Genomic DNA, 144,179 nt, shown 5'->3' with positions numbered 1-144,179 from the left:
CTCAATGAAGTAGAAGATGATGAAGGTCCCACCTTGGAAATTGACATGGAGAGAGCGAGAATTCATGCCTTTCTCAACAGGAAGGAACCAAATTGACAGTTCTCAGTGATTTAAACACCATCAACCTATAACGGTAAACCCTTCAAAATTTTGATTGATTGTGGAACCACACATTCATTCATATCACCAAGGTGTACTAGAAAACTAGGCATAGACACAATGCATGCACCTTGGCTGATAGTTAAGTTAACTGATGGAAAAGAAGTTTCCTCAACACAACAGACAAGTAAGGTGGAGTTTAATATGGGTGGCAATCAGACCAATATGCAATTCAAAGTGATGGACCTAGGAACCTATGAGTGCATGTTATAGGAATGGGCTAGTTAATTCCTAATGACACTCATATTCATTGTGAAAAGGGCCAAGTCACCATTAGGAAAAAAATAAACTCACAAATGGGCCTTTTAGTCCCCCCTCTCTCCTCCTTAAAACAAGGAAAAGAGGAGAGAACAATAGTAAAATAATCCTCTTCTCTCTCCACATTTCAATCTTGTTTTGCCTTTTTTATATTATCTACAAAGATATACTCAAATTCCTTCTCTCTCCTCATTTAAAAAGCCTTTTTCAACCAAATTTTATATTAAAAATGAGTTAGTTATGGGAGTGTGGTGCTTCGTTTTCAATGTAAAATGATTAGTAGATATGAGGTAATTGATTTTTTAATCGAGAATAAGAAAAATAAAAATTTGAAAGTTCCTTTTAAGATATTTTGGGGATTTTTTATATTCCAACTTTTGGTCAAAAAACAAATCAACTGGTCAAATTTTGTGTTTTTTGGAAATGTTTTTGGAGGTAAAATAGAAATGTCTAAAATACAAAAAGTCTTGGACATCCCTACTCTCTGACCTATTTTTCCCCATATCTATACTCTCTCATAGCTCTATTGTGACCTCTTCTCTATGTTTATGTAACCTTCATTAACAGAGTGAATTACTTACACCCTCCTTTTCCTTGGAACATTTATGTGCCTCTCTGTGCATCTCCACTCTACCTCCTGTGACAACCAAGTATACTAAAATACGCGCCACCTATGGATATTGCACAGCAAATATCCAAGTTTTGTCATGGTTTGAACACTCCTCTAAACCATTTTCTTGAAGCAATACATCTAATAGACTTGCAAGATACATTACTTCAAGCAAAACCAATTGTCCAAGACATTAAATCGGGAAATTGTGACAACAATGATACTCGAGATCAGGACAAGAGATGCCACTTGTGTAGAGAGTTAGGACACATCCGTAGGAGATATCCCAACTGCTGATGTTTCTACACCACAATGAGCTAGGGCACATCCAAGTAGACTGCCTTGACTTAAGTCCAAAAGATATAGAGCCTCTAATGAAATGAAGCTACACAAGTGCAGTCTTCGGATATATAGAGGAATCAGATGAAGATGAGGACCTAGAGCCTACTACACCTTATCCACACGATTAGAAATCCTAGAAATTTTATCAACATGTAATACAAATTATATTGGGAATAAACCTTGCTCTTATAACTACAGTCACCTGAGTAATATGAGTTGCACTACTTGAATCATTAAGAGTAGTGTAGTGGATGCATGGCGGGTCCTGACCCACAGGCATTAAGCCCCATTAATGCTCGTCTTCCCCAGCTCTTCCGAGATGAGGACATCTCGAGTTCTCTAAGGGAGAGGATGTAACATTCTTCCATGGCACTGAACCCCCCTTTTTCTCTTTAAAGGATAATAAAAAAATTTTAATTAATCCCCCGAGTTCGCCGATGAAGAGATGGCGAGGGGAAGAAGGATGAGGTCGTTGCCGAGACGGGAGGGAAGAGGAAGATTGATGTGGTGGAGGATGATGGCAGGGGGGATGGAAGATATCAACGACGATCAGGAGTAGGAGTGCAAGAAGACAATGAAGTCAAGGGGGAGGCCACGGGCCTATCACCCCTCCATATGCCACCTTGACCAATCCACTACAACAGACTCCCTGCACCACTCCACCTTTTCCACATTCTCCCCCCACCCCCACCCCATCATCAAGACAAGGGAGCTTTTGGAGGGGCATACTGAGCAACACGTTGAAGAGAGATAAGGAGAGGAAGATAGAGGGAGAGAGAGAAGAAGAAGAAGAAGAGAGAGGGAGAGAGAGAAGAAGAAGAAGAACAAGAAGAAGAAGAAGAGAGAGATAGGGAGAGGAAGAGAGAGGTAGAGAGAAAAAGAAGAAGAAGAAGAGAGAGAGAGGAAGAGAAGAAGAGAAGAAGAAGAAGAGAGAGAGAGAGGAGAAGAAGAAGAGGAAGAAGAGAGAGATATATAAAGAGAAAGAGAGAGGGAGAGAGAGAGAAGAAGAAGAAGAAGAGGAAGAAGAGGGAGAGAAAGAAGAAGAAGAAGAAGAAGAAGAAGAAGAAGAGAGAGAGATAGGGAGAGCAACAGAGAGGGAGAGAGAGAGGAGATAAGAAGAGAAGAAGAAGAGGGAGCCCTTCCCCTCCTTAGAGGGTGACTACACATGTTTACCCCCCTCCTATCCACAAGACTAACCCCCCATTGCGGTAGAAGGAAGTTGCCATGCATACCATCTCTCCAACGAGGGAAGGGAAGAAAGAGATTTACAAGCTAAAGTATGGTCCCAAATGGAGGATGACACACACCAATGGAAATACCACGTCCAAAAGTGGAGCCATCGGTTCAGGCAATACCATCAATTCAAATGCAATGATGGGTATGGTTAAGCCATCTCCGAATACCCAGGTATTAATCGCCTTCTTTCCTACTCATGAGTCATAGGCTATATCACTTTAGTATGCACAAATGGCTCAAATCTATTCCTATCATTATAATTTGGCATTCTGATTGTTCCTTTTAACCCAACTTAGTTACATATGACCTATTTGCTGATAGTGCAATTGCAAGGAGGAACTAGTCAAGGGTTATGAACGGTATAGTCGCTAAAAGAATGACACTAGAAGATTGTGCATACAAGCGCTAAGTTAAAGCATAGTTAAGGTTTACAACTAGCATAATTGAAAAAATAATATGATATTAAGATTCAAGAAATAGAATGTTCTAGTTAAAGTTTAAGGGCTCAAATAACAAGGAACCCTAGATTCTAGTTCAATGCAAGGCCTATTAGAGTCCAGTTTACCTGAGATAATCTAGCACCTATCTTATCAAGTATTTACACATTATGCCTAAACATGTTCAATTTATGGGAATAATTTCATGTTGCTTCATGGCTTGACTAGAGCCTAGTACAAGTAATTAATTACGAGGGATTGGAACTGGGATGTCTTAAGATCCATCTGTTAACTACTGTTGAGATGGCAAGCTCAACACATGCGGACATTGATGATGGACCGCCTCGCTAGATGGGTCCGCACATCTATACTTAGCACTTTGGTAGTTATTATGATGCTCACATGGCCATTGATTTATCACTTATTATATTTAGTTTGTTACACCTACCTACAACTGGCAAAGATATAGTGCCAGTCGATTAGTGTAGTCTGTTATGCACTATTTGACTTAGTATGACACTTTCCTTTATGCTGTATCTTATCTATACTTTGTGTACATTGTATAGTGTGTGGAAGAAGAAGAAAAAATCAGCAAGAAAACGTTTTGGCCTTCCATCTCTCTTCTTGTGTTCTTGAGTAAGCTTTCTCTTGTGTATACAATGTATGTTTGGCGCAACAGCTCAAGCAAGTCCCCCCACCACACGATTCTTGATATGGTATCAGAGTCGTGCTATTGAGAGAGGCTGATTTTGAAGGTTGAAGTGAAGGACAAGAAGCAAGGTTCAAGTAAGCAACAGGTAATAAGCTCTCCCATTCTTTCACTCTCTCTCTTGGATAGTGCCTGTGGAGGCATCGAAATGAGGGTAGAGTGAAAATCTCAAATTGCTGTGAGATTTGGTGTGCAAGCAGAGCATTGTATATTCTCTGCAAATAAGCCCTATAGGACCTTTCCACAGTTTGTTTTGGCATTTGAGACCATTTCAGGCCCTGTTTTAGAGCCGCAATGTTGTGGACAACAGTTTCAGGGTACATTATGATTTCGTATGTTTTGACTGAAAGTGGATGCACATGTTATAGATTTTGAATCTGTAATTTTTGAGGTGTTTGCTAGGAAGAAAACATAAGGTTCATTTGTAAATAGGTTGCAGATTACACGTACTATTGAGCAATCAGTGAAAAAGGTTGCTTGGTGTATTGTTGTGCACTAGTTGTGAAAGGTTGCAGAAGACTAGCTTGTTGTGTTGCATCCTTTTTTGTGATAATGGAAGAGAACAGTGGAAATCTCAATATTGAGAAGCTCGACAAGAACAACTACCCTTCATGGAAGTTCCGTGTGATGAAATTCCTCATTGGAAAGGGCCTTTATGAGTTTGTTTCAGGTGAAGAAAATGAGTCAAAGCTGGGTCTGCAGATGAATTAAAAGCATGGAAAGAATGGAATGTAAAAGAAAAAAAGATGATGTTGAGAGCTGAAAAGATGAATGGGTTGCCTCTTACCCACCCAACCTCCAATCCTCACTAAGAGAGCTAAAGAGGGACACCACCTAGCCAAAGGGAGGATGGGCTAGGACATCCCTTTCCTGAAAGGGAATGGAAAGAACAAAAAACACAACTTCACAAGAGAGAATTTGTAGCCCATCTTAATGGAAGTGAAGATGATGGAAGGTTAAAAGAGGTGATGACTCCTAAATTCTCCCATGATTATATATAACATGAAGAAATAAGGATTCCCTACCAATAGAGCATAAGGTAAGTCTTACTTAATAAGTTTAAGTATGAATGTTGAGGGAGAATTAGAAGAGAGTACATATGATTTAAACAACATATTAGAATATGAGAGAGAGAGAGAGAGAGAGAGAGAGAGAGAGAGAGAGAGCAAGCTTTCCATTATATATTCATGGAATGAGAAGATGAGAAGAGAGGGAGACAAGAGGAGAAGAGGTAGAGAAAGCTTGCCATTATGCTACATAATAAAAGAGACTCACTCATAGCTTACCTCAAAGAGATGGACTAGCATGAGGGTATTCTAGAGTGCTCTCATGTACTTGTCATTGTGTTCCTTTACATCTCCATGGGCTCCTTGCATAGCCTCCATGAGGGATTAGTTTAAGCTAATATTTTTTATTCACATAATCCTAGATTATGTATGGCATCTTTGAAAATATGGAGAATAGTGGATGGGACAAGTTCCCACCTTGGTCATCATGCAAGAAGCCAAGGGTGGTGGTAAACAAGCTAGAGAAAGGGAGCTAGATTACAAGAGGTGCATGTCCAAAGCACATTATTATAATATATTTACAAGAAGAATAAAATGGAAAGCTAATGTGGTGAAAGAGAGAAGAAAATTGCATGTAGCTAGCAGTATGCACCTTCGTAACTTCAAATCGGTGAAGAATAAGAAAAAAGTTTATGCTGCAACTTTGTAGATTAGGTTGAAACCGATTAGGTAGTGCAAAAATTTTCTTGAAATCAACTTTTCTTTGGGATTTATTGAAATTATAAAAAATGACTTCCAAAATCTGCTTTGACTTTAGTTCCTCATATATATATAAATACATATAAGCATGTGACAGAGAGGGTCCATGCTTGTAAGCTTTTGTGTAAGATCCAAATGACACCATGATGTGGATATTGACTTGTGTACAAGGGTGAGGTGTCCTCTAATGATGGTGATAGATTCCAAATCTTGGTGATGCAGGTGGAACCCACGTGTAGTTGGAGGCTAGTCCTTTGAAAAAATCTATGCACTCACTCAACCCCTAGGTGTAATCCATTTCCATCTTCACTAAGATAACCCATCCCTTTTACCCTTTACATTGACATCCCTACTAAGAACTTGTTTTCCCACTTACTAGAGTTATTATAACCGAGAAGCAATAATGTAGCATACCTAGTGTTTGAAGAGTAAACCCAAAGTGATATGGTAAGGCTCTTGATAGGGGTCTTGGCCAAATTTTGTGGTAGAAATTCAGTTTGTAAAAAACCCGGATCATTAGCCCTCCCCTTAGGCTAGAGACATTGATGCCTCTAGCTTACTAATGATGGTCCAATAGAGTATAGAGGACTACACCCCCTCATTGGTGGCTCTTCGTTGAATGACTGCTCCAAAGTTTCCCTATTGATGGATCTTCGTTGAATGACTGCTCCAAAGTTTCCCTATTTCTTTGAAAATAAGGCTTGAGTTGCCATCCATTTACCCTTGTCTTGTGAACCCTCCCATCCATATCACCTAGCTTATAGCTGTCATTTGGATATCTCCTTATGACCATGAATGGCCCTTCCCACTTGAACACAAGTTTAGCATCCTTTCTGTTATCAAAGCAATTATCATAGTGTAGCACAAGTGATCCTTCCCTTATGTGTTTGCTAGACAGCTTCTTATTAAATGTGGGAGCTTTCACTCAACCGCCAAGACCCATGGACCGCTTATTATTTCAACCGTTCCAAGCTTAGCACTAATGGCTACCTCTCACATAGCGGATGCGCCATCCATATCTATGGGTGTAGTGAGCTTACCTCCATGTCGATTGAGTTACCTCCTCTCCCGTGTACTCGTGTAGCTCCACGATCCAAGTGCAAGCTTCAAGTAAGCTCCATCCTCAAGCTCCACACTCCAAGCTCCATAGCCGTGAGCAAGAGAAGAGAAGAGAAGAGAATAGAAGAGAAGAGAAGAAGAGAGGAGAAGATGGAGAGCTTCTCCTCCTCAGTCCCTCGCCCTCACACACTCACTCTCTCACACTCTCACACTCCCTCTCTCAAGCACAAGCTCAAGCAAGCAAGAGCAAGAAGAAGAAGGAGAGCCACTTTTGGCCACACACAAGAATGAGCTTCTCATTCACTTTTCAATTTTATATACAAAATCCTAAATCTCTTTTTGGCGGTCATCCCCTTATCCCCTTTTTTACATGGCCGACCATGGCCTAGGTCCTTTTTCCCATTGTCCTCCTATCTTCCTAGCTTCCTTCCTACTGCCCGTCTACATTTACAAATCGCACGGTTGAGAGCCCAGCGCTCCTTAAATTAAATCATGATGCACTTGCGCTGTTTTACCAAAGTATTGACTTGCACTTTTCCTTGTGCACATTTTCCCCTTATTTAGGACTTTTCTACGCTTCTTGTGTTTCCATATTTTTCTTGGCGCACCTTCGTTTTCCGTTTCACTTTTGCCTTTGCCTTGTCTTCTACTTCTGCTTCTCCTGATTTTTCACCTTTGTTCGTTTGAGGGTTAATATTATTCCCCTCCTAGACGAGTGCTAGTCCCATGGCACTCACTGTCATAGGTAGCAGGCTTTGGTATGCACTGAAGACATGGGGTGAAGGGAGTGGTTGCCATGGAGGAGTGTTGGTGGTGGTGTGGAGGAACGTTGTTGGGGGCATGTTGGTGGCCTAGATGGCTGATGGTAGGGTTGTTGGAGTTGGTGGTAGGGCTATTCTTTATTGGGGATTCTGCACATGACGATTCTTGGCAGATTTGCAAGATGATAAAGGATAAGAATTCAGAGTTGTGTGTCGATGAAGAGTGAGCTACACTTTCGTTGGAGTCTTCAATACCTGCAATTAAAAACCTCTCATAAGTGGTTTCTCCCTAGGGGTAGTGGTAGTATTCTCTATTGTGTACAAGACATAGTTCAATTAGTTTGGAAGGCAGGTCAAACTCTAAGCAAGCTGAGAGTATTGTCCTGCACTTAAGGACCCAAACTGTGTATATATTTTGGTGCAGATATTATGTGAGTGCTCGTGCATACTTAGATATTACGTAGTTAGAAGACCGCGGCCTGGTTTCTCATAACGATGTGTGGATGAAGCAAAGTTGTCTATGTTGTGAAAAAGTACATGTGAAGGTGCATGTGACATCCTTTGCATTGTGACTGCATGACATAATATAATTGAACACAAGGACAATGCAGTGTCGATAGCTAGTAGCTATTGGACCTGCGTGATGAGGACAGTGTACTTTTCATAGCCATTCATGTGGTTCTTACCACAATTGATTGCAATGGTATTAAGGCAGAGTGCAAGAGGGAATCGTGCGAATGGGTCAAGGTAATAGGTCTAACCATAGGCAAGACAAGCTCCCTAGGTATGTCCTGCCCTTGATGTGCCCTGAACAATTGTGGGTGATGCTAAGGGGCTAGGGGACTAGGGACGGAGCCAGCTGACCAAGGTCACTGGACGTACCTAATTTAAGGACCCCTAGGTGTTGTGCTATGATCGTGGGTGCTTCTTATCTTTTCGTTCTTTTCTTTTCTCTTTTCCTTTTCTGTTTTCTTTTTTGTTCTTTTTCTTGTGCTTTTTTCTTTCTTTCTTTCTTTCGCTTCTATTTTCTCTCTTTTTTTTGGACTTGCCTGAGTACAACTATATTGCAATATGTTGAGGCTATCAGCCTTTTAATGGGTTGGGAAGTGTCAAGCTTTGAAGGCTTAGGAAATGGATATTACAATGATGATTGTGCCCTAGCCTCGTTGTTAGAGAAGCAGTTGTTGAGATGGGGAGATACACTTGAGATATTGCAAACCTCTTTGTGACACGCGATGTCGGCACAATTGAGGTAATAATTGCCGTGAGCCAACTGTAGAGCTTGACCCAGAAAGAGAGTGTAGCCCATGACTATGCTTTGGGCCATGCGATGTGGGCGGTCGGCAAGGGTGATTTTCACTTTCCGCAGTGTGGCTTTGTCGCGGCTCTTTCTGGGGTCGGTGGTCTTGCGGTGACTTGGGCATTGAACACTTTCACACAAAGACATGTATCATCCTACATCCACTTGTCACTTCATGAGAGTATATGCACGATATATGCTGCAACTATAATAAACCAGTACAACGCAAGGAGACATCACTTATCTGAATTCCATGGTGTTGACTTAAATACTTATCACCTACGCTTGATTAGCTTTTTCTTTTGCTAAAGATGTGAAATATATTAAACACATATATGAAAAGTTTGTACAATTGGAAAACATGTCAACACTTAACCATTTAAAGACAAAAAGTCATGGCGAGGTAGCATTTGATAAGCCTTTTATACAACATGGGGCTACTCTATTTGTACGAGGCGGGACGAGTTTGGGTGGTCAGGCGACTGAGGCTATGCTGGTGAGGGGCTCCTGTGAGGCTGGGCGGGAAAAATGTTGGCTAGGACTTGGATGGTGTAGTGCCTGGCCCAATTGTTTCCATAATGCTTTTGAACAATGCATCAAATTCTTGCTTGTCTCGAGCTACCCTCTCCTCTTTTGAGCACCTGGTGCTTGAGCGTTTGGTGGGGGCCTGCACAACAGGTATTGCCACGCCCCATGTGCTCCCTTGAGCTTCTATTCCCTTGGCCTAGGGATCTTTTGGCCTATTTCCGGGACGGTGTCACTTGGGGTCTTGTTTCCTTGCATACCTTTTAAGGGTAGATATGTAGCATGCCGGTGGAGGTGCTTTTGCTACATGTTCCCTTCGATTGCGGATAGCGTCCTTGCAAGCCAACTGCATTGGGTGCTCCATGTCGGCTACCATAGGGGGACCTACAAAATGTGAACCAAGGATTAGGCCTTGAGGCAGGATAAAACTATTTGCATGGAAAGGATTATACAGTGGGTTATCAAGCGCATATGATGAGTAGGGGAGAGGTGAGACATGCAGTGTTTGTTGTAGAGGGATGGCCCCCATGATGATGTTCGTTTTGCCTCCAGGCATTAGCAGAACTTGGCTTATGCTAAATTGTATGGATTGGTTGTCATGGAGTGGGGCAGAGCTCATCCTCGGAAGGATAGACCAAAAAGGGGGAAAGGTATATAGAAAGGAACGGTACCCCATCTACACCATCAGATTTGTTGGTCAAGGCTTCCTATGGCGGTTATGAGGGTTGCATGCCCTTCACTTGGATGTGGGAATGGTTACACGACTTCTAAATGTGTGATGAGAGGAGGACCTGAGGAGCTTAGCATGTCAAATCCAACTCTTCTCCCTGCACTTGACTATCATTTGGAGGTGGGAATGGTTACACGACTTCTAAATGTGTGATGAGAGGAGGACCTGAGGAGCTTAGCATGTCAAATCCAACTCTTCTCCCTGCGCTTGACTATCATTGCTTGTGTGTGTTGATATTGTCTATATAGGGTTACACAAAAATCATTGTTTATTTATATACATATTTACGAATCCATGTCACTTCACGAGGATAAAAGCCAATTGTAGAACTCTGGATTGTACTAAAGTGTGGCACACGCATCTAGTACTCGTGGCAGCTTACTCAATACCGATAGATATTTTGCAACATCGAGTAGCATGGAACCTTGTCCGAGTCTACTGGCAATATGTAACTCCTCCTTAGTGAGAACCTTATCAGACAGAGAGTTCTCTTGGCTAGTTCGTACCCTGAATGGCAGTTAGCACTCGAAAGGAAGTTGGCACCACATAGGTTTGGTCTCTTTGAGACCACCATTTGGCCAATCGCTCTTCTCAGACTGTCATGATTTGGGCTCCTACTTCGGCCATTGCAACACGGTTTTCAAAGCAACGTTTCTCAAATTGACTTTGACCCTCCGATTGTCACTTTAGTTGCTCTATCTCTAAGAGATTTGGTTGGTAGAGCACATCATTGAATGTTACAGTTAAGCGTAGTTCGTTGGCTTCCTCGTCAGAGATGAGTCGCATGCGTTCATGCAGGAGCCTGTCATAGTGCTCATTAAGATGTTCTTGCTCTTCCCAGGATAGGGAAAATGGCAAGTATTCTCCAAGCTACTCCTTAGGGAATGCGCCCATGTCCGCAAGGATGTAGACACGTGCGAACACCTTGAGCTTAGCATCCAACTCAGTTAAGCATTCTGCGACACTTATATGTTCAACGAGGGCTTGCTCGGTTGCTATCTCATGCAAGGTTCTAGGAGTTTGCCTAGGCTTTAGCATACCTGGGAGCTCATGCCTAGATGAGCAAACTTGGTCAACACTAGGATCACTTACGCTCTCGGGGTTTGTGCATTTTTCCTGAGGTTTTATTGCTATTTTGTCATGATTCTTCTCAGATGTGACTGGTATAGATTTTTCATCCTGTTGTGACAGCATTGTATCCACTCTTGATTGGTCAATGTGAGTTCTGTTGTCGATGGATTGAGTGTTGCAACCAATTGTTGATGGTAACAGTTGCTTTGATTTCTCAGAGCACACAAATATGTCTGAGGTTTCACTGCTATTAGGAGAAATATCAATGGGTTCATTGGTGGATGGACTCGATGCTTTATTTCTCAACTCTCTAGTGGTCTTGGTCTCAATGTTCTTGGGGTCCACAACCACCTGTAACTGCTGTTGTTTTCGTTGTTTTCTCCTCTTTTTCTTGGTCAATGAAGATGCATAACTTAACGACTCAGGAGCCTGAACTAGGTCAGCCGTTGATGTGCTTGGTTGGTGGGCCTCAGCTTTCCCCTTCTCTGGTGTGTCCTCATGGGATGTAGCTGCAACCTACTGGACAGCCTTGCTAGGTTGATTGGTCAAATGTGCCATCTCCTTGGCCACATCTTTGAGAGGTTTCTCCTCAAGCCTAGGCTTTAAGTGCTTTGGAAGTGCTGGAGTTGTCAAGGACACTGTTTGCAGTACCTCCTCCATAGGTGTACTACTAAGGACACGCTCCGCCAGGGACATAGTCACGGCTAAGGGCTGTGACTGCTGTGATCCCTGATTGGAAGTAGTAGTGGCTAGTCCAGTGGGCTGGCTACTCTTGGTGGATTGTGGTGTCAAGTCCCTAGGGCGATCGGAAGTGGTCATGTCTTTTGTTGACCTTTGAGCATTCACTTGTGTAGATCAAGCATGAGTTGAGCTAGTCACCTTAGGTTGCACAGGCATATCCTTGGGCCGAGAGCTACGGATGGTGTCATGTCCCACCTCTTGGAAATTTAGAAGCTTAGATGGAGATAGAGATTGGGATTGAGCAGCCACCCTTGACGACTGTTGTTATGCTTCCTATGTCCATTTGGGAAAAGAGGGTGTAGGAGATCTAGGACTCTTAGGTGGACTTGGCACTAGCTGAAAGATTTGCTCGAGGCTATTCGACGATTGTGCCATTTGCTTTATTGAGCAATCAGCCTTCTCACGAGCAGCGTTGTGCCTCTAGTGCTCATTATCCTCTTGGGAAGTCAAAAGCTCCTTGATCACTAGTGGTCTTTGTGCACACTCAATGGTTACATATTACATCTGCTTATTAAGCATGCTAGGCTGAGGCTCTTTCTTTTGAACACTCATGTTTGGTTTCTTGCCTCGAGACCTGGAGTTTCTCTTAGATTTCCTCCTATGCTTCGTTGCTTTTGATGCAATCTGGCCTTCAGCTGATAGAGGTGGTTTAGCAAGGGGTTTCGGTACCCAAATCCATCAGTTACTTGCATAATACCCTTGAGCACATAGCAACGCTTTGGATATCCAGTGCGGTGTTGTGCTGACCCTCCATCGATGCCTTTGTCTATAAGGCTTGGGCTTCTTTTGGGGTCTTCTACAATATTTGTAAGTCCAAAGGTCATTCTTGGCATTGTCTCCTGACCTTCTTGTTTCAGGCATGGCCTCACTCACTGGTTCACATTGTTCGACCTGTGCTTGTATCAACTCTTCCAACAAGTCCTTGCTCTCGTTAGTAGGCTTGATTGTTATGTCAGCACCTTCCTTGCCTTTCCCTCGAGGTTCGATGAGGTCACCCTTGCCAAAGGTTGTGACTATCCTCACACCCGGTAGTGTCAGCAGGTGTATCCTCTATGCTACATAGTTGCTTGTGGGTGTCCCCCGTAAGGGCTAAGAGTTCCATTAGTTTGTGTGAGCTCTGGTTGGCCTAGTAGGGTCCATGCTTCATAGGTCAAGATATTAAAATCTACTCCTTCATCAATCAGAGCATCAATAGTGTGCTCTCTTTTCGCAGTGAGTTTGACCCTAAAATAAGCAGGCAATATTATTTCTTCATCTTCTGGGTCTTGGCTTATAAATTTAAGCCTTCTAACAAATGCCCTTGAGTCCCCAACTGCAGGATCAGATGTGGATTCTCCACTAATGTCTTGGATCGTCAATGCAGTGCTATTCAAGGAGCATCTATCGTCAGGACTGTCATATCTAGTCATTCTTGCTATTGTAGCTTGATGTTGTTGCTTTTCGCCTTGACTAGATGCAGTCCAAATGCAACACATACGTGTTTTTGTAGTGTGGCCTTTTTGCCCTTGTTGGCTAGATTGGTCCATTGAGGTTCTAAGATCTCTGTTTGTCTCTGTTTGGGTATGGGCTTTTGGTTGCTCTTTTGCAAGTGAGAATCCATGCTCATGTAGAGCCATTACTACACTAGGGTCCAATTTGGAGGACCTTTCATGGCATGCGTTTTCTCTCCAACCTACTTGGGGGAGGTGCGGAGGGGGGCAAAGCCCCCTCTGCGGGGGTCCGGGGGGGATGACCCGCAGGGCCGTTATGGTAAACACCATGCGCGATTTGAAGGATGGTTCGTAGCCAAATTTTGAACTACTCGCTCTAAATTTCAGCCCAGTGATAGATCTATGATATGGTTTTGGCTCTATATGGTCTCTCGGTCAGTTTCAGGGTCTACAGGTTGAAATTTGGACAAATCCAAATTTGGCCCAACAACTCCGAATTGCAAGGGCCAAATGCCTAATTTGGCTCGTCCGAGGGCCGAGTAGAAAGGGCCGAATGTAATTGGTCCGAATGTCAAATTCGGCCAGTCCGAGTCTGGTTGTCCGAGGGCCGAGTCAAGTAGGCTGAGTGGTGAATTCGGCGAGGCTGAATGTCAACTTGTCCGAGTGGGGTTGGGTCGAGTCGACAGGGTCGAGGGCCCAATTTCAAAGTTGGTTTGAATGGTTGATTCGGAGCGGCCAAGCGGTGGGTGTTCGAGTTGAGTGGTCCGAGTCAGATGGTCCGAGTGTTAATGGGCCAAGGGTTAATTTTGGGACTCCGACCTAGAATCATCGTCACTCGGATGGTCCGAACGTGGCGCAATTTTGGCCGGTGCAATGATAAATCGCTCGAATCACATGATTTAGTTCACGGCCTATCACACGCACCTCCAGATCAAAGCTATGGATGGAGGGGAAGAGTTGTATATACCTGGAATGGCCAATAAACTCCAAAATGCAAATCGCCAAACGAATCAAACCCTCATGCTCTGTTATGACAGTAGAAACCCTAATGCTTGTTTTTCTTCTTTTTCTTTGTTTTTTCCTACCCTAATGCATACAAATCACAAATCAATCACCTACACTACTCCAACATGCTTTTTCAAATCCAAAAAACCAAAAACCTACTTGCTAAGGAGATCAAATACCTCTTCAAACTCCCTTGCTTCCTACCTATCTGCCTCAAGCACCGGTTCGGGGAAAACCCTTACTTCGATGCTCGATTCGAAGCATACAAGTGCTCAAAGCTTGAATCCATTGGTCCTGGCAATGGAACCAAAATGTGGGAGCTTTCACTCAACCGCTAAGACCCACAGACCGCTTATTGTTTCAAGTGTTCCAAGCCGAGCACTAATTGCTACCTCTCACATAGCCAATGCGCCATCCATATCTACGGGTGTAGTGAGCTTACCTCCATGCCGATTGAGTTACCTCCTCTCCCGTGCACTCCGGTAGCTCCACAATCCAAGTGCAAGCTTCAAGCAAGCTCCATCCTCAAGCTCCACGCTCCAAGCTCCATAGCCGCGAGCAAGAGAAGAGAAGACAAGAGAAGAGAAGAGAAGATAATATAAGAGAAGAGAAGAGAAGAGAAGAAGAGAGGAGAAGATGGAGAGCTTCTCCTCCTCGATCCCTTGCCCTCACACACTCACTCCCTCACACTCTCACACTCCCTCTCTCAAGGACAAGCTCAAGCAAGCAAGAGCAAGAAGAATGAGAAGAGGAGAGCCACTTTTGGCCACACACAAGAATGAGCTTATCATTCACTTTTCAACTTTATATACAAAACCCTAAATCTCTTTTGGGCTGTCATCCCCTTATCCCCTTTTTTACACGGTCGATCGTGGCCTAGGCCCTTTTTCCCATTGTCCTCCTATCTTCCTAGCTTCCTTCCTACCGCCCGTCTACATTTACAAATTGCATAGTTGAGAGCCCGACACTCCTTAAATTAAATCATGATGCACTTGCGCTCTTTTACCAAAGTATTGACTTGCGCTTTTCCTTGTGCACCTTTTTTCCTTATTTAGGACTTTTCTGTGCTTCTTCTGTTTTCATATTTTTCTTGGTGCGCCTTCATCTTCCGTTTCACTTTTGCCTTAGCCTTGTCTTCTGCTTCAGCTTCTCCAGATTTTTCGCCTTTGTTCGTTTGACAGTTAACAAATGTCTTCCTCCTCTCTTCAGCCTACATGGAATAGTGTTGAAGTGCTGATTCTCTGTCTAACTCCAGCCTCTCTAGATCTAAGATCCTTTCCTCTAACTTCTTATCTTGATTCTTCTCTCAACTAGCTACTAAAACACATAAGCTGGCAAGTTCTACTTCTATAGGAAGCAAAGTCTCTTGGCCATAAACAAGGTGAAATAGAGTATAGCCAAGTGAGATCCTGAATGAAGTCCAGTAGGCCCAAAGAGCTGCACTTAATTTTTTATCCCAGTGCTTGGGGTGATGTGTACTTTCTTATTAATTATCTTACAAATCAGCCCATTCACATTTTTGACCAAACCATTACACTGTGGATAGTAGGGAGTAGAATGCATGCGCTTGATTTTTAGCCTTTCCATTAGCTCCCCCACTAGATTGGCCCTAAAACTAGAACCTCAGTCAGAGATAATTTCTAAAGGTGTGCCAAACCTGCAACAAATGTTTTCAAACACAAATTTTCCCACTTTTTGGGATGTGATCCTACTAGTTGCTAAAGCCTCTGCCCACCTCGTCATGTAGTTCACACCCATTATGATGTATTCCTTGCCAGACTAAGTTCGTGGGAGTGGCCCTATTGCATCAATCTCCCATTTCTCAAATGGGCCATATGTAGTTATGGGACTTTGTTCCTCATGCACTAGCCTCCTTGGTCCGGCCTTTTGGCAATCATCACAAGTGCAGCACCAATGTTGCACATCTCAATGTAGACTAGGCCACACAAAATCGGCATGGAGAATCTTTCTATTGGCTATTTCTTGAGCAAAATATCTGCCACAAACCCCCTCATGGCAGCTTATAATCTCCTTTGTTGTTGGCACCCTTCTAAGCACTGCATTTCCTTTGCAATACAACACATCATTTATCAAGCGGTATTTAGTGGCCTTAGTATCCAACCACCTTTTCTCACTCTTACTCATATAGGTGCCTCACCATGCTCAAGAAAATAAGCACATATTGTAGTTGAAACTTACCCTAAAACAAGGGGAGCTTTACTGCAATGATGCCCACCATTACCTCTTCCAAATTTTTAGTTGCTGGAGCATTTCCGTCACCGTTTGTGTGCCTTGGCACAAAATAGATTTGGGCTTTCTGTAGCTTCCTCATGAGAGTTTAAGCTTCTCTCATTTTCATAGCTAAGTTATCATTTTACAAGATCAGATTCCTTTCACTTGCTTCACAATTAGTATAGAATCCCCGAAACATTAAGTCGAGTGACATCATGTGGGAGACACCACCTCAAACCTAAAAGCAAGGCTTGATATTTTTCCACATTGTTAGAATGGACATCCTCCAAGCTAATACCTTCTCCATAAAGTTTGTCACCTTGGGACTGAACACCACTATTCATGCTGCTACTCTATCTTTAATACACTTGTAGGCCCCATCAAAGTAGAGGGAATGGGCATTCTCCACCCGTGGCAGGTCCTCAAGATGAGGTGTCTCCTCTTTTACCTTTCCCTTCTCTTTTTCCTTCTTTTGATGGCATAGAAACACCACTATTCATGCTACCGCTCTGTCTTTGATACACTTGTAGGCCCTATCAAAGTAGAGGGAATGGGCATTCTCCACCCGTGGCAGGTGCTCAAGAGGAGGTGTCTCCTCTTTTACCTTTCCCTTCTCTTTTTCCTTCTTTTGATGGCATCTATGGGTCAACAAATCAGCTAAGCATGCCCAAGTAGAGTCCTCCACCTTGAAGGTATAGTCAAACTCTTGGAGTTGTATCACCCACTTAGCGATTCTGGCTGAAACATCCATGTGTTGTAAGGCATAGGGAAAATGCTCTTCTGTCATGATCACTGGGAACGGCCTAGGGAGAAGATAAGGATGGAACTTTCTTACATCAAACATTAGAGACAAAACCATCACCTCCACCATCTTGTACCCTCATTCTGATGCTGTCATTACTCTACTAGAAAAGTAAACCGGCCTCATCAGGCCAGTTTTAGCATCCTTTTGTATTAGTGTTGTCCCTAGAGCATCTTTCCAAAAGATCGGGTTGACAAAAAAGTCTTGATCCCAGCAAGGCTGTAAAATTATGGGAAGGGTGCTAAGAGCCTTCTTCACCTCGTGAAAGCATCCTTCGCTTTCGTCACTCCACAGGAGCTCCTCAAAGTGGGTCAATTGTTGCAGTGGAAACACTAATTGGGAGAGGAGATGAATGAACCGCCCCATATATTGCACCTTCTGAATGAAAGAGGTTAGTTTCTTCACAGAAGATGGTGATGGCAACGCCAATAGGGCCTTAATTTTGTTTGGATCCACTTCAATGCTCCTCTCACTTACGACATGCCCTAACAAAGTTACACTACTTTTTCCAATACGACATTCTCATGATTTGGCTGCCCCCCCATTTGTGCAAGGCGATTGAAACCTTCATCCACCTTCCCTAGATATAGAGCCTTAGAACTATAAATACAAAAATCATCAATAAAGACCCTAATGGACTTCCCAAAATATGGCTGGAAGACATAATTCATGAATCGCTGGAAGGTAGCTAGGGCATTTGTTAATCCAAATGGCATTACTTTGTAAGAAAAACACCCCCAAGGCGTGATGAAGGTGGTCTTTTGTTGATCCTCCTCAGCTATTCGGATCTAGAAATAACCTAAATACCCATCACAAATAGTGTGTCTCTCATGCTTGGCCACCTTGTTGAGTATTTCGTCCTGAAAGGGAAGAGGAAAGTGATCTCTCTTTGTTGCAGCATTTAGCGGTGTGTAGTCCACACAAATCCTCCATTTTCCATTCTTCTTGGGTGTCACCACTACAGGTGAAACCCACTCCGAGTCCCCTACTGGCTAGATGAAACCTACCTTCAAAAGTCGCTGCACCTGAGTGAGTAGAGCGCTTTGTTGAACTACTCCCAATCGTCGTAGTCGTTGCATCACTGGCCTTGCTCCATCTTTTAGATTAATGTGATGTTGTACTGATTTCACACCTGTGATGTGTTCATAATCAAAAATAAAAAGTGCAGAGTGTTTTATTACCACTTCCATGTAGGCTACCTTCTCCTCAGCTGATAGATCCTTAGCCAACATTTTTTCTAACCCCTCCTTCTCAACCTTTGGAAGTTGCTGCGTAATTTCACTACTAGAAGGCCCTTTCAATGTAATCCCCATCACTTCTAGAGAGCTTTATTCCTCCTCATTAGAAAACTCACCCTCTGACATAGATGACCAATCCTCGTTGGAACTCCATTCACATCAGCGGTGGTCTCTAACACAAGATCCTCCTATCGGCCCTCCTTCATGTTGTAGATAGTGCTCTTTCATTTTTTCTGTAGCCCCTTCTGTGGCCTTAGGTCTAAAGCCCCTGTCTCCCAATCTTGTATGGCTTTCATTCCCATTAGCCATGGTCACCCGAGAATGAGTGGATAGCCATCCCCCTTCACTGGCATATCATACATGTCAAGCTCCAATTGCACTCCACACACCTTTACCTGGACTTTTTTTATAACTCCCAAACAATTTACTACTACATTGTTAGCTTTTTGCAACCAGCCTAGTCTTATACCTGCTAACTGAACCGTCTGCATTATGCTTGACTTTGTAAACCCACTTATAGCCAATAGCTTTCTTACCCTTAGGCAAGGGTACCAAATCTCGAGTCTTATTGGCTTCTAATGCAGCCATCTCCTCATCCATTGCTACATCCCAATGAGCATGACCAACAACATCCTCAAAAAAAGTGGGCTCAATATCCTCAACTAGTTTCACCATATATAGCATAATGGTGAGCTGCATAACCTTCAAAGCCAAATCTTTTAACAATGTATCTGACCCTGCTAGACCTACATACAATTGGATAAATCAATGGAGCCTTTACATTACTATGAGCTCTCTGTACACTTGGTGTCCTGATGACTAAAGGAATACCAAGCTCATCATCCAAACTCTCTGAACCACTAAAATCTTCATCAAATCCCAAATTACTAGTAGATGCATCATTACCATCTAGCACTTTCTTCTTTCCTTTGTCTTTGCCTGCAACACTTATAGATACACCTGAAGATGTGGGGCTACTCCTTAGTCTTCCAGACCAAGGGCTCACTGTAGGTGTAGTACTAGATGATGTTTCTGGTCCACTAAGACTCCATGATTCTTGCTTTTCTTTCTGCACATAGCTATCATGATCATTATCATCGTCTAATACATTGTGAAATACGCGGGATCTAGAGCATGGCAAATCCGAAAGCTATGGAGGTTGAAAGAGGAAAAAGAAACTCATGAAGACATTGACCCTGACTAGGACAAATTGTTACACAAGTGAATTAGGTTCCAAGATTGAGACTTGGAATCATAAACACAATCTGTTGTATTGACAGTGACATGACACTTTACTGGAAAGAAAAGAGTACTATTATTGCATTAGAAAATGAGTGCAAGTACAATGCTTTATAGGAATTGAGTGGTGGTACTTTCTCCTACTGTGCATATGGGATTCTGGTCCTGAGCTCTCACTACTTCTCACAAAGAGACTAAAGTAGATGTGATTGCAAATATCTCAACACCCCTCCTCAATCACAACTAAAAGTACAAAGTGTGTAGAGGCTTTAGTGAAAGCAACACATGCAAAGTGTGGGCACACTATAAACATGGCAAAAACACCACAGACTATCGCAAAAAAGGCTAAGTGTGGGTACCACAAACATGATGGACATCCAGAGGCTATAGCAAGGACCTCACAAAGTGTACAGAGGCTGTAGTACAAGGATAACTGAGGAGTTTACAAGTTTATATTTGAGGCATTAGGGCTAGGAAATATAAACAATTCTATCTGAATAGAAGGACTGATGAGGTTTGTCCTTCTCTTGGTGGTCTTCTTCTTCTTCTTCTTCTTCCTTTGCTCCATTTTCTTCTTCTTCTTTGATTGCAACTAGATAGGCCTTTTGGGACCTCTTTCTGGTGTGGCAGAACTTCTCGGTGTGTCCGGTCCTTTTGCAGAAGTCACAGAAGAGCTGATCCTTCTTGCCTTTGTACCTGTTGCCAACATATAATGCATGCTCATCTCTAGAGGTACTTGGTTCTTCCTTAGTTTTTAGCTTCTTTTCCTCCTCTAACAGTGATGCTTGGATATCAACAATTTCAAGATTTGGCATGTTGATTACAATTGTTGATACATTATTATATTCAGGAGGCAAACTCTTAAGTAGAACACCGATGCAAACATCTTCTTCCATTTTCATGTTGATTCCTGCAAGTTGGGTTAGAAGTCCTTCCATGTAATTTAGATGTGTGGCAAGTGATGTATTGGACTTCATTTCAAGCTTGAAAAACTCAATTAGGAGACCATACTTTGATTATTTAGACTGTGCACCGAACAAGGTGTCAAGTCTCTTCCATGTATCCTGTGAGGTCTCACAGTAATCCACTTGGTGGATATAGCTGTCATCTAGCTCCAGTTTGATAATGGTCTGAGCCTTATCATCATTCTTTTGCCAAGTGACAACAAGATCTACATCACGAGGCTTCTTTTCTTTTCCAGTGCTAATGGCCCAGAGGCCCTTCTTCATCAGGATCAATTTAATGTGGGTCTGCCAGGTATGAAACCCGATTCCTTTGAAACGGGCAGTTGGAGAATCTTTGCCTATGTTTGACTTGAGAGACCAGTAGCAAATGAGCTTCAAATGACTAAGAATAACCAGGAATGAGTTGATCTTTGTATGTGTCAAAAGACACAAGCAATGGCAGTATCAAAAGATACTAGTTTGAAATTTGATGTTTGTTGCTTGAGTTTGACTTTATGATCTTCAAAAACTCTTCATAGCTTTCCCTCCTTGCTGATTTGATGGTTGAATACTTGCTGAAAACTTCAGATTAGAGTGGCCTTGTCTTGGTTTAAGTGGTAGGAGAGAGAAAATGATGGAAAAATGAGCTTAAAGGTAAGTGGCTATGGTTATCCTGTCAAAACAGGGACCATCAACTGGTAAATGAGCTCCCATGCGCTCCACAAGTTGAATCTGCTCAAACCCTTTGAGATCGAGATCCTCACTAATGGATCTAACTTCCCCTAAGAGGGTTTTTACTCATTATGCTTGAATTGAGAGATCTAAGCCTTCAAAGTGGTCGCTGTCAAAACTGCACCTAGATTTGGAAAAATGCAAATGTTGGGCATGGTGTGCATCAATCTCCTTGATTTTTGTCCCAAGAAGTTGCACCTTGACCTGAAAAACAACTTTCGAGAAGAAAGCTTGAAGAGATATGGCCTGGTTGATGAGATATGGCTACTCCAACAGAGGTAGGTAGGTGTTGTCCACAAACGCAGTTATGGCAGCAACTCTAAAAAGAGGCAATGATGAAGCTATAGTTGCCCAATCTCAATGATTGAGGTGCCAAGAAGGAGCTTTGAAGTAGAAAAACACTTCTCCAGAAGGAATTTTAGAGAGATTTAGCCTATGGAGAGAGATATGAAAGCTTCAAACTGACAGGGTGCTGCTATCTATGGCTGCCATGGAAGCTTCATTGAAGGTAGGAATGCAAATGAAGTTGGAGATAGGGTCCAGTACTCAAACTGAGCTGAGAAGAGATGGAAAGGAGCTGAGAGGAGTGAAAGGAGAGTTGGGCCATGCTCAACTGAGCTCTGATACCATGTGAAATATGCGGGATCTAGAGCATGGCAGATGCGGAAGCTATGGAGGTTGAAAGAGGAAAAAGAAACTCATGAAGACATTGATCTTAACTAGGACAAATTGTCACACAAGTGAATTAGGTTCCAAGATTGAGACTTGGACCCATAAACACAATCTTGTGTATTGACAGTGGCATGACACTTTACTGGAAAGAAAAGAGTACTATCATTGCATTAGAAAAAGAGTGCAAGTACAATGCTTTATAGGAATTGAGTGGTGGTACTTTCTCCTACTGTGCATATGGGATTCTGGTCCTGAGCCCTCATTGCTTCTCACAAAGGGACTAAAGTAGGTATGATTGCAAATATCTCAACATACATCACTAGTAGGTGCATACCAACTACTCATCTCATTAAAAATAACGTCCCTGTTCACTTTGAACTCACTTGTGTGACAAGGTTTGTAACGTGTCCACCTGTTCGCTCGTAGGACACGTCTTAGCAGCCCATCAGGAAGAGAGTCTAGAAAGCACTGCCCGGCACTCCCATGGAATGTCACGGGGATTGCAATCTAGGTCTTCCCGAGTCTACCACAAAGCGGAAGCATTCCGGCCATTCCCACTTAGGACCAACCTGAATCAGGGTTTCCTAGTGGTCAAATTCCTAGAACGGCAGCTAGCGTCGAATCCCAGGCAAATTACTTTACGCAGAAACGTTAGGGTTGAAGCGGATTCATGCTACACTTGGTTCAAGGAGAATGGGAAACAAGAGGGATGCAAAGCTCAACCTCTCTGCCCCTAAAGCATAGTCCCATTCCGTTCTCCTAAAACAACATAAATCGGGATTCTAGTAACCTAGATTCTAGGTCATCATTCCTTGCCATCAACTTCTTTCGAGAAAAGTTCCCGGTCAACTGGGACCACCCATCTGTAGGACGGACCCATGGCCACATCCACTGCACTTTCCTCAAGGTTGCTTTAGTTGTCTAATTACCTACCACATTTAGTTGAACACTGTTAACCCTCAAACGAACGAAGGTGGAAAATCTGGAAAAGCTAAAGCAGAAGACAAAGACAAAGGCCAAGGCAAAGAGAAACGGAAGACAAGGACGCACAAGGAGAAGAGTCCTAAATAAGGGAGAAAGGCGCACAAGGAAAATCGCAAGTCAACTTTTGTAAAAGAGCGCAAGCGCATCATGGTTTAATTCAAGGAGTGCCGGGCTCTCATCGGGTGCAATTTGTAAATGTAGACGGGCGGTGGAAAGGAATCTAGGAAGATAGAAGGACAATGGGAAAAAGGGCCTAGGCTACGACCGGCCATGTAAAAAAGGGGAAAAGAGGATGACCGCCCAAAAGGGATTTAGGGTTTTGTATATAAAGTTGAAAAGTTAATGAGAAGCTCATTCTTGTGTGTGGCCAAAAGTAGCTCTCCTCTTCTTCTTCTTCTTCTTGTTCTTGCTTGCTTGAGCTTGTGCTTGAGAGAGGGAGTGTGAGAGTGTGAGGGAGTGAGTGTGTGAGGGTGAGGGACCAAGGAGGAGAAGCTCTCCATCGTCTCCTCTCTTCTTCTCTTCTCTTGTCTTGCTCGCGGCAATGGAGCTTGGAGCGTGGAGCTTGAGGATGGAGCTTGCTTGAAGCTTGCACTTGGATCGTGGAGCTACCGGAGTGCGCGGGAGAGGAGGTAACTCAAACGGCATCAAGGTAAGCTCACTACACCCGTAGATATGGATGGCGCGTCGGCTATGTGAGAGGTAGCCATTAGTGCTCGGCTTGGAACGCTTGAATCAATAAGCGGTCCGTGGGTCTTGGCGGTTGAGTGAAAGCTCCCACATTTTGGTTCCGTTGCTAGGACAAACGGATTCAAGCCTTGAGCGCTTGCGCGCTTCGAATCGAGCATCAAAGTAAGGGTTTCCCTGAACTGGTGCTTGAGATAGGTAGGAAGCGAGGGGGTTGAAGACGGTATTCAATCTCCTTGGCAAGTAGGTGTTTTACTTTCTTGAGATTTATGTTGTGGAATGAAGTAGTGTAGGAATTTACTTTGTGATTGGATGCATTAGGATAGGATAAAAATAAAGAAAAAGAAACAAACGGTAGGGTTCTCTGTTGCTTTATAACAGGCTAAAACAGGGAAATAGGGGCACAGATCCTTGGAGTGCCATTCGATTCGAGCACCACAGTGGTTCCAGGCATGTCTGGCATTCCCTTGTAGTGTCCTGCACCTATCTGGAAGGCGCTGGACGATTCGGTGTAGTAGACATCAGCCTAGAGGCATCGCGTGCAACTCGCAGGCCGTCGTCCGCACCGTTGGACCAAGCCGTCCGAGTCCAGAATCGGACGTTCAATTTTGAGAATCGAACATTCGGACAACTATCCGATCGGACCAACCCGTCTGATTTTGAGAATCGGATGCTCGGACCACTCGGACACTCGGACTTGGACCAACCCGTCCAATTTTGAAAATCGGACCACTCGAACTCGGACGCTCGGACAACCGTCCGATCGGACCAACCCGTCAGACTCGAACACTCGGACACTCGGACCACCCAGAATCGGACCAGTCCAGAATCGGACCAGTCCAAAATCGGACCAGTCCAGAATCGGACCAGTCAGAATCGGACTACCCTGTCCGATCCGATTCCCAGAATCGGACCACTTTTTCAATCCGACTCTCAGAATCGGACGTGACCAAAATCGGACCACTGGGCCGATCGGACCAACCCAAAATCGGACGTCCGATTCTGATAATCGAACTCCTAAAAATCAAACATCTGAGAATCGGACAGAAAACTGTCAAAATCAGACATGTGTCTAGAACACACATTTTGATACATCTAAACCCCAAGATTGACCCCTAAGGCTACGTAGAGCTGAAGGCACATCACAGATCCATAACCGGGCTAAAATTTCGAGCACGTAGTTCAAAATTTGGCTATAAACGGTTCTCCAAATTGCATATGGCGTCTACCGTAATGGCCTTGCGGGCTGGGGGGGACTGCCCCCCCGGACCCCTGCAGAGAGGGCTCTGCCCCCTCCGCACCTCCCCCAAGTAGGTTGGAGAGAAAACGCGCACCATGATAGGTCTTCCAAATTGGACCCTAGTGAAGTAATGGCTCTACACAAGCATGGATTCTCACTTGCAAAAGAGCAGCCAAAAGCCCATACCCGAATAGAGACAAACAGAGACCCTAGAACCTCAATGGGCCCATCTAGCCAACAAGGGCAAAAAGGCCACACTGCAAAAACTCATATGTATTGTATTCGGACTGCATCTAGTCAAAGCGGAAAGCAACAACAACAAGCTACAATAGCGAGAATGACTAGATGTGACAGTCCTAATGATAGATGCTCCTTGAATAGCACTACACTGACGATCCAAGGCACCAGTGGAGAATCCACATCTGGTCGTACAGTTGGGGACTCAAGGGCATTTGTCAGAAGGCTTAAATTTACAAGCCAAGACCCGGAAGATGAAGACATAGTACCACCTGCTTATCTTAGGGTCAAACTCACCACAAAAAGAGAGCATACTATCGATGCTCTGATTGATAAAGGAGCAGATTTTAACATCTTGACAAATGAATCATGGACCCTACTAGGCCAACCAGAGCTCACACCGACTAGTGCAACTCTTAGCCCTTATGGGGGACACCCACAAGCACTCATAGGGAAGTGCAAAATCCTTGCGACAATTGAAACAAAAAGCTTGCCTATCCTATTTCATGTTCCTCCAAATAGTGCTAGCTGCGGGAAAGAAATCCTCCTTGGAAGACCCTTCAAAAGGGCGACCAAGTGTGAGGCTGACTATGTAGCACAAAGGATACACCTGACACTACTGGGTGTGAGGATAGTCACAACCTTTAGCAAGAGTGACCTCATCAAACCTCAAGAGAAAGGCAAGCAAAGTGCTGACGAGAGCAAGGACTTGTTGGAAGAATTAATACAGGTACATGTCGAACAACGAGAGCCAGTGAGTGAGGCCATGCCAGAAATAAGAAGGTCAAGAGACAATGCCAAGGATGGAGTTGGGACTTACAGATATCGTAGAAGACCATGAAAGAAGTCCAAGCCTTATAGACGGAGGCGTCGATGGAGAGCCAGCACAACGCCACGATGGATATCCAAGGCGTTGCTACATGCTCAAGGGTATTATGCAGGCAACCGATGGATTTGAGTACCAAAACCCCCTGTTAGACCTCCTTTGTCGACTGAAGGCCAGGACGTATCAAGATCAAAGAAGCGTAGGAGGAGATCTAAACGAAAAACCAAGCCCCAAGTCAAAAACAGTGGAGTGACCGAGCCCCTCATGGTCGAAGTCAAGAAACCCAACGGGACCAATTGGAGGGTAGATCCTCAGCCTAGTGTGCTTGACAAGCAGATATCAGATAAGCTCCTCAAGTCCTCCTCTCATCATGCATTTAAAAGCCGTGTGACCATCCCCATCTCCAAGTGAAGGGCATGCAACCCACATTACCACCATAGGAAGCCTTGACCAACAACTCTGATGGTGTAGGCAGGATGTAGTACTTATCGACTAAGCCCCTATGATGTACAAGCAGCTTGGCAAGTCATCATGCCAAAACTTTTTGTTTTTGATGAGTAAAGGGGCAAGATCTCCACTTGTACACACTTCCTTCACCTACCATTAATGTATGCGACCTTAACAAGTAATGGGATAGGCATCATAGCATTCTGAAAAATTATGTCTTAACATGATTGCATTGGTCCGATGTACTTAACGCAAGCGAGCATATACTCTCACAAAGTGACAAGTGGATGCAGAATGACACAGGTTAAGGGCTAGAAGTGTTTAATATCCAAGTCACCACAAGACCACCAACCCCACAAAGAACCATTATGGAGGAAGTGGCAGGATACCAAAAAACAAAATCCATGACGGAAACACCACTGGATGGGAACCCAAGGACACCTTTGCAGAAAAAGCACATATTGCAATTGAGCATAATCAAGGCATAATCATCGATTACCTCCTCCTTCTTGGCCAACTCTATGTTCGGACAGGAGCCACGCTCTCAACAAGGGCAAACATCTCTTCATCATCCAAGATTCAATTCGCAAGATGCTCTGCCCTTGTCCATGCACAGCTCACTCCAAGTGCTACCTCAATTGTTCCATGTCTCACATGTTACAAAGAGGTTTGCAAAATCTCAAGTGTATCTCTTCATCTCAACAACAGTTCCTCTAGCATCAACACTGGTGACACAATCATCTTTGTAATATCCATTCTTCATAGCCTTTGGATCCCAACATTTCTCAATCCAAATGAAAACCTAACAGTCTCAATGTATGGCATTGATTGTATTCACTTTTCCCACAAAAAAAAGGGAAAAAAGAAAGGAAAAGAAAAGAAATAAAGAAATAAAGAAAAGAAAAAGAAAAAGAAAAAGAAAAAAGAAAAAAGAAAAAAGAAACAAGAAAGAAAAAAGAAAAAAGAAAAAAAAACACACCATCACAACACCGCACCTAGGGGTCCTCAAATTAGGTACGCCCAGTGACCTTGATCGGCTGGCTCCGTCCCTAATCCCCTAGCCCTTTGTACATCCCCCACAATTTTTCAGGGCACATTAAGGGCAGGACATACCTAGGGAGCTTGCCTCGCCTATGGTTAGACCTGTCACCCTGAACCACTTGCACAATCCTTTTGCACTCATCTCAATGCCATTACAATCCACAGTTATGGCAAGGCATGAAAGACAATGGAAAGTACACCATACTTTTCAAGCACTACAGGTAGTCACTAGCTACCAAGAGCTAGACATCAAGGAGCTCAATTATGCTACATGGCCTTGACAAGAACATAATGATGTCTCAAGCAATATTCAAGTGTACTTTTTCCATCTTCATCAACAAATTTTTCCATCAACTTAGCCCCTTGCTACACTAACCCATTGCTATACAAGGAACCAGGTCGCCGGTCTTCTAACTAAGTATAACATAAATACTCACGCGCACTCACATACTATTTACACCAAAGTATATACACGATTTGGGTCCTCAAGTGCAGGACAATACTCCAAGATTACTTAGAGTTCGACCTGTCTCCCAAACTAATCAAAATATGTCTTGTGCACGATAAGAAGACTAGCACTACACCTTAGGAAGAGACCACAGGAGAGGTTTTCAATTGCAGGTGTTGAAGACTCCAACAAAAGTGTTGTTCGCTCTTCATCAACACCCAACTCTGAATGCTTATCCCTTACCATCCGACAAGCCCGCAAAGAATCGTCATGTGCAGACTCCCCAACAAACCAATATTTGTGCGGGCTATCAATGCAATCCCCAACACAGAATAGCCCTACCGCCAACTCCAACAACCTTCCACCAGCCACCTTGGCCACCAATAGGCCCCCAGGACCTTCTGCCACACCACCACCAACACTTCTCCACGGAAACCACAAGCGTCCTCGTCACCCACATCTTCGGTGCATGCTACAGCCTGCTACCTACAACGGTGAGTGCCATGGGACTGGCACTCGTCTAGGAGGGGGGTAATGTTAACCCTCAAATGAACGAAGGTGGAAAATCTGGAAAAGCTAAAGTAGAAGACAAAGACAAAGGCCAAGGCAAAGAGAAACGGAAGACAAGGATGCACAAGGAGAAGAGTCCTAAATAAGGGAGAAAGGCACACAAGGAAAAGCGCAAGTAAACTTTTGTAAAAGAGCACAAGCGCATCATGGTTTAATTCAAGGAGTGCCGGGCTCTCACCCGTGCAATTTGTAAATGTAGATGGGCGGTGGAAAGGAATCTAGGAAGATAGAAGGACAATGGGAAAAAGGGCCTAGGCTACAGCCGGCCATGTAAAAAAAGGAAAAAGAGAATGACCGCCCAAAAGGGATTTAGGGTTTTGTATATAAAGTTGAAAAGTGAATGAGAAGCTTATTCTTGTGTGTGGCCAAAAGTAGCTCTCCTCTTCTTCTTGTGCTTGAGAGAGGGAGTGTGAGAGTGTGAGGACAAAACCGGCATGGAGAATCTTCCTGCTCGTTATTTCTTGAGCAAAATGTCCGCCACAAACCCCCTCATGGCAGCTTATAATCTCGTTTGCTGTTGGCACCCTTCTAAGCACTGCATCCTTTCCTTTGCAATACAACACATCATTTATCAAGCGGTATTTAGTGGCCTTAGTAGCCAGCCACCTTTTCTCACTCTTACTCATATGTGTAGGTGCCTCACCATGCTTAAGAAAATAAAGCACATCTTGTAGTTGAAACTTACCCTGAAACAAGAGAAGCTTTACTGCAATGATGCCCACCATTACCTCTTTCAATTTTTCAGCTCTATTTTGTCATTTGTGCGCCTTGGCACAAAATAGATTTGGGCTTTCTGTAGCTTTCTCATGAGAGTTTTAGCTTCTCTCATTTTCATTGCTAAGTTATCATTTTTACAAGCCCAGATTCCTTTCATTTGCTTAACAATTAGCATAGAATCCCCAAAAACATTAAGTCGAGTGATACCATGTGAGAGACACCACCTCAAACCTAAAAGCAAGGCTTGATATTCTGCCTCATTGTTAGAATGGACATCCTCCAAGTTGATACCTTCTCCATAAAGTTTGTCACCTTCGGGACTACAAATTTAGTAGTTTAATTTACCTCTAATCCCAAATGATGCATCAACTTTTCCGTCATGACACAAATCTCTGCACCTCCATCCACATATGTGTTTGACACTCTCTGCATTGATTTCGGCTTCTACTAGAGGCACAATATCTTTCATCTTTCTAGCCTGTATTGATTCACATGTCTATTCTTCATGGGTCTAATGCTTACCATCTTTGACCATTATCCCCGCACTGTTGGAGATAGATGTAGTAATTGTGGCCATGAAATTTTTGGGCCTTGATCCCTCACATCAGCAAGAAAATCATAAGCCCTAGTACCTTTGCCCATGGAAAAATCATCTGGCTCAATGTGGTGCACAGATCGGATGTTGTATGCTCGCGTAGTGAGCACCGGAAGGTCCCCAAGAACAAAAGAACTCTACTTTTTGCACAAAACTCAAGGTAGAAAGCATGCACGACATGAACAAGAGACCAATTGGGTGCAATCTCCCCCCATGCCTTATGTGAGCGCTCCACAAAGCATGTATTTTATGTATTAATCATCTTCAAGATCAAATAATAGCCCAAATTACAAAATAGCATGCTTTTGGCTTTTGAGTTTGCTTTAGTGCCAAATAGAAATAAAGCTAATGGGCGGGTGCCCAAGAAGTCAGGCATACCCAATATAATGTCCAAATACAAATATCATAATCATGCGCCCATGTGCATACAAAAATAAATAATAAATATCCAATGCCTTAATAAATAGGCGCGACAAAATATAGGCGTCATGCCTAAGGTATACGCCCATCAAAATATAATTAATAACTCGAATACACGCTATCCTCCAATGCTTTCCATCGCCACTGCTGCTATCTCTACACATCAACTAAAGCATTCACAATCGTTAGTAAAATAATATAATTAAACCGATAAAAGTGAATACCTAGCAGTCTTCAGCTACATAAATAAATCAACTGGTTAGAAATCAATCCTAACCTTAATTTATCACGAGTGCGCACTCTAAACTCATAAACGATTATTAATTTAATATGTATTTTGTGGAATCACCCGCTATGGAATCACCCATGTACACACTAAATTAACGAAACGCCCAAAAAGGATAGGCATCTCCATCGACTTCTCGCACAAAGAATCCACTTTATGTATGAGCCCCGGTAAACAAAGTTTACAGAATCCACCATAAAACCTCACGGAATGCACCGTGAAATATGCCTCCTGGCATCATACCCCTGGGGTGGGATAGCAATTGTCCTCAATTGCTATTAGCTCAATGTGGAGCTAACAGAGTGGGGAAAGCATTTAAGTCTCTAGTGTGCATCCATTGGGCCTCTTCAATAGGATGGTTTTTAAACTTGACCAAATATCTAGAATATCTATGGCTAGTTCTAATGGTCATAAAGTCGGTATCTATGATAGCTTCAGGCTCAAGGATTTCAGTCTCTTCATCTAGCAAAGGTGGGTTTTCATAAACAAGGTGTACATGTAATTGGCCTCTAAAGGGTCGTAATAAACTAATGTGAAATGTGTTGTGAATTTTCCAATGTGGTGGTAGTTCTAACTTAAATGCATTGTCATTGATTTTGTGAATGATTTTAAATGGTCCATAGAATCTAGGTGCTAATTTCACAACTGGGTGTTTATCTACACTTTGTAATCTACGTTTTTCTATTCTTAACCAAACATAGTCATCATCAACTTTGAAATTCATGGCATGTCTTTTCTTATTAGCTTGTTTTGTATATGATTGTTGGGCTTTGGCAATCATGTCTTTAACTTCATCAAAAATAGTAGCGTGCATGTTAGCAATATCATCAGCACTCTGAATTTTATTTGATAAAGATGCAACAGGTGTAGACAATCTATAACCATAAATCACTTCAAACGGTGCTTTCTTTGTAGCTGTGTGTGGTGTATTGTTATATGCAAATTGAAGTAAATGTAAATGTGTATCCCATGTCTGTGGTTTTGAAATAGTTTAAGCACGTAAAAGATCTAAAATAGTACTATTAGTAGCTTCTGTTTGACCATTAGTTTTAGGATGAAATGCAGATGAGAAATCAATCTTTGTTCCTAGGTTAGCAAACAAAGTAATCCAAAAATTATTACAGAATCTAAAATCACGATCAGAAATAATAACTTTTGGTAATCCATGATTAGTGGAAACAGTTTTCAAAAACAATTGTACTGCCTGAGATGCTGTTAAATTTTTCTTGCATGGAATGAAATATGCTTGTTTACTAAATCTATCTACAACAGTCCAAATCATATCATGGTTAGCTTTAGTGTTAGGTAAACCAGTAATAAAATCCATAGAAATCTGTTCCCATGGTCTTGATGGAATAGATAAAGGCATTAGTAAACCATACTGTTTACCATGATGTCTCTTAACTCTTTGACAAACTAAACATTCCAAAACAAAGTTAGATACATCAGTGTCCATATGTGGCCAATAAAAATCTTCAGTTAATGTACGCAAAGTAGATATAATACCTCTATGACCTTGATATGGAGGACAATGAATTTCATTCAAAACAAAATATCTAAATGGAACTGTAACACATAATCTATTTTCATAAAACATGAATCCATCATTGTAAGACAGTGAATCAATAGGAATCTAGTTATTTCCAACTAATTTATTCCAATCAGCTTGAAAAGTAATGTCCTGATGATAAGTATCTTTCATAAGGGTTAGAGAATCAAATGATATGACAGAGATATTATGAATAGTCGGTCTTCTACTTAAAGCATCAGCTACTACATTTTCTTTTCCTGGTTGATATTGGATAAGGGGATGAAAACTCTGAATGAAAGCTGCCCATTTGATATGTCGGTCAGATATTTGGGGTTGACTAAGGAGATGTCTAATACTTTGTTGGTCAGTCTTAATCATAAACTCAGAACCCATTAAGTAATGTTTCCATTGTCTTAAAGCTTGAACAACATCTAACAATTCCTTATCATATGTGGAATATTTAAGTTTGGATGGTTTCAGTTTACAGCTAGAGTAGGCTATGGGATGATTATCTTGCATAAGTACAGCTCGTATTCCAGATCCGCTAGCATCAGTAACTACTAAAAAGAATGGTCTATTGAAATCAGGTAGTTGTAATACAGGAGCATGGGTTAATGCATGTTTCAATAAATCAAAATATTTTTGTTGATTATCAGATCAATTATAAACAATACCTTTCTTTAAAAGTTTAGTCAAAGGCAAAGCAAGTAATGAAAAAATTCACACAAAATTCTTGTAAAAACTAGCAAGACCAAGAAAAGAACGTAACTCATGCACATTTTTTGGTATAGGCTAGTTTAATATTGCTTCTATCTTCTTAGGGTCAACCTTAATACATTCTGATGACACAATATGACCTAGATATTCAATTTCTGAAAGAACTCACTCTTTTCTAGATTAGCATACAATTGATTATCTTTAAACAACTTGAAAACTAAAGACAGATGTTCATAATGCTCTTTCTCATTTTTACTGAATACCAAGATATCATCAAAGAATACTATAACACAATGCTGATATTTCAAAAATATGTGATTCATCATTCGACTAAATGTAGCAGGTGCATTAGTCAATCCAAAAGGCATCACTAAAAATTCATAATGTCCAAATTGTATTCTAAATGCAGTTTTGAATATATCAGATTTATCTAATCTCACTTGATGATAACCAGATTTAAGATCTATTTTACTGAATATGGCAGAACCTTGTAGTTTATCCATAAGATCATCTACCCTAGGAATTGGATTGTTGAGATATTGAGCTCCACTCGTGATATGCCAGGGTGACCGTTGTGCATTTATGTCACCGACTTGTTAGTTTGCAGATGCGGTTGGTACACCGCCCATGAATAATAGCTAGATGACAGCTATCCTTATCTACTCTAGTTTGTGGCTCAGTTAGTATGCCAACTTAGTTAGTTGAGTTTGGTTTGAGACCCATATATAGGGTTCTTCTATTTCTTTGTACTAGAGTTCTTTTTGGCTTACACAACTAAGAAGAGAAAAACTGTTTTCAGCCTCCACCTGTGTGTGTATTCCCCCATTGTGCAAGCAAGAAAGCTACAAGTGAGACTCCTTCCTTCTCTCCCACAATCTTGACATGGTATCAGAGCCTTGTTCGTGGTAAGGAGCTCAAGAAAGCAAACCAAGTTCGCGGTGTTCTGGTAAGAGGACCAGTGTTGCTTTCATTTTTCTGTTTTTGGGAGCAAGTCTCTGCACAGGTAGCACAGCTGGAAAGTGCAAGAGTGCATTGTCTTAGATTGAGATGCCCTTCGTGGTATAGCAAGACGCTCTGTTTTTTTTATTTGAGGCCATTTCAGGGCCTGTTTTGGAGGCGGAAGTTTTCTGCACGCACTCAAGAAAAGGCCCAGTTTTATGCTGTGCGACCACTATTCTACAGGTCGGTGAAATGTTACTGTAGAATTGCATCGTATGCCTGTGCGCAGAGACATTGAGAGTTACAGAATCATCCTTGTTGCCTGTTCATGCAAAATCGTCACTAGGAAATAACTGTGTGGTCAAATACCACTTTCGTCAATTTTGCAGATTTGCCCTTGTGAGGTTAAAGTTGTGTTCTTTGCAGTGACAGAATTTTTTGCAGTGTCCTGTAATGGCGTCTGATTCTCTTTCACAGATTGTCATTGAAAAGCTTGACAAGAACAACTTCCAAGCATGGAAGTTTAGAATGACAAATTTCCTTATGGGAAAAGGATATTGGGAATTCGTTGTAGAAAATGAAGAAGAATCAGTTCTTTCTGATGTTCCCAATCAACAGCAAATGCAGGCATTTAAAGTATGGCATGAGAGAGCCAGAAAAGTTATGTACTGGCTATCTATCAGCATTTCAGACTCTATGATTGTGCATATTCAAGATGCAAGTACGCCAAAGGAGGCATGGAATACTTTGTCAAAAATGTATAGCACAAATACGCAAGCCAGGAAAATGCAGCTCAAGCAAGAGTTGCACAATGTGCAAAGAGAAAATATGAGCATCAATGACTACCACATGAAGGTGAAGAAGATTGCAGATGCACTTACTTCCATTGGGTCGCCAGTGGAAGATGATGATTTAGTTTCTGTGACCTTAAATGGTCTAGGAAAGGATTATGCACAGTTCCGAACATCCATTTCTGCCCGTGAAAGATTTCCTGATTTTGAGGAGTTGATTGCTCTTCTAATTTATGAGGAGTAGAGAAATGGTGGTGCATCTTCGTCAAGAGGAACTTCAAAAGAAGTTGTCTTCTACTCAAATACTGGAAGAGGTAGAGGCAGAGGTAGAGGAGGCCGATCTGGAGGCCATGGTAGAAATCAGAATATGCAGCAAACTCAAGAAAACCAGTCCTATGGAGGAGGATGTGGTAACTCTAGAGGCAATGGGAGCCAAAGAGGTCGTGGTGGATGGCAAAGAGGCCAAAATGCAAATAGCAATGTTGAATGCTACTACTGTGGTAAAATGGGTCATATGGCTAAAGACTACTATAAAAAGCAAAATGACATCATGAACGGAAATTTGCAACAAGGGAATTATGCATCTTCTAGTAGACAGGGCGATGACAAAAATGAGCATTTGTTTATGGTGCAGTACATGAACAATTCTGTGACAAGTGCAGAAGAAAGCAACGATGTATAGTATGTTGACTCAGGTGCATCAAACCACATGACAGGTCATGCAGAATGGATGGAGGATGCAAGGAAAATGGAAAAACCAGGATTTGTGGAGACTGGTGATGATACTACACATCCTATTGTGCAGATTGGAAAATTTCCTTTGTCTATGCAGGATGGGAAAAAGAAATACATGTCCGATGTATTTCATGTCCCGAATATCACCAAGAATCTGGTTTTTGTTGGTCAAATGGTTGAGCAGGGCTTGCAGGTCAGATTTAATCCTCATGGATGCTTTGTTGAGGATATGAAAAATAAAGGTCTCTTGATAGCAAAAGGAAAGAAAAAGGGCAGAATGTTTACATTGGATACAGACATGCCTGAATTGAGTGCAACAATGTTTGCACATGGGACCGGTGTAGTTGCAAATATTGATATCTGGCATAAATGCATTGGTCATGTTAATGTACAGCGACTTAAATCAATGCAGGCCCAAAATACTGTTGTAGGATTGCCTAAATTCAAGGTTGCAGGTCAGATGGAGGGGGAGAGTACCTCTCAAATGAGTTTGCAAGGTTCCTGCAGGAGCATGGCATAAAGCAGCAATATTCATGCAGTCATACCCCACAACAAAATGGAATTGCAGAAAGGAAAAACAAGCATATTGGAGAGGTATCTCGTGCCATGCTCAATGAAAAAGACTTGCCAGATTTTTACTGGGCTGAAGCAGTTGCTACAGTAGTCTACATAATGAACAGGACTCCCACTGCAGCAATACATGGGATGACTCCAGAGGAGAGGTATACTGGTAGGAAACCAAATATTTCTCATTTGAAGATTTTTTTTTGCATTGCCTATGTTCATGTGCCAGATGAGTTGAGATCCAAGTTGGATCCAAAAGCTGAGAAGTACATCTTTATTGGTTACTCTCCTAGCAGAAAGGGTATAGATGCTATAACCCTTCTACTCATAAGTTTACAGTGAGCAGAGATGTTGTTTTTTATGAGATGAGTAGCTGGTATAAACCAGTAAATGTGATTGATGATGTAGACGCACAAAATGGTAATGTTGCACAGAATTCACAGCAGCAGTCACAAAATATTAGTGGACTTGGAGTGTCCTCTAGCAGTGGTTCACATTCTTTGCCATGGACAGGCAGATTGAGATCAGGAGAATCTCCTCAAAATAATGCAGATAGTGGTATGCAGGTTTCACAAAAAGGAAAAGAGAAGGTAGATCAGCCCATGTTTGATATGAATGCAAGTCACTCTTATGTGGATGGTGAATCTAGTGGCTCAGAATAGAGCATTGATGATGAGTTGGGTATTCCTTCTATTGTTACACCTGGAGTAAGGAAGACCAGGGATGTTTTGAGAGCACCTGGGAGTGAACCTACTTTTCGCAAGTCTACCAGAGCTAGGTATCCTGTGGATAGGCTGAAATATGATGGATTTACAGCCATTCACTATGCCTATATGGTCAAAGTGATACAAGAACCAGAACCCACTTCTTTTGAGCAAGCCATGGGAAAAGAAAAATGGGAGAAAGTCATGGATGAAGAAATGGATGCCTTGGAAGCAAATGCTACATGGGAATTGGTACCTTTGCCTGAAGATAAGAATGAAATTGGTTGTAAGTGGGTTTATAAGGTGAAGCACAATGCAGATGGTTCTGTGAACAGATACAAGGCAAGATTAGTAGTCAAGGGGTATGCACAAACATATGGCATTGATTATGAAGAAACATTCAATTCGGTTGCAAGGATGGCAACCGTAAGAGCAGTCATTGCTATGGCTGCATCAAAGGAATGGTCTTTACATCAGATGGATGTAAAGAATGCCTTCTTGCATGGTGATTTGCAAGAAGAGGTCTATATGGAGCAGCCACCAGGTTATGTGCATGCTATTCATCCTGAGTTTATTTGCAGGTTGAAGAAAGCCTTGTATGGCTTGAAGCAAGCACCTAGAGCATGGTCTGACAAGATAGGACAATATCTTGTCACTATTGGCTTTCAGATTTCCAAGGCAGATTTCTCACTTTATGTGAGAAAAACAGAGAAAGGTATTATGCTACTTGTCATTTATGTTGATGATTTGATTATGACAGGTGACAGTTATGAAGATATCTTTCATGTGAAAATGCTATTGAAGCAGAAGTTTGAGATGAAGGATTTGGGAGAGCTGCGTTATTTCTTGGGCATTGAGGTGATTAGATCACCAAGTGGGATATGGCTCTTGCAGAGGCAGTATGGATTGGACATGCTGTCCAAATATGGAATGACAGGCTGTAAGCCTATTTCAGTTCCTTTGGAATAGAATGTGAAGCTAAGCACAGATGCAGGTGAGCTTCTGGAAGACCCTACTGTGTACAAGCGGATAGTAGGAAGTTTGATTTATATGACTATTACCAGGCCAGATTTGAGCTATGTTGTTGGATTGGTAAGTCAGTTTATGCAAGCTCCAAGGAAACCACATTTGGATGCGGCTAGACGCATACTCAGGTATGTGAAGTCCACATTGCAGTATGGACTATTTTATGAGACTGGGATTCAGATACACTTGCATGGATACACTGATGCTGATTGGGATGGTAGTATTTCTGATAGACAATCTACCATTGGATATGTGTTCTCTTTTGGAAGTACTGCAGTCACTTGGAGCAGCAAGAAACAGCCTACAGTTGCCTTGTCGAGCACAGAGGCTGAGTACAGGGGTGCAGCAATGGCTGCATGTGAGGTAGCTTGGTTGCATAAGCTACTTTATGATATGCATCAGCCTACATATGGGCCAGTTGTCATTTATTGTGATAACATGAGTAGTATACACTTGGCAAATAACCCAGTCTATCATGCTAGAACAAAGCACATTGAGGTGCATTATCACTATGTGCGGGAGAGGGTTTTACTAGGTCTTATTGATCTAGTTTACAGAGGATCAGGTAGCTGACATATTTACGAAGGCATTGGGCGCAGAGAAGCTGTGCAAGTTTAGAGACCTGCTTGGTGTGTAGGAATTGGGATTGATCTCGAGGGGGAGTGTTGAGATATCGAGCTCCACTCGTGATATGCCAGGGTGACTGTTGTGCATTTATGTCACCAACTTGTTAGCTGCAGATGCAGTTGATACACCGCCCATGAATAATAGCTAGATGACAGCTATCCTTATCTACTCTAGTTTGTGGCTCAGTTAGTATGCCACCTTAGCTAGTTGAGTTTGGTTTGAGACCCATATATAGGGTTCTTCTATTTCTTTGTACTAGAGTTCTTTTTGGCTTACACAACTAAGAAGAGAAAAACTATTTTCAGCCTCCACCTGTGTGTGTATTCCCCCATTGTGCAAGCAAGAAAGCTACAAGTGAGACTCCTTCCTTCTCTCCCACAATCTTGACATGGATATTCATTCTTTACAGTAATCTTATTTAGGGCACGATAATCTATGCACATGCGATAAGTATTATTCTTCTTCTTTACCAATAAAACAGGTGCGCCAAATGGAGAACTACTAGGTCTAATTAATCCTCTGTTTAATAATTCCTCAACTTGATTCTAAATTTCTTTATATTCAATCTGGTTATGCCTATATGGTGCTTTACAGGGTGGTTGTGTACCAGGAATTAAATCTATTTTGTGATCTTCAGGACGTGAAGGAGGTAATCCAGGTGGTAAATCTTCAGCAAAACAATCTTTAAATTGTGCAAGAAATTCTTTATACCTAGGATGCATATATTTTTCTTTAGCTTGAAGTTCATTCACTCAAATTAGATAAGATTTACTACTTTTACGTAATGCACGTTTAGCTTGAGTATGAGTAAGCAGTGGAAAATTATTGGATGCGTGCATACCATGCAATGTAATTTTTTTTCCTTGAAAATGAATTTTAATTGAATGCGTGGAATAATCTATGTCAGGATTATGCTGATGACGCCAAGGCATACCCAGGATAATATCACTGGACTGTAAAGGTACAACTAAGAAATTCCTTCTTTCAGTGTATTCACCAATTTGAATTTCTAAATCATGCACCTCTTGTGTTTCATTATACCTTGTGCCTAAGAATGCTGCTTTAATGCGGTAATGCATAGGAACAGTTTGTAATTTCAATTCTTTCACTAACTTTGCAGAAATAAAATCATGTGTACTACCATCATCATGCAAAATAATCTTTTCTTTTCCATGCACTAAAAATTTCATTGTCAACAAAGAATGTGGAGTTGGCATACCTGGTGAAATATCCGAAGAAGTGGCAATGTCGTCCTCATCTTCTGTAAAGTCAGGCATTTCCTCATGTTCTTCATCTTCCATTGCTCCAAGATAGTTGATATGGACAGGTGGCTTCTTCGATTGGCAATTGGCTACTAAATATCCAGGTTGATAGCATTTGTAACACACTATAGGTTTGGCTTTAGATACATTGTTTGCAATGGCAAGAAGTCTAGGAATATTAGGATTTGACTGTGAGGATGACTTAGGGTTTTGATTGGTATTTGATGGCAAAGCAGGTGGTTTTGTCCAAGACTTACGGAAAGATGATGAAGGAAATCGACTTTGATTAAATCTTCTAAAATTTGAATTGAATTGCTTAGAACCATAATTACCATTTGCTTGAAATTATTGTGGACGCTTGTCTCTTCCTCGAATCTTGTCTTTAGTGTCATGAGCCAAAGAAATTGCATCTTCAAGGGTTGCAGGCTTGAACATATTGACTTCAGCATAGTAATGCCCAAGTAATCCAGACATAAACTTGCGCTTGTGAGTCACTTTAAGTACGTCTTCAAGCATTCTGAGTTGCAGTAGGGCATTCCAAAAACATTCAGTGTACTGGGAAATAGGCTCACGATCTCTTTGCTGAAGAAGGTCCCATTGCTTTATGGCTTTTTCATGGAATTGTGGAGGAAGGAAATTCTGCATAAACTTCTTTTTGAAACTCTCCCAGGTAGTGGGACAATCAATGCTCTTACGAACCACGGTCCACCAAAGAGATGCTCGATCGACTAAGTGATTAGTGACACATTTAATTTTATCTTTTTCAGCGTATGTCTCTTCATGAAAGTAATCATCAAACTGACTGATGAATGCAAGTACAGTCTTTCCATCTCGAGTTCCATTGAAAGTACGGAATTTGAAATTTCTTTTACTTATCTTTGCTTCTTTGCGGATGGATTGCTTCGAGAGTCGCATCGATGGTACGTCGGATAAGATCTTTGGGTTGTGGTCCATCTTTGTCGGTAGTCGTCGATCGTTACAAATTGGCCAATTGAACTTGCAAAGCTTGTCGCTTCGTTCTTCATCCAGTTGCATCATAATTAAATCCGATTTTTGTTCCATCGTAGGTTCAGGAAGATTGCCTTCAGCCATTAAATCGTCCACATTTTGTTCTGTCATCCTATAAAAATTCAAAAGACCTCATACTCTCAAAATCCAATTAGCGGGATGAGCGTAGCTCAAAGTCGAGTATACAAGGCTTATAGGTTTTTGTTTGGATTTCACGGTCTTCGACTTTTGCAGTTGCGGAATTTGAAGTCTTCGTAAAATCTGCGTATGACCTGCGTGTGCTGAAACTGGTTCAGCAAGTCTGCATGTGCGAACAGAGTCTTCCAGGAACAAATTTGTAGTTCTGTGCTTCTGCGCAGGAATAGTCCTTATAGGAGTAATTGGAGTAAGTCAGTTTTGATCTCTGCTGACTTGCTAGACTTGTAGAGTAATGAAACTTGCAAGACTTGATAAACTTTGAAGATTATTGACTTGTGGCTTATGTAAATAAGCTCTAATTGACAGTCGACGAATTTTTAGGGGGGGCATTTTTTATGCACCGAAAATCACGGCGAGGATCTACTGATGCCGCCGATTTAACAATTTGAAATACTAAGCTTTTTAAAAGCTTAGTTTTAAGCTTTAGCTTAAACTTTGAAGATTAGATATGAAGCTTATCTCTGTTCTTCACTATGGAAAAATGACTTGTTGAAGAAGATGTAGGAGTGGTCCTCCGCTTCCTCAGGCCGGTCCTTCACGATCAAAGGCTGTAGTCAGAGGTTCTTGACCGCCAGGAATCCACCCGTATTGACCGTTCACGATGAAACTGACTGTAGAGCTCGATCGTTCCATGAGCTCCACCTTCGCACAAGATGGGTAGCGATTGGAAGCTCTCGATCTCAGCTTCGCTCTGATACCACTGGTGCACAGATCGGATGTTGTATGCTTGCGTAGTGAGCGCCGGAAGGTCCCCAAGAACAAAAGAACTCTACTTTTTGCACAAAACTCAAGGTAGAAAGCATGCAGACATTAACAAGAGACCAACTGGGTGCAATCTCCCCCCATGCCTTGTGTGAGCACTCCACAAAGCATGTATTTTATGTATTAATCATCTTCAAGATCAAATAATAGCCCAAATTACAAAATAGCATGCTTTTGTCTTTTGAGTTTGCTTTAGTGCCAAATAGAAATAAAGCTAATGGGCGGGCGCCCAAGAAGTCAGGCATACCCAATACAATGTCCAAATACAACTATCATAATCGTGCACCCATGCGCATACAAAAATAATAAATAAATATCCAATGCCTTAATAAATAGGCGCGATAAAATATAGACGCCATGCCTAAGGTATGCACCCATCAAAATATAAGTAATAACTCAAATACACGCTATCCTCCAATGCTTTCCACCGCCAATGCTGCTATCTCTACACATCAACTGAAGCATTCACAATCGTTAGTAAAATAATATAATTAAACCGATAAAAGTGAATACCTAGCAGTCTTCAGCTACATAAATAAATCAACTGGTTAGAAATCAATCCTAACCTTAATTTATCACAAGTGTGCACTCTAAACTCATAAACGTTTATTAATTTAATATGTATTTTGCGGAATCGCCCGCTATGGAATCACCCATGTACACACTAAATTAACGAAATTCCCGAAAAGGATAAGCGTCCCCATCGACTTCCCGCACAAAGAATCCACTTTGTGTATGAGCCCCAGTAAACAAAGTTTACGGAATCCACCGTAAAACCTCACAAAATCCACCATGAAATATGCCTCTTGGCATCACAATGTGTCGGCGTGAGCGAGCCCTCCTCTTTTTACTGTTGCGTGTCTTTGCAGCCATTGATGACTCTGCCTCCTCTTCCATATTTTCAACCTCCTTTGGTGGTGTAGGCTCCATTCTCTCAATTCTACGGGCTTTCTTCACTGACATTGCTTCAACCTCTACTACTTTGGCCTTCCCTTTGACATCACTCTCATCTAAACTAATTATCCTGACATCATGATTCTCTGGCGGTTGGACAGGCAAGGGCGGCACCTCTGCAAGTGGTCGAGGATGCTGGAGAACTTGAACCGGTGGTGGAAGCCCTGGATTTTGGTGGAACAAGCCTCTCCCTAGGTGGTGTCACTTGTTGTCCCCTCCTTCTTGGTTGGAACCCATTTCCTGGAAAACGCCTGGGATGAGGGAAAAAGTACATACCATCGCCAGTCTCCCCACAATGATAGCAAACATACTCTCTTTCTTATCTCCTTGGACCTCAATTGCCTTCATTTATGAGGGGAGGGGGCCGTACTCCTTGCACCAAATTTAATGAAAGGCTTTCAAGTGGATTAGTAATGCGTTGTAGGAGCTCTTGCTGTGGCATCTCCAGTTCACATGGGGCCTCTGCTATTTCTCTAGGCCTTGGCATGGTTGGTAAAACCTATATGGGATCAACTCCCCCCTTCAACTGGGCTTGATACTTCAATTTTCTATCTTTCTCCCTGGCATAAGTGACTGATTCTTCATAGGATATGGGAAACTTTCCTTTGACCTTCTCCCTTAGTAGAGGGTGGAGTCCGGCTAGAAAACAATCTTTCTTAAGGCAATCGGGTACTCTTTCTCCCTCAGCTAAGGAGACTGTCCATTTATCCCACAATTTTACATGCCTTCATAGGCTTGGTACTCCCCTGGGAAGGTTTGGCAAAGATCTAAGAGCTATCTCCAAATATCTTCAGGTGGCTCTGTATCTTGGTACTTGTGCATGAATGCGGTCTTGAGATCCTCCCAATTACCCCTTGTAGCCTCCGGGAGAGCTTGATACACACTTGAGCATCACCCTTTAGAACTAAAGAGAAGGCCCATACTTTGGTTGCTTCATCATCCCAGCCTGTGACTAGGAATGCCATCTCTAAGTCATCCAAAAAGTCTAGAGCTTTCTCCCCTTTGTGTCCAAAAAAGCTTGGAAATGCCATGTTGCCTTAGTAGAGTACAAAAATGAACACATCTAGACTTAAGTTGTATTTTATGAGGGGAAGGATGAATGGGTTCACAGATGCATTGATTTCAGCAAGACGTCTAGGCCCCAGTATGCTTCTAATAATGCCTTGGAATCTAAGCTTTGTGCTAGCTACAATATGCACAGTTTGCATATCAAGTGGGCGGATAGGTCCATACAACTTGTGGTGATTCATGAGAAACTATTATAATAAAATAAAGACATGTACATTGAAGGATGCATTGTAGTCTAATATTGGGAAGATTATAGGTTGTGGTGATACAAGAATCTCCCTTAATCTTTCAGCCCCAAAGTACAAGACAAGACGCTGCTGGAAGAAAATCTTCCTACTGATACATACATTAACTTGGATGTTTTGTACAGAGTGGAAGGTGTAGAAATTCGGGCCATTATTATTATTCATAAGTGGATACTACTTAAGGGAGTAGAGGGAATGCACTTTCTTGAATTATGAAGGATTTTTCCTAGAGTGTTTCTTTCTGGAACCCACCAACTTTGCTATACAGAGGATTTGCTCACCAGTGATTGTTCTTGCCATAGTGTGTCCATCCTCAGCAACATAAATTTCATAAGGTGTGATGGTCACCTTTTCAACCACACCCAACCTTCGAGCTAGCAACAGTTGAAGGTAGTCTCCATACTTTGCACCTCTACAAAACTCCACAATGTTCATACATAGTTGTCCTCCTTTGATGTGGATTAGACCAGAGAGAGAGAGGGATTTGATGATTTGGAGACGAGGACCTCTTGAAAGGGCCTTCACTTTGTTTGCAAAACACTCTTCATAATTATGAGAACCTAGCAATTGATGGCAACATGATTTTTTCCGTTGTGAGAGAATGAAATTTCTAAGTTGAACACCTTTCTTGGGCTGTCATCCGATAGGCATACTTCCTTTCTTGGGCTTCCTTGCAAGACCATTGTGGAAGTTGTAGACTTCGACCAGCTTCAAAAAGAGTTGGTAAAGGCATTGGAGAAGAGCCACTTGGAGCACTTGTTGTAGAGGATGCACCACTATGTGTTTTATGGTCCCACATAAGGAGGTAGAGAATTGTGGATGCGAATGTCCTTAGTGGAGCACTAAAAATGAGGGTTCAAATGATGAATGGGTTGCCTCTCACCCATCCAACCTTCAATCCTCACTAAGAGAACTAAAGAGGGGCACCACCTAGCCAAAGGGAGGATGGGCTAGGACATCCCTTTTCTCAAAGAGAATCAAAAGAACCAAGACACAAATTTACAAGAGAGAATATATATACTAGATACCATATTAGAATATGAGAGAGAGAGATAAGAGGAGAGGGAGACAAGAGAAGAAGAGGTACAGGAAGCTTGCCATTATGCTACATGGAATGAGAAGATGAGAAGAGAGGGAGATAAGAGGAGAAGAGGTAGAGGAAGCTTGCCATTATGCTACATAATAAAAGAACTCACTTATAGCTCACCTCAAAGAGATGGACTAGCATAAGGGTATTCTAGAGTGCTCTCATGTGCTTGTCATTGTCCTTCTTCCCCTCCTCCCATTCTCCATGGGCTCTTTATATAGCCTCCATGAGGGATTAGATTAAGCTAATATTCTTGATTAACATAATCCTAGATGATATATGGCATCTTTGAAAATATGGAGAATAGTGGATGGGACAAGTCCCCACCTTGGTCATCATGCAAGAAACCAAGGGTGGTGGTAGACAAAATAGAGAAAGAGAGCTACATTACAAGAGGTGGGTGCCCAAAGCACATTATTATAATATATTTACAAGAAGGATAGAATGGAAAGTTGGTGTGGTGAAAGAGAGAAGAAAATTGCATATAGCCAACAGTCTGCGCCTTCGTAGCTTCAAATCAGTGAAGAATCTGAAAAAAAATTTCTTCTACAACTTTGTAGACCAGGTCCAAACCGATCGGGCAATGTGAGAATTTTCTTGAAATTCACTTTTTCTTGGGATTTATTGAGATTATAAAAAATGGCTTACAAAAGCTGCTTTGATTTTAGTCTTCCATATATATATATATATATATATATATATATATATATATATATATACATATAAGCATGTGACAGAAGGGGTCCATGCTTGTAAGCTTTTGTGTAAGATCCAAATGACACTATGATGTGGATATTGACTTGTGTACTAGGGTGAGGTGTCCTTTAATGATGGTGATAGATTCCAAATCTTACTGATGCAGGCGAAACCCATGTGTAGTTAGAGGCTAGTCCTTTGAAAAATCTATGCACTCACTCAACTCCTAGGTGTAATCCATTTCTATCTTCACTAAGATAACCATTCCTTTTACCCTTTACATTGACATCCCAATGTAGCATACCTAGTGCTTGAAGAGTAAACCCAAAGTGATATGGTAAAGCTCTTGATAGGGGGTTTACATAAAATAATAGCTCTAAAACCGGTTCAGTGCATGAATAGTCATTTAGAATTCATGCTTTGAGATCATGACTAAAAGAAATACATGAAATGATAGTTTCCGTTTGTAAGATGCAATTGCACCGATGGATAAAATCCTAGACTTCCATATATGCAAGTCACATGAGATCCGGTGCATTAGGAATAAGTATAATTGCCTCCAAATTGTTTTTATTGATCTTGTTGGGGACTATCACAAATGGATACGCTCCTAGCTTAATTGAAGCTAGTGACCTAACCCTAAATGGATTGTTGACCGAAGTTATGCTTGGTTGTTTGAATAGGATTTTGGCCAAATTTTGTGGTAGAAATCCGGGTTGTAAAAAACCCGGATCATTAGCCCTCCCCTTAGGCTAGAGGCATTCATGCCTCTAGCTTGTTAACGATGGTCCAATAGAGCAAGGAGGACTGCACCCTCTCATTGCTGGCTCTTCATTGAATGACTGCTCCAAAGTGTTCAAATTTCTTTGAAAATAAGGCTTTAGTCGCCATCCATTTACCCTTGTCTTGTGAACCTTCCCATCCATGTCACCTAGCTTAGAGCTGACGTTTGGATATCTCCTTATGACCATGAATGGCCCTTTCCACTTGAACACAAGTTTAGCATCCTTTCTATTATCAAAGCGGTTATCATAGCGTAGCACAAGTGATCCTTCCCTTATGTGTTTGCTAGCCAGCTTCTTATTAAATGTCTTCCTCCTCTTTTCAGCCTACATGGAATAGTGTTGGACTCCTGCTTCTCTCTCTAACTCCAGCCTCTCTAGATCCAAGATTCTTTCCTCTAACTTCTTATCTTGATTCTTCTCTCGACTGGCTACTAAAATACGCAAACTGGCCAGTTCCACCTCTATAGGAAGCAAAGCCTCTTGGCCATAGACGAGGTGAAATGGAGTATAGCCAAGTGAGGTTCTGAATGAAGTCCTGTAGGCCCAAAGAGCTACATTCAATTTTTTATCCCAGTGCTTGGGGTGCATGTGTACTTGCTCGGTAATTATCTTACAAATCAGCCCATTCACTTTTTCGACCAAACCATTATACTGTGGGTACTATGGAGTAGAATGCATGTGCTTGATTTTTAGCCTTTCCATTAGCTCCCCTACTAAGTTGGCCCTAAAACTAGGACCCCGGTTAGAGATAATTTCCAAAGGTGTGCCAAACCTACAACAAATATTTTCAAACACAAATTTTCCCACTTCTTGGGTTGTGATCCTACTAGTTGCTGAAGCCTCTGCCCACCTCGTCATGTAGTCCACACCCATTATGATGTATTCCTTGCCAGACTGAGTTCGTGGGAGTGGCCCTATTGCATCAATCCCCCATTTCTCAAATGGGCCATATGTAGTTATGGGATTTTGTTCCTCATGTACTAGCTTCCTTGGTCAAGCCTTTTGGCAATCGTCACAGGTGCGGCACCAATGTTGCACATCTCGATGTAGACTAGGCCATACAAAACCGACATAGAGAATCTTTCTACTAGTTATTTTGTGAGCAAAATGTCCGCTACAAACCCCCTCATGGCAGCTCTTTCTCACATCCATAATCTCATTTTCTGTTGGCACCCTTCTAAGCACTGCATCCTTTCCTTTGCAATGCAACACATCATTTATCAAGCGGTATTTAGTGGCCTTAGTAGCCAGCCACCTTTTCTCACTCTTACTCATATGTGTAGGTGCCTCACCATGCTCAAGAAAATAAAGCACATCTTGTAGTTGAAACTTACCCTGAAACAAGAGAAGCTTTACTGCAATGATGCCCACCATTACCTCTTTCAATTTTTCAGCTGCTAGAGCATCTGCGTCGCCATTTGTGCGCCTTGGCACAAAATAGATTTGGGCTTTCTGTAGCTTTCTCATGAGAGTTTTAGCTTCTCTCATTTTCACTGCTAAGTGATCATTTTTACAAGCCCAGATTTCTTTCATTTGCTTAACAATTAGCATAGAATCCCCAAAAACATTAAGTTGAGTGATGCCATGTGAGAGACACCACCTCAAACCTAAAAGCAAGGCTTGATATTCTGCCTCATTGTTAGAATGGACATCCTCCAAGCTAATACCTTCTCCATAAAGTTTTTCACCTTCGGGACTAAATACCACTATTCCTGCTCTGTCGATCTGTCTTTAACACGCTTGTAGGCCCCATCAAAGTAGAGGGCATGGGCACTCTTTACCCATGGCAGCTCCTCAAGAGGAGGTGTCTCCTCTTTTACCTTTCCCTTTTCTTTTTCCTTCTTTTGATGGCATCTATGGGTCAACAAATCAGCTAGGCAAGCTCGAGTAGAATCCTCCACCTTGAAGGTGTAGTCAAACTCTTGGAGTTGTATCACCCACTTAGCGATTTTGGCTGAAACATCCATGTGCTGTAAGGCATAGGGAAAATGCTCTTCTGTTGTGATCACTGTGAACGGCCTAGGGAGAAGATAAGGACGAAACTTTCTTACAGCAAACATTAGAGACAAAATCATCACCTCGACCATCTTGTACCCTCGTTCTAATGCTGTCATTACTCTGCTAGAAAAGTAAACCGGTCTCATTAGGCCAGTTTTAGCATCCTTTTGTATTAGTGCTGCCCCTACAATATCTTCCCCAAAACTCGGATTGACAAAAAACTCTTGATCCCAACAAGGCTATAAAATTATAGGAAGGGTGCTAAGAGCCTTCTTCACCTCGTGAAAGCACCTTTCGCTTTCGTCACTCCACAGGAGCTCCGTAGAGTGGGTTAATTGTTGTAGTGGAAATACTAATTGGGAGAGGAGATGAATGAACCGTCCCATATATCGCACCTTCTGAATGAAAGAGGTTAGTTGCTTCACAGAAGATGGTGATGGCACCGCCAATAGGGCCTTAACTTTGTTTGGATCTGCTTCAATGCCCCTCTCACTTACGACATGCCCTAACAAAGTTACACTGCTTTCGCCAATGCAACACTTCTCATGGTTTAACTACCCCCCCATTTGTGCAAGGAAGTTGAAAGCTTCATCCACCTTTCCTAGATGTAGAGCCTTAGAACTATAAATACAAAAATCATCAATAAAGACCTTGATGGATTTCCCAAAGTATGGTTGGAAGACATAATTCATGAATCGCTGGAAGGTAGCTGGGGCATTTGTTAATCCATGCACCCATGTCCATGCATCCATGCACCCAAGGTAGCTTGATATTTTGCCTCATTCTACCTCATGAACCCATGTGTAGTTAGAGACTAGTCCTTTGAAAAATCTATGCACTCACTCGACTCCTAGGTGTAATCCATTTCCATCTTCACTAAGATAACCATCCCTTTTACCCTTTACATTAACATCCCTCCTAAGAACTTGTTCCTCCCATTTGCTAGTATTATCATAATCTAGAAGCAATGGAGAATACCTAGTGCTTGAAGAGTAAACCCAAAGTGATATGGTAAAGCTATTGATAGGGGTTTTGGCCAAATTTTGTGGTAGAAATCCGGGTTGTAAAAAACCTGGATCGTTGTATTATGGGTGCAGCTCGAATGAGCGCATCCTAAAGGTCTGTTGGGCGCATTGATTCAAGGTGAGTGTTTACAAGTGGGTTTAATCCAACACAAAACTTTGGCACCTGTTGTGTCATATCCATTTGTGGCCCATACTTTAAGAGAGAGATGAACTTTGAGTAGTATGGGTCAAGAGATAAACCAAGCTATTTCAGCTCATAGAACTCGTTCATCTCCATAAACCAATTTAAATGGAGTATGGCTGGTAGCTCGCTTGAACGTTGTATTGTAAGCCCATACTGCCACATACAACTTCCTGTCCCAGTCTCGTTTCTTCTCAGAGACTATTTTAGACAAGATACCCACAAGTTGCTTATTAGTACTTTCGACTTGCCCGTTTGCTTGTGGATTATAGGGGGTTGTTTTATTGTGCTTGATTTGCCAAGCTTCAGTCAAGCTTTTGATCACTTTATTCAAAAAGTGGATTCCACGGTATGACACTAGTTCCTTCGGTGGACCGAAACGGCAGATAATCTACTCTAAAAGAAAACTTGCAGTCTCTTTTGCATTGTCCTGCCTCATCGCCTGTGCTTCTGACCATTTTGTAAGATAATCAGTTGCTACTATAATGTGCCTCTTCTGGGTAGGACCCACAAAGTCAATGCCCCACTTCTCAAATGGAAGGATAGCCATGATAGGCGTAGGTGGACATTTCCTATTCTCTCTGCTGTCATGTCTTTGACAGGTATCACATCTCTTAACATACTCAAAGGAATCTTGGAAAATGGACGGCCACCAATACCCAGCTCGTAAAGCTTTCTGTGCCGTCAATCGTCTAGCGAAGTACCCTCCACATGCAGAGTCATGGCACTCTTCCAAGATGAAAGGAACCTCGTCAGGCATCACACATCGGTGATAGATATCATGAACATCCTGGCAACATAGTGTTCCAAGGAAAACTTCAAAGCCTGTTGTCTAATTTTTCTCTTTTCTGATTTTGATAGACCAGCTCCAGTCTCTCCTGTTGATAGATAATGCATGATAGCAGCATACCAAGATGGAATAGAAGCTGTATCAATTTTAAACATTTCTTCAATATCACTTCCTTCAACCAAAGTCTCTTTCGGCTCCCCGAAATCCACAAGGCATTCCACAATACCCTACAACCTTGGTGGCTTACTCTTAATCTCATAATCGAACTCCTGTAAAGTGATTAACCACTTTGCCAGACGATCAGGCGGCTGTAATTTGTTCATAAGCAATCTAAGCCCTTTCGCCTTCGTATGGAAAACTACCTTCTCATAGAGGATGTAGTGCCTGAAATTTTTAGTCGCAAAGACCATCGCAAGGCACAACTTCTCCATGTAGGTGTAGTTAATTTCTGATATGCCCAATTTTCGACTAGCAAAAGCTATCGGATGATACCACTTTTCCTCCCAGATTTGGGCTAAACAGCAGAACTATGCATGGTGGCTGCTGAAAATATATAAAATACCTCGCGTCTTTTAGGTGCTTTTAACACGGGTGCTTTTACTGGCTCCTATTTCACATCCTCGAAAGCTACCTTACAAGGGTCGCTCCATTCAAATAGACAGCTAAAGGATAATAAGTTCGTTAGTGGCAATGTCCTTTCTACCAAGGCATTTATAAACCTTTGATAGTACCCTATCGATGACAGAAAGCTATGTACCTCTTTCAGAGTGCATGGTGGACTCATAGCAACTATAACCTTGATCTTTTCAGGGTCAATTGAGATCCCTACTGAACTAACCACATGGCCTAGCAATAGTCCATAAGGCACTCCAAAGACACACTTCCGTGGGTTAAGAGTGATACAAAATTGTTTGCAGTACTCAAAGAACTTTCTTAAAATAATCAACATCCTTTCCCTTACAGTGGCTACCCCCAGGTCATCAATAAATACTTTCAACTCATCTGGGGAGATGTCACCATTGGTCTTGTCTGTTGTTCGTTGCCATGATCCAGCTGCATTGCACAATCCAAAGGCCATCACATGGTACGCATAAGTACCAAAGATAGTAATAAAAGTTGTTTTCAACTTGTCCTCTTTTGCAATTGTCATCTGATTATAACCCGTAAAGAAATCCATGAACGAATATATTTCCCTACCCGCTAATTGATCCAAAATCTGGTCAATAAATGGCAACGGGTAGTAATCATTAACCCTCTGCTTATTCAACTCTCTAAAATCTACACATAGTCGGATTTGGTTATTTTTCTTCTTCCTGATGACAATGGGTGAACACCATTCTGTGTGTTGCACAGGGAAGATTAAACTAGCTTGTCGTAACTTCTGTAACTCCTCAAACAGCCCGTCCCTCAATTCAAAAGGCATACGCCTTACTTTCTAACGCACAAGACGACTAGCTTCTTTTACAAGAATAGTATGAACAACCAGGCTGGAAGGAATGCCTCTCAGCTCATCATAACTCCAAGCAAAGATATCGCGGAATTCTTGAATCAAGGACACATAGTCCTCCCTTTTTGCTAAACTGAGCATGGAACCTAATTTAATCGGCCACAAATCATTCGGCATGCCAAGGTCCAACTCAATCACATCCGCGTCTCTAATCCTATCTTGCAGCTCTATCAGCTCATTTAAAGTTATCTGATAAATATCCTCTGTAGTTGACCCCTCTTTAGATTTGTCACTATATGATGTCTCACTACCAGATGGATCATCTGTTGTTTCTAATTCAGTAGAGGATAAAGGAGCTCTCTCACTCTGAGGAGACTCAGGGTAAGCATCGACTATTACTCGATTAGCACCTCTACCTAGGACCACTCGACCGACAGGTATATCGACTTGACAGTCTGTTCGTAAGATCCAAGGCCTACCTAGCAAGACTCGATAGCTAGGACGTCCTGCAAATCTTATCACCCTAAAGTCCAAGAAGCATTATACACTTGCAACTGTAACATGGACTTTAGTGACGCAACCTTCTGGTTGCCTTAGACTATCATCAGCCATTCTAAGAAGGGTGGAGCTATCGTTTTAAATGCCTAGACCCAACCTCTCCATCAACTCTAAACTCATGATATTGACGAAGGACCCAGTGTCTACGATGGCATGCTCTACTAATATTCCATCTACGTATGCTAGAACCCTAGGGCAATTCTTTTCAGCATGATCAAACCAATCTTCCCCTACTCGTGCTATGCCCAAAGGTTCTACAATATACCCAATACGCAGGATCTTCTTGAATTCCTTGCGTACTCCTGGAGATAATTTAATCAACTGCAAGAGGTTTACATTCGGTTTGACTTCGCAAAGAGAACTTGCTAAATCAAAACCATGATAGGTAGCCAAAGCTCTCTTTTCTCGCCAAACCATTCTTTCTTTTGGTCTCGGGACCGGCTTTGGTGCTTCCTTTTTAGCTCTTGCCTTCTTTCTTGGCACTTCCTCATCCTTCTTAGGATCAAATTTTTTGTCAACAGGCCTTAGAGGTCCACCTTCCACGCCAGGATTCAGGACTTGCGTCCCCTTATCCCCTTGCTTAGGGTTTCCCTCAACCGGTTTTGCATTATCTTTGTCAACCTCTTTAGCCTTTTGGCCTCTTGTCACGGCTCGTAGGTTAGAGGTTTCAGCACCATTGATGCGTACACCCTCAATAAGGCTGACTCCATTGCCTTGTGGCAACTCCTCTATAGTGGTCTTTCCCCTTTGCAATATTTATCGTGGTCCATCATTTTGCTGCAGGTTATTACCTTGCCCTCTATGATTAACTGGACCTGGCTATTTACTCCCTTGTTGGAGAGAACTAATCTTACTCCAACAGGTAGCAGTTAAGTGGCTTGACTTCCCACAAATATCACATTTAACATTTGGACAGTTTCTAGGGAAATGTTGTCTGCCACACCACTTACAGCTGAATCTTGAGGGGCCACCCTCTTCAGGGCATCGACTCCCTATCAAATTCTGCTACTTCTTCAAGAAATTGATGTCAACAGCTATTTGCTGATATTGTTCAGAAATCATGTCAGTGCAGTGCTTCATCATATCCTTAACTTTGCCAAGGACATTAGAGGCACTCGACTCATAGCCTTGATCGTCTATCCGTCGTTCCATTGGCCTAACAATTTGATTGGGCATTGGTTGTTGACTCACAAGAACAACATTAGGGTTCAAAACTTGGCCTCCAACATTGGTGGAGCCAACTGACTAGCCATAGGCATAGTCACAGTGGGAGGAGCTGGCAATAAAGGTACATTTTGAACCACGCTTCCTCTCCTATTAGAGTTATTCATAGGCATCCCTTGACTTCCATTCATCAATGGTAAATTGCCTCCAGGTACTACACCTGCATTAATATTTATTCGAGAGGAGTAGGCCGTTTGTAATTGTGACTCTACTCCTTCTGCCCATGTGATGGCAGTGTCTATATCATCCAAAGCCACACTGCTCAATCGTACCTGAATGTTGAAATCCAATCCATGCAAGAAGTATTGCAATTGGACAGCCGGCGAAATGGGAATGTAAGTTTGTAACTTATGAAACACTTCCTTAAGCTTCTTAGCATAGGCTTTCACATTCTCATGGGAGTCTTGGCGTGTTACATTCAAAACACGCAACTAGTATTGGCCACCTCTTTCAGGGGCATATTCTCCTCGAAAAGCTGCATAAAATTGGTCAATTGTAGTTATGGTTCCAGTCTCTATGCTATAATACCATACCGCAGCCCTTCCTTTTAACGTCATGTTAAAGAACATCATAAGATGTCCCTAATCTTGGATGCGGTAATTAAACATCAATCTTTAGAATTCACAAATGTGAAACTCTGCATCTTCTTTGGCTAACCCATTAAAAATGGGCAAAGGCACTCCTAAAGCTGGAAAATCTGGTGTCCCTATAGGAATTGCAATGGGTTGTGCCATGGCGACAATCGAATTGATAATAGGAGTTTAAACTGATGGACTCACACTCCCACTTGAGGTGGGTTGAGTTGGTGGAAGAGAGGAAGAACTTACGCTTCCTCCTGCACCTAAAGGACTATATGTAGCAGTTGGGTTACTAAGACCACTGCCTCTTATGCGTATCGAGCTACTTCTTTGAGGAGAATAGCGACTTATAATCTCCAACCACCATCTAGCCCTCTCAGCATGTTCTGCTTTTTGTATTTCGGCTTGACGGTCCTTGTCAGAGGATATAAACCAACTTTTGGGTCCCTAAAAACCCTAGATTTGAGAATGACCACTTATTGGTAGCTCCTAGCAAACGCACCACTGATGGGACCTGAAATGGGCCGACACTGGCTATGGCACTAGCCGGACCTCATACTCATAATAGACAAATACACCCTCACGGCCTCACGGACCAGGAGTGTCAATCTAATGCTAAAGGACAAACTACCCTAAAGCTTAATCTATGCGTTTATAGTTTCATCGTTTTGTAGTCCAACGTTTCCCTTTCTATAAACTCCTCAGAGAGAGAACCCTCACACATTGGTAATGCCACGATCACATACATGGAGGCAACCTCTCAGTAGAAACACCGCGATCCCACTGCAGCTCTCCTACATCGCAAGGATTGGCCCCTTGATGCACTGCTCAATATATAAAACAACCAAACACAAGCTCCTCTCTTTTATATTTCGAATCTAGGAGATATACCATGTTTCCTCACTAAATAATCCCCCAAGAAACGAACGTCTATCCTACAGCTAAGGATGCCTTTTCAGACTCAACGTGGGTCATTGTCATTGAAAACAAATGCTATGCATCCAGGTTTTTATTATTCCGATACCATGGTTTCATGCACATGCAAAGGTGAATGATCCTAAAGTGCTCAAACATCATTTTCAAATCAGCAACGTGCTTGTGCATAACCAGGCTTTCATGCTTATTTACTAACTCATTGTGGCGATGAAAGGATAGCACCGAGATAACACTCGTGCTACTATCCTCTTAATTAACATATCACGGACTCTATGACATGGAATGCATCAAAAAAACAACAACAATCAGCATGCAAATCACACCATTCAAACATCCCAACACCCTACGTTTAGGTATTGCTTTCGTTGCACAGATGTAGAGGTTCATTTTGTCATATTTTGATGTATAGAAATCAATAAATCACAAACTTTGACAAAGAGATAGGGAAAACTGAGGCTAAACCTCATGCTCACCACTACCACACATCCACAAACAATTCTCATATTTTTTCTTATTTTTCCAAGACGTATTTCTATTTTTCTCCTTATTTTCTCCATTTTCTTGATTTATTTGACAATAAAATGTACTATTTTCTGGTTTTTCTTATTCCAATCACTTCAGCATACTAACATTCAATTTATCTTCCATATTTCCCCCATGGGAACACCTTTTTCCCACCCGAAACGGAAAAACTACCATTTTGCCACTTAAAAACCACATTTCGGGTTTACAGAAATTAAATAAAGCATGTAAATCATTGCAAAATCAGAATTTTCTAATAAACAGAAATTACTCATAATGTAAACAGTACACAAACAAATTTTCATCCAATAAGAACATAATTATCATCATAAACTATCAAAAATCCTTCATTTTCTTCATAAAAATGATCATACCATGTTTTTACGTAACCCGAGACGCTTTGAATGAATGCATAACCAGCAAACGGAGCCTCCATTGCTCTCAATCCAATGCTTTACTTCAATCTTCAGCATCTCCATTAATCTTCATCACCATTTTCTTCATTCTCCCTCCCCGGTTCCTTCATCAAGATGGCACACATGAACAACCCATAGGGAAGAGAGAGAGGGAGGAGAGAGAAAGACTAGAATCTGTTCTCTTCATCCACAGAGCTATTGCTCACGCAAAGACAAGCGATAGAACTAGCAAAGAGAGAGAATTTGGCCCCCATTGTCAGTTGGATAGGGTCTTCACAGCCCCCAATCATGAGGGAGGAGCATGATGGCGAAAAATGCGCCCTACGCGCCTGATCACGTTTTCTTCATCTTCTCCACGTTTTTTTCCCACGAAATGTTGCATGAAATTTTGGGGGGGGGGGGGGGGGTGTCAAACTCCCCAAAGGGCACCCCCCCTTTGGTCCTCTTAATGTCCACCTCTTCATATCTTGCCAATTTTGTGGCCACTTCCCCATCCGGACTCCAATTCGAGCTCTAAAAAATCCTAGGCGTCTGGCTTGACATCCCGCATTGACTGGAAACTCCTGACATCCCGCGGGGTAGTCGAAAAATTTATCAAAAATCCACGTGTCGCTCGGGTGCCTTTTAAAAGCCGTCTTTCACTTGGTGCTTAAAATTGTCCTAGCTGCAGCCGCCGCCTTCGATGTTAAATATTTTTCCCCTAAATTCCGGATTTCTTGGCAAATTTTAGGCACATCCCGGACTCAAAACTCCGCTCTCACCTAGATTCTAGGTCATCGTTCCTTCCTGTCAACTTCTTTCGAGAAAAGTTCCCAGCCAACCGGGACCATCCATCCATAGGATGGACCCATGGCCACATCCACCGAACTTTCCTTAAGGTTGCTTTAATTGTCTAATTACCTACTACATTTAGTTGAATACACATAAAACAACTTTCTTAATTAGCTAATTAGTCACTGGTTCCTTCACGTAATCTTCGCATTGACATAGAAAAACAGTGTCAAACAAGTTTCTTTTCAACAATTGATCCTATTTATCTTTGAAATACATCATATAATCCAGCCCGTCAACTAATCCATAATCCGCCCGAAGGTAATCCATAATATGCCTGAAGGCAATCTAGCAATCCTCAGGGATTACTAATCCAAGTTTCCGCCCATAGACTAGTATGCGGGCCTCGAGATCCAATCCCGAGTCACATCGGCCTCTTGTGCAGGACTTGGAAGGCAAGGGATTTACGACCAGAGCCCCCTGGCACCCAAGCGTCCTCCTGCTCCAAGTAGCGCCCAATGGAGAGACCTCTCGCGACAGGTTCGGTCCACGTTCCCGATGCGGCTAACAACCCCCTTGGTTAGGGTCAAGCAAACAGTCGAGGGTAACTGATGCTGCCTCTCCCTCAGGCCTTCAGCCTGAAGCATTAATTATTTTTCCATCTTTAGTTCTTTGAGCAAAGCAATACAAACAGTGCTCCTAAATTGTACAAACACAATTAAACCAGTGGTCGTTTGCTTGGCCAACGGCTAAGGTGTGAATCCTCTTCTCCGAATGCATCGAGCATTCAATCCGAGATCAATTGCGACTTGGCAAGGTCCCCAAGGGTTTGTTTGTTTACCCTTTTATCCTTGGGTTAGGGTTTATACCTTGTCAACCCAAAATTAACAACACCTTAGGTTCCTTAAATTAAGACACTAAATCCTGACGACCATGTCACTCTAACTTGATTGATCCTTTGCTTACTAGGCAATACATAATTTCCCTTAACTTGGCAATTCAGCCCAAGAAGGGTAATGTAGCAGGATGACTACTCATCCTTTTGCAAGTTAGACTTGTGCTAGAGCCTGCCAACCTTATTCCAAGGAGTGGCAAATCTATCTTGTGATTAAACCACAAAGCCATGCGACGTTGCAACTTGTTGCACAAGTGTCGCACCTAACTCATGGGATCATTTCACCCATCAACGGCATTTCTTGGTCAAGAAATATGTTTGGTCAAGATGTAGGGTTTGGGGTGTCTTATTACCCAACCCAACCCTAACCTTGCTAGGCCAATAACGTTTGGCCCTAGGGTTTCTAGATTCAATCGGAAGTCTAGTATTGGGTCATTTGATCCTTAGGGTAAAGCCCTAGATTGTTGTTGTATGGGCGTCCACTTAACCCAAACATTCCGTGAATGTGGGTAGGACCTTTGGGTTCGAAGGTCTTGACTTGGCAACCAAGTGCAATACTAGGCAGAATTTCTAACATGCTAAACCCTAGCTAGCACTTGAGGTGCTCGTTGTACTAACTAGTTATGCTTATACGAGTATACCCTTACAAGTGATCTAGCCAAATCGGTCTACTTGTCTTGTGATAAGAAACGATCTCTTCTTAGATATGCTAAACTTGTTCTAAAGGTGTAAATAGTTGCAAGACATCACATAAAGTGTAAATATGCGATTCATTACCTCTATGTACTATAAGGTTTGCAATAACCCTTTCTTTTCTTGCTAAAGTCATGATGAATGTCAAATTCGAGAATAACTTGCATAAAACCTACAAAGATTTACATCAAGGAACTATGCCTACAACCTTTTATTTAATGCAATTGAATTTCAGGCTTTAATATGATATACCACATTTTCTAGATACAAATTTGATGAATGAAGTTCATGCATGACGAATATGTAACATGCAACCTTTTCTAGATACAACTTCAATGAATGAAGTTCATGTACGACGAATATTATAAGACTAATGTTGACTTAATCCATTCTACAAGCATCTTCACATGCAACATGCAATGGTTTCCTTTTTATACCATGCAAGTCCTTGGACAACATTCTAATGGATGTTTAATGAATATCTCTTATGAATCATATCTAGGAAATCATGGCCTAGATGCATTATGTGCTTGTTCTTTCATGCAAGGAAGACAATGGTGAATTTTAAAAAAAATTCATGCAATATGCAATTGGGATTGTCACTTTGGAAATGCAAGCAAGAGCAACATGCAATTTAAAACTTGTGAGATGAATGCGTAATTTTGTATTCATAACTTCCGCATGAAATTTAAGCGTACCCAATGCGGAATTAAACTTCTAAGAACCTGGGTTTGAGGACTTGCGGCGATGTCCACATGTAAACTTGGGTTCAAGGCTTCTGCGGGTGCGCCTTGCATCTTTGGCTTTCGAGCCATCTTTGATGCAGTGGGTTTGAACTCTGCAATTTGTCCTCACCTTTATACAATCTCCAAACTCCCTCCAAGCTTGGCATTGAACCTCAAAATCTGCCTACTCCCTCTTGTGCAGGAAATTCCTTCACAAAATGCGGTTTTAAGAAACCGATGTCGTACTGTTGCGCATTCGAGGTGTGGAATCCACCAAAAAGTTGTATGTGACATTTGTTACTTTGTACATACTTAGTCGTTGTGTTTGCATTTTGTTCTACGTGGACAGTATAGGGAGAATGGGCTCTAGATCTGCAATGAGTATGGTTTTTCTGAGCTTTTCAAGTTGTTTGCTTATGCTAAAGATACAAATGGTATCGACAAGGGAGTTCAAGAAGACCAGGGAATTTTCAGTAAAGTTTCTAATTTGGAAACCTCAAGGAACTTAAGAGCATTAAAGCATAAAATTTTGGCCACAAGGATGAGGGTTTTTCTCTAGATTGGAGTTCAGTGACTTTGGGGAGACTTGTTACAAGTGACTGTAGAAGTGATATCCATCTGTGGGAGCCTACAAGTGATGGTAAATGGATGGTTAATAAAGCTACAAATCAAGGGCACACAACGAGTATTGAAGACCTACAATGGAGCCCAACTGAAACAAACGTTTTTGCTTCATGCTCTATAGATAAGACCATCCGCATTTGGGATGCTCGATGCCGGGATAACATAGTCATCTCAATCAATGTACACGATTCAGATGTCAATGTCATCTCATGGAATTGACGATTTGGGATTATCTCTAGAGAGGGATGCCGAAGAGGAATCTGAAGCAGATGAACATTTTGATGATGGTGACAGCAAAAATAGGCCTAAGCTTTTTCAGGAAGAAAGCTTGGCGAACTCCCAAAATATACAGACATGCCAATCTTGTCTTTAGGGAGGACACCGAGATCGTCATCAAGGGGGGGGAAACAAAAAAAATGGAGAGAAAGGGGTGCATCTTCCAAGTTCCTGGGCGCATGGAGAGAAAACGCGGGTAGAAAAAGAAAAAGAGGAAGAAACACAGATAGAAAACAATCGTTAAAGGCTAATAAGGGGGGAGAAGATAGTCTGTGTTCTGACTATGAAACAACTAACATCGTGGTTGCAGAGATGAAAGCGTGCACAGAGTTTATTCTATTACTGTACTATCCGAGGTTGTAAGCGCAGGTTTTAGACAATTTTCATCATACAGTACTAATCAGAAAACAACCTGCAGAGTGTTTCTCTCTAAAATAGCAAGAGTTTCTTCAGCATATAACAGATTAGTAAAACGGCAAGGCAGATGATGATAAGGGGCTGTTGGATGTAAGTTTGATAACATATGAAGATCATTTTCAATTCTACAAAATTGAGCTAGAGCTAAACACTGAAATCAAATCTACAAAATTGAGCCAGAGCTAAATACTAAAATCAAATCCATACCTGCAGAGGTTGAAGATCGTTTTCAATTCTACAAAATTGAGCCAGAGCTAAACACTGAAATCAAATCCATACCTGCAGAGGTTGATAAGGCTGTGTATTGTAGATAAACACCATGGTTTAGATTCAACGAAGAGTGATAGCAGGCAACTAAACAAGGCTAACAATTCTGAAAGATTCATTTGTTTGTATTGGCAATGGTTTGGTATCTATACATGGTATAGAGGTAAAGAAATGCTACTTAATCAACATTGTATATAAACCAGCAGTAATGACAAAAATTCCTGTAGTGCAAGTTTCTAGAGTGGCAGTTGTATGAACCTGCAGAGGACAGACTACTGCTGCTAGTGTCGTTTAGTGGAATATTTTGGTTGCAGATATTGAGCTTGGTTCCAGTATAAGTTATCATTTGTGCAATGCTACCTTGTGGGCTTACATGATATTATGTCTGTCAGGTTCTTTATGATGATAAATGGTCAAGAACAACAGGGATGGAATCCTAACCTGGACTTATCTAAGACAATGCCGAGTTTTCTTTTTTTTTTAGGTGCTCTTATTGACATGTATGCTAGATGTGGAAGCCTAGAGAACGGATAGGTTGTCATGCATAACCTAAACTCGCTTGATTGATCTTCTATCCTGAAATTAGTCAAGGTCCTCAGTGGTCGCGACTTTGCTTTCGAAAACCCTTCGACATCTTTGGTGAACCCGACGTGAAAGCGTCGCATTTAAATTTCAGGATGGGAGATACTTCAGCATCAATTTCAGCCTCTTCTACGATTCCTGCTTTGTCCTCTACTTCAGCTTCATCATCGACTTCTGCTTCAAGTAATTCAACGGATGATTTAAAGCAGATTTTGTAGAATATCTCTATGTATATGCAGCTTCACAATCAGCAAATGCAATTGTATATGCAGCAACAGCAACAGTTGCATCAACAACAGTTGTCTCAGTAAAGGCAACTATATTCGGAGCAAGAGAATGCAATCAGCACGACTAAGGTGATTGAAGCAGTTGAGAATGAAAAGAAGCTATTTGATGGCCATAATTTTTTGGCTTATTTGAAGACGTATGAGATCAAGATGGGATTTTTTGGAGTACCAACAGGACTTATGAGTAAATATTTTCTTCGTCTTGTCACACCCACCTTGAGGGTAAAAGTGACTGATATTTTCCTTCAAAATTTGCATTGGCAAGATTTTAAGAAGGTCCTGAAAGAGGAGTATTTTCTTGAAGACTTTGGGATGGCTACATGGCGGTCATTGCGAGAGTGGGTCTACACAAACAAAGGTCTAGCTGCTTCAGAATTGATACAAGAATTTGAAGAGAGGTATAGTTAGCTTGATGCCATTGAACAAAGAGCATTGGATGTTGAAAAAGTTGAGCTTTTCTTGCAAGCTGTAGATCCTGCTCTTCACGAAGAATTAGGAGAGCTTCTTGAGGATCGCAGAAAGCCTATGGGTCTTAAAACAGATTGGCAAGATGCCCAGGATGCGGTCTCAACTTTGACCAAGAGGCGGACATGGAAGACCCGCCTATAGAATGGATCCATGACACCGACGCCATCTTCTACTCCTATGCCTGCTTCACCCCTATCATTTCTTCTCTTCCTCATCCAGTTTCTTGGCCTATGCCAGTGCCTACTGTTTCTAATCCTCCTGTTCCTCCTATTCCAAGACCGATGCCGGCTCCTTCTGCTCCAAAACCACCCGCTCCATCGGTTCCTTCCTCTCTTGATGACATAATCAAAGGCATAATGGATTTGACACTAGAGTCAGTTAAAGCAGAATTGGTGGAAATTTTGAAAGAGCAGTTTGCTTCAACTGCGCCTACTAGTTCTTCTAGTGCTCCTACTACACCTAGGAGTGCTCCTAGTGCACCTAGGAGAGATCGAAGATGTATTTGGTGTGATAGTATGGACCATCAGCATTGCAGGGATTGTGAATCTTTTCAAGATGCAAGGAGGAAGAATTTGGTATTTTGGGGACAAGATGGCAAGATCTGGTTGACTAAAACAGGAGCTCCGCTTGCTACCAATTTTGGGAAAGGCGGAATGAAAAAATTAATGGATGATATGGTTGCGTGTACTTCTTATGTGGCAGCTAGAGGAGATGCTTCTGCATATGGAGTCCAGATTGAGAAAGGATCAAAGAATTAGTCAGCATTATGGACCTATGCTATGGAGACGGCAAACAAGGGAAAATTCAGTAGACTATTTTGGCTAGTGTAGGTTCTAGCATCAAATCTGAGACAGGTTGGGATTCGCCTGTTGACAGGTACACTATTTATGCCTACTTGGCTAAGTCTCAGGGAGCAGATGTACTTGTTGAGGATAAGCATAAGAGGGATAAAGAGAATCCAAATGCAGCTAAAAAGACTAGAGGGGGTGAGTTTGTTACTCCACCTACTGCAGGACCGTCTTTGAGACCAAGGCCAGAACGACAAATGGAAGATGCTCCAAAGAAAGAAAAGAGTCAGGAGCCTAGATAGAGAAAGCAGCCAGGGTTTAGATTGATGTCCGATATTGAGACATCTACGGACATGAAGAAAATCTTTGATGATAAGATACTTGGCAGTGAGGTGACTTTTACTATTTCTGAGGTTTTGGGCATCTCGAAAAGAGAGTTTCAAGATCAGTTTCAAGAAGTCTTGAAGAGAAAAAGACATGCATTGCCTACTACTGATACACATGGAGTTTTGATTGGGGAGTTGGATGAGGATGAGGATGAGGTTACGGTTGAAAATGCTTTTGTTTTTCTACAGACAGAGAAGAGGGTTTAGCCTATGCATTATGCTGAAACTGATGAGCCTATCTTGATACTGCGTAGTCATTTTTTGCGGAGTCATTGGGCTAGGGAAACTACAGAAAAAATGGTAAAAATTGAAGAGAAACAGGTGCCTTATGTTGCTTTGGTGGATCATGGTTCAGAGATTAATCTCATAGTTCATGGAGTTTATGAAAGTAATAGACGCCCTATGGATGCAGAGCATAGGTGGCGTATGAGAGCCGCCAACAACACTGCAGGTGATTTGTATGCTGCCTGTCCCAGTGTCAGGATTTCTATTGGAGATGTAGAGGAGTATTTCCATTTCTTTGTGCAGGATTCATGCTCTTATCCCATAATTCTTGGACAGCCATTCATCACAGAGATGCGCATGGAAACGAAAGTAATGGATGATGGATCTGCTTATGCACGGATTCGTAGTAAAGATGGTATGAGAGCAGTTTAGTTTATGACTGTGTGTGTAAACCATGCTAGAAATAGGGATACTCTTTGAGATGCACCTTTGCCCACTGTGAGGGATTCGGGTTTTCATTAGGTACCGCTGTCCCGCAAGATGACGGTGGTACAGAGCAGAGGATATTGGAGTTCTTGCCTCCTGGCAGCAGTGTTTTCTCCTCCAATTTTGTTGGAATTTTAGCAAATAGTTCGATGAGTTATCAGAAGATTTCTAAGTTGCCTAGAGCTACCAGGAAATACATATGCAGGAAGGAGAAAGATTTGAAAAATGCAGATATTTTAGAGGATGATGAGCATATAGATGGGATGTATGATAGTATGGTTTGTGCAGATACGATGACAGAGATGGAAAATATGTTTAAAATTGATATGCAGAGTTGTCACAGTAATGTATCAGTGCAGTCCCTGGACATGTTTCATGAAATTTCAAATTTTGTATCACAGATAGAGTCAGAGGCTGAGGTGACTCAACAAAAAGTGTTGAGTGTTGAAGAAATTCAGCAAATAGAGTTTCTGACTGATTATGATCAGCCTACAGAGACACAGAGGGCTGAAAACTTTCAGCCAACAGAGTTTACTGCTGAAATATTTCAGCATCCAGAGTTTAGGGATGTTCTTATGCCGTCCATAGAGCAGAGGGGTGAGGATATTCAGCCACCAGAGTGCAGAATTGTTGATTTACAGCATGATTTGAATAATGCAGAGGATCATAATGAAGCCAAGGTTGACACGAAATACAAGACTGTGGATAAGAAGGTGAAGCCGATAGGCTGGACCGCTTCCACCTGACAGTGATTAGCAAATAGAGAGGGTTGCCAAGCAGCCAATTTTGAGGAATCCAGAGCATATAGGCCATAAATTTTCAGCAGAGACTCTTGCTGAATTAAAAATTGGAAATTGTGATTTCTTGCTATCCTCAGAGAAGTAGTGCTTTCAAGATATGCTTGAGCGACATGGAAGGGGATTTGCTTTCTTCTCGCATGAGATTGGATGTGTGAATTCGAATATTATTGCCCCTATGGTGATCTTTACTATTCCTCATATTCCATGGAACCTCCAACCTATTCCAATGCTGCCTAGGTCACACCTACTAAAGCTAGTTGACTTGTTGAATGAGAAAATCAGGATGGGAATCCTAGAGCCATCATCTGCACCATACTCAAATAGGTGGTTTACAGTTCCAAAGAAGAGTGGTACTCTCCGATTTATACAGGACATGCAGCCAGTAAACAGAGTTACTATCAGGAATGTTGGTATAGGTTCAGTTGTGGTAGAGACAGATTGCTTGCCATTGTGATAGGTATGATTACGAGTTGTTCTACTCTGGATATAGCTATGCTGAGATGGATTGCATACATCAAGTCATTAAATCCAGAATTTAAACACATAGCAGGGAAGGACAATCCAGTGGCGAATATGCTGTCTAGAGCTAGATATGATGATGAGGAGGCACTACTTACAGAAGAGGATGATGTAGAAATTTCAGCCGTATGGTTGACCATGTTTGCCATGTCTATGATATTGTGGCTTTCATAGAAGAACTCTATGTTGGAGATTGGTTGCAGATTGGCAAGTACCTTAGTACACTAAGCAAAAGAGATGAATGGACAGATGAAGAGTTCAAGAAGATAAGAAGAAAAGCCTATGGTTATTTTCTCAAGGACGGATTTCTTTGGAAGCACCTTAAGAAAAGAGGAGGATTACCCTTACGGGTTGTCTGCGATAAAGAGACCAAGTTATAGGTGATGAGAGAGTTTCATGAGAGTCCTTGGGCTGGTCATAGAGGAGTGTGGGCTACTTATGAGAAAATCAAGGAGAAATATTGGTGGAAAGGCATGTACAGAGATGTTTCTCGCTTTGTAGAGACTTGCAGAGACTGTCAGATGTATTTCATAGCGCATCATCGAGATGAGCTTCATCCGACCTATCCGCTATGCATTCATTATAAGTGGGTAGTTGACTTGGTTACTATGCCTATGGTTCTATGGCAGATGAGATATATTGTTTTGGCTAGAGAGGATCTTACTAATCATGTTGAGGGCAGACCTTTGAGAACGAAGACCACTAGTGCAGTGTGTAAGTTCTTATTGGAAGAAATTTTCTGTAGGTATAGCTGTGTGGATAAGATCACTGCAGATCACAGTGAATTGGATGCAGATGAAGCTAGGGAGTTTTTCTCTCAACTAGGAATCAAGTTGGCTCTAACCACAACATACAATCCAGATGGAAATGGAAAAAGTGAAAGAGGGCATCCGTCGATAGTGAAAGCATTAGCCAAAGCATGCAAAGGATGGATTGGAGAATGGCCGAGACTTCTACCATTTGCCTTGTGGGCTGATTGTACGACTCACAGTGTTACCACAGGATATATGCCCATAGATTTGATGTACGGTTAGAAACCGGTTATGCCGATTGAGACTTGTGCTTTGACTTGGTCAGTTTTACCTTGGCAAGAGGATTTGACGAGAGAGGAGCTCTTAGCTCTTCGGATCTGGCAGTTAGAGAGAAGACCATAGGATATTCAGCTAGCTATTGACAGGTTGAAGGTTGCTAGACTAAGAAATAAGGATAGGTTTGACAGCAGGCATCGCTTACAGCTTAGAGCAATAAAAGAGGGAGACTGGGTATTAATCTTTGATAGCAGCCTTGAAAATCAGCATATTGCACTTCGGAAGATGGTGAAAAGATGGTTTGGGCCGTACATAGTCAGACATGTCTTTGATAATGCAACATATGAGCTGACAGAATTGGATGGGATAGTGCTTAGAGTGCCTATTGCAGGAAAAAGAATCAAGATTTTCAAGAAAAGAGATGATGAGGATTACGCATTGGAAGAATTTGCAAGAGAAGAGCAACGAGAAGAAACTCCAATAGAAGAGATAGATGATATGACAGATAATATTGTTGATATACCGGAAATACACAATGAAGAGATTGATCTGTTCGTGGATCTTGACGATAATGATCATGGGTAGTTGGCCCATCTGGAGGATGCGCAGGATCAGAGGGGGTGGATGTCGTACTGCTGCACATCCGAGGTGTGGAATCCACCAAAAAGTTGTGTGTGTGACATTTGTTACTTTGTACATACTTAGTCGTTGTGTTTGCATTTTGTTCTGTGTGGACAGTATAGGGAGAATGGGCTCTAGATCTGCAATGAGTATGGTTTTCTCGAGCTTTTGAAGTTGTTTGCTTATGCTGAAGATACAAATGGTATCGACAAAGGAGTTCAAGAAGACTAGGGAATTTTCAGTAAAGTTTCTAATTTGGAAACCTCAAGGAACTTAGGAGCATTAAAGCATAAAAGTTTGGCCACAAGCATGAGGGTTTTGCTCTAGATTGGAGTTCAGTGACTTTGGGGAGACTTGTTATAGGTGATTGCAGAAGTGATATCCATCTATGGGAGCCTACAAGTGATGGTAAATGGATGGTTAATAAAGCTGCAAATCAAGGGCACACAACGAGTATTGAAGACCTACAATGGAGCCCAACTGAAACAAACGTTTTTGCTTCATGCTCTATAGATAAGACCATCCGCATTTGGGATGCTCGATGCCGGGATAACGTAGTCATCTCAATCAATGTACACGATTCAGATGTCAATGTCATCTCATGGAATTGACGATTTGGGATTTATCTCTAGAGAGGGATGCCGAAGAGGAATCTGAAGCAGATGAACATTTTGATGATGGTGACAGCAAAAATAGGCCTAAGCTTTTTCAGGAAGAAAGCTTGGCGAACTCCCAAAATATACAGACATGCCAATCTTGTCTTTAGGGAGGACACGAGATCGTCATCAAGGGGGGAAAAACAAAAAAAATGGAGAGAAAGGGGTGCGTCTTCCAAGTTCCTGGGCGCGTGGAGAGGAAAAGTGGGCAGAAAAAGAAAAGGAGGAACAAACGCAGATAGAAAACAATCATTAAAGGCTAATAAGGGGGGAGAAGATAGTTTGTGTTCTGACTATGAAACATCTGACATCATGGTTGCAAAGATGAAAGCATGCATAGAGTTTATTCTATTACTGAACTATCCGAGGTTGTAAGCGCACGTTTTAGACAATTTTCATCATACAGTATTGATCAGCAAACAACCTGCAGAGCCTTTCTCTCTGAAATAGCAAGAGTTTCTTTAGCATATAACAGATTAGCACAATGGCAAGGTGGATGATGATAAGGGGCTAGATGTAAGTTTGATAACATATGAAGATCGTTTTCAATTCTACAAAATTGAGCCAGAGCTAAACACTGAAATCAAATCCATACCTATAGAGGTTGATAAGGCTGTGTATTGTAGATAAACACCATGGTTTTCACCAAGGTTTGCCATTTGATTACTCATAGTACTGATTATGGACAACATGGAATGTTGAGGCTTTTTTGGACTTTGACTGGATGCGATAAGCTTCTGGTTTTGCACATTCAAGTTGTTGTTAAGCTAGACTCGGATGACTTGCCATGAGATCTGACACTTGGATATATTAGTGGTTTCACAACATAAGAATCTTCCTTTGTACATGTTTAAAATGGTTGAATTTGCTCTCATTACACCAGCATTGTTGTTCAAGGACTTTGCTACAGGGATCGAGACGCACATAATCATAATCATTTTTGCAGATAGCTTAGGGGAGCTAGAAAAGATTCAATGAAGAGTGGTAGCAAGCAACTAAACAATGCTAACAATTCTGAAAGGTTTGGTATCTATACATGGTATAGAGGTAAAGAAATGTTGCTTAATCAACATTGTATATAAACAAGCAGTAATGACAAAAATTCTTGTGGTGCAAGTTTCTAGAGTGGCAGTTATATGAACTTGCAAAGGACAGACTACTGCTGCCGGTGTCGTTTAGTGGAATATTTCGGTTGTAGATATTGAGCTTGGTTCTAGTATAAGTTATCATTTGTGCAATGCTGCCTTGTGGGCTTACAGGATATTATGTCTGTCAGGTTCTTTATGATGATAAATGGTCAAGAACAATAGGGATGGAATCCTGACCTGGACTTATCTGAGACAATGCCGAGTTTTCTTTTGTTTTTTAGGTGCCCTTGTTGACATGTATGCTAGATGTGGAAGCCTAGAGAACGGATAGGTTGTCATGCATAACCTAAACTCGCTTGATTGATCTTCTATCCTGAAATTAGTCAAGGTCCTCTGTAGTCGCAACTTTGCTTTCGAAAACCCTTTGACACCACGGAATAGGCTATGTGCACGAGGCTTATGGAAGCCTTATCCTAAGAAGCTTCTAAGGAAGCTTCCAAGAAGCTTCTGCTTCTGGACAAAATGACGTGGAGAGGGGGGATAATGATTGAAGGGGAGGAGATTGAGGACTGCTAGGGCGACGCCAACGAGGAGGGTGTGATGGTGGCGGTGGATTAGCGCAGCGGCGGCAGGTCCTGGTGTGGCGAAGATCTGGCAGGCTACAGCACGGCACGGTAGAGACTCCTCTTTCTCTCCCTTCGTGCCTCCCCCCAAGCTCTAAGGGGGAGGTTATATAGGCTAAGGGGGGGAGAGGTAGCACACATGTGGCTTGTGCATGCCTTCCCCCTCATGCTGCCACACACCACACTCCTCCCTCTCTCCACTTAACTCACTCCTCCACACACTCCCTCTCCCCCTGCCATGCATCGGCTGAGGGGAGGGGTAATTAATAAAAAAAATTTCCTTAATCTTACCCATTATCAAATTGCCGCTTTTTTCAAGAAGGTTGTTCTCACGCGGCTTTGCGGTCTTCAAGCCGCGGCTCCTTATGCACCGCGCAGTTGGAGTTTATTAACATGTGAAGGTGGGGTTTTTAGCCCAGGGTTCTTCTAGTCGCGGGGAGAATATTTTAAGCTGCTTTTACGCAGGCGTGTAGAGGCTAAAATTCATTAATATTTCTTGCAAAAATATTACAGAGTTATAACAATGATACCCTTTCTGCTCTAAAGAGTATCCAATAAAAATACATTTTTTAGCCTTTGGATCAAGCTTCTTCTGTAGCTCATCTGGCACATGAACATATGCAGTGCAACCAAATACATTCAAGTGTGATACGTCAGGCTTCTTGCTAGTAAAGCATTCTTCAAGAGTCATCCCATGAACTGCAATTGTGGGGGTTCTGCAATATGCCTATTTTTTCTTTTTGCAATCCCATTTTGCTGTGGAGTATACCTATAAGTAAATTGCCTCTTTATCCCATGATTCCTCAAGAAGTCACTAAACTCATTAGAGAGGCACTCTCCCCCTCCATTTGATCTCAATCACTTCACTTTCAAACCTATTTCTATTTCAACGACTGCCTTGAAAGATTTGAAATGCTCAAATACATCACTCTTTTCCTTCATAAAATATACCCATAGCTTCCTTGGACACTCATCAATAAACGTGAAAAAGTATTTGCTGCCACCAAGAGATAAATTCTGTGTAGGTCCCCAAAAATCTGTATGCACTACATCAAGTATATTTTTGCTCACTTCTCTGTCATGCGAGAAGGGTTGTCTCACTTGCTTACCAAACTGGCATGCTTCACAGATTTTATGAAATTTTGCAACTCTAAAAGAAGGCAACCCTGTAACCAATCTTCTAGGCTGCATTAATTTCAGCCTTTGCACATTTGCATGTTCAATACGTTTATGCCATATTTCAATATCTGCAACCACTCCTTTTCCTTTAGTATACATAGTAGCATCCATTGCATGAATTCCAACATCTAAATTGAACACCAACTTACACTTATCATTAAAATCTTCTACAAAACAACCTTTTGCATTGAATCGAACTTGCAACCCTTGCTCTACAATTTGGCCAACAGACACTAGATTCTTTGTGATTGATGGCACATGTAATACATCTATCAGACTCTTTGTCTGGCAGGACAAGGGAACCTTTCCAATGTGTGAAATTGAGTGGCATGAATCATCACCTGTTTGCACATAACCTAGATTTTGTAAGTCCTGCATCTCTCCAAACCATTCAACATGACTGGTCATATGATTAGATGCACCTGAATCAACATACCATACATCATCATGTGTCCCCTTTTTATGTAACTGCATTCATCATATGTTGCTAACAAACAGTCACTCATTTTTATCTTCAGTTTGTCACAAAGATGATCCATAGTTTCCTTGCTGCAATGTACCATTGCAAATATCATCCTTCTTAGTATAACAATGGGCTACACTATGACCTGTCTTGCCACAATAATGGCAAACAATAGTAGAATTTCCAGAATCTTTATTTTGCAATCCACCTCTTCCTCCAAAGCTCCCCCTACCTCTAAAGTTTCCTCGGCCTCCTGAAACTTGCATTTCACCAAATTGTTGATTGAACCTGCTTTGCTAGTTATTACCAGCACGTCCCATACCACAGTCTCTCAAAGAGGATCTACCGCATCTCCTTCCTGATATTCAGTAAAATGCTTGGACATGTTTACCATTTTTTTCAAACGAGTCACCTTGCATATTAATCTATTCGATAATCATGAGAGAGATCAACTCATCAAAATCAAGAAATTGCTTCTATATACGTTTACTGAAGTAACAAATGATTTTCATGCCTTCTCATTATTAAGGCCACTCAAAGTGGATGAAACCAAATCATCATTATCAGGCATTGCATCAATTGCTACTAAAGCATTTGCAATGCTTCTCACCTTCAAAACATACTTATTGACAAACATTTTCCCTTTCTTCAAGGTATTCAACTCTTGCTTCTTGAGTTGAATCTTCCCTGCCTTTGTATTTATTAAAAACATATTGTCAAAGTTTGTCCAAGCTGCATGTGAAGTTTTTGCATTCTTAATATGTCCCAACATCATATTATCAATGACTACAGATAGCCAATACATTGATTCGGGTTTTTTACAAACCGGATTTCTACCACAAAATTTAGCCAAAACCCCTATCAAGAGCCTTACCATATCACTTTGGGTTTACTCTTCAAGCACTAGGTATACTACATTATTGCTTCTCGATTATGATAACTCTAGCAAGTGGGGGAACAAGTTCTTCGGAGGGATGTCAATGTAAAGGGTTAGAGGGATGGGTTATCTTAGTGAAGATGGAAATGGATTACATCTAGGGGTTGAGTGAGTGCATAGATTTTTTCAAAGGACTAGCCTCCAACTACATGTGGATTCCACATGCATCACCAAGATTTGGAATCTATCACCATCATTAGAGGACACCTCACCCTTGTACACAAGTCAATATCCACATCATGGTGTCATTTGGATCTTATATAGAAGCTTAGAAGCATGAATCCCCTTTATCACATGCTTATATGTATTTATATATATATATGAGAAACTAAAGTCAAAGCAGCTTTTGAAAGCCACTTTTTATAATTTCAATAAATCCCAAAGGAAAGCGATTTTCAAGAAAATTTTCACGTTACCCGATTGGTTTCGACTTGGTCTACAAAGTTACAGAAGAAAATTTTTCAAATTCTTCACCGATTTGAAGTTACGAAGGTGTAGATTGCTGGCTACATGCAATTTTCTTATCTCTTTCACCACATCAGATTCCCATTTTATCCTTCTTGTAAATATATTATAGCAATGTGCTTTGGGAACCCACCTTTTGTAATCTAGCTCCCTTTCTCTAGCTTGTCTACCACCACCCTTGGCTTCTTGCATGATAACCAAGGTGGAGACTTGTCTCATCCACTATTCTCTATATTTTAAAGATTATCTTAATCTAATCCCTCATGGAGGCTATGTAAGGAGCCTATGGAGATGTAAAGGAATACAATGACAAGCACATGAGAGTACTCTAGAAGACCGTCATGCTAGTCCATCTCTTTGAGGTAAGCTATGAGTGATTCTATTTTATTATATAGCATAATGGCAAGCTTCCTCTACCTCTTCTTCTCTTGTCTCTCTCTCTTCTCATCTTCTCATTCCATGAATATATAATAGCAAGCTTCCTCTACCTCTTCTCTACTTGTCTCCCTATCTTCTTATATATATATATATATATATTCTAATATGTTGTCTAAATCATATGTACTCTCTTCTAATTCTCCCTCTACATTCATAGTTAAACTTATTAAGTAAGACTTGGCCATATGCTCTATTGATGGGGGATTCTTATTTCCTCATGTTATATAAAATCATCAGAGAATTTAGGAACCATCACTTCTCTTTACCTTCCATCATCTTCACTTCCATTAAGATGGGCTACAAATTCTCACTCGTAAAGTTGCGTTTTTGGTTCTTTTCATTCTCTTCGAGGAAAGGGATGTCCTAGCCCATCCTCCCTTTGGCTAGATGGTGTCCCTCTTTAGCTCTCTTAGTGAGGATTGGAGACTGGGTGGGTAAGAGGCAACCCATTCATATTTTCAACTCTCATTTTTTGTGCCTCTCCTGAGGAGTTCTCAAGATACTCTCTACAATTTCTATGAAGGAAGAAACATCTAAGGAGTTGTCCTCTTCTTCAATGAGTGTTTGTCAAGGGATCACTAAGGATGAATATTCATCAAACCCTATTCAAGCGATTCATTGCTCAAGAGTACCACTATGGTCTCCAAAAGAAGCTCAAGGGCAGAAGAATCTTTATCGGCAAACAGCACGTATGCGGTGGTGAAGGCACTTTTAAATTCGGGGATTAACAAGCTTTTGGAGGGGGACTTACACATCAATGGTGTGCGGTATTGACGAGAGGCTACATGTGGTGATGCGCTTCAACTAATACTAGCAAGAAGGCTCAAAGTAACTGAGAAAGTAGTTATCAAAGCCTATGAACTTTACAAGGTTGATGATTATCACACCAAAGCTAGGCTAATCACTGGTGAGCAAATCCTTCGCATCTCTTGAATGGTGGGATCTAAGAGGCTAGAGCTTCAACAACATGTTCATGAAAGTTTGTAGTGGAAATTTGTAATTAATGCAAAAATAAGTACTCCTATTTTCTACAAATTTCAATCGGTTCAAAACATTAGGGTGGATGTGTGCATTAGTAGAAATATACATTTTCAGCAAAGGTTGGTCTTCTATTTTGGAGCTAAGAGGTTGAGAGAGATATTGTTGTCTCTTGATCCCATAATATTCCCTATTTTGAATTATAATATCTCCTTTAATATGCACATATTCATTCCACTCTAAGTGCATCCTATGAACCATAGGGATTTGTACGGACCTATCCGTCCTCTTGCTAGGCAAACTTTGCACATAATAGTTAGCACAAAGCTTAGGTTTCAAAATATCATAAGGGGCTTATTGGGCCCTCGTCGTCTTGCTGAAATTAATGCATCTATGAATCCATTTATTCTACCCTTAATAAGATATGACTTGGGCCTAGATGTGTTATCCTTCCCTCTTGTCTGCGAGGAGTGTCTCGTGAGCAAATCCCATATACCCCCCACCGAACGGTTAGGCTCAAGCGATTTGTGGTGATCCTTGCGAGGACATCGCGTCGTGGTGGTCAACATGTGCCCACTAGGCGGTGAGGAGTGAAGTGCGGTGCCTTGAACACGTGTCTCATTTTGGTGGCGAGATCGTGTTCGAGCTCCATGGAGGTGCATACTTTAGGAGTGAAACAAACTTTGAATAATATGCTTCAAGGGATAATCCTAGCTGCTTCAAGTCATAGAATTCATTCATCTTTTATGTGCAGTAGGCAGGTGGCAGATACCTCCCTCGCACATCTTCCTTAAGCTTATCCCAAGTGACTGTCCCCTCTAAGATCGCTTGGTCTTTGCACCACTATTTCCACCAAAGTCTCACTTTGCCTGTAAGCTTAAGTTTGGCGAGCATGGCTTGGTTAGCAAGTGCAGTTCCTGCTACCTCAAAATAGTCCTCCATGGACTCAATCCAGATCTTGGCGTCAGCTTGAACAGTCCTTCCCTTGCCATCAAACTCGGGTGGCTTAATTTTCTTGAGAAGGAACTTCTTCTCTTGCATGTCAGCATACGTGGGTGCAAAAGGTGCCTGACAATCAAGCCATACCACTTAGGTTATTTCTGTTTAGGATATGTCTATGAACCGAACATTAATCAATCATGTATCATTAAGAAGTTTTTCTCTTATACCAACTGTAATGTGCCTGCTCGTCAAATCATGGGACACGTCTTAGCAGTCCATCGAGAGATATATCTAGAAGACACCGCCTGGCACTCCCAAGGGATGACACAAGATTTGCCAACTAGGGTCTCTCGAGTCTACCCCGCAACGGAACTTATCTGGCTGTTTCCGCTAGGATCGTTCCTAGACAACATTGTCTAAGGTCATAGACCGACTTTTTCCTAACATTTATCGTTAACATTTCCTTTGAGGAAAGCTCTCGGCTAACCGAGACCACCCTTCTGTAGGATAGACCCATTGGTCACATCAACCACTGTTCCCTTGGGGCTTGTTTTAGTTATCTAATTACCTATCACATTATGTTTGACACATAAAAGCAGCTTCCTTAATTAACCCGTTAATCACAGGTTCTTTTAGTCATGATCGCGAAGCATGAACTCTAAATAACTATTCCTGCACTAAACTGGTTTAAAAGCTATTATTTTATGTGAAATAATGCAAAAACCTTATTATTTTATATGTATAAAAGCTATCATTTCATGCATATAAACTTATGCAAACTCCATACTCTATCATTTCGCGCATGTAACCTAGTGCCTAAGACTCGTCCGTGTTCCATGCACGTAGCTAACCCCTTCATTTCTTTCAAAAGAAATAAAATGTCACTAATTACAAAGCTTAAAGAACCTGGGTTTGATTTGTGACACGTTGGTCGCTCCACTTGCCTCTCCGGCATTACTGGTACCAACGGTAGCTTTGGCACCTACGCTTCTCGTGACTTTCTACTTATGAGCCATTTTCCCCACGGAGATTGGACAGTCCGGACCTCGACAGATTTCAGGACGATAGGCTCGGGTAGGAAGGGTTATTAGATAGGGGTCCTTTGCCAAAAGGCTAGCTCCATGAACACGACTCCTCGAGGCTACACACCAACCCTCACTCCCTCTCTTTCTTTCTCTCTCTCTCTCCCTCTCTCTCTAAGGAGTAGCAAACCTGTGTTTCAAGTCTAGGTTCCCTGTTAATTCTCTCAATAGCTTATTTCTGAAGCCAAGACCTTGGTATGTCACTATTTCTAGTGGTATTCCAAGTCTGTAGTAGCATATGTCCTCCATGAGGAACTGAGTTACATCCTCTTTCTTGCAATTCCTTGTAGCCTTAGCTTCAGACCATTTGGTCATATAATCAACTACAGCAATGATGTAAGACTTTCCTATTTTTGTACTAGGCAAAGGTCCAATAAAATCCAAACCCCACTTCTCAAATGGTCCATAGGCAACAATGGCTTTAGTAGGTTCTAGAATTAGTACCCTTTTTGCATATGACTGGCAAGCATGACAACTTTTACACCAATGAGCAACATCAACACTGAGACTAGGCCAAGTCCTGCTAATAGAATTTTCCTTTTGTAAGCTCAAAACCAAAATCACCACCACATGCTTCCTCATGACAGGAAGATAAACAAGCAGGAATCTCACAACTATCCAGCACCCTTCCTAGTACACTATCAATCCCCTTCATGTACAGTTGATCATTTATGAGCACATATACCCTGGCCTTTCTGACAATGGCATACCCTTTATATTTATCAGCCAATGACTTTAGCTCCCCACTTTTTAGAAACTCTTCAATCAAATGAAGGCTCTCCGTGCCCTCATATCTAGGATTATCCAACCTCATTGTAGCAACATATTGGAAAAGAGCATTTTCAGCCAATTCATGAGCTCTAAGGCTGTTCTCCCTACCAATGTGCCAAATTTCAAATTTTTGCAGCTACCTCATGAGGCCTTTTATCTTAAACAGCCAGTCCTTAACATCTTTATTGGCTTTCCAAACATTTGAACCTGTCTGACCACCAATATAGTATCTCCTTTCACAACTATCTTTGTGTATCCCAACTGAAGACAATGTTTCACACCAGCATGTAAACTCGCATATTCAACTTCATTGTTACTTTGTATCTCTTTACTTTCTTGACTTCCAAAAAATACTTCTCGATTCTCAGCATCCATAATGACAAAACCCAGTCCTCCCTTTTTTAGCAATCTTCTACGGCTGCCATAAAAAAACAAGATAGCATCTTTATCCTTCATCTCCTCCTGAATTTGTGGATGTGGAATCAACTTCTATCTTATAATGGCTGCACTTTCAATAGGTTCTTTATAAGTCAAGATATTAGCTAGGCTAGCTCTTATAGTATCCTCCTTCAAACATGTAAATTCAAATTCTTGCAAAGCCAACAACCACTTAGTAACTCTTGTAGCATTTTCAGTAGATCATAAAACCAGTGGAAGCAACTGGGAACCAGTAAGTACTACAAATGGTTTTTGAATCAAGTATGATTTCCATCTTTTAACTGCATATACCAGCCCCCATACCAACAATTATTCTTTCATCCAAGATTTTTCAGTCACTCCAATGGATCTACTTATGTAAAACACTGACCTCATATAAGACATTCATTTTCCCTTCTACATTAAAATGGCTCCCACTGCATTTTTCCCAACATTGATAGTAATGAAGAAAGGTTCATCCCAGTTTGGAGGCATAAGAACTGGCAAAGTGCTTAAATTTTCTTTAATATGCAAGAATGCATCCTCTTCAACTTGCATCCAAACTAAAGGATCCCTTTGAGTTGCTTTCTGTAAAGGATATACATATTCGTCAGCATATGGAATGACCTTGATAGGTACGTCAACTTTTGAACAAAGCTTATCAGTTCTTTTACCGTTTTTGGAGAATCCATAAGAAGTAAAGCCTCCACTTTACTGGGATCATGTGAAATACCATTAGCAGACACTTCATGACCCAAGAGTATCACTCTAATTCTTGTTATTTTACGTTTATTAGGGTTCAACTGACCACCATTTTGCAAAAAACTTCATCAAGTTTTTGAGAGTGTAATGCTCTTGATTTGTACATACAAAAATCATCCATAAACACTTGCAAAGATTTCCCAATGAAAGGGGCAAATACCCAACTAACCCATCTTGAAAAGCTAGTGTATGCATTCATCATACCAAAAGGCATCGCTCTATAGCAGAAGCATTCCCATGGGGTAATGAACGTTGTTTTCTTCTTATCTTCTTCTGCTATTTTGATTTGGAAATATCCAAAGTATCCATCGCACACACTATAAAATTCATGACCAGTCATTTGATCCAAGATCTCATCCTAAAATGGAAGAGGATAGTAGTCCCTCTTAGTAGCTACATTAAGAGGCTTAAAATCAACACATACTCTCCACTTTCCATTCTTCTTTGGTCTGATTATAATAGGAGACACCCACTCTGCATCATCAACAGGATAGATAAATTCAACATCAAGCAACTTCTGAATTTCAGCTTTAAGCACATTTTCCTAAATTGTACCAAGTCTCCTAAGTTTTTGAGCCACTGCTTTACACCCTTCTTTCAATTTGATATGGTGCATAATGTTGTTAGTACCCCTTATTGGTGATATTCTCTAGTAAATAGTTTTGGGTATTTCTGAAAAATGACTAAATATTCATCTCTTTCATCATTAGTCAAGTCATTTCCTAGCATATTCATAAGTAGGATAGCTTTCCATTCTATATCTTCCTCATCAAGGCTGGAATTTTCTGAATCAGTATTTTCATTACCTCCAACATCACTTTCATGTCCACTTTGAATGACAAACCCTATTTTCATGTCAAAGATCACCCTCTTATGAATTGGCTTCTCTAGATAGAGTTCCAATTGGCCTCTATACCAATCTTGTCTAGATCTCCTACCAATCAACCGGTCGTCCCAAAATGAGAGGATATGCCCCAAGTTTTGCAAGCATAACATGGAAATCTAAACATGCTCTTTGGCCTCCAATGTTGATCTCCAAGTTCTCAATGACTCCCAAACATTTCACTTTTGAGCTATTTTCCATTTTAACCTTAAACAACGACTTCCCTATCATTTTAAGATGCATTTGCAACATTGCTTCTTCAGTGACACAAACTTGCACACCACCATCAACATAAACTTGATCAATTTTCCTTCCATGTATCCATGCGTCCATGACAGGTATAATATCTTTCACATCTGACAGGTATACCACTCCAACATGCCCAATTTGGGTTTTTCCTTTCCTAATGCTAACCAAACCATGCCATTGCCTCCTCAGAGATGAGTTTATCTGCAGCAGTTGACCATATGTAACATCAGTCTTTTTACATTTTAAGTCTTCAAGCAGGTTGTAAGGAACTTGATTGACTCCCAAAGCAAAGTCCCCCATTTGAATCTTCCTTTGTGGTCTAGCTTTCCTGCTAGTTTTTGGATTGTTTGCAACCTGTTTTCCCTTTTTAATCATTGCTGCCCTTTGAGTTTCAGTTTCAGTATCCCTCTCTCTGACTCTCTTGTTAGCAAAAACATCTACATTTTTCCCATCATCAGACATGCTGGTTTCGATCAAATTCATATCTAATGTGCCTTCACCAGGTCTTCTTTCCAACTATTGCCTAGTTGCTTCAAGTGGCCTTTGTTCCTGTTGAAGTCTAGCATCTTTCCTAGCATTCCCTTGTGGCATGGGATCTTGGAAGAGAGAGGAAGAGATAGAGTGGAGCAAAAGATGAGCCTCAGCTCATTGTTGTTCTTCTTCCATTATTATTCCATCATTCTAACTGAAAGAGACTTACACACATAGGTATGACTAACCAAGACTAACTGTGGTTAAGTCACTGACTACACCAACTTATTGAATGTCACACACATGTTTTGAACCAAGAGTAGTTCTATGATCTGGGGGATGGGTTTCCCTTTGACTGAGGTAATTGCCCATCCCATGCTCTTGACTTGATACCCACCCAACTACCACCTCCCTTTGCTCCATCTCTTTGGATTCTTAGACTTGTTCTAGGAGCCCTAGCACCCTATGTATTAATGGAAAGTATGTGTTTATTTTTGTGGATAGTAATAGTACACACAATTTTGTCAATAAATCAGCCATTGATTAATTGAAATGCATCCCTATGGAATTACAGAACCCTCTGAAATTTCAAGTAGCAAATGGCAATGAATAAATCAGCACACATGTATATTCCAAAATCCCCCTATGCTTGGTTGAGAATTATGTGGCATTGGTTGACCTAAACGCATTAAACATGGCCCCCATTGATATTGTCTAGGGTTTTGATTGGCCAAAACAATTGGAAAAATTTTCTGTGGATATCTCTGAGATCCACATGGAGTTTATGATGCATGCACATATCATCCGCTTAGAGGGAGTTCATGATAATGTTGATTTTTAGCCAATCACAGCAAAGCAACTCAAATGGGAGTTTAAAAAATGCTCACAGATCTTTGTCTCATACTTGAATAAGGAAATTTAGATCAACCCTCCAAAATATCTAAGGATTCAGCCTTGTAGCTTTAGTTGAGGAGTATGGTGATTTATTTCAAATGCCTTTAACCCTTTCCCCTAAGAGGCAAGTAGACAACCCACTTGATTTAGACCACCATTTCAAGCCAGTGAATAAGCCACCTTATAGACTCTCCAAGTGTGAATGTGAAGAAATTGCAAAGAAAGTCAAGGAGTTAATTGAGATGGGTTTTTTTGCATCAAGTTCTTCCCCTTATGCATCTCCCATCCTGTTAGTCAAGAAAGAATATGACTCTTTTTGTATGTGCATTGACTATAGGGACTTGAAAAAAATCTTAGTCAAGACTAATATGCATGAGAGAGGATGATGAGATCAAAATAGCTTTTAGGACTGATCATGGGCTTTATCATTTTTTTATGATGCCTTTTGGGTTGACTAATGCCCATGCCACATGTCAAAGCCTCATGAATAAAATCCTCCACCTCTTCCTATTCAAGTTTGTGCTTGTTTTCTTTGATGACATTCTCATTTATAGCAAGCCACAAGACGAGCACTTGGCATATGTCAAAAGGGTGTTTTACATCTTGAGAGAGTATTGACTCTTTACTAAGGAAAGTGAGTGTATCTTTCATGGAGACATCAGTGGAGTACTTAGGGACATATTGTTAGCAAAAATGGCATATAGGCTGACCCCAACAAGATGCAATGTGTAAAGAACTAGCCCACAACATCCATCACTACTTCATTACATGGTTTTCTTGGCCTCTCTTTATTTTATAGATCCTTCATTAAGCATTATGTCACCATTGTAGTACATTTAACTAATCAATTAAAGAAGGAATTGTTCTTTTGGGATGTTACTATTGATCATAGCTTTACATAGTTGAAGGAAATGCTTACTTAAAACCCATCATTGTATGCCATCATTTGAAGGAAATGCTTTACACAATTGAAGGAAATGCTTACTTCAAACCCATCCTTGTATGCCATCATTTCTTCAAGGAGTTTACCATTCAATGTGATGCTAGTGGCCAAGGTATTGGCACAGTATTGCTACAAGAGTATTTTATCATTGCTTTTGAGAGCCATAAGCTTGATAACAAGGAGATGCAAATGAATGTTTATGATGAGGAGATGTTGACCATCCTCCACGCTATTAAGAAACGAAATCACTATCTATATGACATCCATTTTAGAGTGAAAAGTGACCATAGAGCCCTCCAGTATTTCCTGACTTAGTCTAATTTGACTTCTAAGAAAAGGAGATGGATGGAAACCTTGCAAAACTATGATTTTGACATCTCTCACAATTGGGGCAAAGATAGCATCATGGCTGATTCACTCTCATGGATGTAGGCATGCAGAGTATCTTCCATTTTCAAAGTTGTATAGTGATTGGATTGAAGAACTTCATGAAGTTTATTTGTTGGATGAGGACTTCGACCACATATTTTAGAAATAATAGCATGGGATAATAGCTAAAAACTCCCAATATTAGCTCAAACATACCCTTATTTGGTCCCATGGCAAGATTGTCATCCCCCATACTTCTCCCTTTACATAGAAGGTAATGAAAGAGATGCATTCTTGCCCCACTACTAGTCACTTTGGTGTTTTCAAAACATATTATAGGATTTACAAGTGCTTTCATTGGGAAGGATTATGGAGGGATGTCAAGGATTTTGTGATCAAATGTGTTCCATGTCCATGGAACAAGGACATTACACTCAAACCTGGTGTGTAATATTTCCACGCAATAAAAGTTAGTTGGTTAGTTTGAAAGTTAGTTAGTCAACTAATAAGTTAGTAAGATTACTAACTAAAGACTAACTACGATAGAAACTAACTAATGTTAATAACTAATAATTTTTATTTAATTAAAAATATATTTTAAAAATCAAGAGTCGTAAATATGATATTTTTCTTGGATTGACAAGAACCGTAGCCACCTTTCACAGAAGTTACAACGTGAACAAGACTTATGAGACTTATTAATCACTAGTATTAATGTGTATAGTTTGGATGGTCCAAAATATTAGATTTTGGGCAAAACTAGCATATTCTAGATATTTTAGATACTATCCTAAAAAGATATGGAGATTTCTAGATTTGGATATCATTTAAAAGAAAAGACAAGTGATGTTTTTGTTAGTTTTGGAGATTTATAAAAAGAAAAAAGATAAAGAGAGTGATTGGTGAAATCGTGTGCGCCGAAATCGCAGTCTACATGCAGTAGACAGCACTTCGAAGAGGGAGAGAAAGAAGGAGTGATCTAAAAGCTTTCCAATCAAGTGTCTTGGAGTTTACCCCCATTTTGGAGCCAATGGAACCATTAGATTTATGAGTTAAACATCAGATCACTGAGTTCTCCAAGAGTCCCTCCACCAAGAACTCTTGTTCTTAACCTCATCCCCTCTTCTCTAATTCATTATAAATATGAGGCATGGGGAGGCACAAGGGAGCATAAGGAGACCCCGAGAGGCTGCGAGAGGCTGCGAGAGAGAGGTAGAGGGAAGGATACCCCTCCAAGAGATTGTGACCGAGAGCTTGAGAGAGAGAGAGAGAGAGTCACCTTGAGAGGCTGCAAGGGAGAGAGTTAGCTCAATTCCCTCTATCTCAATCCTCGACTTAGCCATCTTCTCTTACGCTCTCCTATCTCTAATCTATTCCGCCTTCTTAATCTCTTGATTCTACTTGCGGACGATGGCCTCCAAGCAAAGAATGTTACGTGTAGATGGCAATCCTACAACCTACAATGAAGCTTCAGGCGAAGGCGTTGATCCGAGAAAATCACAAAAAAATATTTGTCTAATATTTTGTTGATTTTTTGTACATTTGGAGCTTTGAAATAAAGAAGAGGGTGGGAACAACCTCTTGGGAAATCCAAGAAATCAAATATTTCATGGACCGAGGGGGGGTGAAGAGTAAAGATCAATGGAGGAAGGTGAAGGGAAAATGTATAATGTGAAAAGGAAAGATATGAAATGGATTTGGAGCCATCCAAAGGGCATGTGAGGCTCATAATGTCATGACTTTGGAGCCTTATGACAATTCAACCAAATGGGACCCTTCTTGGAAGCATTAGTGGAAGAAAAATCAGGCACATGATTTTGTAAGATTTTTTTAAAAATACTTCCACTCCGATCCAAAAAAACTTTTCAACATGAAAGTTGTAGCGCGTGAGCTGAAGTTTCGACTGATATTTTTTTATAATTTTTTGGAGCTACGAGTCGGGAGATATGGCCAAAATGGTGGATGCCAACTTTTTCCAACTACAGTGGAGACCACCTCCCAATTTAATACACATCCATACTTTCTTCCCCACACTTAACACTTCCATAAAACATTATTCATTAGACCCCCAACCCTTTCCCCTCTCTTATCCTCTCTCTCAAGCTAATAAACCATTAGAATTCCCCTCCTAAATCACCCTCAAATCATCCTTAGTTGTAGTAGTAATGTATGAACTCTCATTACTCTCTCTCTATTATTGCTAGATATGATCTTATTTTATGAAGATTCTCTATATTTTTTTATAGGAGAGCTCTTGGACTCAAGCTATGGGGGGGAGAATGGAGACAACTCACCTATGATGGAGCTTGATTAAGTACAAATTGGTCAACAAAACATCTAGATGGAGCTTCCACATTGGTGGAACCGCCTTAATGCGGCTTTGGTGGTGTTAATTCCTATTACATCTTAACCTCCTCCCTAAACACCCTCAAGGCCTACATAAAGAGGCCTTCTCCTTTGTAATTTGTAAGAAGAAAAGAAGAGAGAGAGCAAAGAGGCCTCCTTCAGCCCTATTGAGCCTTCCCCATTCTCCTTCATGAGCTTATGGAATTCCCTCTCTTACTATAGCTTATGTATGCTCTACAATGTAATAAGCCCAGGATATTGGTGTCCATATTGTGTATATTGGTTATGTCCCGAGGGTTCTCCATCTCTTAAGTTTATTGATTCATCTATTTTTTCGTAGTTCTCTCATTCTCACTCACTCACTCTCTCTCTTCCTCTCTTAGTTTTCATCTCTTCTCCCTTACAATCTCCTCTCCCTCTTGCATAGCGTCCTAGTCCGCTCTTCCATGACTAGGTGGTGCCCTTATCTCATTCACTTTGTGGCAGAAGGGAGTTTGGCATAGTATAGAGGCTGCCATACCGAATTTCCTTCGTCATAAATTGGTGCCCCCGCTGAGGACATTCTCATCCATGCGGGACGATACAACACATGGTGGTGCATCCTCTACAACAAGTACTCCAAGTGGCTCTTCTCCAACGCCTTCACCAACTCTTTTTGAAGCTGATCGAAGTCCACGACTCCCACAATGGTCTCCCAAGGAAGCCCAAGAAAGGAAGTAGGCCTATCGGATGACGGCACGTATGCGGGTAAAAGGTATTCACCTTAGAAATTCCATTCTCTCACAACGGAAAAAATCATGTTGCCATCAATTGCTAGGTTCTCATAATTGTGGTGAGTGTTTTGCAAACAAAGTAAAGGCTCTTTCGGAAGGTCCTCGTCTCCAAATCATCAAATCCCTCTCTCTCTCTGGCCTAATCCACATCAAAGGAGGACAATTATGCATGAACGGTGTGGAGTTTTGTAGAAGTGCAAAGTATGAAGACTACCTTCAACTGTTGTTAGCTCGAAGGTTGGGTGTGGTTGAAAAGGTGGCCATCACACCTTATGAAATATATGTCGCCGAGGATGGACACACTAAGGCAAGAACAATCACTGGTGAGCAAATTCTCCGTATAGCAAAGTTGGTGGGATCCAAAAAGAAACATTCTGGGAAAAATCCTTCATAATTCAAGAAAGTGCATTTCCTCTACTCCCTTAAGTAGTTTCTACTCATGAATAATAATAATGGCCCGAATTTCTACACCTTCCACTCTGTACAAAACATCCAAGTTAATGTATGCATCAGTAGGAAGATTTTCTTCCAACAGCGTCTTGTCATGTACTTTAGAGCTGAAAGATTAAGGAAGATTCTTGTATCACCAGAACCTATAATCTTCCCAATGCTAGACTACAATGCATCCTTCAATGTACATGTCTTTATCCTATTATAATAGTTTCTCATGAATCACAACGAGTTGTATGGACCTATCCGTCCACTTGCTATGCAAACTGTGCATATTGTAGCTAGCACAAAGCTTAGATTCCAAGGCATTATTAGAAGCATATTGGGGCCTAGACGTCTTGCTGAAATCAATGCATCTGTAAACCCATTCATCCTTCCCCTCATAAAATACAACTTAAGTCTAGACGTGTTCATCTTTGTACTCTACTAAGGCAACATGGCATTTCCAAGCTTCTTTGGGCTCAATGGAGAAAATGCATTGGATTTTTTGGACAACCTTGAGATGGCCTTCCTTGTCTCTGGGAGGGATGATGAAGCATTAAAGTTGAGGGCTTTTCCTCTGGTGCTCAAGAAAGAAGCTAGAATGTGGTTCCAAACTCTAAATCCGGCCCAAAGAGCTGAATGGGAAGGATTGAAGGCAGCTTTCTTGCAGAGATTTCAACAAACTAACTCAGCTGAAGAGTTATGGCAACAGCTTTTGGCCCTCCATCAAAGTGATCCTTATGGTTATGCAACTTATGAGGAAGGGTTTTTGAAGCTTTGGGGGCAGTGGTCAGACTCACTAAACCCTGGAGAGAGAGCTCCAAACTGCCTTCAAAAGGATCGATTTATTTCAGGTTTGTATCCCTTGCTCAGGGAGAAGGTAAAGGTGAAATTTCCAAACACTTTTGAAGATGCTTTGAGAATCACTAGGGAAAAGAATCGAAAGATTCTGTACCAAGCCCAAGCTAGCCAAGCAGGTTTGGGAAACAACATCACAACTATGGAGGCCTCTCAAGTTTCCCCAAATGTATCTAATGCACCAGGCCTTGTTAGAGGTCAAGAAGACATGATCCAACAAATAAACAATCTTACTAATCAACTAGAGGGTTTGAGAGTGAATCTTGTGCAAGGTGCAAGAAGACCTATCGAGGGGAATGGTGGGAATCGACCACAAATGCGGCGACAAGCAAGGGAGATGTTGTGTTACAACTGTGGAGAAAATGGACATGGCATGTACAATTGTCCTCACCCTAGAAGATATGATCACCCTGCCAGAGGTCCTCGACAACAAGTAAGCCCTCCTCGTGTTAGGACTCAAGAGCAAGAGCAGTCACGACCTGCAATTTTACAACCACCTTATGTTCAAGCTGAAACCCCTGTTGTTCAACCAAATGTTAATGTCATAAAAATAGAGGAGGTGGTCAGGGATAGAAGGCTCCAAGAAGAAATAGCAAGAGGTAAGATGAAGGTAGATGTAGTAGAGACCATGCCTATCAAGCGGGTACGTGTCCAGACTGAGGCAAGCAAGGAAGCAACCAATGAGGCAAGTACATCACGGGCACCTGGAGATGAAGGGAAGAAGAGAAAGACTCGAACTAGGTCTAAAATTGATATCTCTGGCTTCCCTTTGGGTTCTCGGACACAACCTTATGATTTGGTAGCAGACGTGAGCTCTCAAGGGCCAAAAATTACTTGGCCACAACTACTTCATGCCTCTCCAAAGCTACGACGACAATGGTCAAAAATGGTAAGCACAAGGGCAAGGCAAGGTAAAATGGTTAGTGCAATCAAGGCATATGGACTCAAAGATATAGTGCCTATAGTGGAGGCTCAAATTAAAGGTCAACGGATTCGAAAAACATACATCGATAGTGGAGCAGAGGTTTGTGTCATGACAGAAAAACTTATGCATCAATTAGGTTTAGAAGTAATGGAATCCTCAACCTTCAGGGCAAAGATGGCCAACAATGATGCGGTCACATGTGTGGGTGTAGTGAAAGCTTTGAGAGTTTCTGTTTTTGGAATCGCTGCAGCAGTGGATGTTTATGTGATGCCAGTAAAGGGGGAAGGATATCCCCTCATCCTAGGGAGACCTTGGCTTATGGGCATCGGAGCTAGGCAAGATTGGGCAACAGGAGATCTGGAGTTGAGGCCACGTAAGGTGGGTGGCCACGATCAAAAGGTGGTTTACAACTTGAAGAGTGGGCGTCAAGAGAACCTTGAACTAGAAACGTATGCCGATGAGTGGAGCTCAAGTGGATGTTCCTCATCAGTAGAAGAGGAAGAGAGTTCAAGTGGAGAGAGTGATAGCACTCTCGAAGTTGTGGGCGTCACCTTAAAAGAACCTACCTTATCAGAAGACAACCCAAGAATCCAAGGAGAAGATGTGTGGGATGCTAGCCTAGAGAAGATGATATCCAAGGATATAAAGGATGAAGAAAGGGAGGGTTATGTGAATGTTCTCAAGAAGCATGCATCATTGTTTATTTCTGATTATACTCACATTACAGGTGTCACTGCAGTGAAGCATCACATCCAACTCAAAGAAGGAAGCAAACCTATAGTACAAAGATTGAGAAGACTGGGAGTTGTGCAACAGGATGCACTGTTGATGGAGGTGAAGAGACTCTTGAATGCAGGATTCATATACCCAGTGGAAGATTCAGAATGGGTCTCCCCAGTAGTAGTGAGGCCAAAGAAAAATGGTAAGTGGCGAGTATGCATAGATTACAAGCCACTAAATGCTGCAACAAAGAGGGACCACTTCCCTCTCCCATTTCAGGATGAAATCTTGAATGAAGTAGTGGGACATGAGCGGTATACGGTGTGTGATGGCTACTCTGGCTACTTCCAGATTCGCATTGCGGAGGAGGATCAAAAGAAGACCACTTTCATCACACCATGGGGCTGTTTTGCCTTTCGGGTCATGCCCTTTGGTCTCACAAATGCCCCAGCAACCTTTCAACGATTCATGAATATGGTTTTCCAACCTTACTTTGGTAAGTCCATAAGGGTTTTCATAGATGACTTTTGTATTTACAGCTCAAGGAACATACATCTACGCAAGATTGATGAAGGATTTACTCGCTTAGCTAGGTTGGGTGGACAACTAAATAAGGATAAATGTCACATTGGGGAAAGCAAGGTTACACTACTAGGGCATGTAGTGTCAATTGAAGGAATTGAGGTAGATCCAAATAAGGTAGAAACATTGCTAGCTCTACCTTCCCCAACCTCCATCAAACAATTGGTCTCCTTCTTACAAAAGCTAAGATATTTGGGTAGATTTATACACTTACTCTCTCAGGCCATATACCCCCTGCAGCAACTGACACGCCAAGAAACACTTGTATGGAGTGAACAAAGTGAAGGACATTTTAAGGAGATAAAGAAAATGTTGGGGTCACTTCCTATAATCCTCCAGCCTTGTTGGGAAGAAACATTCTTTGTAAACCCTAGTGTGGGAGAAGAGGCCATTGGTGCTGCTCTCCTACAAAAAGATCCAAAAACATCCTTCATGAGGCCTGTGTATTTTGCCAGCCGCCTCATGAAAGCCTCAGAGAAGGCTTACACCTCCATGGAACAACTAGTGTTGGCCCTCATGTTTGCAGTAACCAAATTTCGGCCATATTTACTTCCAAAGAGGTTTTTGATCATCACTGTGGAGGATATGTTTCCCTATGCACTACAACATATGGAAATCTCTGACAAAATAGCAAAGTGGGTGGTCCGGCTTCAAGAGTTTGACTATACAGTGCAGGTTGAAAAAACAACTCGGGCATGCTTGGCTGATATTTTGACAAATAGGTGCTATGAGAAAAATCTCGTGGTGAAAAGAAAGAACCTTCCACCACCCCCATCCATAAAAACCTCTTGTAGATGCTTATAGCCTCTACTTTGATGGTGCATACAAGAGAACTAAGGATAAGGCAGCCGTAGGCATCGTTGTTTTCTCTCCTTTAGGAGAGAAAATCTATTGTGAAGGAATCATCTTGGAAGGTGTCCACTCTAACAATGAGGCAGAATATCAAGCTTTAATTCATGGTCTTTGTTGGTGTCTTAGTAATTCAATCGAGAGATTGAATGCTTTTGGAGACTCCATGCTATTGGTAAGGCAGATGCAAGGTACATGGGCATGCAAAAATACAAACCTCTCTAGTAAAATGAGAGAGGCCAAATCTCTTATGAGAAGATTTAGGGAGGCACAAGTACATCATGTGCCAAGAGACCAGAACAAAGATGCCGACCATCTAGCATCATCAAAGCTGAATGAGTCAATGGTGGGAGCAGTGGCTATCAAACCCCCACTTCGACAAGGCAAGGAAGACTTAGAAGATATTCTACATCTCTTAGAACAAGGAGAAGCTCCCAAACACCTGAGTAAGGGAGAAAGACAGTGGCTAGCTCGGAAGGCTACAAGATATCGCATAGTAAATGACAGTTTGTATTGTCTTGGTAAGGATGGTGTGCTTAGGAAAGTGCCGTCAAAATGGAAAATTGAAGAAATCTTAAAAGCTTGCCATGATGATGTGTGTGGAGGCCACTTTGCACACGACATCACAAGTAGAAAGGTTCTACAAGCCGGCTTTACTTGGCCCAGTCTACACCGAGATGTCAAATATTGGTGTCAAACATGTGAAGAATGTCAGAAATCAGGACCACGACGGCTCATAGCAGAACCCCAAACCCCAATCAAGGTCTATGGACCCTTTGAGAAGTGGGGAATTGATGCCATAGGGCCTCTACCACGCACTCCATCAGGAAAAGAGTATATTATCATGGGGGTAGATTACATGACTAGATGGGCCGAGGCTATGCCAACTAGAAGAATCACTGCTAAGGAAGTGAGTAAATTCATCTTTGATCACATTTGTTGTAGGTTTGGTACCCCTCTTGAAATACTATCAGATAGAGGACCAGGGTTTAGAGCTAATGTGGTGGGTGAACTCATGCAAAAGCTAAATATCCAACGACGACACTCTACACCTTACTACCCTCAATGCAATGGATTGGTGGAAAAGGTAAATGGAATGATTTGTAAAATCATCAGCAAACAGGTACATTCAAGGCCCCGGGATTGGGACAAGCACCTTAGTGGAGCTCTATGGGCTTACAGAACCTCCTTCAAAACCATGTTAGGGTTCACACCTTTTCATCTAGTTTATGGACAAGAGGCTCTTTTGCCTATTGAGGTGAAATTAGCTAGCCTTCGGGTATTAGGTGGCACGGTAGGCTCTCAAAAGGAGAAGTTACATCAAAGATTACTGGACCTAGAGAGGCTACAATTGGATCGTGAAGAAGCCATCAACCACTACTCCCAGGAAGCTGAGAAGCGTAGAGAAAATTTCAACAAGAAGCTAACAGATAAAAACATCAAGGAGGGATCTTTAGTGCTTCGATATGACAATCGCTTTGATAAAAGAAAGGATGGCAAGTTTCTCTACCGGTGGGAGGGACCGTTTTGGGTCACAAAAAAATTCAACAATGGCTCCTACAAACTTCAAGACATTGAGGGAAAAGTTCACAAGACCAGTGTAAATGGATGGCGCTTAAAACCCTATCACATCAGGGTGGAGTTAGCTCAAGATACCAAAGAGTGTCTAGAGGCATAAATACCTCTAGCCAGGTTGGGGGGGGCTATATGATCCGAGAAAATCACAAAAAAATATTTGTCTAACATTTTGTTGATTTTTTGTACATTTGGAGCTTTGAAATAAAGAAGAGGGTGGGAACAACCTCTTGGGAAATCCAAGAAATCACTAGATGAAAATATTTCATGGACCGAGGGGGGGTGAAGAGTAAAGATCAATGGAGGAAGGTGAAGGGAAAATGTATAATGTGAAAAGGAAAGATATGAAATGGATTTGGAGCCATCCAAAGGGCATGTGAGGCTCATAATGTCATGACTTTGGAGCCTTATGACAATTCAACCAAATGGGACCCTTCTTGGAAGCATTAGTGGAAGAAAAATCAGGCACATGATTTTGTAAGATTTTTTTAAAAATACTTCCACTCCGATCCAAAAAAACTTTTCAACATGAAAGTTGTAGCGCGTGAGCTGAAGTTTCGACTGATATTTTTTTATAATTTTTTGGAGCTACGAGTCGGGAGATATGGCCAAAATGGTGGATGCCAACTTTTTCCAACTACAGTGGAGACCACCTCCCAATTTAATACACATCCATACTTTCTTCCCCACACTTAACACTTCCATAAAACATTATTCATTAGACCCCCAACCCTTTCCCCTCTCTTATCCTCTCTCTCAAGCTAATAAACCATTAGAATTCCCCTCCTAAATCACCCTCAAATCATCCTTAGTTGTAGTAGTAATGTATGAACTCTCATTACTCTCTCTCTATTATTGCTAGATATGATCTTATTTTATGAAGATTCTCTATATTTTTTTATAGGAGAGCTCTTGGACTCAAGCTATGGGGGGGAGAATGGAGACAACTCACCTATGATGGAGCTTGATTAAGTACAAATTGGTCAACAAAACATCTAGATGGAGCTTCCACATTGGTGGAACCGCCTTAATGCGGCTTTGGTGGTGTTAATTCCTATTACATCTTAACCTCCTCCCTAAACACCCTCAAGGCCTACATAAAGAGGCCTTCTCCTTTGTAATTTGTAAGAAGAAAAGAAGAGAGAGAGCAAAGAGGCCTCCTTCAGCCCTATTGAGCCTTCCCCATTCTCCTTCATGAGCTTATGGAATTCCCTCTCTTACTATAGCTTATGTATGCTCTACAATGTAATAAGCCCAGGATATTGGTGTCCATATTGTGTATATTGGTTATGTCCCGAGGGTTCTCCATCTCTTAAGTTTATTGATTCATCTATTTTTTCGTAGTTCTCTCATTCTCACTCACTCACTCTCTCTCTTCCTCTCTTAGTTTTCATCTCTTCTCCCTTACAATCTCCTCTCCCTCTTGCATAGCGTCCTAGTCCGCTCTTCCATGACTAGGTGGTGCCCTTATCTCATTCACTTTGTGGCAGAAGGGAGTTTGGCATAGTATAGAGGCTGCCATACCGAATTTCCTTCGTCATAAATTGGTGCCCCCGCTGAGGACATTCTCATCCATGCGGGACGATACAACACATGGTGGTGCATCCTCTACAACAAGTACTCCAAGTGGCTCTTCTCCAACGCCTTCACCAACTCTTTTTGAAGCTGATCGAAGTCCACGACTCCCACAATGGTCTCCCAAGGAAGCCCAAGAAAGGAAGTATGCCTATCGGATGACGGCACGTATGCGGGTAAAAGGTATTCACCTTAGAAATTCCATTCTCTCACAACGGAAAAAATCATGTTGCCATCAATTGCTAGGTTCTCATAATTGTGGTGAGTGTTTTGCAAACAAAGTAAAGGCTCTTCCGGAAGGTCCTCGTCTCCAAATCATCAAATCCCTCTCTCTCTCTGGCCTAATCCACATCAAAGGAGGACAATTATGCATGAACGGTGTGGAGTTTTGTAGAAGTGCAAAGTATGAAGACTACCTTCAACTGTTGTTAGCTCGAAGGTTGGGTGTGGTTGAAAAGGTGGCCATCACACCTTATGAAATATATGTCGCCGAGGATGGACACACTAAGGCAAGAACAATCACTGGTGAGCAAATTCTCCGTATAGCAAAGTTGGTGGGATCCAAAAAGAAACATTCTGGGAAAAATCCTTCATAATTCAAGAAAGTGCATTTCCTCTACTCCCTTAAGTAGTTTCTACTCATGAATAATAATAATGGCCCGAATTTCTACACCTTCCACTCTGTACAAAACATCCAAGTTAATGTATGCATCAGTAGGAAGATTTTCTTCCAACAGCGTCTTGTCATGTACTTTAGAGCTGAAAGATTAAGGAAGATTCTTGTATCACCAGAACCTATAATCTTCCCAATGCTAGACTACAATGCATCCTTCAATGTACATGTCTTTATCCTATTATAATAGTTTCTCATGAATCACAACGAGTTGTATGGACCTATCCGTCCACTTGCTATGCAAACTGTGCATATTGTAGCTAGCACAAAGCTTAGATTCCAAGGCATTATTAGAAGCATATTGGGGCCTAGACGTCTTGCTGAAATCAATGCATCTGTAAACCCATTCATCCTTCCCCTCATAAAATACAACTTAAGTCTAGACGTATTCATCTTTGTACTCTACTAAGGCAACATGGCATTTCCAAGCTTCTTTGGGCGCAATGGAGAAAATGCATTGGATTTTTTGGACAACCTTGAGATGGCCTTCCTTGTCTCTGGGAGGGATGATGAAGCATTAAAGTTGAGGGCTTTTCCTCTGGTGCTCAAGAAAGAAGCTAGAATGTGGTTCCAAACTCTAAATCCGGCCCAAAGAGCTGAATGGGAAGGATTGAAGGCAGCTTTCTTGCAGAGATTTCAACAAACTAACTCAGCTGAAGAGTTATGGCAACAGCTTTTGGCCCTCCATCAAAGTGATCCTTATGGTTATGCAACTTATGAGGAAGGGTTTTTGAAGCTTTGGGGGCAGTGGTCAGACTCACTAAACCCTGGAGAGAGAGCTCCAAACTGCCTTCAAAAGGATCGATTTATTTCAGGTTTGTATCCCTTGCTCAGGGAGAAGGTAAAGGTGAAATTTCCAAACACTTTTGAAGATGCTTTGAGAATCACTAGGGAAAAGAATCGAAAGATTCTGTACCAAGCCCAAGCTAGCCAAGCAGGTTTGGGAAACAACATCACAACTATGGAGGCCTCTCAAGTTTCCCCAAATGTATCTAATGCACCAGGCCTTGTTAGAGGTCAAGAAGACATGATCCAACAAATAAACAATCTTACTAATCAACTAGAGGGTTTGAGAGTGAATCTTGTGCAAGGTGCAAGAAGACCTATCGAGGGGAATGGTGGGAATCGACCACAAATGCGGCGACAAGCAAGGGAGATGTTGTGTTACAACTGTGGAGAAAATGGACATGGCATGTACAATTGTCCTCACCCTAGAAGATATGATCACCCTGCCAGAGGTCCTCGACAACAAGTAAGCCCTCCTCGTGTTAGGACTCAAGAGCAAGAGCAGTCACGACCTGCAATTTTACAACCACCTTATGTTCAAGCTGAAACCCCTGTTGTTCAACCAAATGTTAATGTCATAAAAATAGAGGAGGTGGTCAGGGATAGAAGGCTCCAAGAAGAAATAGCAAGAGGTAAGATGAAGGTAGATGTAGTAGAGACCATGCCTATCAAGCGGGTACGTGTCCAGACTGAGGCAAGCAAGGAAGCAACCAATGAGGCAAGTACATCACGGGCACCTGGAGATGAAGGGAAGAAGAGAAAGACTCGAACTAGGTCTAAAATTGATATCTCTGGCTTCCCTTTGGGTTCTCGGACACAACCTTATGATTTGGTAGCAGACGTGAGCTCTCAAGGGCCAAAAATTACTTGGCCACAACTACTTCATGCCTCTCCAAAGCTACGACGACAATGGTCAAAAATGGTAAGCACAAGGGCAAGGCAAGGTAAAATGGTTAGTGCAATCAAGGCATATGGACTCAAAGATATAGTGCCTATAGTGGAGGCTCAAATTAAAGGTCAACGGATTCGAAAAACATACATCGATAGTGGAGCAGAGGTTTGTGTCATGACAGAAAAACTTATGCATCAATTAGGTTTAGAAGTAATGGAATCCTCAACCTTCAGGGCAAAGATGGCCAACAATGATGCGGTCACATGTGTGGGTGTAGTGAAAGCTTTGAGAGTTTCTGTTTTTGGAATCACTGCAGCAGTGGATGTTTATGTGATGCCAGTAAAGGGGGAAGGATATCCCCTCATCCTAGGGAGACCTTGGCTTATGGGCATCGGAGCTAGGCAAGATTGGGCAACAGGAGATCTGGAGTTGAGGCCACGTAAGGTGGGTGGCCACGATCAAAAGGTGGTTTACAACTTGAAGAGTGGGCGTCAAGAGAACCTTGAACTAGAAACGTATGCCGATGAGTGGAGCTCAAGTGGATGTTCCTCATCAGTAGAAGAGGAAGAGAGTTCAAGTGGAGAGAGTGATAGCACTCTCGAAGTTGTGGGCGTCACCTTAAAAGAACCTACCTTATCAGAAGACAACCCAAGAATCCAAGGAGAAGATGTGTGGGATGCTAGCCTAGAGAAGATGATATCCAAGGATATAAAGGATGAAGAAAGGGAGGGTTATGTGAATGTTCTCAAGAAGCATGCATCATTGTTTATTTCTGATTATACTCACATTACAGGTGTCACTGCAGTGAAGCATCACATCCAACTCAAAGAAGGAAGCAAACCTATAGTACAAAGATTGAGAAGACTGGGAGTTGTGCAACAGGATGCACTGTTGATGGAGGTGAAGAGACTCTTGAATGCAGGATTCATATACCCAGTGGAAGATTCAGAATGGGTCTCCCCAGTAGTAGTGAGGCCAAAGAAAAATGGTAAGTGGCGAGTATGCATAGATTACAAGCCACTAAATGCTGCAACAAAGAGGGACCACTTCCCTCTCCCATTTCAGGATGAAATCTTGAATGAAGTAGTGGGACATGAGCGGTATACGGTGTGTGATGGCTACTCTGGCTACTTCCAGATTCGCATTGCGGAGGAGGATCAAAAGAAGACCACTTTCATCACACCATGGGGCTGTTTTGCCTTTCGGGTCATGCCCTTTGGTCTCACAAATGCCCCAGCAACCTTTCAACGATTCATGAATATGGTTTTCCAACCTTACTTTGGTAAGTCCATAAGGGTTTTCATAGATGACTTTTGTATTTACAGCTCAAGGAACATACATCTACGCAAGATTGATGAAGGATTTACTCGCTTAGCTAGGTTGGGTGGACAACTAAATAAGGATAAATGTCACATTGGGGAAAGCAAGGTTACACTACTAGGGCATGTAGTGTCAATTGAAGGAATTGAGGTAGATCCAAATAAGGTAGAAACATTGCTAGCTCTACCTTCCCCAACCTCCATCAAACAATTGGTCTCCTTCTTACAAAAGCTAAGATATTTGGGTAGATTTATACACTTACTCTCTCAGGCCATATACCCCCTGCAGCAACTGACACGCCAAGAAACACTTGTATGGAGTGAACAAAGTGAAGGACATTTTAAGGAGATAAAGAAAATGTTGGGGTCACTTCCTATAATCCTCCAGCCTTGTTGGGAAGAAACATTCTTTGTAAACCCTAGTGTGGGAGAAGAGGCCATTGGTGCTGCTCTCCTACAAAAAGATCCAAAAACATCCTTCATGAGGCCTGTGTATTTTGCCAGCCGCCTCATGAAAGCCTCAGAGAAGGCTTACACCTCCATGGAACAACTAGTGTTGGCCCTCATGTTTGCAGTAACCAAATTTCGGCCATATTTACTTCCAAAGAGGTTTTTGATCATCACTGTGGAGGATATGTTTCCCTATGCACTACAACATATGGAAATCTCTGACAAAATAGCAAAGTGGGTGGTCCGGCTTCAAGAGTTTGACTATACAGTGCAGGTTGAAAAAACAACTCGGGCATGCTTGGCTGATATTTTGACAAATAGGTGCTATGAGAAAAATCTCGTGGTGAAAAGAAAGAACCTTCCACCACCCCCATCCATAAAAACCTCTTGTAGATGCTTATAGCCTCTACTTTGATGGTGCATACAAGAGAACTAAGGATAAGGCAGCCGTAGGCATCGTTGTTTTCTCTCCTTTAGGAGAGAAAATCTATTGTGAAGGAATCATCTTGGAAGGTGTCCACTCTAACAATGAGGCAGAATATCAAGCTTTAATTCATGGTCTTTGTTGGTGTCTTAGTAATTCAATCGAGAGATTGAATGCTTTTGGAGACTCCATGCTATTGGTAAGGCAGATGCAAGGTACATGGGCATGCAAAAATACAAACCTCTCTAGTAAAATGAGAGAGGCCAAATCTCTTATGAGAAGATTTAGGGAGGCACAAGTACATCATGTGCCAAGAGACCAGAACAAAGATGCCGACCATCTAGCATCATCAAAGCTGAATGAGTCAATGGTGGGAGCAGTGGCTATCAAACCCCCACTTCGACAAGGCAAGGAAGACTTAGAAGATATTCTACATCTCTTAGAACAAGGAGAAGCTCCCAAACACCTGAGTAAGGGAGAAAGACAGTGGCTAGCTCGGAAGGCTACAAGATATCGCATAGTAAATGACAGTTTGTATTGTCTTGGTAAGGATGGTGTGCTTAGGAAAGTGCCGTCAAAATGGAAAATTGAAGAAATCTTAAAAGCTTGCCATGATGATGTGTGTGGAGGCCACTTTGCACACGACATCACAAGTAGAAAGGTTCTACAAGCCGGCTTTACTTGGCCCAGTCTACACCGAGATGTCAAATATTGGTGTCAAACATGTGAAGAATGTCAGAAATCAGGACCACGACGGCTCATAGCAGAACCCCAAACCCCAATCAAGGTCTATGGACCCTTTGAGAAGTGGGGAATTGATGCCATAGGGCCTCTACCACGCACTCCATCAGGAAAAGAGTATATTATCATGGGGGTAGATTACATGACTAGATGGGCCGAGGCTATGCCAACTAGAAGAATCACTGCTAAGGAAGTGAGTAAATTCATCTTTGATCACATTTGTTGTAGGTTTGGTACCCCTCTTGAAATACTATCAGATAGAGGACCAGGGTTTAGAGCTAATGTGGTGGGTGAACTCATGCAAAAGCTAAATATCCAACGACGACACTCTACACCTTACTACCCTCAATGCAATGGATTGGTGGAAAAGGTAAATGGAATGATTTGTAAAATCATCAGCAAACAGGTACATTCAAGGCCCCGGGATTGGGACAAGCACCTTAGTGGAGCTCTATGGGCTTACAGAACCTCCTTCAAAACCATGTTAGGGTTCACACCTTTTCATCTAGTTTATGGACAAGAGGCTCTTTTGCCTATTGAGGTGAAATTAGCTAGCCTTCGGGTATTAGGTGGCACGGTAGGCTCTCAAAAGGAGAAGTTACATCAAAGATTACTGGACCTAGAGAGGCTACAATTGGATCGTGAAGAAGCCATCAACCACTACTCCCAGGAAGCTGAGAAGCGTAGAGAAAATTTCAACAAGAAGCTAACAGATAAAAACATCAAGGAGGGATCTTTAGTGCTTCGATATGACAATCGCTTTGATAAAAGAAAGGATGGCAAGTTTCTCTACCGGTGGGAGGGACCGTTTTGGGTCACAAAAAAATTCAACAATGGCTCCTACAAACTTCAAGACATTGAGGGAAAAGTTCACAAGACCAGTGTAAATGGATGGCGCTTAAAACCCTATCACATCAGGGTGGAGTTAGCTCAAGATACCAAAGAGTGTCTAGAGGCATAAATACCTCTAGCCAGGTTGGGGGGGGCTATATGATCCGAGAAAATCACAAAAAAATATTTGTCTAACATTTTGTTGATTTTTTGTACATTTGGAGCTTTGAAATAAAGAAGAGGGTGGGAACAACCTCTTGGGAAATCCAAGAAATCACTAGATGAAAATATTTCATGGACCGAGGGGGGGTGAAGAGTAAAGATCAATGGAGGAAGGTGAAGGGAAAATGTATAATGTGAAAAGGAAAGATATGAAATGGATTTGGAGCCATCCAAAGGGCATGTGAGGCTCATAATGTCATGACTTTGGAGCCTTATGACAATTCAACCAAATGGGACCCTTCTTGGAAGCATTAGTGGAAGAAAAATCAGGCACATGATTTTGTAAGATTTTTTTAAAAATACTTCCACTCCGATCCAAAAAAACTTTTCAACATGAAAGTTGTAGCGCGTGAGCTAAAGTTTCGACTGATATTTTTTTATAATTTTTTGAAGCTACGAGTCGGGAGATATGGCCAAAATGGTGGATGCCAACTTTTTCCAACTACAGTGGAGACCACCTCCCAATTTAATACACATCCATACTTTCTTCCCCACACTTAACACTTCCATAAAACATTATTCATTAGACCCCCAACCCTTTCCCCTCTCTTATCCTCTCTCTCAAGCTAATAAACCATTAGAATTCCCCTCCTAAATCACCCTCAAATCATCCTTAGTTGTAGTAGTAATGTATGAACTCTCATTACTCTCTCTCTATTATTGCTAGATATGATATTATTTTATGAAGATTCTCTATATTTTTTTATAGGAGAGCTCTTGGACTCAAGCTATGGGGGGGAGAATGGAGACAACTCACCTATGATGGAGCTTGATTAAGTACAAATTGGTCAACAAAACATCTAGATGGAGCTTCCACATTGGTGGAACCGCCTTAATGCGGCTTTGGTGGTGTTAATTCCTATTACATCTTAACCTCCTCCCTAAACACCCTCAAGGCCTACATAAAGAGGCCTTCTCCTTTGTAATTTGTAAGAAGAAAAGAAGAGAGAGAGCAAAGAGGCCTCCTTCAGCCCTATTGAGCCTTCCCCATTCTCCTTCATGAGCTTATGGAATTCCTTCTCTTACTATAGCTTATGTATGCTCTACAATGTAATAAGCCCAGGATATTGGTGTCCATATTGTGTATATTGGTTATGTCCCGAGGGTTCTCCATCTCTTAAGTTTATTGATTCATCTATTTTTTCGTAGTTCTCTCATTCTCACTCACTCACTCTCTCTCTTCCTCTCTTAGTTTTCATCTCTTCTCCCTTACAATCTCCTCTCCCTCTTGCATAGCGTCCTAGTCCGCTCTTCCATGACTAGGTGGTGCCCTTATCTCATTCACTTTGTGGCAAAAGGGAGTTTGGCATAGTATAGAGGCCGCCATACCGAATTTCCTTCGTCATAAATTGGTGCCCCCGCTGAGGACATTCTCATCCATGCGGGACGATACAACACATGGTGGTGCATCCTCTACAACAAGTACTCCAAGTGGCTCTTCTCCAACGCCTTCACCCACTCTTTTTGAAGCTGATCGAAGTCCACGACTCCCACAATGGTCTCCCAAGGAAGCCCAAGAAAGGAAGTATGCCTATCGGATGACGGCACGTATGCGGGTAAAAGGTATTCACCTTAGAAATTCCATTCTCTCACAACGGAAAAAATCATGTTGCCATCAATTGCTAGGTTCTCATAATTGTGGTGAGTGTTTTGCAAACAAAGTAAAGGCTCTTCCGGAAGGTCCTCGTCTCCAAATCATCAAATCCCTCTCTCTCTCTGGCCTAATCCACATCAAAGGAGGACAATTATGCATGAACGGTGTGGAGTTTTGTAGAAGTGCAAAGTATGAAGACTACCTTCAACTGTTGTTAGCTCGAAGGTTGGGTGTGGTTGAAAAGGTGGCCATCACACCTTATGAAATATATGTCGCCGAGGATGGACACACTAAGGCAAGAACAATCACTGGTGAGCAAATTCTCCGTATAGCAAAGTTGGTGGGATCCAAAAAGAAACATTCTGGGAAAAATCCTTCATAATTCAAGAAAGTGCATTTCCTCTACTCCCTTAAGTAGTTTCTACTCATGAATAATAATAATGGCCCGAATTTCTACACCTTCCACTCTGTACAAAACATCCAAGTTAATGTATGCATCAGTAGGAAGATTTTCTTCCAACAGCGTCTTGTCATGTACTTTAGAGCTGAAAGATTAAGGAAGATTCTTGTATCACCAGAACCTATAATCTTCCCAATGCTAGACTACAATGCATCCTTCAATGTACATGTCTTTATCCTATTATAATAGTTTCTCATGAATCACAACGAGTTGTATGGACCTATCCGTCCACTTGCTATGCAAACTGTGCATATTGTAGCTAGCACAAAGCTTAGATTCCAAGGCATTATTAGAAGCATATTGGGGCCTAGACGTCTTGCTGAAATCAATGCATCTGTAAACCCATTCATCCTTCCCCTCATAAAATACAACTTAAGTCTAGACGTATTCATCTTTGTACTCTACTAAGGCAACATGGCATTTCCAAGCTTCTTTGGGCGCAATGGAGAAAATGCATTGGATTTTTTGGACAACCTTGAGATGGCCTTCCTTGTCTCTGGGAGGGATGATGAAGCATTAAAGTTGAGGGCTTTTCCTCTGGTGCTCAAGAAAGAAGCTAGAATGTGGTTCCAAACTCTAAATCCGGCCCAAAGAGCTGAATGGGAAGGATTGAAGGCAGCTTTCTTGCAGAGATTTCAACAAACTAACTCAGCTGAAGAGTTATGGCAACAGCTTTTGGCCCTCCATCAAAGTGATCCTTATGGTTATGCAACTTATGAGGAAGGGTTTTTGAAGCTTTGGGGGCAGTGGTCAGACTCACTAAACCCTGGAGAGAGAGCTCCAAACTGCCTTCAAAAGGATCGATTTATTTCAGGTTTGTATCCCTTGCTCAGGGAGAAGGTAAAGGTGAAATTTCCAAACACTTTTGAAGATGCTTTGAGAATCACTAGGGAAAAGAATCGAAAGATTCTGTACCAAGCCCAAGCTAGCCAAGCAGGTTTGGGAAACAACATCACAACTATGGAGGCCTCTCAAGTTTCCCCAAATGTATCTAATGCACCAGGCCTTGTTAGAGGTCAAGAAGACATGATCCAACAAATAAACAATCTTACTAATCAACTAGAGGGTTTGAGAGTGAATCTTGTGCAAGGTGCAAGAAGACCTATCGAGGGGAATGGTGGGAATCGACCACAAATGCGGCGACAAGCAAGGGAGATGTTGTGTTACAACTGTGGAGAAAATGGACATGGCATGTACAATTGTCCTCACCCTAGAAGATATGATCACCCTGCCAGAGGTCCTCGACAACAAGTAAGCCCTCCTCGTGTTAGGACTCAAGAGCAAGAGCAGTCACGACCTGCAATTTTACAACCACCTTATGTTCAAGCTGAAACCCCTGTTGTTCAACCAAATGTTAATGTCATAAAAATAGAGGAGGTGGTCAGGGATAGAAGGCTCCAAGAAGAAATAGCAAGAGGTAAGATGAAGGTAGATGTAGTAGAGACCATGCCTATCAAGCGGGTACGTGTCCAGACTGAGGCAAGCAAGGAAGCAACCAATGAGGCAAGTACATCACGGGCACCTGGAGATGAAGGGAAGAAGAGAAAGACTCGAACTAGGTCTAAAATTGATATCTCTGGCTTCCCTTTGGGTTCTCGGACACAACCTTATGATTTGGTAGCAGACGTGAGCTCTCAAGGGCCAAAAATTACTTGGCCACAACTACTTCATGCCTCTCCAAAGCTACGACGACAATGGTCAAAAATGGTAAGCACAAGGGCAAGGCAAGGTAAAATGGTTAGTGCAATCAAGGCATATGGACTCAAAGATATAGTGCCTATAGTGGAGGCTCAAATTAAAGGTCAACGGATTCGAAAAACATACATCGATAGTGGAGCAGAGGTTTGTGTCATGACAGAAAAACTTATGCATCAATTAGGTTTAGAAGTAATGGAATTCTCAACCTTCAGGGCAAAGATGGCCAACAATGATGCGGTCACATGTGTGGGTGTAGTGAAAGCTTTGAGAGTTTCTGTTTTTGGAATCACTGCAGCAGTGGATGTTTATGTGATGCCAGTAAAGGGGGAAGGATATCCCCTCATCCTAGGGAGACCTTGGCTTATGGGCATCGGAGCTAGGCAAGATTGGGCAACAGGAGATCTGGAGTTGAGGCCACGTAAGGTGGGTGGCCACGATCAAAAGGTGGTTTACAACTTGAAGAGTGGGCGTCAAGAGAACCTTGAACTAGAAACGTATGCCGATGAGTGGAGCTCAAGTGGATGTTCCTCATCAGTAGAAGAGGAAGAGAGTTCAAGTGGAGAGAGTGATAGCACTCTCGAAGTTGTGGGCGTCACCTTAAAAGAACCTACCTTATCAGAAGACAACCCAAGAATCCAAGGAGAAGATGTGTGGGATGCTAGCCTAGAGAAGATGATATCCAAGGATATAAAGGATGAAGAAAGGGAGGGTTATGTGAATGTTCTCAAGAAGCATGCATCATTGTTTATTTCTGATTATACTCACATTACAGGTGTCACTGCAGTGAAGCATCACATCCAACTCAAAGAAGGAAGCAAACCTATAGTACAAAGATTGAGAAGACTGGGAGTTGTGCAACAGGATGCACTGTTGATGGAGGTGAAGAGACTCTTGAATGCAGGATTCATATACCCAGTGGAAGATTCAGAATGGGTCTCCCCAGTAGTAGTGAGGCCAAAGAAAAATGGTAAGTGGCGAGTATGCATAGATTACAAGCCACTAAATGCTGCAACAAAGAGGGACCACTTCCCTCTCCCATTTCAGGATGAAATCTTGAATGAAGTAGTGGGACATGAGCGGTATACGGTGTGTGATGGCTACTCTGGCTACTTCCAGATTCGCATTGCGGAGGAGGATCAAAAGAAGACCACTTTCATCACACCATGGGGCTGTTTTGCCTTTCGGGTCATGCCCTTTGGTCTCACAAATGCCCCAGCAACCTTTCAACGATTCATGAATATGGTTTTCCAACCTTACTCTGGTAAGTCCATAAGGGTTTTCATAGATGACTTTTGTATTTACAGCTCAAGGAACATACATCTACGCAAGATTGATGAAGGATTTACTCGCTTAGCTAGGTTGGGTGGACAACTAAATAAGGATAAATGTCACATTGGGGAAAGCAAGGTTACACTACTAGGGCATGTAGTGTCAATTGAAGGAATTGAGGTAGATCCAAATAAGGTAGAAACATTGCTAGCTCTACCTTCCCCAACCTCCATCAAACAATTGGTCTCCTTCTTACAAAAGCTAAGATATTTGGGTAGATTTATACACTTACTCTCTCAGGCCATATACCCCCTGCAGCAACTGACACGCCAAGAAACACTTGTATGGAGTGAACAAAGTGAAGGACATTTTAAGGAGATAAAGAAAATGTTGGGGTCACTTCCTATAATCCTCCAGCCTTGTTGGGAAGAAACATTCTTTGTAAACCCTAGTGTGGGAGAAGAGGCCATTGGTGCTGCTCTCCTACAAAAAGATCCAAAAACATCCTTCATGAGGCCTGTGTATTTTGCCAGCCGCCTCATGAAAGCCTCAGAGAAGGCTTACACCTCCATGGAACAACTAGTGTTGGCCCTCATGTTTGCAGTAACCAAATTCGGCCATATTTACTTCCAAAGAGGTTTTTGATCATCACTGTGGAGGATATGTTTCCCTATGCACTACAACATATGGAAATCTCTGACAAAATAGCAAAGTGGGTGGTCCGACTTCAAGAGTTTGACTATACAGTGCAGGTTGAAAAAACAACTCGGGCATGCTTGGCTGATATTTTGACAAATAGGTGCTATGAGAAAAATCTCGTGGTGAAAAGAAAGAACCTTCCACCACCCCCATCCATAAAAACCTCTTGTAGATGCTTATAGCCTCTACTTTGATGGTGCATACAAGAGAACTAAGGATAAGGCAGCCGTAGGCATCGTTGTTTTCTCTCCTTTAGGAGAGAAAATCTATTGTGAAGGAATCATCTTGGAAGGTGTCCACTCTAACAATGAGGCAGAATATCAAGCTTTAATTCATGGTCTTTGTTGGTGTCTTAGTAATTCAATCGAGAGATTGAATGCTTTTGGAGACTCCACGCTATTGGTAAGGCAGATGCAAGGTACATGGGCATGCAAAAATACAAACCTCTCTAGTAAAATGAGAGAGGCCAAATCTCTTATGAGAAGATTTAGGGAGGCACAAGTACATCATGTGCCAAGAGACCAGAACAAAGATGCCGACCATCTAGCATCATCAAAGCTGAATGAGTCAATGGTGGGAGCAGTGGCTATCAAACCCCCACTTCGACAAGGCAAGGAAGACTTAGAAGATATTCTACATCTCTTAGAACAAGGAGAAGCTCCCAAACACCTGAGTAAGGGAGAAAGACAGTGGCTAGCTCGGAAGGCTACAAGATATCGCATAGTAAATGACAGTTTGTATTGTCTTGGTAAGGATGGTGTGCTTAGGAAAGTGCCGTCAAAATGGAAAATTGAAGAAATCTTAAAAGCTTGCCATGATGATGTGTGTGGAGGCCACTTTGCACACGACATCACAAGTAGAAAGGTTCTACAAGCCGGCTTTACTTGGCCCAGTCTACACCGAGATGTCAAATATTGGTGTCAAACATGTGAAGAATGTCAGAAATCAGGACCACGACGGCTCATAGCAGAACCCCAAACCCCAATCAAGGTCTATGGACCCTTTGAGAAGTGGGGAATTGATGCCATAGGGCCTCTACCACGCACTCCATCAGGAAAAGAGTATATTATCATGGGGGTAGATTACATGACTAGATGGGCCGAGGCTATGCCAACTAGAAGAATCACTGCTAAGGAAGTGAGTAAATTCATCTTTGATCACATTTGTTGTAGGTTTGGTACCCCTCTTGAAATACTATCAGATAGAGGACCAGGGTTTAGAGCTAATGTGGTGGGTGAACTCATGCAAAAGCTAAATATCCAACGACGACACTCTACACCTTACTACCCTCAATGCAATGGATTGGTGGAAAAGGTAAATGGAATGATTTGTAAAATCATCAGCAAACAGGTACATTCAAGGCCCCGGGATTGGGACAAGCACCTTAGTGGAGCTCTATGGGCTTACAGAACCTCCTTCAAAACCATGTTAGGGTTCACACCTTTTCATCTAGTTTATGGACAAGAGGCTCTTTTGCCTATTGAGGTGAAATTAGCTAGCCTTCGGGTATTAGGTGGCACGGTAGGCTCTCAAAAGGAGAAGTTACATCAAAGATTACTGGACCTAGAGAGGCTACAATTGGATCGTGAAGAAGCCATCAACCACTACTCCCAGGAAGCTGAGAAGCGTAGAGAAAATTTCAACAAGAAGCTAACAGATAAAAACATCAAGGAGGGATCTTTAGTGCTTCGATATGACAATCGCTTTGATAAAAGAAAGGATGGCAAGTTTCTCTACCGGTGGGAGGGACCGTTTTGGGTCACAAAAAAATTCAACAATGGCTCCTACAAACTTCAAGACATTGAGGGAAAAGTTCACAAGACCAGTGTAAATGGATGGCGCTTAAAACCCTATCACATCAGGGTGGAGTTAGCTCAAGATACCAAAGAGTGTCTAGAGGCATAAATACCTCTAGCCAGGTTGGGGGGGGCTATATGATCCGAGAAAATCACAAAAAAATATTTGTCTAACATTTTGTTGATTTTTTGTACATTTGGAGCTTTGAAATAAAGAAGAGGGTGGGAACAACCTCTTGGGAAATCCAAGAAATCACTAGATGAAAATATTTCATGGACCGAGGGGGGGTGAAGAGTAAAGATCAATGGAGGAAGGTGAAGGGAAAATGTATAATGTGAAAAGGAAAGATATGAAATGGATTTGGAGCCATCCAAAGGGCATGTGAGGCTCATAATGTCATGACTTTGGAGCCTTATGACAATTCAACCAAATGGGACCCTTCTTGGAAGCATTAGTGGAAGAAAAATCAGGCACATGATTTTGTAAGATTTTTTTAAAAATACTTCCACTCCGATCCAAAAAAACTTTTCAACATGAAAGTTGTAGCGCGTGAGCTAAAGTTTCGACTGATATTTTTTTATAATTTTTTGAAGCTACGAGTCGGGAGATATGGCCAAAATGGTGGATGCCAACTTTTTCCAACTACAGTGGAGACCACCTCCCAATTTAATACACATCCATACTTTCTTCCCCACACTTAACACTTCCATAAAACATTATTCATTAGACCCCCAACCCTTTCCCCTCTCTTATCCTCTCTCTCAAGCTAATAAACCATTAGAATTCCCCTCCTAAATCACCCTCAAATCATCCTTAGTTGTAGTAGTAATGTATGAACTCTCATTACTCTCTCTCTATTATTGCTAGATATGATATTATTTTATGAAGATTCTCTATATTTTTTTATAGGAGAGCTCTTGGACTCAAGCTATGGGGGGGAGAATGGAGACAACTCACCTATGATGGAGCTTGATTAAGTACAAATTGGTCAACAAAACATCTAGATGGAGCTTCCACATTGGTGGAACCGCCTTAATGCGGCTTTGGTGGTGTTAATTCCTATTACATCTTAACCTCCTCCCTAAACACCCTCAAGGCCTACATAAAGAGGCCTTCTCCTTTGTAATTTGTAAGAAGAAAAGAAGAGAGAGAGCAAAGAGGCCTCCTTCAGCCCTATTGAGCCTTCCCCATTCTCCTTCATGAGCTTATGGAATTCCTTCTCTTACTATAGCTTATGTATGCTCTACAATGTAATAAGCCCAGGATATTGGTGTCCATATTGTGTATATTGGTTATGTCCCGAGGGTTCTCCATCTCTTAAGTTTATTGATTCATCTATTTTTTCGTAGTTCTCTCATTCTCACTCACTCACTCTCTCTCTTCCTCTCTTAGTTTTCATCTCTTCTCCCTTACAATCTCCTCTCCCTCTTGCATAGCGTCCTAGTCCGCTCTTCCATGACTAGGTGGTGCCCTTATCTCATTCACTTTGTGGCAAAAGGGAGTTTGGCATAGTATAGAGGCCGCCATACCGAATTTCCTTCGTCATAAATTGGTGCCCCCGCTGAGGACATTCTCATCCATGCGGGACGATACAACACATGGTGGTGCATCCTCTACAACAAGTACTCCAAGTGGCTCTTCTCCAACGCCTTCACCCACTCTTTTTGAAGCTGATCGAAGTCCACGACTCCCACAATGGTCTCCCAAGGAAGCCCAAGAAAGGAAGTATGCCTATCGGATGACGGCACGTATGCGGGTAAAAGGTATTCACCTTAGAAATTCCATTCTCTCACAACGGAAAAAATCATGTTGCCATCAATTGCTAGGTTCTCATAATTGTGGTGAGTGTTTTGCAAACAAAGTAAAGGCTCTTCCGGAAGGTCCTCGTCTCCAAATCATCAAATCCCTCTCTCTCTCTGGCCTAATCCACATCAAAGGAGGACAATTATGCATGAACGGTGTGGAGTTTTGTAGAAGTGCAAAGTATGAAGACTACCTTCAACTGTTGTTAGCTCGAAGGTTGGGTGTGGTTGAAAAGGTGGCCATCACACCTTATGAAATATATGTCGCCGAGGATGGACACACTAAGGCAAGAACGATCACTGGTGAGCAAATTCTCCGTATAGCAAAGTTGGTGGGATCCAAAAAGAAACATTCTGGGAAAAATCCTTCATAATTCAAGAAAGTGCATTTCCTCTACTCCCTTAAGTAGTTTCTACTCATGAATAATAATAATGGCCCGAATTTCTACACCTTCCACTCTGTACAAAACATCCAAGTTAATGTATGCATCAGTAGGAAGATTTTCTTCCAACAGCGTCTTGTCATGTACTTTAGAGCTGAAAGATTAAGGAAGATTCTTGTATCACCAGAACCTATAATCTTCCCAATGCTAGACTACAATGCATCCTTCAATGTACATGTCTTTATCCTATTATAATAGTTTCTCATGAATCACAACGAGTTGTATGGACCTATCCGTCCACTTGCTATGCAAACTGTGCATATTGTAGCTAGCACAAAGCTTAGATTCCAAGGCATTATTAGAAGCATATTGGGGCCTAGACGTCTTGCTGAAATCAATGCATCTGTAAACCCATTCATCCTTCCCCTCATAAAATACAACTTAAGTCTAGACGTATTCATCTTTGTACTCTACTAAGGCAACATGGCATTTCCAAGCTTCTTTGGGCGCAATGGAGAAAATGCATTGGATTTTTTGGACAACCTTGAGATGGCCTTCCTTGTCTCTGGGAGGGATGATGAAGCATTAAAGTTGAGGGCTTTTCCTCTGGTGCTCAAGAAAGAAGCTAGAATGTGGTTCCAAACTCTAAATCCGGCCCAAAGAGCTGAATGGGAAGGATTGAAGGCAGCTTTCTTGCAGAGATTTCAACAAACTAACTCAGCTGAAGAGTTATGGCAACAGCTTTTGGCCCTCCATCAAAGTGATCCTTATGGTTATGCAACTTATGAGGAAGGGTTTTTGAAGCTTTGGGGGCAGTGGTCAGACTCACTAAACCCTGGAGAGAGAGCTCCAAACTGCCTTCAAAAGGATCGATTTATTTCAGGTTTGTATCCCTTGCTCAGGGAGAAGGTAAAGGTGAAATTTCCAAACACTTTTGAAGATGCTTTGAGAATCACTAGGGAAAAGAATCGAAAGATTCTGTACCAAGCCCAAGCTAGCCAAGCAGGTTTGGGAAACAACATCACAACTATGGAGGCCTCTCAAGTTTCCCCAAATGTATCTAATGCACCAGGCCTTGTTAGAGGTCAAGAAGACATGATCCAACAAATAAACAATCTTACTAATCAACTAGAGGGTTTGAGAGTGAATCTTGTGCAAGGTGCAAGAAGACCTATCGAGGGGAATGGTGGGAATCGACCACAAATGCGGCGACAAGCAAGGGAGATGTTGTGTTACAACTGTGGAGAAAATGGACATGGCATGTACAATTGTCCTCACCCTAGAAGATATGATCACCCTGCCAGAGGTCCTCGACAACAAGTAAGCCCTCCTCGTGTTAGGACTCAAGAGCAAGAGCAGTCACGACCTGCAATTTTACAACCACCTTATGTTCAAGCTGAAACCCCTGTTGTTCAACCAAATGTTAATGTCATAAAAATAGAGGAGGTGGTCAGGGATAGAAGGCTCCAAGAAGAAATAGCAAGAGGTAAGATGAAGGTAGATGTAGTAGAGACCATGCCTATCAAGCGGGTACGTGTCCAGACTGAGGCAAGCAAGGAAGCAACCAATGAGGCAAGTACATCACGGGCACCTGGAGATGAAGGGAAGAAGAGAAAGACTCGAACTAGGTCTAAAATTGATATCTCTGGCTTCCCTTTGGGTTCTCGGACACAACCTTATGATTTGGTAGCAGACGTGAGCTCTCAAGGGCCAAAAATTACTTGGCCACAACTACTTCATGCCTCTCCAAAGCTACGACGACAATGGTCAAAAATGGTAAGCACAAGGGCAAGGCAAGGTAAAATGGTTAGTGCAATCAAGGCATATGGACTCAAAGATATAGTGCCTATAGTGGAGGCTCAAATTAAAGGTCAACGGATTCGAAAAACATACATCGATAGTGGAGCAGAGGTTTGTGTCATGACAGAAAAACTTATGCATCAATTAGGTTTAGAAGTAATGGAATCCTCAACCTTCAGGGCAAAGATGGCCAACAATGATGCGGTCACATGTGTGGGTGTAGTGAAAGCTTTGAGAGTTTCTGTTTTTGGAATCACTGCAGCAGTGGATGTTTATGTGATGCCAGTAAAGGGGGAAGGATATCCCCTCATCCTAGGGAGACCTTGGCTTATGGGCATCGGAGCTAGGCAAGATTGGGCAACAGGAGATCTGGAGTTGAGGCCACGTAAGGTGGGTGGCCACGATCAAAAGGTGGTTTACAACTTGAAGAGTGGGCGTCAAGAGAACCTTGAACTAGAAACGTATGCCGATGAGTGGAGCTCAAGTGGATGTTCCTCATCAGTAGAAGAGGAAGAGAGTTCAAGTGGAGAGAGTGATAGCACTCTCGAAGTTGTGGGCGTCACCTTAAAAGAACCTACCTTATCAGAAGACAACCCAAGAATCCAAGGAGAAGATGTGTGGGATGCTAGCCTAGAGAAGATGATATCCAAGGATATAAAGGATGAAGAAAGGGAGGGTTATGTGAATGTTCTCAAGAAGCATGCATCATTGTTTATTTCTGATTATACTCACATTACAGGTGTCACTGCAGTGAAGCATCACATCCAACTCAAAGAAGGAAGCAAACCTATAGTACAAAGATTGAGAAGACTGGGAGTTGTGCAACAGGATGCACTGTTGATGGAGGTGAAGAGACTCTTGAATGCAGGATTCATATACCCAGTGGAAGATTCAGAATGGGTCTCCCCAGTAGTAGTGAGGCCAAAGAAAAATGGTAAGTGGCGAGTATGCATAGATTACAAGCCACTAAATGCTGCAACAAAGAGGGACCACTTCCCTCTCCCATTTCAGGATGAAATCTTGAATGAAGTAGTGGGACATGAGCGGTATACGGTGTGTGATGGCTACTCTGGCTACTTCCAGATTCGCATTGCGGAGGAGGATCAAAAGAAGACCACTTTCATCACACCATGGGGCTGTTTTGCCTTTCGGGTCATGCCCTTTGGTCTCACAAATGCCCCAGCAACCTTTCAACGATTCATGAATATGGTTTTCCAACCTTACTTTGGTAAGTCCATAAGGGTTTTCATAGATGACTTTTGTATTTACAGCTCAAGGAACATACATCTACGCAAGATTGATGAAGGATTTACTCGCTTAGCTAGGTTGGGTGGACAACTAAATAAGGATAAATGTCACATTGGGGAAAGCAAGGTTACACTACTAGGGCATGTAGTGTCAATTGAAGGAATTGAGGTAGATCCAAATAAGGTAGAAACATTGCTAGCTCTACCTTCCCCAACCTCCATCAAACAATTGGTCTCCTTCTTACAAAAGCTAAGATATTTGGGTAGATTTATACACTTACTCTCTCAGGCCATATACCCCCTGCAGCAACTGACACGCCAAGAAACACTTGTATGGAGTGAACAAAGTGAAGGACATTTTAAGGAGATAAAGAAAATGTTGGGGTCACTTCCTATAATCCTCCAGCCTTGTTGGGAAGAAACATTCTTTGTAAACCCTAGTGTGGGAGAAGAGGCCATTGGTGCTGCTCTCCTACAAAAAGATCCAAAAACATCCTTCATGAGGCCTGTGTATTTTGCCAGCCGCCTCATGAAAGCCTCAGAGAAGGCTTACACCTCCATGGAACAACTAGTGTTGGCCCTCATGTTTGCAGTAACCAAATTTCGGCCATATTTACTTCCAAAGAGGTTTTTGATCATCACTGTGGAGGATATGTTTCCCTATGCACTACAACATATGGAAATCTCTGACAAAATAGCAAAGTGGGTGGTCCGGCTTCAAGAGTTTGACTATACAGTGCAGGTTGAAAAAACAACTCGGGCATGCTTGGCTGATATTTTGACAAATAGGTGCTATGAGAAAAATCTCGTGGTGAAAAGAAAGAACCTTCCACCACCCCCATCCATAAAAACCTCTTGTAGATGCTTATAGCCTCTACTTTGATGGTGCATACAAGAGAACTAAGGATAAGGCAGCCGTAGGCATCGTTGTTTTCTCTCCTTTAGGAGAGAAAATCTATTGTGAAGGAATCATCTTGGAAGGTGTCCACTCTAACAATGAGGCAGAATATCAAGCTTTAATTCATGGTCTTTGTTGGTGTCTTAGTAATTCAATCGAGAGATTGAATGCTTTTGGAGACTCCATGCTATTGGTAAGGCAGATGCAAGGTACATGGGCATGCAAAAATACAAACCTCTCTAGTAAAATGAGAGAGGCCAAATCTCTTATGAGAAGATTTAGGGAGGCACAAGTACATCATGTGCCAAGAGACCAGAACAAAGATGCCGACCATCTAGCATCATCAAAGCTGAATGAGTCAATGGTGGGAGCAGTGGCTATCAAACCCCCACTTCGACAAGGCAAGGAAGACTTAGAAGATATTCTACATCTCTTAGAACAAGGAGAAGCTCCCAAACACCTGAGTAAGGGAGAAAGACAGTGGCTAGCTCGGAAGGCTACAAGATATCGCATAGTAAATGACAGTTTGTATTGTCTTGGTAAGGATGGTGTGCTTAGGAAAGTGCCGTCAAAATGGAAAATTGAAGAAATCTTAAAAGCTTGCCATGATGATGTGTGTGGAGGCCACTTTGCACACGACATCACAAGTAGAAAGGTTCTACAAGCCGGCTTTACTTGGCCCAGTCTACACCGAGATGTCAAATATTGGTGTCAAACATGTGAAGAATGTCAGAAATCAGGACCACGACGGCTCATAGCAGAACCCCAAACCCCAATCAAGGTCTATGGACCCTTTGAGAAGTGGGGAATTGATGCCATAGGGCCTCTACCACGCACTCCATCAGGAAAAGAGTATATTATCATGGGGGTAGATTACATGACTAGATGGGCCGAGGCTATGCCAACTAGAAGAATCACTGCTAAGGAAGTGAGTAAATTCATCTTTGATCACATTTGTTGTAGGTTTGGTACCCCTCTTGAAATACTATCAGATAGAGGACCAGGGTTTAGAGCTAATGTGGTGGGTGAACTCATGCAAAAGCTAAATATCCAACGACGACACTCTACACCTTACTACCCTCAATGCAATGGATTGGTGGAAAAGGTAAATGGAATGATTTGTAAAATCATCAGCAAACAGGTACATTCAAGGCCCCGGGATTGGGACAAGCACCTTAGTGGAGCTCTATGGGCTTACAGAACCTCCTTCAAAACCATGTTAGGGTTCACACCTTTTCATCTAGTTTATGGACAAGAGGCTCTTTTGCCTATTGAGGTGAAATTAGCTAGCCTTCGGGTATTAGGTGGCACGGTAGGCTCTCAAAAGGAGAAGTTACATCAAAGATTACTGGACCTAGAGAGGCTACAATTGGATCGTGAAGAAGCCATCAACCACTACTCCCAGGAAGCTGAGAAGCGTAGAGAAAATTTCAACAAGAAGCTAACAGATAAAAACATCAAGGAGGGATCTTTAGTGCTTCGATATGACAATCGCTTTGATAAAAGAAAGGATGGCAAGTTTCTCTACCGGTGGGAGGGACCGTTTTGGGTCACAAAAAAATTCAACAATGGCTCCTACAAACTTCAAGACATTGAGGGAAAAGTTCACAAGACCAGTGTAAATGGATGGCGCTTAAAACCCTATCACATCAGGGTGGAGTTAGCTCAAGATACCAAAGAGTGTCTAGAGGCATAAATACCTCTAGCCAGGTTGGGGGGGGCTATATGATCCGAGAAAATCACAAAAAAATATTTGTCTAACATTTTGTTGATTTTTTGTACATTTGGAGCTTTGAAATAAAGAAGAGGGTGGGAACAACCTCTTGGGAAATCCAAGAAATCACTAGATGAAAATATTTCATGGACCGAGGGGGGGTGAAGAGTAAAGATCAATGGAGGAAGGTGAAGGGAAAATGTATAATGTGAAAAGGAAAGATATGAAATGGATTTGGAGCCATCCAAAGGGCATGTGAGGCTCATAATGTCATGACTTTGGAGCCTTATGACAATTCAACCAAATGGGACCCTTCTTGGAAGCATTAGTGGAAGAAAAATCAGGCACATGATTTTGTAAGATTTTTTTAAAAATACTTCCACTCCGATCCAAAAAAACTTTTCAACATGAAAGTTGTAGCGCGTGAGCTAAAGTTTCGACTGATATTTTTTTATAATTTTTTGAAGCTACGAGTCGGGAGATATGGCCAAAATGGTGGATGCCAACTTTTTCCAACTACAGTGGAGACCACCTCCCAATTTAATACACATCCATACTTTCTTCCCCACACTTAACACTTCCATAAAACATTATTCATTAGACCCCCAACCCTTTCCCCTCTCTTATCCTCTCTCTCAAGCTAATAAACCATTAGAATTCCCCTCCTAAATCACCCTCAAATCATCCTTAGTTGTAGTAGTAATGTATGAACTCTCATTACTCTCTCTCTATTATTGCTAGATATGATATTATTTTATGAAGATTCTCTATATTTTTTTATAGGAGAGCTCTTGGACTCAAGCTATGGGGGGGAGAATGGAGACAACTCACCTATGATGGAGCTTGATTAAGTACAAATTGGTCAACAAAACATCTAGATGGAGCTTCCACATTGGTGGAACCGCCTTAATGCGGCTTTGGTGGTGTTAATTCCTATTACATCTTAACCTCCTCCCTAAACACCCTCAAGGCCTACATAAAGAGGCCTTCTCCTTTGTAATTTGTAAGAAGAAAAGAAGAGAGAGAGCAAAGAGGCCTCCTTCAGCCCTATTGAGCCTTCCCCATTCTCCTTCATGAGCTTATGGAATTCCTTCTCTTACTATAGCTTATGTATGCTCTACAATGTAATAAGCCCAGGATATTGGTGTCCATATTGTGTATATTGGTTATGTCCCGAGGGTTCTCCATCTCTTAAGTTTATTGATTCATCTATTTTTTCGTAGTTCTCTCATTCTCACTCACTCACTCTCTCTCTTCCTCTCTTAGTTTTCATCTCTTCTCCCTTACAATCTCCTCTCCCTCTTGCATAGCGTCCTAGTCCGCTCTTCCATGACTAGGTGGTGCCCTTATCTCATTCACTTTGTGGCAAAAGGGAGTTTGGCATAGTATAGAGGCCGCCATACCGAATTTCCTTCGTCATAAATTGGTGCCCCCGCTGAGGACATTCTCATCCATGCGGGACGATACAACACATGGTGGTGCATCCTCTACAACAAGTACTCCAAGTGGCTCTTCTCCAACGCCTTCACCCACTCTTTTTGAAGCTGATCGAAGTCCACGACTCCCACAATGGTCTCCCAAGGAAGCCCAAGAAAGGAAGTATGCCTATCGGATGACGGCACGTATGCGGGTAAAAGGTATTCACCTTAGAAATTCCATTCTCTCACAACGGAAAAAATCATGTTGCCATCAATTGCTAGGTTCTCATAATTGTGGTGAGTGTTTTGCAAACAAAGTAAAGGCTCTTCCGGAAGGTCCTCGTCTCCAAATCATCAAATCCCTCTCTCTCTCTGGCCTAATCCACATCAAAGGAGGACAATTATGCATGAACGGTGTGGAGTTTTGTAGAAGTGCAAAGTATGAAGACTACCTTCAACTGTTGTTAGCTCGAAGGTTGGGTGTGGTTGAAAAGGTGGCCATCACACCTTATGAAATATATGTCGCCGAGGATGGACACACTAAGGCAAGAACGATCACTGGTGAGCAAATTCTCCGTATAGCAAAGTTGGTGGGATCCAAAAAGAAACATTCTGGGAAAAATCCTTCATAATTCAAGAAAGTGCATTTCCTCTACTCCCTTAAGTAGTTTCTACTCATGAATAATAATAATGGCCCGAATTTCTACACCTTCCACTCTGTACAAAACATCCAAGTTAATGTATGCATCAGTAGGAAGATTTTCTTCCAACAGCGTCTTGTCATGTACTTTAGAGCTGAAAGATTAAGGAAGATTCTTGTATCACCAGAACCTATAATCTTCCCAATGCTAGACTACAATGCATCCTTCAATGTACATGTCTTTATCCTATTATAATAGTTTCTCATGAATCACAACGAGTTGTATGGACCTATCCGTCCACTTGCTATGCAAACTGTGCATATTGTAGCTAGCACAAAGCTTAGATTCCAAGGCATTATTAGAAGCATATTGGGGCCTAGACGTCTTGCTGAAATCAATGCATCTGTAAACCCATTCATCCTTCCCCTCATAAAATACAACTTAAGTCTAGACGTGTTCATCTTTGTACTCTACTAAGGCAACATGGCATTTCCAAGCTTCTTTGGGCGCAATGGAGAAAATGCATTGGATTTTTTGGACAACCTTGAGATGGCCTTCCTTGTCTCTGGGAGGGATGATGAAGCATTAAAGTTGAGGGCTTTTCCTCTGGTGCTCAAGAAAGAAGCTAGAATGTGGTTCCAAACTCTAAATCCGGCCCAAAGAGCTGAATGGGAAGGATTGAAGGCAGCTTTCTTGCAGAGATTTCAACAAACTAACTCAGCTGAAGAGTTATGGCAACAGCTTTTGGCCCTCCATCAAAGTGATCCTTATGGTTATGCAACTTATGAGGAAGGGTTTTTGAAGCTTTGGGGGCAGTGGTCAGACTCACTAAACCCTGGAGAGAGAGCTCCAAACTGCCTTCAAAAGGATCGATTTATTTCAGGTTTGTATCCCTTGCTCAGGGAGAAGGTAAAGGTGAAATTTCCAAACACTTTTGAAGATGCTTTGAGAATCACTAGGGAAAAGAATCGAAAGATTCTGTACCAAGCCCAAGCTAGCCAAGCAGGTTTGGGAAACAACATCACAACTATGGAGGCCTCTCAAGTTTCCCCAAATGTATCTAATGCACCAGGCCTTGTTAGAGGTCAAGAAGACATGATCCAACAAATAAACAATCTTACTAATCAACTAGAGGGTTTGAGAGTGAATCTTGTGCAAGGTGCAAGAAGACCTATCGAGGGGAATGGTGGGAATCGACCACAAATGCGGCGACAAGCAAGGGAGATGTTGTGTTACAACTGTGGAGAAAATGGACATGGCATGTACAATTGTCCTCACCCTAGAAGATATGATCACCCTGCCAGAGGTCCTCGACAACAAGTAAGCCCTCCTCGTGTTAGGACTCAAGAGCAAGAGCAGTCACGACCTGCAATTTTACAACCACCTTATGTTCAAGCTGAAACCCCTGTTGTTCAACCAAATGTTAATGTCATAAAAATAGAGGAGGTGGTCAGGGATAGAAGGCTCCAAGAAGAAATAGCAAGAGGTAAGATGAAGGTAGATGTAGTAGAGACCATGCCTATCAAGCGGGTACGTGTCCAGACTGAGGCAAGCAAGGAAGCAACCAATGAGGCAAGTACATCACGGGCACCTGGAGATGAAGGGAAGAAGAGAAAGACTCGAACTAGGTCTAAAATTGATATCTCTGGCTTCCCTTTGGGTTCTCGGACACAACCTTATGATTTGGTAGCAGACGTGAGCTCTCAAGGGCCAAAAATTACTTGGCCACAACTACTTCATGCCTCTCCAAAGCTACGACGACAATGGTCAAAAATGGTAAGCACAAGGGCAAGGCAAGGTAAAATGGTTAGTGCAATCAAGGCATATGGACTCAAAGATATAGTGCCTATAGTGGAGGCTCAAATTAAAGGTCAACGGATTCGAAAAACATACATCGATAGTGGAGCAGAGGTTTGTGTCATGACAGAAAAACTTATGCATCAATTAGGTTTAGAAGTAATGGAATCCTCAACCTTCAGGGCAAAGATGGCCAACAATGATGCGGTCACATGTGTGGGTGTAGTGAAAGCTTTGAGAGTTTCTGTTTTTGGAATCACTGCAGCAGTGGATGTTTATGTGATGCCAGTAAAGGGGGAAGGATATCCCCTCATCCTAGGGAGACCTTGGCTTATGGGCATCGGAGCTAGGCAAGATTGGGCAACAGGAGATCTGGAGTTGAGGCCACGTAAGGTGGGTGGCCACGATCAAAAGGTGGTTTACAACTTGAAGAGTGGGCGTCAAGAGAACCTTGAACTAGAAACGTATGCCGATGAGTGGAGCTCAAGTGGATGTTCCTCATCAGTAGAAGAGGAAGAGAGTTCAAGTGGAGAGAGTGATAGCACTCTCGAAGTTGTGGGCGTCACCTTAAAAGAACCTACCTTATCAGAAGACAACCCAAGAATCCAAGGAGAAGATGTGTGGGATGCTAGCCTAGAGAAGATGATATCCAAGGATATAAAGGATGAAGAAAGGGAGGGTTATGTGAATGTTCTCAAGAAGCATGCATCATTGTTTATTTCTGATTATACTCACATTACAGGTGTCACTGCAGTGAAGCATCACATCCAACTCAAAGAAGGAAGCAAACCTATAGTACAAAGATTGAGAAGACTGGGAGTTGTGCAACAGGATGCACTGTTGATGGAGGTGAAGAGACTCTTGAATGCAGGATTCATATACCCAGTGGAAGATTCAGAATGGGTCTCCCCAGTAGTAGTGAGGCCAAAGAAAAATGGTAAGTGGCGAGTATGCATAGATTACAAGCCACTAAATGCTGCAACAAAGAGGGACCACTTCCCTCTCCCATTTCAGGATGAAATCTTGAATGAAGTAGTGGGACATGAGCGGTATACGGTGTGTGATGGCTACTCTGGCTACTTCCAGATTCGCATTGCGGAGGAGGATCAAAAGAAGACCACTTTCATCACACCATGGGGCTGTTTTGCCTTTCGGGTCATGCCCTTTGGTCTCACAAATGCCCCAGCAACCTTTCAACGATTCATGAATATGGTTTTCCAACCTTACTTTGGTAAGTCCATAAGGGTTTTCATAGATGACTTTTGTATTTACAGCTCAAGGAACATACATCTACGCAAGATTGATGAAGGATTTACTCGCTTAGCTAGGTTGGGTGGACAACTAAATAAGGATAAATGTCACATTGGGGAAAGCAAGGTTACACTACTAGGGCATGTAGTGTCAATTGAAGGAATTGAGGTAGATCCAAATAAGGTAGAAACATTGCTAGCTCTACCTTCCCCAACCTCCATCAAACAATTGGTCTCCTTCTTACAAAAGCTAAGATATTTGGGTAGATTTATACACTTACTCTCTCAGGCCATATACCCCCTGCAGCAACTGACACGCCAAGAAACACTTGTATGGAGTGAACAAAGTGAAGGACATTTTAAGGAGATAAAGAAAATGTTGGGGTCACTTCCTATAATCCTCCAGCCTTGTTGGGAAGAAACATTCTTTGTAAACCCTAGTGTGGGAGAAGAGGCCATTGGTGCTGCTCTCCTACAAAAAGATCCAAAAACATCCTTCATGATGCCTGTGTATTTTGCCAGCCGCCTCATGAAAGCCTCAGAGAAGGCTTACACCTCCATGGAACAACTAGTGTTGGCCCTCATGTTTGCAGTAACCAAATTTCGGCCATATTTACTTCCAAAGAGGTTTTTGATCATCACTGTGGAGGATATGTTTCCCTATGCACTACAACATATGGAAATCTCTGACAAAATAGCAAAGTGGGTGGTCCGACTTCAAGAGTTTGACTATACAGTGCAGGTTGAAAAAACAACTCGGGCATGCTTGGCTGATATTTTGACAAATAGGTGCTATGAGAAAAATCTCGTGGTGAAAAGAAAGAACCTTCCACCACCCCCATCCATAAAAACCTCTTGTAGATGCTTATAGCCTCTACTTTGATGGTGCATACAAGAGAACTAAGGATAAGGCAGCCGTAGGCATCGTTGTTTTCTCTCCTTTAGGAGAGAAAATCTATTGTGAAGGAATCATCTTGGAAGGTGTCCACTCTAACAATGAGGCAGAATATCAAGCTTTAATTCATGGTCTTTGTTGGTGTCTTAGTAATTCAATCGAGAGATTGAATGCTTTTGGAGACTCCATGCTATTGGTAAGGCAGATGCAAGGTACATGGGCATGCAAAAATACAAACCTCTCTAGTAAAATGAGAGAGGCCAAATCTCTTATGAGAAGATTTAGGGAGGCACAAGTACATCATGTGCCAAGAGACCAGAACAAAGATGCCGACCATCTAGCATCATCAAAGCTGAATGAGTCAATGGTGGGAGCAGTGGCTATCAAACCCCCACTTCGACAAGGCAAGGAAGACTTAGAAGATATTCTACATCTCTTAGAACAAGGAGAAGCTCCCAAACACCTGAGTAAGGGAGAAAGACAGTGGCTAGCTCGGAAGGCTACAAGATATCGCATAGTAAATGGCAGTTTGTATTGTCTTGGTAAGGATGGTGTGCTTAGGAAAGTGCCGTCAAAATGGAAAATTGAAGAAATCTTAAAAGCTTGCCATGATGATGTGTGTGGAGGCCACTTTGCACACGACATCACAAGTAGAAAGGTTCTACAAGCCGGCTTTACTTGGCCCAGTCTACACCGAGATGTCAAATATTGGTGTCAAACATGTGAAGAATGTCAGAAATCAGGACCACGACGGCTCATAGCAGAACCCCAAACCCCAATCAAGGTCTATGGACCCTTTGAGAAGTGGGGAATTGATGCCATAGGGCCTCTACCACGCACTCCATCAGGAAAAGAGTATATTATCATGGGGGTAGATTACATGACTAGATGGGCCGAGGCTATGCCAACTAGAAGAATCACTGCTAAGGAAGTGAGTAAATTCATCTTTGATCACATTTGTTGTAGGTTTGGTACCCCTCTTGAAATACTATCAGATAGAGGACCAGGGTTTAGAGCTAATGTGGTGGGTGAACTCATGCAAAAGCTAAATATCCAACGACGACACTCTACACCTTACTACCCTCAATGCAATGGATTGGTGGAAAAGGTAAATGGAATGATTTGTAAAATCATCAGCAAACAGGTACATTCAAGGCCCCGGGATTGGGACAAGCACCTTAGTGGAGCTCTATGGGCTTACAGAACCTCCTTCAAAACCATGTTAGGGTTCACACCTTTTCATCTAGTTTATGGACAAGAGGCTCTTTTGCCTATTGAGGTGAAATTAGCTAGCCTTCGGGTATTAGGTGGCACGGTAGGCTCTCAAAAGGAGAAGTTACATCAAAGATTACTGGACCTAGAGAGGCTACAATTGGATCGTGAAGAAGCCATCAACCACTACTCCCAGGAAGCTGAGAAGCGTAGAGAAAATTTCAACAAGAAGCTAACAGATAAAAACATCAAGGAGGGATCTTTAGTGCTTCGATATGACAATCGCTTTGATAAAAGAAAGGATGGCAAGTTTCTCTACCGGTGGGAGGGACCGTTTTGGGTCACAAAAAAATTCAACAATGGCTCCTACAAACTTCAAGACATTGAGGGAAAAGTTCACAAGACCATTGTAAATGGATGGCGCTTAAAACCCTATCACATCAGGGTGGGGTTAGCTCAAGATACCAAAGAGTGTCTAGAGGCATAAATACCTCTAGCCAGGTTGGGGGGGGGCTATATGATCCGAGAAAATCACAAAAAAATATTTGTCTAACATTTTGTTGATTTTTTGTACATTTGGAGCTTTGAAATAAAGAAGAGGGTGGGAACAACCTCTTGGGAAATCCAAGAAATCACTAGATGAAAATATTTCATGGACCGAGGGGGGGTGAAGAGTAAAGATCAATGGAGGAAGGTGAAGGGAAAATGTATAATGTGAAAAGGAAAGATATGAAATGGATTTGGAGCCATCCAAAGGGCATGTGAGGCTCATAATGTCATGACTTTGGAGCCTTATGACAATTCAACCAAATGGGACCCTTCTTGGAAGCATTAGTGGAAGAAAAATCAGGCACATGATTTTGTAAGATTTTTTTAAAAATACTTCCACTCCGATCCAAAAAAACTTTTCAACATGAAAGTTGTAGCGCGTGAGCTGAAGTTTCGACTGATATTTTTTTATAATTTTTTGAAGCTACGAGTCGGGAGATATGGCCAAAATGGTGGATGCCAACTTTTTCCAACTACAGTGGAGACCACCTCCCAATTTAATACACATCCATACTTTCTTCCCCACACTTAACACTTCCATAAAACATTATTCATTAGACCCCCAACCCTTTCCCCTCTCTTATCCTCTCTCTCAAGCTAATAAACCATTAGAATTCCCCTCCTAAATCACCCTCAAATCATCCTTAGTTGTAGTAGTAATGTATGAACTCTCATTACTCTCTCTCTATTATTGCTAGATATGGTCTTATTTTATGAAGATTCTCTATATTTTTTTATAGGAGAGCTCTTGGACTCAAGCTATGGGGGGGAGAATGGAGACAACTCACCTATGATGGAGCTTGATTAAGTACAAATTGGTCAACAAAACATCTAGATGGAGCTTCCACATTGGTGGAACCGCCTTAATGCGGCTTTGGTGGTGTTAATTCCTATTACATCTTAACCTCCTCCCTAAACACCCTCAAGGCCTACATAAAGAGGCCTTCTCCTTTGTAATTTGTAAGAAGAAAAGAAGAGAGAGAGCAAAGAGGCCTCCTTCAGCCCTATTGAGCCTTCCCCATTCTCCTTCATGAGCTTATGGAATTCCTTCTCTTACTATAGCTTATGTATGCTCTACAATGTAATAAGCCCAGGATATTGGTGTCCATATTGTGTATATTGGTTATGTCCCGAGGGTTCTCCATCTCTTAAGTTTATTGATTCATCTATTTTTTCGTAGTTCTCTCATTCTCACTCACTCACTCTCTCTCTTCCTCTCTTAGTTTTCATCTCTTCTCCCTTACAATCTCCTCTCCCTCTTGCATAGCGTCCTAGTCCGCTCTTCCATGACTAGGTGGTGCCCTTATCTCATTCACTTTGTGGCAGAAGGGAGTTTGGCATAGTATAGAGGCTGCCATACCGAATTTCCTTCGTCATAAATTGGTGCCCCCGCTGAGGACATTCTCATCCATGCGGGACGATACAACACATGGTGGTGCATCCTCTACAACAAGTACTCCAAGTGGCTCTTCTCCAACGCCTTCACCAACTCTTTTTGAAGCTGATCGAAGTCCACGACTCCCACAATGGTCTCCCAAGGAAGCCCAAGAAAGGAAGTATGCCTATCGGATGACGGCACGTATGCGGGTAAAAGGTATTCACCTTAGAAATTCCATTCTCTCACAACGGAAAAAATCATGTTGCCATCAATTGCTAGGTTCTCATAATTGTGGTGAGTGTTTTGCAAACAAAGTAAAGGCTCTTCCGGAAGGTCCTCGTCTCCAAATCATCAAATCCCTCTCTCTCTCTGGCCTAATCCACATCAAAGGAGGACAATTATGCATGAACGGTGTGGAGTTTTGTAGAAGTGCAAAGTATGAAGACTACCTTCAACTGTTGTTAGCTCGAAGGTTGGGTGTGGTTGAAAAGGTGGCCATCACACCTTATGAAATATATGTCGCCGAGGATGGACACACTAAGGCAAGAACGATCACTGGTGAGCAAATTCTCCGTATAGCAAAGTTGGTGGGATCCAAAAAGAAACATTCTGGGAAAAATCCTTCATAATTCAAGAAAGTGCATTTCCTCTACTCCCTTAAGTAGTTTCTACTCATGAATAATAATAATGGCCCGAATTTCTACACCTTCCACTCTGTACAAAACATCCAAGTTAATGTATGCATCAGTAGGAAGATTTTCTTCCAACAGCGTCTTGTCATGTACTTTAGAGCTGAAAGATTAAGGAAGATTCTTGTATCACCAGAACCTATAATCTTCCCAATGCTAGACTACAATGCATCCTTCAATGTACATGTCTTTATCCTATTATAATAGTTTCTCATGAATCACAACGAGTTGTATGGACCTATCCGTCCACTTGCTATGCAAACTGTGCATATTGTAGCTAGCACAAAGCTTAGATTCCAAGGCATTATTAGAAGCATATTGGGGCCTAGACGTCTTGCTGAAATCAATGCATCTGTAAACCCATTCATCCTTCCCCTCATAAAATACAACTTAAGTCTAGACGTGTTCATCTTTGTACTCTACTAAGGCAACATGGCATTTCCAAGCTTCTTTGGGCGCAATGGAGAAAATGCATTGGATTTTTTGGACAACCTTGAGATGGCCTTCCTTGTCTCTGGGAGGGATGATGAAGCATTAAAGTTGAGGGCTTTTCCTCTGGTGCTCAAGAAAGAAGCTAGAATGTGGTTCCAAACTCTAAATCCGGCCCAAAGAGCTGAATGGGAAGGATTGAAGGCAGCTTTCTTGCAGAGATTTCAACAAACTAACTCAGCTGAAGAGTTATGGCAACAGCTTTTGGCCCTCCATCAAAGTGATCCTTATGGTTATGCAACTTATGAGGAAGGGTTTTTGAAGCTTTGGGGGCAGTGGTCAGACTCACTAAACCCTGGAGAGAGAGCTCCAAACTGCCTTCAAAAGGATCGATTTATTTCAGGTTTGTATCCCTTGCTCAGGGAGAAGGTAAAGGTGAAATTTCCAAACACTTTTGAAGATCCTTTGAGAATCACTAGGGAAAAGAATCGAAAGATTCTGTACCAAGCCCAAGCTAGCCAAGCAGGTTTGGGAAACAACATCACAACTATGGAGGCCTCTCAAGTTTCCCCAAATGTATCTAATGCACCAGGCCTTGTTAGAGGTCAAGAAGACATGATCCAACAAATAAACAATCTTACTAATCAACTAGAGGGTTTGAGAGTGAATCTTGTGCAAGGTGCAAGAAGACCTATCGAGGGGAATGGTGGGAATCGACCACAAATGCGGCGACAAGCAAGGGAGATGTTGTGTTACAACTGTGGAGAAAATGGACATGGCATGTACAATTGTCCTCACCCTAGAAGATATGATCACCCTGCCAGAGGTCCTCGACAACAAGTAAGCCCTCCTCGTGTTAGGACTCAAGAGCAAGAGCAGTCACGACCTGCAATTTTACAACCACCTTATGTTCAAGCTGAAACCCCTGTTGTTCAACCAAATGTTAATGTCATAAAAATAGAGGAGGTGGTCAGGGATAGAAGGCTCCAAGAAGAAATAGCAAGAGGTAAGATGAAGGTAGATGTAGTAGAGACCATGCCTATCAAGCGGGTACGTGTCCAGACTGAGGCAAGCAAGGAAGCAACCAATGAGGCAAGTACATCACGGGCACCTGGAGATGAAGGGAAGAAGAGAAAGACTCGAACTAGGTCTAAAATTGATATCTCTGGCTTCCCTTTGGGTTCTCGGACACAACCTTATGATTTGGTAGCAGACGTGAGCTCTCAAGGGCCAAAAATTACTTGGCCACAACTACTTCATGCCTCTCCAAAGCTACGACGACAATGGTCAAAAATGGTAAGCACAAGGGCAAGGCAAGGTAAAATGGTTAGTGCAATCAAGGCATATGGACTCAAAGATATAGTGCCTATAGTGGAGGCTCAAATTAAAGGTCAACGGATTCGAAAAACATACATCGATAGTGGAGCAGAGGTTTGTGTCATGACAGAAAAACTTATGCATCAATTAGGTTTAGAAGTAATGGAATCCTCAACCTTCAGGGCAAAGATGGCCAACAATGATGCGGTCACATGTGTGGGTGTAGTGAAAGCTTTGAGAGTTTCTGTTTTTGGAATCACTGCAGCAGTGGATGTTTATGTGATGCCAGTAAAGGGGGAAGGATATCCCCTCATCCTAGGGAGACCTTGGCTTATGGGCATCGGAGCTAGGCAAGATTGGGCAACAGGAGATCTGGAGTTGAGGCCACGTAAGGTGGGTGGCCACGATCAAAAGGTGGTTTACAACTTGAAGAGTGGGCGTCAAGAGAACCTTGAACTAGAAACGTATGCCGATGAGTGGAGCTCAAGTGGATGTTCCTCATCAGTAGAAGAGGAAGAGAGTTCAAGTGGAGAGAGTGATAGCACTCTCGAAGTTGTGGGCGTCACCTTAAAAGAACCTACCTTATCAGAAGACAACCCAAGAATCCAAGGAGAAGATGTGTGGGATGCTAGCCTAGAGAAGATGATATCCAAGGATATAAAGGATGAAGAAAGGGAGGGTTATGTGAATGTTCTCAAGAAGCATGCATCATTGTTTATTTCTGATTATACTCACATTACAGGTGTCACTGCAGTGAAGCATCACATCCAACTCAAAGAAGGAAGCAAACCTATAGTACAAAGATTGAGAAGACTGGGAGTTGTGCAACAGGATGCACTGTTGATGGAGGTGAAGAGACTCTTGAATGCAGGATTCATATACCCAGTGGAAGATTCAGAATGGGTCTCCCCAGTAGTAGTGAGGCCAAAGAAAAATGGTAAGTGGCGAGTATGCATAGATTACAAGCCACTAAATGCTGCAACAAAGAGGGACCACTTCCCTCTCCCATTTCAGGATGAAATCTTGAATGAAGTAGTGGGACATGAGCGGTATACGGTGTGTGATGGCTACTCTGGCTACTTCCAGATTCGCATTGCGGAGGAGGATCAAAAGAAGACCACTTTCATCACACCATGGGGCTGTTTTGCCTTTCGGGTCATGCCCTTTGGTCTCACAAATGCCCCAGCAACCTTTCAACGATTCATGAATATGGTTTTCCAACCTTACTCTGGTAAGTCCATAAGGGTTTTCATAGATGACTTTTGTATTTACAGCTCAAGGAACATACATCTACGCAAGATTGATGAAGGATTTACTCGCTTAGCTAGGTTGGGTGGACAACTAAATAAGGATAAATGTCACATTGGGGAAAGCAAGGTTACACTACTAGGGCATGTAGTGTCAATTGAAGGAATTGAGGTAGATCCAAATAAGGTAGAAACATTGCTAGCTCTACCTTCCCCAACCTCCATCAAACAATTGGTCTCCTTCTTACAAAAGCTAAGATATTTGGGTAGATTTATACACTTACTCTCTCAGGCCATATACCCCCTGCAGCAACTGACACGCCAAGAAACACTTGTATGGAGTGAACAAAGTGAAGGACATTTTAAGGAGATAAAGAAAATGTTGGGGTCACTTCCTATAATCCTCCAGCCTTGTTGGGAAGAAACATTCTTTGTAAACCCTAGTGTGGGAGAAGAGGCCATTGGTGCTGCTCTCCTACAAAAAGATCCAAAAACATCCTTCATGAGGCCTGTGTATTTTGCCAGCCGCCTCATGAAAGCCTCAGAGAAGGCTTACACCTCCATGGAACAACTAGTGTTGGCCCTCATGTTTGCAGTAACCAAATTTCGGCCATATTTACTTCCAAAGAGGTTTTTGATCATCACTGTGGAGGATATGTTTCCCTATGCACTACAACATATGGAAATCTCTGACAAAATAGCAAAGTGGGTGGTCCGGCTTCAAGAGTTTGACTATACAGTGCAGGTTGAAAAAACAACTCGGGCATGCTTGGCTGATATTTTGACAAATAGGTGCTATGAGAAAAATCTCGTGGTGAAAAGAAAGAACCTTCCACCACCCCCATCCATAAAAACCTCTTGTAGATGCTTATAGCCTCTACTTTGATGGTGCATACAAGAGAACTAAGGATAAGGCAGCCGTAGGCATCGTTGTTTTCTCTCCTTTAGGAGAGAAAATCTATTGTGAAGGAATCATCTTGGAAGGTGTCCACTCTAACAATGAGGCAGAATATCAAGCTTTAATTCATGGTCTTTGTTGGTGTCTTAGTAATTCAATCGAGAGATTGAATGCTTTTGGAGACTCCATGCTATTGGTAAGGCAGATGCAAGGTACATGGGCATGCAAAAATACAAACCTCTCTAGTAAAATGAGAGAGGCCAAATCTCTTATGAGAAGATTTAGGGAGGCACAAGTACATCATGTGCCAAGAGACCAGAACAAAGATGCCGACCATCTAGCATCATCAAAGCTGAATGAGTCAATGGTGGGAGCAGTGGCTATCAAACCCCCACTTCGACAAGGCAAGGAAGACTTAGAAGATATTCTACATCTCTTAGAACAAGGAGAAGCTCCCAAACACCTGAGTAAGGGAGAAAGACAGTGGCTAGCTCGGAAGGCTACAAGATATCGCATAGTAAATGACAGTTTGTATTGTCTTGGTAAGGATGGTGTGCTTAGGAAAGTGCCGTCAAAATGGAAAATTGAAGAAATCTTAAAAGCTTGCCATGACGATGTGTGTGGAGGCCACTTTGCACACGACATCACAAGTAGAAAGGTTCTACAAGCCGGCTTTACTTGGCCCAGTCTACACCGAGATGTCAAATATTGGTGTCAAACATGTGAAGAATGTCAGAAATCAGGACCACGACGGCTCATAGCAGAACCCCAAACCCCAATCAAGGTCTATGGACCCTTTGAGAAGTGGGGAATTGATGCCATAGGGCCTCTACCACGCACTCCATCAGGAAAAGAGTATATTATCATGGGGGTAGATTACATGACTAGATGGGCCGAGGCTATGCCAACTAGAAGAATCACTGCTAAGGAAGTGAGTAAATTCATCTTTGATCACATTTGTTGTAGGTTTGGTACCCCTCTTGAAATACTATCAGATAGAGGACCAGGGTTTAGAGCTAATGTGGTGGGTGAACTCATGCAAAAGCTAAATATCCAACGACGACACTCTACACCTTACTACCCTCAATGCAATGGATTGGTGGAAAAGGTAAATGGAATGATTTGTAAAATCATCAGCAAACAGGTACATTCAAGGCCCCGGGATTGGGACAAGCACCTTAGTGGAGCTCTATGGGCTTACAGAACCTCCTTCAAAACCATGTTAGGGTTCACACCTTTTCATCTAGTTTATGGACAAGAGGCTCTTTTGCCTATTGAGGTGAAATTAGCTAGCCTTCGGGTATTAGGTGGCACAGTAGACTCTCAAAAGGAGAAGTTACATCAAAGATTACTGGACCTAGAGAGGCTACAATTGGATCGTGAAGAAGCCATCAACCACTACTCCCAGGAAGCTGAGAAGCGTAGAGAAAATTTCAACAAGAAGCTAACAGATAAAAACATCAAGGAGGGATCTTTAGTGCTTCGATATGACAATCGATTTGATAAAAGAAAGGATGGCAAGTTTCTCTACCGGTGGGAGGGACCGTTTTGGGTCACAAAAAAATTCAACAATGGCTCCTACAAACTTCAAGACATTGAGGGAAAAGTTCACAAGACCAGTGTAAATGGATGGCGCTTAAAACCCTATCACATCAGGGTGGGGTTAGCTCAAGATACCAAAGAGTGTCTAGAGGCATAAATACCTCTAGCCAGGTTGGGGGGGGCTATATGATCCGAGAAAATCACAAAAAAATATTTGTCTAACATTTTGTTGATTTTTTGTACATTTGGAGCTTTGAAATAAAGAAGAGGGTGGGAACAACCTCTTGGGAAATCCAAGAAATCCCTAGATGAAAATATTTCATGGACCGAGGGGGGGTGAAGAGTAAAGATCAATGGAGGAAGGTGAAGGGAAAATGTATAATGTGAAAAGGAAAGATATGAAATGGATTTGGAGCCATCCAAAGGGCATGTGAGGCTCATAATGTCATGACTTTGGAGCCTTATGACAATTCAACCAAATGGGACCCTTCTTGGAAGCATTAGTGGAAGAAAAATCAGGCACATGATTTTGTAAGATTTTTTTAAAAATACTTCCACTCCGATCCAAAAAAACTTTTCAACATGAAAGTTGTAGCGCGTGAGCTGAAGTTTCGACTGATATTTTTTTATAATTTTTTGGAGCTACGAGTCGGGAGATATGGCCAAAATGGTGGATGCCAACTTTTTCCAACTACAGTGGAGACCACCTCCCAATTTAATACACATCCATACTTTCTTCCCCACACTTAACACTTCCATAAAACATTATTCATTAGACCCCCAACCCTTTCCCCTCTCTTATCCTCTCTCTCAAGCTAATAAACCATTAGAATTCCCCTCCTAAATCACCCTCAAATCATCCTTAGTTGTAGTAGTAATGTATGAACTCTCATTACTCTCTCTCTATTATTGCTAGATATGATCTTATTTTATGAAGATTCTCTATATTTTTTTATAGGAGAGCTCTTGGACTCAAGCTATGGGGGGGAGAATGGAGACAACTCACCTATGATGGAGCTTGATTAAGTACAAATTGGTCAACAAAACATCTAGATGGAGCTTCCACATTGGTGGAACCGCCTTAATGCGGCTTTGGTGGTGTTAATTCCTATTACATCTTAACCTCCTCCCTAAACACCCTCAAGGCCTATATAAAGAGGCCTTCTCCTTTGTAATTTGTAAGAAGAAAAGAAGAGAGAGAGCAAAGAGGCCTCCTTCAGCCCTATTGAGCCTTCCCCATTCTCCTTCATGAGCTTATGGAATTCCTTCTCTTACTATAGCTTATGTATGCTCTACAATGTAATAAGCCCAGGATATTGGTGTCCATATTGTGTATATTGGTTATGTCCCGAGGGTTCTCCATCTCTTAAGTTTATTGATTCATCTATTTTTTCGTAGTTCTCTCATTCTCACTCACTCACTCTCTCTCTTCCTCTCTTAGTTTTCATCTCTTCTCCCTTACAATCTCCTCTCCCTCTTGCATAGCGTCCTAGTCCGCTCTTCCATGACTAGGTGGTGCCCTTATCTCATTCACTTTGTGGCAGAAGGGAGTTTGGCATAGTATAGAGGCTGCCATACCGAATTTCCTTCGTCATAAATTGGTGCCCCCGCTGAGGACATTCTCATCCATGCGGGACGATACAACACATGGTGGTGCATCCTCTACAACAAGTACTCCAAGTGGCTCTTCTCCAACGCCTTCACCAACTCTTTTTGAAGCTGATCGAAGTCCACGACTCCCACAATGGTCTCCCAAGGAAGCCCAAGAAAGGAAGTATGCCTATCGGATGACGGCACGTATGCGGGTAAAAGGTATTCACCTTAGAAATTCCATTCTCTCACAACGGAAAAAATCATGTTGCCATCAATTGCTAGGTTCTCATAATTGTGGTGAGTGTTTTGCAAACAAAGTAAAGGCTCTTCCGGAAGGTCCTCGTCTCCAAATCATCAAATCCCTCTCTCTCTCTGGCCTAATCCACATCAAAGGAGGACAATTATGCATGAACGGTGTGGAGTTTTGTAGAAGTGCAAAGTATGAAGACTACCTTCAACTGTTGTTAGCTCGAAGGTTGGGTGTGGTTGAAAAGGTGGCCATCACACCTTATGAAATATATGTCGCCGAGGATGGACACACTAAGGCAAGAACAATCACTGGTGAGCAAATTCTCCGTATAGCAAAGTTGGTGGGATCCAAAAAGAAACATTCTGGGAAAAATCCTTCATAATTCAAGAAAGTGCATTTCCTCTACTCCCTTAAGTAGTTTCTACTCATGAATAATAATAATGGCCCGAATTTCTACACCTTCCACTCTGTACAAAACATCCAAGTTAATGTATGCATCAGTAGGAAGATTTTCTTCCAACAGCGTCTTGTCATGTACTTTAGAGCTGAAAGATTAAGGAAGATTCTTGTATCACCAGAACCTATAATCTTCCCAATGCTAGACTACAATGCATCCTTCAATGTACATGTCTTTATCCTATTATAATAGTTTCTCATGAATCACAACGAGTTGTATGGACCTATCCGTCCACTTGCTATGCAAACTGTGCATATTGTAGCTAGCACAAAGCTTAGATTCCAAGGCATTATTAGAAGCATATTGGGGCCTAGACGTCTTGCTGAAATCAATGCATCTGTAAACCCATTCATCCTTCCCCTCATAAAATACAACTTAAGTCTAGACGTGTTCATCTTTGTACTCTACTAAGGCAACATGGCATTTCCAAGCTTCTTTGGGCGCAATGGAGAAAATGCATTGGATTTTTTGGACAACCTTGAGATGGCCTTCCTTGTCTCTGGGAGGGATGATGAAGCATTAAAGTTGAGGGCTTTTCCTCTGGTGCTCAAGAAAGAAGCTAGAATGTGGTTCCAAACTCTAAATCCGGCCCAAAGAGCTGAATGGGAAGGATTGAAGGCAGCTTTCTTGCAGAGATTTCAACAAACTAACTCAGTTGAAGAGTTATGGCAACAGCTTTTGGCCCTCCATCAAAGTGATCCTTATGGTTATGCAACTTATGAGGAAGGGTTTTTGAAGCTTTGGGGGCAGTGGTCAGACTCACTAAACCCTGGAGAGAGAGCTCCAAACTGCCTTCAAAAGGATCGATTTATTTCAGGTTTGTATCCCTTGCTCAGGGAGAAGGTAAAGATGAAATTTCCAAACACTTTTGAAGATCCTTTGAGAATCACTAGGGAAAAGAATCGAAAGATTCTGTACCAAGCCCAAGCTAGCCAAGCAGGTTTGGGAAACAACATCACAACTATGGAGGCCTCTCAAGTTTCCCCAAATGTATCTAATGCACCAGGCCTTGTTAGAGGTCAAGAAGACATGATCCAACAAATAAACAATCTTACTAATCAACTAGAGGGTTTGAGAGTGAATCTTGTGCAAGGTGCAAGAAGACCTATCGAGGGGAATGGTGGGAATCGACCACAAATGCGGCGACAAGCAAGGGAGATGTTGTGTTACAACTGTGGAGAAAATGGACATGGCATGTACAATTGTCCTCACCCTAGAAGATATGATCACCCTGCCAGAGGTCCTCGACAACAAGTAAGCCCTCCTCGTGTTAGGACTCAAGAGCAAGAGCAGTCACGACCTGCAATTTTACAACCACCTTATGTTCAAGCTGAAACCCCTGTTGTTCAACCAAATGTTAATGTCATAAAAATAGAGGAGGTGGTCAGGGATAGAAGGCTCCAAGAAGAAATAGCAAGAGGTAAGATGAAGGTAGATGTAGTAGAGACCATGCCTATCAAGCGGGTACGTGTCCAGACTGAGGCAAGCAAGGAAGCAACCAATGAGGCAAGTACATCACGGGCACCTGGAGATGAAGGGAAGAAGAGAAAGACTCGAACTAGGTCTAAAATTGATATCTCTGGCTTCCCTTTGGGTTCTCGGACACAACCTTATGATTTGGTAGCAGACGTGAGCTCTCAAGGGCCAAAAATTACTTGGCCACAACTACTTCATGCCTCTCCAAAGCTACGACGACAATGGTCAAAAATGGTAAGCACAAGGGCAAGGCAAGGTAAAATGGTTAGTGCAATCAAGGCATATGGACTCAAAGATATAGTGCCTATAGTGGAGGCTCAAATTAAAGGTCAACGGATTCGAAAAACATACATCGATAGTGGAGCAGAGGTTTGTGTCATGACAGAAAAACTTATGCATCAATTAGGTTTAGAAGTAATGGAATCCTCAACCTTCAGGGCAAAGATGGCCAACAATGATGCGGTCACATGTGTGGGTGTAGTGAAAGCTTTGAGAGTTTCTGTTTTTGGAATCACTGCAGCAGTGGATGTTTATGTGATGCCAGTAAAGGGGGAAGGATATCCCCTCATCCTAGGGAGACCTTGGCTTATGGGCATCGGAGCTAGGCAAGATTGGGCAACAGGAGATCTGGAGTTGAGGCCACGTAAGGTGGGTGGCCACGATCAAAAGGTGGTTTACAACTTGAAGAGTGGGCGTCAAGAGAACCTTGAACTAGAAACGTATGCCGATGAGTGGAGCTCAAGTGGATGTTCCTCATCAGTAGAAGAGGAAGAGAGTTCAAGTGGAGAGAGTGATAGCACTCTCGAAGTTGTGGGCGTCACCTTAAAAGAACCTACCTTATCAGAAGACAACCCAAGAATCCAAGGAGAAGATGTGTGGGATGCTAGCCTAGAGAAGATGATATCCAAGGATATAAAGGATGAAGAAAGGGAGGGTTATGTGAATGTTCTCAAGAAGCATGCATCATTGTTTATTTCTGATTATACTCACATTACAGGTGTCACTGCAGTGAAGCATCACATCCAACTCAAAGAAGGAAGCAAACCTATAGTACAAAGATTGAGAAGACTGGGAGTTGTGCAACAGGATGCACTGTTGATGGAGGTGAAGAGACTCTTGAATGCAGGATTCATATACCCAGTGGAAGATTCAGAATGGGTCTCCCCAGTAGTAGTGAGGCCAAAGAAAAATGGTAAGTGGCGAGTATGCATAGATTACAAGCCACTAAATGCTGCAACAAAGAGGGACCACTTCCCTCTCCCATTTCAGGATGAAATCTTGAATGAAGTAGTGGGACATGAGCGGTATACGGTGTGTGATGGCTACTCTGGCTACTTCCAGATTCGCATTGCGGAGGAGGATCAAAAGAAGACCACTTTCATCACACCATGGGGCTGTTTTGCCTTTCGGGTCATGCCCTTTGGTCTCACAAATGCCCCAGCAACCTTTCAACGATTCATGAATATGGTTTTCCAACCTTACTTTGGTAAGTCCATAAGGGTTTTCATAGATGACTTTTGTATTTACAGCTCAAGGAACATACATCTACGCAAGATTGATGAAGGATTTACTCGCTTAGCTAGGTTGGGTGGACAACTAAATAAGGATAAATGTCACATTGGGGAAAGCAAGGTTACACTACTAGGGCATGTAGTGTCAATTGAAGGAATTGAGGTAGATCCAAATAAGGTAGAAACATTGCTAGCTCTACCTTCCCCAACCTCCATCAAACAATTGGTCTCCTTCTTACAAAAGCTAAGATATTTGGGTAGATTTATACACTTACTCTCTCAGGCCATATACCCCCTGCAGCAACTGACACGCCAAGAAACACTTGTATGGAGTGAACAAAGTGAAGGACATTTTAAGGAGATAAAGAAAATGTTGGGGTCACTTCCTATAATCCTCCAGCCTTGTTGGGAAGAAACATTCTTTGTAAACCCTAGTGTGGGAGAAGAGGCCATTGGTTCTGCTCTCCTACAAAAAGATCCAAAAACATCCTTCATGAGGCCTGTGTATTTTGCCAGCCGCCTCATGAAAGCCTCAGAGAAGGCTTACACCTCCATGGAACAACTAGTGTTGGCCCTCATGTTTGCAGTAACCAAATTTCGGCCATATTTACTTCCAAAGAGGTTTTTGATCATCACTGTGGAGGATATGTTTCCCTATGCACTACAACATATGGAAATCTCTGACAAAATAGCAAAGTGGGTGGTCCGGCTTCAAGAGTTTGACTATACAGTGCAGGTTGAAAAAACAACTCGGGCATGCTTGGCTGATATTTTGACAAATAGGTGCTATGAGAAAAATCTCGTGGTGAAAAGAAAGAACCTTCCACCACCCCCATCCATAAAAACCTCTTGTAGATGCTTATAGCCTCTACTTTGATGGTGCATACAAGAGAACTAAGGATAAGGCAGCCGTAGGCATCGTTGTTTTCTCTCCTTTAGGAGAGAAAATCTATTGTGAAGGAATCATCTTGGAAGGTGTCCACTCTAACAATGAGGCAGAATATCAAGCTTTAATTCATGGTCTTTGTTGGTGTCTTAGTAATTCAATCGAGAGATTGAATGCTTTTGGAGACTCCATGCTATTGGTAAGGCAGATGCAAGGTACATGGGCATGCAAAAATACAAACCTCTCTAGTAAAATGAGAGAGGCAAAATCTCTTATGAGAAGATTTAGGGAGGCACAAGTACATCATGTGCCAAGAGACCAGAACAAAGATGCCGACCATCTAGCATCATCAAAGCTGAATGAGTCAATGGTGGGAGCAGTGGCTATCAAACCCCCACTTCGACAAGGCAAGGAAGACTTAGAAGATATTCTACATCTCTTAGAACAAGGAGAAGCTCCCAAACACCTGAGTAAGGGAGAAAGACAGTGGCTAGCTCGGAAGGCTACAAGATATCGCATAGTAAATGACAGTTTGTATTGTCTTGGTAAGGATGGTGTGCTTAGGAAAGTGCCGTCAAAATGGAAAATTGAAGAAATCTTAAAAGCTTGCCATGACGATGTGTGTGGAGGCCACTTTGCACACGACATCACAAGTAGAAAGGTTCTACAAGCCGGCTTTACTTGGCCCAGTCTACACCGAGATGTCAAATATTGGTGTCAAACATGTGAAGAATGTCAGAAATCAGGACCACGACGGCTCATAGCAGAACCCCAAACCCCAATCAAGGTCTATGGACCCTTTGAGAAGTGGGGAATTGATGCCATAGGGCCTCTACCACGCACTCCATCAGGAAAAGAGTATATTATCATGGGGGTAGATTACATGACTAGATCGGCCGAGGCTATGCCAACTAGAAGAATCACTGCTAAGGAAGTGAGTAAATTCATCTTTGATCACATTTGTTGTAGGTTTGGTACCCCTCTTGAAATACTATCAGATAGAGGACCAGGGTTTAGAGCTAATGTGGTGGGTGAACTCATGCAAAAGCTAAATATCCAACGACGACACTCTACACCTTACTACCCTCAATGCAATGGATTGGTGGAAAAGGTAAATGGAATGATTTGTAAAATCATCAGCAAACAGGTACATTCAAGGCCCCGGGATTGGGACAAGCACCTTAGTGGAGCTCTATGGGCTTACAGAACCTCCTTCAAAACCATGTTAGGGTTCACACCTTTTCATCTAGTTTATGGACAAGAGGCTCTTTTGCCTATTGAGGTGAAATTAGCTAGCCTTCGGGTATTAGGTGGCACAGTAGGCTCTCAAAAGGAGAAGTTACATCAAAGATTACTGGACCTAGAGAGGCTACAATTGGATCGTGAAGAAGCCATCAACCACTACTCCCAGGAAGCTGAGAAGCGTAGAGAAAATTTCAACAAGAAGCTAACAGATAAAAACATCAAGGAGGGATCTTTAGTGCTTCGATATGACAATCGATTTGATAAAAGAAAGGATGGCAAGTTTCTCTACCGGTGGGAGGGACCGTTTTGGGTCACAAAAAAATTCAACAATGGCTCCTACAAACTTCAAGACATTGAGGGAAAAGTTCACAAGACCATTGTAAATGGATGGCGCTTAAAACCCTATCACATCAGGGTGGGGTTAGCTCAAGATACCAAAGAGTGTCTAGAGGCATAAATACCTCTAGCCAGGTTGGGGGGGGCTATATGATCCGAGAAAATCACAAAAAAATATTTGTCTAACATTTTGTTGATTTTTTGTACATTTGGAGCTTTGAAATAAAGAAGAGGGTGGGAACAACCTCTTGGGAAATCCAAGAAATCCCTAGATGAAAATATTTCATGGACCGAGGGGGGGTGAAGAGTAAAGATCAATGGAGGAAGGTGAAGGGAAAATGTATAATGTGAAAAGGAAAGATATGAAATGGATTTGGAGCCATCCAAAGGGCATGTGAGGCTCATAATGTCATGACTTTGGAGCCTTATGACAATTCAACCAAATGGGACCCTTCTTGGAAGCATTAGTGGAAGAAAAATCAGGCACATGATTTTGTAAGATTTTTTTAAAAATACTTCCACTCCGATCCAAAAAAACTTTTCAACATGAAAGTTGTAGCGCGTGAGCTGAAGTTTCGACTGATATTTTTTTATAATTTTTTGGAGCTACGAGTCGGGAGATATGGCCAAAATGGTGGATGCCAACTTTTTCCAACTACAGTGGAGACCACCTCCCAATTTAATACACATCCATACTTTCTTCCCCACACTTAACACTTCCATAAAACATTATTCATTAGACCCCCAACCCTTTCCCCTCTCTTATCCTCTCTCTCAAGCTAATAAACCATTAGAATTCCCCTCCTAAATCACCCTCAAATCATCCTTAGTTGTAGTAGTAATGTATGAACTCTCATTACTCTCTCTCTATTATTGCTAGATATGATCTTATTTTATGAAGATTCTCTATATTTTTTTATAGGAGAGCTCTTGGACTCAAGCTATGGGGGGGAGAATGGAGACAACTCACCTATGATGGAGCTTGATTAAGTACAAATTGGTCAACAAAACATCTAGATGGAGCTTCCACATTGGTGGAACCGCCTTAATGCGGCTTTGGTGGTGTTAATTCCTATTACATCTTAACCTCCTCCCTAAACACCCTCAAGGCCTATATAAAGAGGCCTTCTCCTTTGTAATTTGTAAGAAGAAAAGAAGAGAGAGAGCAAAGAGGCCTCCTTCAGCCCTATTGAGCCTTCCCCATTCTCCTTCATGAGCTTATGGAATTCCTTCTCTTACTATAGCTTATGTATGCTCTACAATGTAATAAGCCCAGGATATTGGTGTCCATATTGTGTATATTGGTTATGTCCCGAGGGTTCTCCATCTCTTAAGTTTATTGATTCATCTATTTTTTCGTAGTTCTCTCATTCTCACTCACTCACTCTCTCTCTTCCTCTCTTAGTTTTCATCTCTTCTCCCTTACAATCTCCTCTCCCTCTTGCATAGCGTCCTAGTCCGCTCTTCCATGACTAGGTGGTGCCCTTATCTCATTCACTTTGTGGCAGAAGGGAGTTTGGCATAGTATAGAGGCTGCCATACCGAATTTCCTTCGTCATAAATTGGTGCCCCCGCTGAGGACATTCTCATCCATGCGGGACGATACAACACATGGTGGTGCATCCTCTACAACAAGTACTCCAAGTGGCTCTTCTCCAACGCCTTCACCAACTCTTTTTGAAGCTGATCGAAGTCCACGACTCCCACAATGGTCTCCCAAGGAAGCCCAAGAAAGGAAGTATGCCTATCGGATGACGGCACGTATGCGGATAAAAGGTATTCACCTTAGAAATTCCATTCTCTCACAACGGAAAAAATCATGTTGCCATCAATTGCTAGGTTCTCATAATTGTGGTGAGTGTTTTGCAAACAAAGTAAAGGCTCTTCCGGAAGGTCCTCGTCTCCAAATCATCAAATCCCTCTCTCTCTCTGGCCTAATCCACATCAAAGGAGGACAATTATGCATGAACGGTGTGGAGTTTTGTAGAAGTGCAAAGTATGAAGACTACCTTCAACTGTTGTTAGCTCGAAGGTTGGGTGTGTTTGAAAAGGTGGCCATCACACCTTATGAAATATATGTCGCCGAGGATGGACACACTAAGGCAAGAACAATCACTGGTGAGCAAATTCTCCGTATAGCAAAGTTGGTGGGATCCAAAAAGAAACATTCTGGGAAAAATCCTTCATAATTCAAGAAAGTGCATTTCCTCTACTCCCTTAAGTAGTTTCTACTCATGAATAATAATAATGGCCCGAATTTCTACACCTTCCACTCTGTACAAAACATCCAAGTTAATGTATGCATCAGTAGGAAGATTTTCTTCCAACAGCGTCTTGTCATGTACTTTAGAGCTGAAAGATTAAGGAAGATTCTTGTATCACCAGAACCTATAATCTTCCCAATGCTAGACTACAATGCATCCTTCAATGTACATGTCTTTATCCTATTATAATAGTTTCTCATGAATCACAACGAGTTGTATGGACCTATCCGTCCACTTGCTATGCAAACTGTGCATATTGTAGCTAGCACAAAGCTTAGATTCCAAGGCATTATTAGAAGCATATTGGGGCCTAGACGTCTTGCTGAAATCAATGCATCTGTAAACCCATTCATCCTTCCCCTCATAAAATACAACTTAAGTCTAGACGTGTTCATCTTTGTACTCTACTAAGGCAACATGGCATTTCCAAGCTTCTTTGGGCGCAATGGAGAAAATGCATTGGATTTTTTGGACAACCTTGAGATGGCCTTCCTTGTCTCTGGGAGGGATGATGAAGCATTAAAGTTGAGGGCTTTTCCTCTGGTGCTCAAGAAAGAAGCTAGAATGTGGTTCCAAACTCTAAATCCGGCCCAAAGAGCTGAATGGGAAGGATTGAAGGCAGCTTTCTTGCAGAGATTTCAACAAACTAACTCAGTTGAAGAGTTATGGCAACAGCTTTTGGCCCTCCATCAAAGTGATCCTTATGGTTATGCAACTTATGAGGAAGGGTTTTTGAAGCTTTGGGGGCAGTGGTCAGACTCACTAAACCCTGGAGAGAGAGCTCCAAACTGCCTTCAAAAGGATCGATTTATTTCAGGTTTGTATCCCTTGCTCAGGGAGAAGGTAAAGGTGAAATTTCCAAACACTTTTGAAGATCCTTTGAGAATCACTAGGGAAAAGAATCGAAAGATTCTGTACCAAGCCCAAGCTAGCCAAGCAGGTTTGGGAAACAACATCACAACTATGGAGGCCTCTCAAGTTTCCCCAAATGTATCTAATGCACCAGGCCTTGTTAGAGGTCAAGAAGACATGATCCAACAAATAAACAATCTTACTAATCAACTAGAGGGTTTGAGAGTGAATCTTGTGCAAGGTGCAAGAAGACCTATCGAGGGGAATGGTGGGAATCGACCACAAATGCGGCGACAAGCAAGGGAGATGTTGTGTTACAACTGTGGAGAAAATGGACATGGCATGTACAATTGTCCTCACCCTAGAAGATATGATCACCCTGCCAGAGGTCCTCGACAACAAGTAAGCCCTCCTCGTGTTAGGACTCAAGAGCAAGAGCAGTCACGACCTGCAATTTTACAACCACCTTATGTTCAAGCTGAAACCCCTGTTGTTCAACCAAATGTTAATGTCATAAAAATAGAGGAGGTGGTCAGGGATAGAAGGCTCCAAGAAGAAATAGCAAGAGGTAAGATGAAGGTAGATGTAGTAGAGACCATGCCTATCAAGCGGGTACGTGTCCAGACTGAGGCAAGCAAGGAAGCAACCAATGAGGCAAGTACATCACGGGCACCTGGAGATGAAGGGAAGAAGAGAAAGACTCGAACTAGGTCTAAAATTGATATCTCTGGCTTCCCTTTGGGTTCTCGGACACAACCTTATGATTTGGTAGCAGACGTGAGCTCTTAAGGGCCAAAAATTACTTGGCCACAACTACTTCATGCCTCTCCAAAGCTACGACGACAATGGTCAAAAATGGTAAGCACAAGGGCAAGGCAAGGTAAAATGGTTAGTGCAATCAAGGCATATGGACTCAAAGATATAGTGCCTATAGTGGAGGCTCAAATTAAAGGTCAACGGATTCGAAAAACATACATCGATAGTGGAGCAGAGGTTTGTGTCATGACAGAAAAACTTATGCATCAATTAGGTTTAGAAGTAATGGAATCCTCAACCTTCAGGGCAAAGATGGCCAACAATGATGCGGTCACATGTGTGGGTGTAGTGAAAGCTTTGAGAGTTTCTGTTTTTGGAATCACTGCAGCAGTGGATGTTTATGTGATGCCAGTAAAGGGGGAAGGATATCCCCTCATCCTAGGGAGACCTTGGCTTATGGGCATCGGAGCTAGGCAAGATTGGGCAACAGGAGATCTGGAGTTGAGGCCACGTAAGGTGGGTGGCCACGATCAAAAGGTGGTTTACAACTTGAAGAGTGGGCGTCAAGAGAACCTTGAACTAGAAACGTATGCCGATGAGTGGAGCTCAAGTGGATGTTCCTCATCAGTAGAAGAGGAAGAGAGTTCAAGTGGAGAGAGTGATAGCACTCTCGAAGTTGTGGGCGTCACCTTAAAAGAACCTACCTTATCAGAAGACAACCCAAGAATCCAAGGAGAAGATGTGTGGGATGCTAGCCTAGAGAAGATGATATCCAAGGATATAAAGGATGAAGAAAGGGAGGGTTATGTGAATGTTCTCAAGAAGCATGCATCATTGTTTATTTCTGATTATACTCACATTACAGGTGTCACTGCAGTGAAGCATCACATCCAACTCAAAGAAGGAAGCAAACCTATAGTACAAAGATTGAGAAGACTGGGAGTTGTGCAACAGGATGCACTGTTGATGGAGGTGAAGAGACTCTTGAATGCAGGATTCATATACCCAGTGGAAGATTCAGAATGGGTCTCCCCAGTAGTAGTGAGGCCAAAGAAAAATGGTAAGTGGCGAGTATGCATAGATTACAAGCCACTAAATGCTGCAACAAAGAGGGACCACTTCCCTCTCCCATTTCAGGATGAAATCTTGAATGAAGTAGTGGGACATGAGCGGTATACGGTGTGTGATGGCTACTCTGGCTACTTCCAGATTCGCATTGCGGAGGAGGATCAAAAGAAGACCACTTTCATCACACCATGGGGCTGTTTTGCCTTTCGGGTCATGCCCTTTGGTCTCACAAATGCCCCAGCAACCTTTCAACGATTCATGAATATGGTTTTCCAACCTTACTTTGGTAAGTCCATAAGGGTTTTCATAGATGACTTTTGTATTTACAGCTCAAGGAACATACATCTACGCAAGATTGATGAAGGATTTACTCGCTTAGCTAGGTTGGGTGGACAACTAAATAAGGATAAATGTCACATTGGGGAAAGCAAGGTTACACTACTAGGGCATGTAGTGTCAATTGAAGGAATTGAGGTAGATCCAAATAAGGTAGAAACATTGCTAGCTCTACCTTCCCCAACCTCCATCAAACAATTGGTCTCCTTCTTACAAAAGCTAAGATATTTGGGTAGATTTATACACTTACTCTCTCAGGCCATATACCCCCTGCAGCAACTGACACGCCAAGAAACACTTGTATGGAGTGAACAAAGTGAAGGACATTTTAAGGAGATAAAAAAATGTTGGGGTCACTTCCTATAATCCTCCAGCCTTGTTGGGAAGAAACATTCTTTGTAAACCCTAGTGTGGGAGAAGAGGCCATTGGTTCTGCTCTCCTACAAAAAGATCCAAAAACATCCTTCATGAGGCCTGTGTATTTTGCCAGCCGCCTCATGAAAGCCTCAGAGAAGGCTTACACCTCCATGGAACAACTAGTGTTGGCCCTCATGTTTGCAGTAACCAAATTTCGGCCATATTTACTTCCAAAGAGGTTTTTGATCATCACTGTGGAGGATATGTTTCCCTATGCACTACAACATATGGAAATCTCTGACAAAATAGCAAAGTGGGTGGTCCGGCTTCAAGAGTTTGACTATACAGTGCAGGTTGAAAAAACAACTCGGGCATGCTTGGCTGATATTTTGACAAATAGGTGCTATGAGAAAAATCTCGTGGTGAAAAGAAAGAACCTTCCACCACCCCCATCCATAAAAACCTCTTGTAGATGCTTATAGCCTCTACTTTGATGGTGCATACAAGAGAACTAAGGATAAGGCAGCCGTAGGCATCGTTGTTTTCTCTCCTTTAGGAGAGAAAATCTATTGTGAAGGAATCATCTTGGAAGGTGTCCACTCTAACAATGAGGCAAAATATCAAGCTTTAATTCATGGTCTTTGTTGGTGTCTTAGTAATTCAATCGAGAGATTGAATGCTTTTGGAGACTCCATGCTATTGGTAAGGCAGATGCAAGGTACATGGGCATGCAAAAATACAAACCTCTCTAGTAAAATGAGAGAGGCAAAATCTCTTATGAGAAGATTTAGGGAGGCACAAGTACATCATGTGCCAAGAGACCAGAACAAAGATGCCGACCATCTAGCATCATCAAAGCTGAATGAGTCAATGGTGGGAGCAGTGGCTATCAAACCCCCACTTCGACAAGGCAAGGAAGACTTAGAAGATATTCTACATCTCTTAGAACAAGGAGAAGCTCCCAAACACCTGAGTAAGGGAGAAAGACAGTGGCTAGCTCGGAAGGCTACAAGATATCGCATAGTAAATGACAGTTTGTATTGTCTTGGTAAGGATGGTGTGCTTAGGAAAGTGCCGTCAAAATGGAAAATTGAAGAAATCTTAAAAGCTTGCCATGATGATGTGTGTGGAGGCCACTTTGCACACGACATCACAAGTAGAAAGGTTCTACAAGCCGGCTTTACTTGGCCCAGTCTACACCGAGATGTCAAATATTGGTGTCAAACATGTGAAGAATGTCAGAAATCAGGACCACGACGGCTCATAGCAGAACCCCAAACCCCAATCAAGGTCTATGGACCCTTTGAGAAGTGGGGAATTGATGCCATAGGGCCTCTACCACGCACTCCATCAGGAAAAGAGTATATTATCATGGGGGTAGATTACATGACTAGATGGGCCGAGGCTATGCCAACTAGAAGAATCACTACTAAGGAAGTGAGTAAATTCATCTTTGATCACATTTGTTGTAGGTTTGGTACCCCTCTTGAAATACTATCAGATAGAGGACCAGGGTTTAGAGCTAATGTGGTGGGTGAACTCATGCAAAAGCTAAATATCCAACGACGACACTCTACACCTTACTACCCTCAATGCAATGGATTGGTGGAAAAGGTAAATGGAATGATTTGTAAAATCATCAGCAAACAGGTACATTCAAGGCCCCGGGATTGGGACAAGCACCTTAGTGGAGCTCTATGGGCTTACAGAACCTCCTTCAAAACCATGTTAGGGTTCACACCTTTTCATCTAGTTTATGGACAAGAGGCTCTTTTGCCTATTGAGGTGAAATTAGCTAGCCTTCGGGTATTAGGTGGCACAGTAGGCTCTCAAAAGGAGAAGTTACATCAAAGATTACTGG

The sequence above is a fragment of the Lygodium microphyllum genome, chromosome 24 (assembly GCF_053477565.2).
Source record: "Lygodium microphyllum isolate KBCC chromosome 24, Lygodium_microphyllum_v1.1.10, whole genome shotgun sequence".
Taxonomy (NCBI): domain Eukaryota; kingdom Viridiplantae; phylum Streptophyta; class Polypodiopsida; order Schizaeales; family Lygodiaceae; genus Lygodium; species Lygodium microphyllum.
This window is presented reverse-complemented; position numbering follows the sequence as displayed.